Source organism: Ovis aries, chromosome 4 (assembly GCF_016772045.2).
Source record: "Ovis aries strain OAR_USU_Benz2616 breed Rambouillet chromosome 4, ARS-UI_Ramb_v3.0, whole genome shotgun sequence".
Lineage (NCBI taxonomy): Eukaryota > Metazoa > Chordata > Mammalia > Artiodactyla > Bovidae > Ovis > Ovis aries.
In genome coordinates this window covers 78,183,410-78,322,138 of record NC_056057.1, presented here as the reverse complement: position 1 = coordinate 78,322,138, position 138,729 = coordinate 78,183,410, and the positions used below count along the sequence as shown (strand labels likewise).

The 138,729-nt window shown below is 50.6% G+C and overlaps 4 protein-coding genes, 1 long non-coding RNA gene and 3 other non-coding genes across 37 annotated transcripts; 1 reads left to right on the top strand and 7 right to left on the bottom strand.

The window, feature by feature from the left end:
- Positions 1 to 19,025: 19,025 nt before the first annotated feature.
- MYO1G (myosin IG) lies at positions 19,026 to 35,151 on the bottom strand. The gene is made up of 22 exons (XM_027968703.2): positions 35,033 to 35,151; positions 33,358 to 33,566; positions 33,094 to 33,187; positions 32,131 to 32,296; positions 31,804 to 31,857; positions 31,000 to 31,095; positions 30,627 to 30,746; positions 28,989 to 29,213; positions 28,760 to 28,905; positions 27,950 to 28,064; positions 27,603 to 27,773; positions 27,324 to 27,394; positions 25,849 to 25,923; positions 25,530 to 25,662; positions 24,602 to 24,768; positions 23,971 to 24,178; positions 22,275 to 22,498; positions 21,555 to 21,699; positions 20,744 to 20,848; positions 20,426 to 20,539; positions 19,338 to 19,492; positions 19,026 to 19,256 (listed from the first exon to the last, which is right to left on the bottom strand). The coding sequence occupies exons 1-22, from the start codon at positions 35,125 to 35,127 to the stop codon at positions 19,100 to 19,102; spliced, it is 3,045 nt and encodes a 1,014-aa protein (XP_027824504.1). The 5' UTR covers positions 35,128 to 35,151; the 3' UTR covers positions 19,026 to 19,099.
- A 3,239-nt stretch (positions 35,152 to 38,390) lies between these two features.
- LOC114114532 (uncharacterized) lies at positions 38,391 to 41,425 on the bottom strand. Its single transcript, XR_003589187.2, has 5 exons — positions 41,310 to 41,425; positions 40,940 to 40,988; positions 39,366 to 39,455; positions 38,862 to 39,025; positions 38,391 to 38,579 (listed from the first exon to the last, which is right to left on the bottom strand). It is a non-coding gene; the product is annotated as an uncharacterized LOC114114532 (long non-coding RNA).
- Positions 40,375 to 40,506, bottom strand: LOC114114650 (small nucleolar RNA SNORA9). The gene has a single exon (XR_003589270.1). It is a non-coding gene; the product is annotated as a small nucleolar RNA SNORA9 (small nucleolar RNA).
- Positions 41,426 to 52,991: 11,566 nt separating the features above from the next.
- On the top strand, positions 52,992 to 105,354 carry CCM2 (CCM2 scaffold protein). Of its 23 annotated transcripts, none has more exons than XM_060415071.1 (15): positions 53,320 to 53,501; positions 53,983 to 54,075; positions 54,624 to 54,680; positions 55,916 to 55,974; positions 56,334 to 65,682; positions 69,711 to 69,866; positions 75,849 to 76,022; positions 95,516 to 95,599; positions 96,079 to 96,262; positions 100,113 to 100,249; positions 101,076 to 101,211; positions 102,508 to 102,565; positions 102,892 to 103,030; positions 103,709 to 103,847; positions 104,841 to 105,354. In XM_060415071.1, exons 6-15 carry the CDS (start codon positions 69,768 to 69,770, stop codon positions 105,119 to 105,121), a joined length of 1,431 nt encoding a protein of 476 aa, XP_060271054.1. In that variant the 5' UTR covers positions 53,320 to 53,501; positions 53,983 to 54,075; positions 54,624 to 54,680; positions 55,916 to 55,974; positions 56,334 to 65,682; positions 69,711 to 69,767; the 3' UTR covers positions 105,122 to 105,354. The 23 variants fall into 23 exon arrangements, with proteins under 23 accessions (XP_060271052.1, XP_060271057.1, XP_060271056.1 ...); XM_060415068.1 differs by having other exon boundaries at positions 55,911 to 55,974; XM_060415069.1 differs by lacking the exons at positions 53,320 to 53,501; positions 56,334 to 65,682 and adding an exon at positions 52,992 to 53,060 and having other exon boundaries at positions 55,911 to 55,974.
- A 1,444-nt stretch (positions 105,355 to 106,798) lies between these two features.
- NACAD (NAC alpha domain containing) lies at positions 106,799 to 116,857 on the bottom strand. Of its 4 annotated transcripts, none has more exons than XM_027968690.3 (8): positions 116,687 to 116,857; positions 108,367 to 114,603; positions 108,109 to 108,233; positions 107,965 to 108,039; positions 107,417 to 107,563; positions 107,190 to 107,339; positions 106,972 to 107,094; positions 106,799 to 106,881 (listed from the first exon to the last, which is right to left on the bottom strand). In XM_027968690.3, the coding sequence occupies exons 1-8, from the start codon at positions 116,751 to 116,753 to the stop codon at positions 106,867 to 106,869; spliced, it is 6,939 nt and encodes a 2,312-aa protein (XP_027824491.2). In that variant the 5' UTR covers positions 116,754 to 116,857; the 3' UTR covers positions 106,799 to 106,866. The 4 variants fall into 4 exon arrangements, with proteins under 4 accessions (XP_027824491.2, XP_027824492.2, XP_060271048.1 ...); XM_027968691.3 differs by having other exon boundaries at positions 108,121 to 108,233; XM_060415065.1 differs by having other exon boundaries at positions 106,799 to 107,094.
- Positions 116,858 to 122,299: 5,442 nt separating this feature from the next.
- Positions 122,300 to 132,690, bottom strand: TBRG4 (transforming growth factor beta regulator 4). 5 transcript variants are annotated; one of them, XM_004007974.3, is made up of 11 exons: positions 132,595 to 132,690; positions 130,606 to 131,070; positions 127,235 to 127,558; positions 126,541 to 126,712; positions 126,103 to 126,260; positions 125,389 to 125,499; positions 124,281 to 124,425; positions 123,682 to 123,927; positions 123,441 to 123,552; positions 123,214 to 123,328; positions 122,300 to 122,607 (listed from the first exon to the last, which is right to left on the bottom strand). In XM_004007974.3, the coding sequence occupies exons 2-11, from the start codon at positions 131,017 to 131,019 to the stop codon at positions 122,506 to 122,508; spliced, it is 1,899 nt and encodes a 632-aa protein (XP_004008023.1). In that variant the 5' UTR covers positions 131,020 to 131,070; positions 132,595 to 132,690; the 3' UTR covers positions 122,300 to 122,505. The 5 variants fall into 5 exon arrangements, with proteins under 5 accessions (XP_004008023.1, XP_060271050.1, XP_042104629.1 ...); XM_060415067.1 differs by having other exon boundaries at positions 132,363 to 132,688; XM_042248695.1 differs by lacking the exon at positions 123,214 to 123,328.
- Positions 126,358 to 126,492, bottom strand: LOC114114646 (small nucleolar RNA SNORA5). Its single transcript, XR_003589266.1, has one exon. It is a non-coding gene; the product is annotated as a small nucleolar RNA SNORA5 (small nucleolar RNA).
- On the bottom strand, positions 126,880 to 127,015 carry LOC114114647 (small nucleolar RNA SNORA5). The gene has a single exon (XR_003589267.1). It is a non-coding gene; the product is annotated as a small nucleolar RNA SNORA5 (small nucleolar RNA).
- Positions 132,691 to 138,729: the final 6,039 nt, after the last annotated feature.

Genomic DNA, 138,729 nt, shown 5'->3' with positions numbered 1-138,729 from the left:
TAAAACTTTCCTAAAACATTAAAGGAAGTTTAAAGTGAATAAAAATATACATAATCTTTCCTTTTCATTTTTCTGGTTCCCTTCTAGTTTCTATCAACATGCATATCTATTTTTATGTTGTAATTAGAGTGTGTAGTTATATATAGTATATTGAATATGAATAGTTTCCCCCACACACTTTACATGGCATATTTTTACTGTCGCCATATTTTTATTGTTATCTTATGTGTGGGTGTGCTCATCACTCAGTCATATCCAGCTCTTTGTGACCCCATGGACTGTGGCCCGCCAGGCTCCTCTGTCCATGGGATTTTCCAGGCAAGAATACTGAAGTGGGTTGCCATTTCTTCCTCCAGAGGATCTTCCAGACCATGGGATCGAACCCTCATCTCCTGCATTGCGGATGGATTCTTTACCCACTGAGCCATCAGGGAAGCCCATTTAATGATCACCAATTTAAATGAGCTGGTAGCATTAAGTGTCTTGCGGCTGGGAATCTGGGTTGTTTCCAGTTTTGTGTTTGTTATAAGCAATGCTCCTGTGCCCAGTTATTTTTACTTGGGAAATCTGCAGAGCTGTCCCACTGGGTCAGAGGTAGCGCTTGGACATCTGCGTTTCCACCTCTGTGGCTCACAGTGTAGATTTATTTTCTTTTGTTGTAATTTGTGGGGGTTTTGGGAGGGGGCTGTGCTCGGTCTTCACCGCTTTGCACAAGCTTTCTCTAACTGTGGCTTGCGGGCTTAGAGTGCCAGTGTTTCAGGAGTTTTGGTGCATGAACCCGGTTTCTCTGTGGCATGTGGGATCTTCGCAGACTAGGGATCGAACCCACGATCCCTGCCTGCATTGGCAGGCAGATTCTTGTTCACTGTTCCACCAGGGAAGTCCCAGTGCAGATTTCTAAGTCTGCTTCCCTACAGCCTGTTTTATCATTTTCCTCTAAATGTGACTTTAAGAGATTGGAAACTAATAACTTCATATGGTAAAACTCAAGATAAGTGCCCTGTGTCCCACATTCTGTGGCCAGGGAGCGTCCTCCACTTCCCCCAGGCTACTCCTCAATCTCCTAGATAGAACTCGAATCACCTCCTCCCTCTTGGCAGGACTACCCATGTCTGGTGGTTTAGGACCAGCCAGGACTCCCAGGAACATCAGTGCCTCTGAGCAACTGGGGTAGTGACTGGAGCTAGACACAAGTCGGAAGGCAGGGGCCACCTCCCATGGGAGTGTCAGGCAGTTTGAATGGAGGTTGGGCTGCTGAAAGTGTCTGCAGAACCCCAACCCTGGTACAAGTGGTCTGATGTAGAACCTCCCTCACAAGCTAGAAAAAGACAAAGAAGAGATTCATGCATGGATGCATGTGGGGGAAGGCAGAGCCTGCAGGGACCAGAGGGTGCCTGTGTATTGGTCAACTCTGGTCACCATAACATATACCACAGACCAGGGTAGGGAGGGGCCCGGTGGTGGGGCCTCAGAATTCTGAAGGCTGGGAGTCCAAGATCAAGGTGTCTACAGCACTGGTTTCTCCTGAGGCCTCTCATTATGGTGATGGAGGCCCTTTGTGTCCTCACAGTCATCCCTCTGTGCAAGTCTGTGTCCTCATCGCCTCTTCTGATGAAGACACTGGTCTTGTTGAATTAGGCCTCTTTTTACCTTCATCACCTCTGAAGACCCTATCTCCATATACTGTTAGGTTCTCAGGTCCTGGGGGTTAGGGCATCAACATGGGATTTGGGGTCAGAGTTCAACTTATCAGCAGTATAACTCTGGGAGCTCAGTACAGTTCTGAGTGTAGGCCCCCTGGGGTAGGGACTCCACTGGCTGCAGAACACACACAGCAGCCTCCCACTAGCCAGGAGCTTCTGCCATTGGCTTTCACGGGTGGGGTGGTGGTTAGGGGCCTCCTCTGCCTATACGTGTCCTAACTCACCTCTGCTTTGACCAGCCCCCCGACAAGCTCCCAGGCAGGATCACTGTTCCTTCCTTCACCTAGGAAGGCTCATCATGGGTGAGACTCCCCACCCAGGGTTTCGGGGATGAGGAACAAGCCTCACCAAAGACGTTTTCAACCAGGTTCCTGGGAACAGCCAGGGCAGCACCTGCAGGAGGCTTGGAGTCACTGGAGCATGACTGTGTGGGGCTCACAGAAGTGACTTCCAGGATGCTCCAGTGGGTGGAAGGTTTGGCCTTCCCCTCTGCACACAACCTCCACCTCAGCCTTGGCCATGTTGGGGAGGAATGTTGGATCAGAGATATTGGACCAGACACTCCACTTGTGTCCTGGAGTCACTCTGATTAGATTTAACCCCTATGGCCTGGCTGGCCTCTGTCCTCCAGGTACTGTTGACCTTCCAAGGCAGGGCTCTGCTCTTCTTGACAATCCTGCTCCAGAGCACAATGCTTGTCACACAGCAGCTTCTTAATAAATATTTGTTGAAGGAATGACTGAATGGGAGAAGTGGTGGTCTTGGTCAGGGGTGGCTAGTCTCTGTGAGGGTAGCTCATCTACCTTCTTGTCTCCCCAGGGTCCCCAGGAAGATAGATTCCCCATTTCTCTCTGCTGAGAAATGAGGGCATTAACTTTGAAGTTAGTTGAGATGATCATTTGAGTTGTGTGTTAAGCGCTTTGGAAATGTCAGAATAAGTGTCTTGAGTCTTGCCTTCCAGCCAGTTCTGCCCTTGTATTCAAATACTGACACTGAACTTAACATGGCAGATGTGGAAGAAAGAGTAGCCACCCGAATCTTTCATTCATCCCACTAGAGCCTTGGATGACAATCATTCATTCATCCCATTTGGCCTCCCACTGAGCATGGCCTTCTGTTCAGTCAGTTCAGCTCAGTCGCTCAGTCCTGTCTGACTCTTTGTGACCGCATGGACCGCAGCACGTCAGGCCTCCCTGTCCATCACCAGCTCCTGGAGTTTACCCAAACTCATGTCCATTCAGTCGGTAATGCCATCCCCATCTCATCCTCTGTCATCCCCTTCTCCTCCTGCCTTCAATCTTTCCGGCATCAGGGTCTCTTCAAATGAGTCAGCTCTTTGCATCAGGTGGCCAAAGTATTGAAGTTTCAGCTTCAACATCAGTCCTTCCAATGAACACTCAGGCCTTCCGTTAGATTATGAATATTTACCCACCACTTGCTGAGTGTGGCCTTCTGGAAAGGTCCTCAGCTTTTAGAAGGGGAGTGCAGAGGGCGCAGACCACCTCCAAATGTCTGGGTGTTCGTTTTGGGTGAAGATGCTACCAGGGTTTTTGCAAAAGAGCCCCCTACCAGGGACCAGAACGGATTGAGCAGAAACACGAGAAATCTGGCGGCCGCAGAGCGCCCACGCCCCCTGCTGGCCATCGACTGCTCCGCGCGCGGCGCTCCTCTTCTGGACAAGATCCCTGGCAACTTGGCCTTGTGCTGGGCTCCTTGGTCCATTCACTGGTTGGTCCTGAATGGTTTGCGGGCCTCCAGAGCTCTCCAGTTGTGTTGTGCGCTGGCAGCCACAGGGCTATGAACACTTGCAATGGGGCGAGTCCAAACTGAGATGTGCAACCAGTGGAAAACACACATTGGATGTCAAAGACAATACTTCCAAAGTTAAATGTGGTATTAAATAATTTTATATTGGTTCCAGGTTGAAATGATAATATTCTCAACAAATTGTGTTGAATAAAATATGGCTAAAATGCAGCATGGCTGCTAGATAGCTTAACATTCCATATGTGGGTTGAATCCTATTTCTTTCTGTTGGATAGCGCTGTCTCTAGACCATGGATTGCCTGGGATTTCACGGATGACCAAAAGCTCCCCAAATATGACTGCCAGTTTTCTATTTTGCTAAGTGACGATGTTTTAAAAAGCACTAACCCAGCTATTCCAGTGAGGATGGGCTTTCTGCTACCAGGGAGGCAGGATGCCAGGGTCAAGAGTAGAGAGCCCACTGAACCACTCACTCAGTGGCCCATCGATTCTTTTTCTCACTGAGCTGCGTCAGGCTCCGAATGCGGGGTGGCTCTCTAAGGGGCTTCGCTTGTCTTCTTCCTTCTCGGTGTCCACACCAGCTGCAGCCCGATATCTGCAGGTGCCCCACGAGGCTCTGGGACCCGGGAAAGCTGAGGAGGCCAGGAACCGCGTACCTTGGGTCTGTGGAAGTCACGTGGTCCTTGGAGCCATGCCTATGCTGAGAGGAGATGGAGGCAGCTGTAATTAGTTCCCAGGAGAAAGGGTAGGCTCAGTCCCTAGACCCTAGGAATCCCATCACTGTACCCTGATCCCTGCTGCCCACCCTGCTCTGCTCAGGGGTGGAGGGAAATATGCTAGGGAAGGAGAGAAATATGCTAAGGAAGGCTGCATTCCAGACTCACATCCCCAGGCTCACTGGCACAGTTCCTTGTCACGGGTGTGATCTGGGCTCAAAATATCTTTTTTTCTTACTGCCACATAAAATTTGTTCAGAGCATAAACTTCAGAGGATAGAGCTGAGTAAAAGGAAATAACGACACAATGAGGTCATACAAAAGACAGCACCTTTAGCAGTGAGATCTCTTTCCTGTCCTGCCTGTTTAAAACACAACCATATAATTCGCAAAACTGTAAGCTATAATTATTCTATACTTACTTATTTCATTTTGCGTAGGTTAACATCTTCCAATGTCATTAAATATTATTTCAACAGTCTTAATGGTAGCGTTATGTTCCTTTCTGTGCTCAACCACGGTTTATTGAACTCATTTTTGAACATTCAAAATTTTTCCAAGGTCTTAAGTTTAAATACAATATTGACTTGATATTTCTGCTGTGTCGGTTTTGAAATGAATGTTGTTTCCCCAGACTACTTTTTAAGATGCATCCCTGCTTGTCACAAGCCACGTGAAAGTGTGAAAGTTGGTGTCTCATGTTTTCATGCTCGTGTCTTATTACATTCAACATTTAATATTTTTCATGAATTTATAGACCATTTGTATTTCTTCTCTGTGCAAGTCCTATATGTGTACTTTTTTTAGTTTTCCAGAAGTCTGGCAATATTACAAGTGATTTATAAAGACAGTATCAGTTCAGTTCAGTTCAGTCGCTCAGTCGTGTCCAACTCTTTGCGACCCCATGAGTCCCAGCACGCCAGGCCTCCCTGTCCATCACCAACTCCCGGAGTTCACTCAGACTCATGTCCATCGAGTCGGTGATGCCATCCAGCCATCTCATCCTCTGTCGTCCCCTTCTCCTCCTGCCCCCTATCCCTCCCAGCATCAGGGTCTTTTCCAATGAGTCAACTCTTCGCATGAGGTGGCCAAAGTATTGGAGTTTCAGCTTCAGCATCAGTCCTTCCAAAGAACACCCAGGACTGATCTCCTTCAGAATGGACTGGTTGGATCTCCTTGCAGTCCAAGGGACTGTCGAAAGTCTTCTCCAACACCACGGTTCAAAACCATCAATTCTTTGGCACTCAGCTTTCTTTGTAGTCCAACTCTCACATCCATACATGACCACTGGAAAACACATAGCCTTGACTAGATGGACCTTTGTCCAGTCCTGTGGCCACTGCTGAGTTTTCCAAATTTGCTGGTATATTGAGTGCAGCACTTTCACAGCATCTTCTTTCAGGATTTGAAATAGCTCAACTGGAATTCCATCACCTCCACTAGCTTTGTTCGTAGTGATGCTTTCTAAGGCCCACTTCACATTCCAGGATGTCTGGCTCTAGGTGAGTGATCACACCATCGTGATTATCTTGGTTGTGAAGCTCTTTTTTGTATAGTTCTTCTGTGTATTCTTGCCCTCTCCAACAACACAAGAGAAGACTCTACACATAGACATCACCAGATGGTCAACACCGAAATCAGATTGATTATATTCTTTGCAGCCAAAGATGGAGAAGCTCTATACCGTCAGCAAAAACAAGACCGGGAGGTGACTGTGGCTCAGATCATGAACTCCTTATTGCCAAATTCAGACTTAAACTGAAGAAAGTGGGGAAAACCACTAGACCTTTCAGGTATGACCTAAATAAAATCCCTTATGATTACACAGTGGAAGTGAGAAATAGATTTAAGGGACTAGATCTGATAGACAGAGTGCCAGATGAACTATGGACAGAGGTTCGTGACATTGTACAAGAGACAGGGATCAAGAACATCCCCATGGAAAAGAAATGCAAAAAAGCAAAATGACTGTCTGAGGAGGCCTTACAAATAGCTATGAAAATTACAGTATATGTGAATATAAAAACTTTACATATATGCTATAATTTTTAAATCTCATCATTTCTCATTAATTTCCTTTGTGGGTTTTTTGAGGGATTAGAAAATTTTGCTTTTACATGCTGCTGTTGCTGCTGCTGCTGCGTCTCTTCAGTCGTGTCCAACTCTGTGCGACCCCATAGACGGCAGCCCACCAGGTTTCCCCATCCCTGGGATTCTCCAGGCAAGAGTACTGGAGTGGGCTGCCGCCTTCTCCATTGCTTTTTACATAGTTATATATACATATATACAACACATATATGTGTATATATACACACACATACATTTTGCTGTATTTTATGCCTTTGTTTTTCTTAATATTTTATGTTTTGCTCTTATGTTTAAAAAGATTTCCCAATGCCAAGATAATAAGGCTATATATTGTCACCCTGCTTATTTAACTTATATCCGGAGTACATCATGAGAAACGCTGGACTGGAACAAACACAAGCTGGAATCAAGATTGCCAGGAGAAATATCAATAACCTCAGATATGCAGATGATACCACCCTTATGGCACAAAGTGAAGAGGAACTAAAAAGCCTCTTGATGAAAGTGAAACAGGAGAGTGAAAAAGCTGGCTTAAAGCTCAACATTCAGAAAACGAAGATCATGGCATCTGGTCCCATCACTTCATGGCAAATAGATGGGAAAACAGTGGAAACAGTGTCAGACTTTCTTTTTTGGGGCTCCAAGATCACTGTAGATGGTGACTGCAGCCATGAAATTAAAAGACGCTTAGTCCTTGGAAGGAAAGTTATGACCAACCTAGATAGCATATTGAAAAGCAGAGACATTACTTTGCCAACTAAGGTCTGTCTAGTCAAGGCTATGGTTTCTCCAGTGGTCATGTATGGATGTGAGAGTTGGACTGTGAAGAAAGCTGAGCGCTGAAGAATTGATGGTTTTGAACTGTGGTGTTGGAGAAGACTCTTGAGAGTTCCTTGGACTGCAAGGAGATCCAACCAGTCCATTCTGAAGGAGATCAGCCCTGGGATTTCTTTGGAAGGAATGATGCTAAAGCTGAAGCTCCCGTACTTTGGCTACCTCATGTGAAGAGTTGACTCATTGGAAAAGACTTTGATGCTGGGAGGGATTGGGGGCAGGAGGAGAAGGGGACGACAGAGGATGAGATGGCTGAACGGCATCACTGACTCAATGGACGTGAGTCTGAGTGAACTCCGGGAGTTGGTGATGGACAGGGAGGCCTGGCGTGCTGGGACTCATGGGGTCGCAAAGAGTTGGACACGACTGAGCGACTGAACTGAACTGAACTGATATATATTATTAATGGTTTTCTTTTACATTTAAAAGTTTACTCAACCTATATTAATTTTAGAAAGAGATGATAAACCAAGACAGCATATTAAGAAGCAGAGACATCACTTTGCTGACAAAAGTCCATATAGTCAAAGCTATGTTTTTTCCAGTAGTTATAAACAGATGTGAGAGCTGAACCATAAAAAAGGCTGCGCACCGAAGAATTGATGCTTTTGAACTGTGGTGTTGGAGAAGACTCTTGAGGGTCCCTTGGACTGCAAGGAGATCCAACCAGTCAATCCTAAAGGAAATCAACCCTGAATATTCATTGGAAAGACTGATACTGAAGCTGAAGCTCCAACACTTTGGCCACCTGATTCGAAGAGCCAACTCATTGGAAAAGACTCTGGTTCCAGGAAAGATTGAAGGCAAAAGGAGAAGGAGATGGCAGAGGATGAGATGGTTTAGTATCACCAGTTCAGTGGACCTGAATTTGAGCAAACTCTGGGAGATAGTGGAGGCCAGGGGAGCCTGGTGTGCCGTAGTTCATGGGGTTGCAAAGAGTCAGACATGACTTAGCGACTGAACAACAAAAACGTGTAGTGCAATAGAAACCATTTCCCAGATAACTAGCAGTTTTATCCTCAAAACATTTATTAAGAAAGCAGCAATTCTTTGTAGCTGTACTTACCATATTTCTTATCTTTATAATAGAATTCTGCTTTTGGAATTCCTAATTCATTTCATTGGTCTGTTCTTTATATTTGTCCTGGTGTCAAGGAGCCTCAAAATTAGTACCAATATGTTAAAATTTGTAGAGTGTGTCCTCCTAATTTATCAACTGGTTATTATCATATATTCATGCCTTCCAGATGAATTTGAAATATAAAAATATAATTAATATAGTCAATATAATTCAAATAATATATGACAAGCCTCTCATAGATACAAGACAGATAGTTGAAAAAAATTCAACTGCATTGACAATTTAAAGTTACTCAGTAGTGTAAGAAATGTGTGCGTTTTATTAATAACCTCAGGTCAAAGCCAAGCCCACCATATGGGAGAGCTATGTAGGCATTCCCTTTGAATTCAAGGAGATAATGACTTTTACTGCCCACTTACTATTTAAGTTTTCTTAAATAGTAAGTGTGTGTTTTCTACCACACTTTCCATGTTTCAGTGTTTGGTGGGGCTTGTGGCTTGTGATTTCCTGGCTATTGTATCCTGGCAATTTTTCCCTATGAACTTTCATATCAACTTATCCATGTTCACAAAAGATCTTGGTGTGTTTACGGAAATTGTGTTGAATTTATAAATTAACTTAGGGAAACTGACATCATCATAATACTGATGTTCTATCTAAGAATAAGAAATAGATATCTTCCGTTTATTCACATCTAGGCTTGTGTCTTACAGGAATACCTTAATGTTTCCCTTCTACAGGTTTTATACATTCCTTTTCAAGTTTTTTCCTAAGTAGTTTATTCTCTTTCATGATATTGCATATCATTTGCTCTACCACTGTATATGAAGGCTGTGATTTGTGTATGTGAAGGCTATTATGCATTTCTCTGTGTTAATCTTATATCCTCTCACCGCAGTGAATTCTTATATTGTCTCAGTTAAGATTTATCATTGCATCTCTAAACACAGTCTTAATCCTAAACTAACCTTAATTCTAATCCAACCTTTAACACTAAAACTCAATTTAACCCTAAATCTAACCTTAATTTTTTTAAAGGTACATTTTGTTATTTTTTAAAAATTTTTTATTGATTGATTTATTTTAGCAGTGCTGGGTCTTTGCTTCTGTGCACTGGCTTTCTCTACCTGTGGCGGGCAGGGGCTACTCTTCACTGTGGTGCTCAGGGCATCTTTTGTTGCAGAGCACAAGCTCTGGGCGTGTGGCCTTCAGTAGTTTCGTCACGCGGGCTCAGCAGCTGTGGCTCAGGGGCTGTTGCTCCACGGCATATGGAATTTTCCCAGACCAGGGATCAAACCTGTGTCCCCTGCATTAGCAGGCAGGTTCTTATCCACTTGACGACCAAGGATGTCCTAACCTTAATTCTAACCCTAGCCCTAACCTGAAAGTGAAAGTGAAAGTCACTCAGTCGTGTCTGACTCTTTGCGACCCCATGCATTATACAGTCTGTGGGATTCTCTAGGCCAGAATACTGGAGTGGGTAGCCTTTCCCTTCTCCAGGGTTTCTTCTCAACCCAGGGATCGAACCCAGGCCTCCCACATTGCAGGCTGATTCTTTACCAGCTGAGCCACAAGGGAAGCAACCTTAAACTTAACCCTAGTGCTGAACCAAACTTTAACCCTAAACTTTTATCACCCTAGCACTAACACTAACTCTATACCTAATGGTAACTAGCATTAACCCAAAAGTTAAGGCTGTCATTAACTCTAAATTTCATTCCTACCCCTAATCATAAATCTAGCTATAACCCTGACCCTGATTCCAGCCTAATTTAACTCTGACCTGAACCCTAACCCTAATTCAGACTTGGAACCTACCACTCACAGTAGATGAAACATTGCCTTCCCGGGACTTCCCTCTTCAATGAGGGCACATGAGTACTATCCCTGGCCAGAACTGAGATCCCACATGCTACCAGGCCACTAAGCCTATGGGCCACAAGTAGAGAAAGCCTTCACTCTGCAACAAAGACCTAGGGCAGCCAAAGAAAGAGAAACATAATCTTCCCTCAAACCAAGTCCTAATCCTAAAGCTTTCTCTAATCCCTGGCTTTAATAGGCACTCCACCCCCAAAATTACCTTAATCCTAACAGTAGCTTCCTCGCTCTCGCGTGAATCTAACATTACCTCTAGTACTGACCACAGCCTACCCCTACCCCTAACCCTAAGCAGCCAACCATTCTAAACCCTGAGACTAACTAAGGCTGAATGTTTGTGTGTCCCCCAAACCCACGTGTAGAAGTGCCAGCTTCCGCTGTGGCTGTATTTAGAGATGCACCTTTGCAGACATAGTGAAGGTTAATAAAAGTGAAAGCGTTAGTCTTATCTGACTCTTTGCGACCCCTTGAATTGTAGCCCGCTAGGCTCCTCTGTCCATGGAATCCTCCAGTCAAGAATTCTGCAGTGAGTTGCCATGCCCTCCTCCAGGGAATCTTCCTGACCCAGGGACTGAACCCATGCCTCCTGCATTGCAGGCAGATTCTTTACCGTCTGAGCCACCAGGGAAGCCCGAGGGTTAATAATGTTATAAATAAATAAGTGTAGGCCCTGTTCCAGTACAACTACAGCTAAAACAAACTCCAACCCTAAAGTTAACTTAACCCCAAGCCCAGTGCCACCTCTAGCACTAAATTTATCCTTAAGCCTAATACTACTCCAACAAGAAACTTAACTCTTTTACTCTCAATTTTGATTTGAATAAATAATCCAATTCAAATCTCTGTCACTATGTTTATAGTCCACTATGTCATGAGATGAAAAGAACTGTGCTGATAGGCACATTTTCCCCTAACCTGCTGTAAATGTTGAAATTCTAAGTAGAAGCCACACGATGGTTTTCAGGGAGACTGGTGCCCCTTCCAGGAAGGTTCCCTGTCCGGTACTCTGATCCCATTACCAGATCCTTGTGTGATCTTTCTCTGGAACCCCTGCCAGAGTGCACACAGAGCTGGCCTGAGTTTTGGGGACTGATTCATACTAATCAAAATCTAACAGGTAAATGTATAAATCAAATTGCTGGCCTATTAATTTACTGGGTTCCATTTTTCAGTGGGGTTACCCATTTACTAGTGATTGGAATAGTCCTGGCTACGGTTCACGAGACCATTGCTAAAAACTGTCTTTGGAAGACTGCTCTATGTGGCTGCTGCCCCACTGTTTTGACTCTTGTGTTCAGATGTCCCTTGAACTTGAGGCAAGGGTCCCCACAGCTGAGGAGATGCCAATTAGCAACAGCCAATGAGAGACTGAATATACAGACAATGGCCAGGCTATTTATAAAAACAGACCTCTGACCCGCAAGCCGCAGTGGTCAGCCCAGGGAACCAACCCCTCCTCTACAGCAGCCAGCCCAGGAAGTCAGCTGCTGTTAAGTCAAACTTGAAGGAAGCCAGCCTACTGTCTAGGGACAACCCAGGAAGATAAACAATAACCCCTGTAATGATTGGCCCCAAATGGCCAGCTCTTTGTCAGTAACTGACAGCTTCCCCAATTTCTGTCCCTACTTCCAACTCAGGACCAAGCAGAAAAAGCCAAGCACCTGCCCCCTCCCCCAAACCAATCACATGAGATGCCCCCTTCCAGTGACGGTGCCTCTAGCTTCCCCAGGCTCACAGCTGCCACCAGGGCACACCTGCACCCCTTTCTCCCCCAGGAAGCTTGCCCACTCCCCTGCTAGCCCATGAGTCTCTGCCAGATTAGTGATGAGGGCTACTTCCTCAGTACAGTCAGCTCTGAGCACACACTTCTGCCCTCTTCTGGTTTCGGGTATTTGCACCCCAATCAAGGTCTTGCCATCTTCCCAGCCAACAAGAGGCTCAGGCAATGGCACAAGCCCAGTCCCTGGCCAGGGGTTCCTGGGAGAGATTTTCTCCTTGACTAAAGGCTTCAGGGTGGGCACACCCTCACTCCCTTGGGTGTAGCCCTGTGAGCTCTGAGGCTTGAGTGATGGATCCTGGGGGCTGAATCAGACACCCGTCAGACAGGCTGCCAGTACCAGATTCTTGTTGCTAAAACTCTTCCAAGACTCTGGAAAGACCATGCCTCTCCTATGAACACTTACTTATTTCCAGACAAGACCTGAATCACCCTGATGGCCTCGTGTCCCCAGGCCTCCGCTCCACTCTGGCCTCTAATTCCATCATCCTCTCTCCTGTCTCTTCAGCCTGTGTTGCCCGTCATTAGCTTCAATCCCGACACTCATGGGGTTTTCAGATCCCTGAGCTGCTCCTTGCCCTGGCCTCTCACCTCCACGTCCAGCCTGCCATTCAGACCAAGCCTCTCTCAGCTCTCTGGTCCCCTCGGTTCCACATGGGGTCGTGACAGCCAGCTGATGTGGCCCATGCTGTTTTGGGCGAGAGCAGGAGAGTGGAGAGTTTCTGTCCTGCTTCTTCTCTTGGGAAATGTATGGACTGCTTGGTGGCATGTTTTTGACCCTGGTAAACTGAGGGCAGAGTGACGGGTGGCGTGGGGAAAGTGGGTTTGGGGCCGTGACTGCACAGCGCTGTGATGGGGACCTTTGCATCATGCCCTTTCTCCACCTGTAGCATCGTTCTCCTGTTTGCTCAGCTCAGTGAAGATTTAAACAGAACAGATGGTCTGCTCGTTCAGATTTGATTTCCAGAATATTCTGTCCTTTTGCAGGCCAGAAGGGTATTTTTCCCCCAAGCAAAAGTAAAAAGCATAGTTTGCCAACTGACCTTGGGGGAGGAGAGAACGGGGCACAGCTCTGGCAAACCAGGCAGTGGGGTGGGTGGGGGGCATAGGGAGCTGCCCTCACCCCATGCTGCATCTCGTCTCTGGGCTGCCTCCATCAAGACCCCGTGCTGAAATGCTGGGCATCTGTGCAAGGCTCTCAGGGAAGGTGTCAGGGGGTTGACAACACTGGCTTCATGGTCTCGCAGCAGCCTGCCCAGTGCCCTGCCAGTCAGGCCAGCTCGGGTTGGTGATGTTTATTGTAGAAATCTGGAGAAAAATGAAAAGCGCCTGCAAAAATAGGCTAGAAATCACGTATAATCCCAACAGCCAGACACAAGCACCCTTAACATTTTGGTATCTCCTCCCATCTTTTTCTACACTGGAGACACATAGACAGCACATATTATTCTGTCATATCAAATGTGGACCCCCTGCCCCCGGCTCCAGCTCTACCCTCTCATACTGTTCCTGATCCATCTCACTGGCTCAAGGCCTTGCCTGGGCTCCTGGGAGGGAAGCTGTGGGGGGTGCCTGCTATGGCTGGAGGACTCTCAGAGATGGGATGGCAGACCTAGGAACGCCAACCATCCTACCTGGGATAAAAACAGAGCTCCTAGAAGATACTGCTGCATTCTCAAGCATGGGGGCTGAGCACACTTCCTGACGTGGGCAGAACTTCATCCCTTCTGGGGTTCAGGAGGGCTCGGTGAGATCACCCATCACCCGTGCTCACCTGCAGGACCACACATACCTACATGACCTGCTGTCTGGACAGAGCTCTGGCTTTCCATTCCACACGGCTGGCAAGGGGTCTCGGTGACTAGGGGCCAGACCCAGCTGCTCCTGGCTTGGAGGAGCACTGCGGCGACCACCAGGGAAGGGTCAATAGCCCATACATCATCTCACAGCACACACCTTTCTGAGATAAATGGTGCTCACGTGAGTCTACCTCTCCCCGCAGAACACCAGCTCACAAGCCATTAGGGAAACACTCAGGTTAGGCATTCACTTAGAATCAGGATGAGGTCTATTGAATCAGATTGGGCTGAGAAGTGGGTCTCTCCTAGTACTTCAGACACACATTTGTTGATGTGCTCCCTTCCAATAGTCAGTGTAACTCTGGTTTTAGCCTATGCACAATATAAAACAGGGGCTTCCCCAGTGGCTCAGCGGGTAAAGAATCTGCCTGCAATGTGGGAGACACAGGAGACATGGATTCGATCCTTGGGTCGGGAAGATCCCCTGGAGAAGGAAATGACAACCCACTTCAGTATTCTTGCCTGGGAAATCCCATAGACAGAGGAGCCTGGTGGGCTACAGTCCATGAAGTTGCAAAGAGTTAGACACGACTGAGCACATAAACTCATTACTCATTAATATAAAACAATGAAACCTTATAAATATTTAAAAAGTGGCAGAGGGACTTCGCTGGTGGTCCAGTGGATAAGAATCTGCCTGCCAATGCAGGGGGCATGGGTTTGACCCCTGGTCTGGGAAGATTCCACATGCCAAGGAACGACTAAGCCCATGTCCCACAACTACTGAGCCTGTGTGCTGCCACCACTGAAGTCTGTGCGCGCCAGAGCCCATGCTCTGCAACAAGAGCAGCCACCACCATGAGAAACCTGTGCACCAGAATGAACAGTAACTAGAGAGTCTGCATGCAGCAACGAGGACCAGTTAAGTAATTCCTAAAAAGTAGCAGAGTATCTTGGATATATAAAGAACTCCTACAACTCAATAATCAAAGACAAATAACTCAATTTAAAAACGGGCAAAAGGAACTTCCCTGACAGACCAGTAGTTAGCACTGCACTCTTCTACTGCAGGTGGTGCTGGTTTGACCCCTATTCGGGAAACTACAATCCTGTATGTTATGTAGTACAGCCAAAAAAAAAGGATCAAAAACTTGAACAAACATTTCTGCAAACAGAGTACATGAATGGCCACAAGCACATGTAAGCTGCCCAATATTATCAGGCATGAGGGAAATGCAAATCAAAACCTCAGTGAGACACCACTTCATACTCTTCATAATGCTGTTTGAAAAAAAAACAGAAAATGACAAATGTTGGGGTTTCTCTGGTGGTCCAGTGGTTAAGAATCTGCCTTGCGATGCAAGGGACACTGCACTGGGTTTGATCACTGGTCTGGGAAGACCCCACATGCTGTGGGGCAGCTGAGCCCATATGCCGCAACTAATGAGTCTGCACCCTGAAGCCTGTGAGCTGCAGCTTCTGAGCCCACACACCACAGCTGCTGAAGCTATGTGCCTGCAGCCTGTGCTCTACGAGAGAAGCCACAGCAATGAGAGGCCCAGGCACTGCAGCTAGAGTAGCTCTCGCTCAGCACAACTAGAGAAAACCCGTGAGCAGCAAGAACTAGACGCCCAAAATCAAATACATAAATATTCAAAAACAAAAAAAAACATTCTGGGACTTCCCTAGTGGTCCGGTGGCTAAGATTCTGAGCTCCCAATGCAGGGAACCCAGGTTTGATCACTGGTCAGGGAACTAGATCCCACATGCAGCACCAAGAACCAGAGCAGCCAAATAAATAAAGAAATGTTAAAAAAGAAAAATTCTCAAAAAAGAAAAATTCTCAAGTGTCTGAGCTACTTTGTAAAAAAGAGAAAATAACAGATGTTGGCAAGGATGAGGAGAAACTAGAACCCTTATACACATTAGTGGTGGGAATGTAAACTGGTGCAGTCACTTTGGAACCGTTAGTGATTCCTCAAGAAAGTTAAACTTAGAGTTACTGTTTGACCCAGCAATTCCACGCCTAGGTACATATGAAGAGAACTGAAAACCTATGTCCACAGAAAAACTTGTGCACAATTATTCATAATAGTCAACCAAATGTCCATCAACTGACTAACAGATGAACAAAATGTATATGCTAACAATAGAATATTATTTATCTGTAAAAGAATAAAGTACTGGAACTTCCCTGGTGGTCCAGTGACTAAGACTTTGTGCTTCCAACGTAGGGGGACTGGGTTCAATTCCTGGTCAGGGAAATAGATCCCACATGCAGCAGCTAAGACCCCATGCAGCCAAATAAATAACTATTTTTAATATTAAAAAAAAGAATGAAGTACTGACACATGATACAATGTTACGATATGGCTGAATTTTGAAGACATTATGCTGAGTGAAAGAAACCAGACAAATGAGATTCGATATTGTACAACTCCATTTATGTGAACTGTCTAGAATAAGCCAGATCTATAGACACAAAAAGTAGGTTAGTGGTTGCCAGAGGCTGGGGAGAAGGGAATGGGCGTGACTGCTAGTGGGCAGCAGCTTCTCTTTGGTGTGATGAGAAGTTCTAATATTAGATAATGGCGCTGGCTGGTTGCACAACCTTGTGAATATACTAAAACCCACTGAATTGCCCAAATCAAAATGGTGAGTTTTGTGGTGTGTGAATTATACATCAATAAAAATAAGTGGCAGAAGTGTATGCAAGGTTAATTGAAAGAATTAAGTCTAAGCATTTTTTGAGGGGAGACCAATATAACCTCAAATTTTATAAAAGAAAAGAAAAATGGCCACCATAATGGTTCTGTTTCCTCATCTGCCAAATGGAGATCACCTTTTCTGGTCCTGGGGTTGTGAAGGGACCAGACACACTGAGGGAAGCCGCCGACCGAGCCACGTACGAGATGTTCCTGTCCCTGCATCCAGATAAGGCTCACCCCTGCGTGCTGGGCATCTTTCCCACAGCCTCATGTAGTCTTCCAAACAGCCTGAGAAGGAGGTTCTAGCAGACTCACTCTGCTGAGAGGAAGACGTGAGGGGGTTCCCATGCCTGGGGTCCACAATTCTAACAGAAAGAGCCGAACTTGATGCCGCTCTGTGGGACTTTGGGGTGGATGCTCCAGACCCTCACCTCAGCGTCATCTCAGGGAATGGCCCTCAGGGGCAGTAGGTTTGTTTTGTGGGAACATGGCCCTTCTGGGCATCAAAACTCTTTTTCATGACCATGTCACATCCTCCGGGGGAAACCTCAGCAGGTCAAAACACAAAACTGCGAGAGCAGCCCCTTCTGTGGAAGACAGCCCTCCTGAGAGAGGAGGGGCTCAGGGGCTCTTGGGACCGAGCCCCCTCTTGGCAGACCCTCTCCAGACCCAAGCTCAGGTTTGTTTTCATTTTTCACTGATGGGGGCTTTCCCTGTCAGGATGCCACTCAGCAAACACCTCCGACCCTTGGTCAGGGAGTGGTCCCTGCGTGCCTCACCAGGGCCGGCCCCGCGCTGGAGCCACGGTTGCAGTGGTGAGCAGAGCAGGCCCAATCAAAGCCACCGTGACCAGGCCTGAGGCCTGACTCGAGCAAACAACAGGGAAACCCATGCGATGTTTGCAAGTGACCGGGAAGCTGCATAAGAGAGGCACTGTGTGCATGATGACAAGGTGCCCTGCAGAAGGGGGCCCAAGGGTGGGGCAGAAGGGGTTCTCAAGGAATAAAGAACATGTAGGAGAGGAACTGGGAGAAGGCGATGGCACCCCACTCCAGTACTCTTGCCTGGAAAATCCCATGGGCAGAGGAGCCTGGTGGGTTGCAGTCCACGGGGTCTTGAAGAGTCGGACACGACTTCACTTTCACTTTCACTTTTCACTTTCATGCATTGGAGAAGCAAATGGCAACCCACTCCAGTGTTCTTGCCTGGAGAATCCCGGGGACGGGGAGCCTGGTGGGCTGCTGTCTCTGGGGTCGCACAGAGTCGGACACGACTGAAGCGACTTAGCAGCAGCAGCAGGAGAGGACCTGAGGAATGAGGCTCGAGCAGGTGAAGAGAGGCAGCGGGGACACTCTTCCCAGAGGTAGACGCATGAGCAAAGGTCCCAAGGAAGGAGGGGGCTGGGGTCCTGCTGCCTGAAAGGGCTCTGAGCTTGTGGTGGGGATAATTCTGGAAGGCCTATCTGATTAGGATTTGCCATTTTCCTAAGAGCAGTGAGAAGAGGGGCGGGGGGTGCTTCAAACTAGGCAGCGCTCTCCATAGACAACTGGTAGCCACAGGGAATGAGACCACAGCAGGTTAGAATTTGAGAGAAGGTGGAAGTCCAGGGTGATAGCTGATAACTGTGCTGATCTCAATGTTACTTAAAGGTGGAGCCCGTTTGCCTTGATGGGGGCCCCAAATAATGAATGGAGGTGAAGGTAGGCTGCAGGATCATGATGTGAGCCTTGGGGCAGGCGCCTGCCCTAAGACAAGAACACTGGAAGGAAGGAGCCAGCTTAGCCATCAGCGCTGGGGAGAGACTCTGGAGTAGGCCATGTCCGGGCTTTGGGGGGCTGCCTCAAGTCTGGGTTCCGAATCAAGCTGCTCTTCCAGGTCAGGAGCAGACAGACGCAGACCTGCATGGTGGGGATGTTACCCCGCCCACCTCCAGGAGAGGAGAAGTGTGACAAGGGGAAGCATCCGTAAGTTCTGAGCCCTTCCACGACACAGCCAGAATCCACAGCAAACAGGTCAACCTCTGTCCACGCCAGCGGGTCACAATTAAGCAAGGATGCCCCCCAAATCAGAGTGCCCCAGGAAGAGGAAGGGAGCAGCTGTGAGAGCAGAGAGGCCACCTATCAAGAGAGGAGAAGGTCTGGGACTGGAGAAGGGCTGGGAGGGGAGGTGCTGGAGAGCTAGGGTGAAGGGCTGGGGGGCAGGGGGGTGGGGAGGACCCAAGGGGCTGGGGAGGGGATCTGCTGGTCAGAGTGGGTAGAGGTGTGTCTACTCTGGCCTTCCTTGGGTTGGCTTCCTGGAGAAGCCCAGGCACAGGGATGCCCTCCCAGACTCTGGAAGGTCCTGGCTCCCAGCATCCCAGATATAGGATTCTCAGGGCCTGGGATGGCCACAGTCAGCACCGACACAGACAGCAGCTGGGACAGTATGTGCCCCAGTGTGTTCTCTGCCCAAGCCCTGCCCAAAGACAGCCCTGGGACCCCCAACTTCCCCAATGGCCCACTAGGAACAATGGGCCTACAGGAGTGGGGGAGAGAGAAAGAGACCAAGGCTGTGGGGAGAGTCAGAAACCCACGAGGGGCAGCCTCAGATGTAGGGATCAGCAGAGGACACGGGTGACATTTGCCACGTTGGCGATGGCTGGAGACTGTATACCCATAGACACAAGCCATGCCCATCACAGACTCAACATCCTTTATTGCACAGCGAGAGTGCGATCTGTCACTGGTGTGGGCGCAGGTGGAGAACCTCTCAGCAGCTTGGCCACAGGAGGGTGAAGGTACCACGGCTGCAGCGGAAATCTGGCTCTGGCTGCTCTGATCTGTGCTCCACGGATACCAGGCGCCGGGCCCCGCGCTGGGTGAGGGGGATGCAATCGGACACGCGGACCTCCAGGGCCCGTCCCTCCCTGAAGGAAGGAGGGCAGGGTCAGGATGGGCCAGGCTCCTTAGATAGGCAGCCGCCGCCCTGCCCGTGCCCAGGGACTCACCCCTGGCAGTGTGCGGCCAGCACCCCCACCAGCTCCCCGATGCGGTTGTCCAGTGGCGGCTGGGAGCGGTGCAGACACACCACCAGGTCGTCATAGCCCCGCGCGTGCAGCACCACCAGCTGGTCCCGCCCGCTGGTCACGCTCAGCCCGGTCACCTGAAGGGGGCAGGGTCTCAGGGTCAGGGGTGTGGCAGGCCCTCCACCCTGACCTTGCATTCTGGAGGGCCCCAGCATCCCAGGAACACACGTTCGCCTGGGTGTCTTCCCTTCCCAGCACCCTGCCCTCTTCAGACAGCCTCTTCGAGCTCCAGTCCTCCATCCTCCCTGCAGGCTGTACAGTCCTGCCGTCCCCTCTAGGTCCCTTTCCTCCCTTTCTGGTCCTGCCCATTAAGGAGAGGGGTGGGCAAGGTGCACCACACAAGAGGACTTTTGCCGTGACGGAATATTCTAGATCTGCAAAGTCTAACATGGCACCATTGCTCACTTATAGCTTTCTAGAACCTGAATGTGCCGGTGCAACTAAGAAGCTGAACTTTCACTTTTCTTTCCTTGTCCATTGCATTTAAAATATCCACACTGGTAGTGGCCATGGTACCAGATGGTCCCTCATCCTGAGAGCTATAGGGACTCCCAGCCTCAGTTTCTGCCCTGGGTTGTCCCTTGTCCTGAGGAAGTATGAGCTGTGACTCCAGGGAGTAGTGGGCCAAAGAGCTAGGCAGAGGGGTGAAGGGAAGGGACAAGGTCCCATGGGTGGCAGCCACACACTGCAGCCAGGACCACGTGGTCCAGGTAGGGAGGACCCCCAGGCAGGCTCAGGCGCAGATGTGGGAAAGAGGGGCCATTTGGCTCTGCCCAAGAGTTCAGCAGGAGCGGGGTGAGGAGGCTGAGCATGGAGTTTGGGGCCCTATACCCATGGGCAGGCTGTTCAGTGGGGGTTGAGGGGAAGCCGCCATCCTGAGCCGATGCTGAGTTCTAGATAGCTCTGGTCATCCCAGGGAGACATGAGGGGAGGGGCCCAGCAGCAGTGCCCAGCAGGACACTGGGCCCGCTGGAGCCCGGCGAATGCCTCTGCCCTCCCACAGGGCTCACCGCGTCCAGGGGCACGGCCCGCATCACCCGGTACTGCCGGCCTGGCTCCAGCTTGTAGAGGTGCCGATCTGTGAGCAACAGTGCCCGGTCCCGGCTTTTGCTGAAGCGATTCACCTGCAGGACGGGTGGTTTCAGGGTCACTGCCTGGCCCAGGGGGCTCCCCAGGAGGTATGGCTGGAGGCCTCCCCTCTGTGAAGCCATTCTCTCACTAACTGGGTTGGAGCTGAAGTTTTCGAAGTTCAAGAGTAGTTGTGAAACCTCTTAGCTGGGCCTAAGCCAGGGCTGTCATCAGCCAGCAGCCCTGAACCCACTGCTCACCTTTCTGACGTGGCTGGAGAAGAGCACGGCCCCAAAGCCGTCTTTTTCCCGAAGCGTCTTCAGTCGCTGAGCAAACAGGCCTGAGGCTGTGGGGTTGTCTGTGGGCTGGGGACAGTTGGGGGTTGCGTGGGGTGAGGTTGTGGGACCATGCGTGATTGACCAAGACTCTTAACGAATCCGCACAGCTATCCTTGACCTCAGAAAACCTCATCATGTCATGCACGAGCCTCCCGGTGGGCCCAGCCACCACGCTGGGTTTCCTGAAGCCCACCACACAGACCCCTGCAGCCCTAAGGTTCTAGGCACATATCTGAGCCCCCCACACCCACCCACCCACCCACCCACCCAGCTCCTCAGGCCAGGCCTGGACAGACGCTGAGATGGAAGGGGCCAAGCAGGACCTGGCTCTTCCATGCTAAGCCATCCATTTGGGCCAACCTCATACCCCTGAGGCTTCTGCCCCTGCAGAACTGGGCCAGGGGGCCACTCACAGTGCCCATGTGGGCCAACGGGAGCCATGGTGTTGGGTGCCAGTCAAGGGGCTGTGCCTAACAAGGGGGTCTGTGCCTGAGAATGGGAGGTTGAGAACATAGGAAAGGGAGTGGGAGTAGGGTACTGAAGGCTCTCAGTAAAGCCTACGTCAGCTGGTTCTCAGTGAAAACCCTTAAACTGTGGAGGCAAGGGGCAAGGACACAGGGGGACAGCCCACAGGACAGCCAGGCCCAGAGACCGGACAGCTAAGGTGGACACAGGCAAGGTCTCAGCCTGGAGCCCCTCCCTGGCAGCCAGCCCCCGCAGCCCCGACACTTACGGAGGACAAGTAGTCCCGGGCCCAGGCCCGCCGGCAGCCCCAGTCCTGCCGTAGCTCCTGCAGGGCTGCCATGGCGGCCACCTTGGCCTTGATCTGAGCCATGTCCGAAGGGGGGATGTTCTTCACCAGCTGCCGGGCCCGCCACCTGGAGAGGGCCAGGTAGTCAGATGGACCGCTGTGAAGGCCTTGCCCCTCCCCACTCCTGGTTCTGTCCCCTTGCCTGAGAACACACGTTAATGACTTTTCACGTCCTTTACCCCAGTAGGAGAAGGCCAAGCCCCTCAGCCTGGCACTGGCCGCCCTCTGTGTCCCAGCCTCCCTGGTCTCAATGGAAGGTGGCCTCTCCCCCTCTGAGCACACTGGTTGCCCTTCACACCTTGTCCTAAAGAACTCCTACTCAGCCTTCAAAGCCTGGCTTAGTTGCAGTTTCCCTTACTTCTAGCTTCAACCTACCACCCACCCTGCAGGGCCCTAGGAAGGAGATAAAGGCCTGCAAGCCCTCCAGATGTCCAGAATGGTGCTGGAGACATTAGGAATCTTCTAGCGGTTGTGAGGTGTAGGCTGTCAACGGATGCGCACAGCCCTCTGTCTTCCTGTTTATCCAGTGGGACTGTGTGTCTCCTAGCTGGCTCTGTGGGGTTCAGATGACCTGGTCCAGGTGTTCAATGGGCTCTAGCTGAGTGGAAAAGACCAAGGGGGGTGGGGGCGGAGAGCAAGTACCTGGAGAAGAGGGCCTGGCAGATGTCCTGGAAAGGCTGCAGCACGGTGGGCGGTGGGGGCCAGACGAGGTCACGGCCATAGTGCGGGGGCTGCCGCGCAGCCTGGAATCGCCGCTGCAGCTCTGTCAGGTGAGCACGCACCTTGTGCCTCCGGAACCAGCGCATGATGGTGTAGATGGCCCTCAGTCGCCGGCAGCGCCTCCTGGCCAGCGTGCCCCGCCATGCCTGGGGGCCGGTAGGAGGTGGTGCTCCGTCAGGCCGTGCCAGGCCCCACCTCCCTCACATGTGCTGCTGTGCTGTGCTTAGTCTCTCAGTCGTGCCCCACTCTTTGTGACCCTATGGACCGTAGCCCTCCAAGCTCCTCTGTCCATGGGGATTCTCTAGGCAAGAATACTGGAGTAGGTTGCCATGCCCTTCTCCAGGGGGTCTTCCCAACCCAGGGATCAAACCCAGGTCTCCTGCATTGCAGGTGGATTCTTTACTCTCTGAGCCACCAGAGAAGCTCCTCCCTCATATGAGGAGATCCCAAATTGGAGGAGTACCCTGAGAATGTGACCATCAAATCCTACGAGACTGGAGACCCTACAAGACGAGCAGCCCAGTGAACTCACAGATTAAAACCTGACTTGAACAGACTGAGGACACGATTGGGGACATGTGGTTACTGACTGGACAGGACACAGGAAGTCAGAAACAACTTTCTAAATCCTATTTCTGGGATGGTGTGGTATTGTGTCATGTTCTTAAAAATAACCCCTGTGTGTTAGAGGAGATATCAGAGGTAACAACAAAACGCAGTGTGTCATCATTCATTGGATTCTTGGTTTTTAAAAGACATAATGGGTCATGGTGGGACCCTTTTGGAAATTTGAATATGGCCTACATGTTAGATAATCAGCTATGTAGGTTATATTTTATCAGTGTTAGTTTTCTTGAATGGGCTAATGTCAGTGTGGTTATAAAGAGGAATGTCCTTGTTCTCAGGATACACGTGTGATGAAGGATTTAGAGGTCATTACTTTATGTGGATAGGGAAATAATGCAAATCTATGGGTATCTGTATGTGGATGTGGAAAGAGATAAAGGCAGACAGACAGAGATGGGGCGGTGGGCGAGAACACATAATTGTAGCCATCCAGTTGAATGGTACATTGTACGAATCTTTCTAGTTTTTATAGGTTTGAAGTGTTCAAAGTAAAACATTATGAGGAGAGGTGGGAGAATCCTTATCCTTTGGAAAGGCATACTGAAATGATTATAAACGAAATGATTCGATTCAAAATAAAGCGAATGAAGGTAAGGTGCCTACACAAAACCACAGGGGTCATGAGGCAGGGAAGTCAGAGACTGGGAATTCAGTACACCATTCTGCCTGAGTTTCTCCAGGTTTGAAATATTTCAGGATAAATGGAAGAAAGGAAGGGAAAGGAAAGAAGTAAAGAAGCCAGATTCCTGATTATCTTGTTTTGAGCACCTGGGCCACACTTTTTGCTTGTCAGTTTCGATCTCCATTTGTCACCTGTGAGCAGGGGACTTCTCTAGTACTTGGAACAGTGTCTGTGGTCCCCTCAGTGCACTCACACACACCCCCTACCTCGGGTGGTGCACACCCATCTCTCTCCTACCCCCAAGTAATGCTCAGAGCGCTCTCCAGCCCCCCTCGACACCGGCCCTGGCAGGCGTCCAGCTGGCCGCACCTTCTGCAGCAGCAGCACGATGATGGGGATGAGACAGGCGCGGCTCTGCTCCAGAGTGACCAGTGTGCGGGGCGAACGGATGAAGAGCTTGCTGTGGCCAAAGGCCACGTCCCCATGCAGCCCGTGCTGCTCCAGGAGAGCGCCCACGGCCGCCTTATCCGAGCCCAGCAGGTGATTCGGCCACGTGTACTCACATGTCATCTTGTACCTGTCACGGCAGGACCCGGCTGTGGGCGCTGGGCCCTGGGAAGGGGTGTGGACCTAAGCCGCCATCCTCCTCCCCTCTCCTCCCCCCGACCCTCTCCCTCCTCCTCTCCTCCCCCTCCTCCCTCCCGCCCTTTCCCCCAAGCCACTCCCACTCCAACGCCAGCTCCCTGCCACGCCCACACCCCTGCCACGCCTACACCCCGTGCCACGCCCATACCCCTCCGTGCCATGCCCACGTCCGCCCACCCTGCCCAGCCCCACTCCTTGTGTCACGCGAGGGGCCTTCAAGACTGGCAGTGTCCCCGGGTCAGCAGCAGCCTGCAGGCTTCGGCACTGACGTCTGAAAAGCGCTCGTTGCTTTGGGCACCCCCTGCCGGCTGATGGAACTTCTCAAGGACCAGTCCCCTGGGAGAAGGGGCTGTACCTGAGCAGGAATCGAGGATAGGGCTGGCGGGAAGCGAAGCCTGCCCTGCGGACCCTCACGTTCTCCAGCAGCCCCAGATATGCGACCTGGTGGCGACAGTGACCCTCATCCAGCTTCCCGGCCACCTTGTCCTCATTGGGCTTGATGCAGCGGACGTAGAAGGGCTCCTGTGGGGACAAAGGACACTCGGAGAGGCCAGTGTCACAGCCCTGCAGTTACCGGACAGGGGCAGTGAGGAGCTCAGGCCTGTCTCTGTCCCTCCAATGCTGCCATCCATAGGGCAGAGAATCTCTCAGGGGGACAGGGAGGCCTGGGGGCCAAGGGCAGGCAAAAGGGCAAAGCCAGACAGGAAGAGAGTGAGGATGAGGGCGTGGTGGGCAGAATGGGACCTGGGAGCTCCAGTGCTGGGTGTGGGCAGGAAGCTGGCCCACATTCAGGTTCTGACAGTGCAGCAGAGCCCCTCAGCTCTTCCTCTTGCCTTCCCAGAGGCCCTACAGAGTCTCTGGACATTCTGATGTTAATCTGGCCCTGGCATCCTCCTGCTGCCCTCTCTGACTTTGGGCCCCAATCTCTGCAAGATGTGAGAGCCACTTTCTTGTCCTGGTGGCTCCAGCTTCCAGAAAGCTAATCCTGGCTCCAGGCAGGACCAGGGCTGGGCCAACTCAAGTTCTGGGTGAGGTCTTCCCCAGAAGCAATGGGGCCGGGGGAAGGCTACAAGGATCTTGTGTTTACTCAAGCCTTGGCCCAGCCCAGGGCATTGTAACCTGAGCAGTGGCAGGTCCCTTTCTGCTGGAGGAGGTATGGCTCACAGCAGACAGGAAAGGAACACCCTCTTATGATGCAAGGAGGCAGTGGAGGACCCAGCTTGACATTCAGGCACAGACAGAAGGATCTGAAAGGATCCAGACTCAAGGTGGGGGTGCTGTACCTTGGAGGCCAGGTTTTCCACCAGGGCCACCATGGAGTTCTTGAAGAGTGTGCCGGCTGTCAGGGGACGCTTGGTCACCTCCGTGATGTCCTGCTGCCCATCTGGCCACATGGCCCGCAGGGTGGGATCCGTGCTGTGGACATAGGCCGCATGCCCAGATGCCCTCCAGGAGGACAGCCCCCACCCCAGCTCAGCCCTGTGTAACCTTCATGACCTCGGGCTGTGAGGGTCAGACGGAGTGTCTGAAGGCCCTTCCAGCCGGAGTGCCTGGGCCTTCACCGTCTGGCACCCACGCACAGCCCCAGAGAGCCCCCCTCACCTGTTGTACAGCAGCCGCTTGAAGTCCTGGAAGAGGAAGTCTCTGTTCTTATCAATGAAGCCCTCCACAGAGTACCTGGGGGAGGGCAGGGGGAGGGCCAGTGAGGAGGCAAGGGGCTTCTGACCCCCTAGTGTGCCCCTCCCCCTCCTCCCACCTGGCCAGCCTCCCTTCCTGTCTCCTCACATGCTCCTCTTTCTTCCCGTCTCCTATCTGCTTTCCCTCTCATCATATAAGACCTCTTCCCTCAGAAGTTTCTCTTCTGAAAGATGAGTCAAGGGGTTATGCCCACAGAGCCAAATGTTGCATCACTGAATCCTGGCTTTAGCACATACATGCTGTGTGACTTGGAACAAGTGACTTAAACTCTCTGTGCCTCAGTAGACATCACACCCTCAGTGCCTACTGAGTTTCCATAAATAAATGTCAGCAATTGCAGTTACAACCAGGAACTCCTGAGTCATTGGTCTGTTTGGCTCCTTGGCCTGGAGAACTTCAGATTCATCATTCTAGCCTTTGCTAGAAAGCTCAGTGCCAAAATCTTGGCTTCACTTGCAGTTCCTAGAAAAGTCTCGGGGCCATGGGATCTGACTTCTGGCAGCTTCGCCTTTTTGATTTTATTTCTTCTCCTTGTGAAGGACACATGGGACATTTGTGCCTCTCTCTGTGAGTCACCTCAGATCCAATTCTGGGTGATGTGTGTGACAGGGGAATTAATAATAATCATGGCCACTTTTGGGAGACACTAGGGACTTTGGTGCTCAGTGTGTGGCCTGAGGACTGGCTATGTCCACCTGGCCTGGGAGTTCATTAAAAACACATCATCTGGCCTCTCTATTCCGCCTCGCTGACTAAAGGTGACAAGAACTGGCCCCAGGGCTTCCCTGATGGCTCAGTGGTGAAGAATCTGCCTGCCAATGCAGGGGACATGGGCTTAGTCCCTGGTCTGGGAAGATGCCACATGGCGCAGAGCAACTAAACCCGTGCTCCACAACTGTTGAGCCTGGGAGCTGCGACTACTGAAGCTTGTGAACCCTAGAGCCTGTGCTCTGCAACAAGAGAAGCCACCACAATGAGAAGCCCGTGCACTGAAACTACAGAGTATCCCCTGCTCTCTGCAACTACAGAAACGTCCACACAGCAACAAAAGTCCAGCGTGGCCAATAAATAAAGAAATACATAATTTTTAAAAAATGAAAGAACTGGTCCTGGGCTCAGAACAGAGGTCCCACCCTAGCTGCACCTCAGAATCTCCAGCCACTCTACCAGAAATTGGCTTTTTCTTTTTTAAAGCTGCCCAGAAGATTCTAGGATACAGCCAGGGCTAAGAATCACAATCTTAAAAGCCCTAATTGATATTTCTCATTTGTGAATCTGGTGAAGAGCATATTTCCAGTGTCTTAAAAAGGGGAAGGGGCGGTGAGGGGGAACCAGACGCCCAGTGGGGGGGAACCAGACGCCCAGTGGGGGGCCCTTACGTGACATCCCCTGCATAGTGCTTGATCCGGAAGTCTCGGCCAAACTCCATGGTCTTGTCTGTGGGGCAGAGCTATGGATGGGGACAGCCCAGGTCAATACCTAGAAGGTGTGAGGGGGATCTGGGAGAGAAAGGTGAGACAGCCCTGCAGAGGAGGCTGAGCCACCACCAAGACCCCCCACCCACCCCAAGACAGGCAGTGTGCACCGTGGGGCACTCGCCAGTGCTGGGAAAAGTGGGAGGGGCAGAGGGAGGGGGTACCGCAGGGGCAGAGGGGCACCTGGCGGCTGGTATAGTGTGGGTGGTGGCGGTGGTGTGTGTCCAGGGTCTGCAGGAAGATCCGGTCGGTGATGGGGCCCGCAGTGCTGCAGGCCTCATCCAGCACCGCCAGGATGCCCCGGTGGGGTCGCTCCACCAGGTCCACGATGGTGGCGTTGTTGAAGTACTCCACCTGCGGCAGGCAAGCAGGGTAGCTCCCGAGCCCTGTCCGCCAGTCTCCTGCCTGTGTTCCTGCCCAGTGTCCACATCTTGCAGCCCTCCTCCGCACACCTGCTGGCCCAGCACTGTCCCTCCCCCCATCTCCCTCCCACCCGGGACCCGCGGGTTCAGGGAGGGTCGGGCACCCACGGTCTGCCAGGCGATGCCCTCCCGCTCGTATTCCTCCTGCTCCTGCTTCAGGATGAGCTGGATGAAGAGCTGCTGCAGCTTCTCATTACAGTAATTGATGCAGAACTGCTCGAAGCTGGAGGAGGGGTGGGCAGAAGGGCCGTTCAGAGTCATGCCTCGACCACCCACACTAAGGCTTTGGCTCCGTGCAGAGTGAGTGCAACCAAGAGCAGCTGTGCTGTGCTTAGTTGCTCAGCCGTGTCCAGCTCTTTGTGACTCCATGGACTGTAGCCTGCCAGGCTCCTCTGTCCATGGAATTCTCCAGGCAAGAATATTGGAGTGGGTTGCTATGCTCTCCTCCAGGGGATCTTCCCAACCCAGGGATCAAACCCAGGTTTTCCACATTGCAGGAGGATTCTTTATCATCTGGGTCACCAGGAAAGCCCATTGAATAGCAGGGATCCCCCCAGATAGATGCCCTGAAGATCGCCTGAGGGGTCTGGAGCCAGGCACCCCAAGTGGCCTCCCTGTAGGATGCATCTCCCACTCTGGGCTGCTCTTTTACCTGGTCCCCACCCCCTAGCCCACCCAGCACACGTGCCCTGAAGTGGATTGGGGAGTCCCTGTGAGGGAAAGTAAGCCAAGATCTTGGCATTCCAGGCACCAGTGGGCAGTGGCACAGCTGAAGCAGGCTTGAAGACATGAGCCTGGGGGCCAAGGACCAACCATGGTGGACACTAGGCATCCTGTTCCTCTGCCCAGCCGAGCTCCCCAGGACTAAGAGTTGGGGGGGGGGGTCAGAGTGTGGGAAGAGGTGGCGGAGCTACCCACCTATTGACGGGGAACACCTCAAAGCCATAGATGTCCAGCACACCGATGACTGTGTCCTTGCCATCACGCCGGGGGTCCCGGTCCCGGGGTTCCATGACATGATTAATCCGGTCCACCACCCACTCAAATAGTCGCTGGTACACTGCCTGGGGAGAGGCAAAGAGCCAGCTGCTTCTGACTGCCTCTGGCCTTGTCTCCTCCGGGGTTCCCCACCCACCCCCTAGAATACCTTGGCACAGGCGTCCCGGGCATAGCTGGCCTCGGCCGCAGTGTGGCCCTTCTCAATGACCTCCCTGCCTCCGGAGGCCACAGTGCGAGCTAGTAGGCAGCGCAGCACTAGCTCCCGGGGTGTGGCCGTCAGCTCAGCCACGTGGTCCACCAGCACTTCCTCGGTCACCGCCAGGTGCCCCTGCTCCAGGTTGTTCTCCTCTAGCTCCACGAACTCAATATTTCCCTGGTGATGGTAAATCATCAAGAGTCAGGCTCTGTGTCTCAGAGGAGCCTGTACACTTATGCCCAGGGAAGGGAAGGCAGGGGCATGAGGAGCAGCTCCTGGAGCAACCAAAGCCTTCCCCAAGGCCTCCCACTGGGAATGTCATGTGAATGGGCCCACCGTGTTCTCCTGTAGCTGGTTATGTGCTGCCCACACCTCATGTTTCCTCAGAGAGAGCAGAGGCTCAGAGTCACTGAGTAACCTGCCCGAAGTCACTCAACTCTTAGGTGACAGAAGCAAGAGCCAGGTCTGCGTGTTTGTTGTCAGTTGCTAAGTTGTGTCTGACTCTGTAACGCCATGGACTGCAGCATGCCAGGCTTCCCTGTCCTTCTCCATCTCCCGGAGCTTGCTCAAACTCACGTCCATTGAGTCAGTGATGCCATCCAACCATCTCATCCTCTGTTGCCCCTTCTCCTCCTGCCCTCAGTCTTTCCCAGCATCAGGAGCTTTTCCCATGAGTTGGCTATTTGCATCAAGTGGCCAAAGTATTGGAGCTTCAGCTTCAACATCAGTGGTTCCAATGAAAATTCAGAGTTGATTTCTTTTAGTTGATTTCCTTTGATTGGTTTGATCTCCTTGCAGTCCAAGGGACTCTCAAGATCAGCAGTTCAGTTTGATAGCATCAGTTCTTTGGTGCTTAGCCTTCTTTATGGTTTAACTTTCACATCTGTACGTGACCACTGGAAAAACCATGGCTTTGACTAGACAGACCTTTGTTGGCAAAGTGATGTCTCTGCTTTTTAATATGCTGTCTAGGTTTGTCATAGCTTTTCTTTCAAGGAGCAAGCATCTTTTAATTTCATGGCTGTAGTCACCGTCTGCAGTAATTTTGGAGCTCAAGAAAATAAAATCTGCCACTGTTTCCATTTTACTGAGCCCAAACTGCCCTTACCTGCTGCTGCTACTAAGTTGCTTCAGTCGTGTCCTATTCTGTGTCACCCCACAGATGGCAGCCCGCCAGGCTCCCCCATCCCTGGGATTCTCCAGGCAAGAACACTGGAGTGGGTTGCCATTTCCTTCTCCAGTGCATGAAAGTGAAAAGTGAAGGTGAAGTCGCTCAGTAGTGTCTGACCCTCAGCGACCCCATGGACTGCAGCTTTCCAGGCTCCTCCGTCCATGGGATTTTCCAAGCAAGAGTACTGGAGTGGGGTGCTATTGCCTTCTCCGCCTTACCTGCTAAGTACAGGCTAATCTACCAGACACAGACCAGACACATTATGGGAACCCATAATCGAAACAACTTAGGTTTCAGCAGAGAGAGGAGTGGGCCAGTTACACTGCTGGGTTGTTAGAGGCCAATCGTCTCCTTCAAGGGAGGTGCCCAGCCAGAGCACCACATGGGGAAGTGGCCGCAGTGCCCACAGGCAGGCTCACCAGGTGCAGTATAGCGGCCAGGATCCGGTGCACAGAGGCCACCTCCTCAGGACTGAAGCCGATCACCCGCATGGCCTCCGTCACCGCCTGGTGGTGGCTCTTCTCATCAGTGTCCAGGACCTGGGGGGGAAAGGGCTCAGCACACCACTGCCACACTGAACCTCAATTCCTCTGCCTCAGTGCACTTGCTCACCATTGCACCCCTTCCCCACGCTAAGCCCTGATTCCTCCAACTGAAAGCCTGTAGAGTCGGGCCCCACCAGTCCCGCTGAGCCATTCACACCACCCTGGGCCCAGCTCAAGCCACTGGTCTCCAGCCCCAGGGTCCTGGGACCAGGACTGACTAGAGCCTGGGCTCCCTGCCCCCACTCACATTGAGCCCTGCCCCCTGGCGGGTGAAATTATACACTGCGGGGTTTCTCTGCAGGTGCAGTTCTTGCAGCTCCTCATCCTCACAGCCCCGCAGCACCTGGAGGACCCAAACATCCCTCTGTTAGGCCCCTGAGCTCCAAAAGACTCCCCCCGTATACACCCTACCCACAAACAGATGGCATCCTTCAACCACTGTTGACCCAATGAATGCGTGGTATGAGTCAGCATGGTGATGGTGTGGACAGTGCCTGAGCCCAGGGAGGACCCATTTCTAAGTCAGACATGGTGTAGATTCTGAACAAGTCTGATGAGAACCTACTCGATGTGGTGTAGACACCACTAGAATCCAGGGAGATCCCATTTTGCTGTCAGACACTGTGTAGAAACTGCCTGTGTCCTGGGAAGACCTACTTCAGTGATCAGACATATGTAGAGATGGCCAGTGTCCAGGCACCCACTTTGGTGAGTCAGAAAGGATGTAGATACCACCTCCAAGTCCAAGGAGATCCCACCTCAGTGGGTCAGACATGGTGTAGACACCACCTGAGTTCTCAGTGGGTCTTACCCAGTGTAGACACTATCAGTGCCCAGAAGCCACCTCAGTGTCAGACACAGTGTAGACACTGCCCTGCCCAGGTCCAGGGAGACCCCACGTCAAGGCCAGATGAGGTACACACACTTCCATGTCCAGGGAATTCCCTGCCCAGTAGGGGTGGGGGAAGACAGGGGTAGGGGAGGGGAATAGACTGTGGGTGGGGCCAAGAGGACCTCCCTTGCAGGTGCCCACCTGCCAGCTTTGGCTCACCTGATAGAAGGCGTGGAAGTTCCTTTCGCCTACGTGCTGCTTAAGGACCCGAGACTGTGGAGAAAGGAACAGCTGGGCTCGTGCCTGGGACCGGCCCCATCCCAGGGGCCTGTCCCAGAGTCCCCAGGACAGGGCAGGTAGTGGGTAGCGGTGGACCTGGCTGTGGAGAGAGCCCCGCCCTGTGAACCTGAGACATCAGAGGAGGTATATTCCTGCCTCCAGGGTGCCAGGGCCGGGAGAGTCAGCATGGTCGGTCGGCTCTGCCTGGACCCCCTGAAGGAGGCCTGTGTGCAGCCCGCCTGCCCGGGTCTTGGTAGCATGGCCCACCTTCTCCAGCAGGTAGCTGTGGATGTGTCCCCCGACGGGGTCTCCTTTGAAGTCAAAGTTGATGTCCATGTACTTGCCAAAGCGGCTAGAGTTGTGGTTGCGGTTGGTGCGGGCATTGCCGAAGGCCTCCAGCACGCATGTGGACTTGAGCAGCACGTCCTTGACCCTGCGTGGAGTGGGGAGGCAGAGAGGCCAGGACTATAACACGAAGACCTTGCACTCAGGACTGTGTCCCCATGCAGGATCGCTGCCTGAGGCTTCCCAATCACAGGAGGAGAGGAGTCTGAGGGCCCGGTCTCACCCTGCGCTGCCCCTTGCAGGCGCTTGACTCTGAGATGCTGGGAAAGGCATCTGCCAGGCACTCATGCTGGGTGACCTGTAAAGCCTTGAGCTTTGAAAGGCATTGGCCCGCCTTCTCAGACCAAAGTTGTAGCCCAATGAGGAGCTGGATCTGGACACTTGGCACTGCCAGGCATATGTGCTTGAGAATTTCCAACGCTGCTGCCACCCCAATCCTATCCCGAACCCCACCTTACCCTACCTTAACAGGAAGAGGCAGGGCTCTCACACAGGAAGCTGCCCCCACAGATCCCTGTTGGTGAGCTGCTGGCAGGTAGATGGGTCCTGGTTTCTGGGTTTCTGGCCCAGCCCTGATACTGGCCTGGCATCCAGGGCTTTTCTTACTGGCAGCCAACCTCTCTGCTTCCATTGGGTCCCTGTGAGGGCCCAGTACCTGTCTGTTGGCCCTCTTCACCTCCTCCCTTTCCCATCCCTAGAGGAAGGGCATCCCTATGCTAGGCCTCGCCTCTCCTTGGGAACAAAGGTCCTAGCTGTGGGTCACTTGGAGTCTTACTGACAGCCTCTGAACTTGGCCTGAGCTGGGCTCCATTGTGTTTCTTTCCCTCCAGCAGGCACGAGACACAGGCCAGCCCTGCACCACCACCCCCGCCCCCCTGACCTCACCTCTCCACCTCGGCCCGCTGGCTTGGGTTGGTAACGGCTGCGATGTATTGCATGATGTGCTTGCTGGCTTCTGTCTTCCCTGCCCCACTCTCGCCTGCCAACAGACGGACAGTCAGAATTTTTGGCTGCTCCCCCTTAACCAGCTCCCTGTGCCCACCTGTACTCCCAGGCACTGCAACCACCACACCATCATTGACAAATGAAAACGCTGGGACCCAGGGAGGCTGTGAGCCAGCTTCTGGGCCCTGGATGCTAGGCAGGTACCTGAAATAACAATGCAGGTGTCCCTGGACCGGCGCTTCATTGCTCTGTAGGCGGCGTTGGCCACAGCATACAGATGGGGTGGCCTCTCATAGAGCTCGCGGCCCTGGTACCTGGCGATGGCTTCCGGCCCGTACAGGGGCAGCTCCTGGTAGGGGTTTACGGACACCAGCACCTCACCGATGTATGTGTAGATGCGGCCCTTCTCGAACCTGGCACAGGCAAGGCAGGTCCTCAGTGTTCAGGGCCGAGGGGACACGTACCCAGGTCCCAGGGCATTGGGCCCAGGTGGGAAGTCTTGGGGCCCTGGCCCACCCCCAGGGTTGAGGGCAGAGAAGTGCGTGGGGGGGAAGTGGTGGGGTTGACTTGAGTCTTCCACTGCCATCTTGCTGGGAGCCTCATCCACACAAAAGGTAGTGTTGGGGTCCAAGCTGCTCTCCATGGGGTGGAGTCACAGGAATCCTGACTCTGTTTTATCAAGGGACTGACTTGCCCAAGGCCACATTGGGCCAGGCAGAACTGGCAGCTTAGGTGATGGGGTTGAGCTTAGGGAGAAGATAGGGGTGGGAGGCGGAGGGAGGGACCTCCAGTTGTTTCCGTCTCAAAACCTGGGCGGGGACCCAGAAGCAGAAGCAGTACCCGCCCAGCCCCACCCAGGCAAGCAGACTGGGAGGCACTGGGAGGGTGCCTGGGGCAGCAGTGCCGCCGGCCTCCCCTGCACTTCCTCAGACCTCTCGACTCTAGTCACCATCGAGGGTGCCTGTGTCCGTCCGTCTCCTGACCCTTCTGCCCTGGGAGGAGCCCCAGCCTGCCTGTTCCCCGCAGTGTCTGGGACCCGCCCTGTCCCTGACTGCCGGTCCCGGGTTCCCCTTCCTCCACTGCTTCAGACACGGGAGTTCTCCGGTTTGGCTCCCTGCACACCCAGGACCTGCTGAAGACAGACTCCGTCTGCAAGCTGTGTGGCCCCGGGTTCAGGGTCTCAGTGTTAATATGGTGATGGTAGTACCCATCTCAGAAGCTAGCTTGTAATCTGCTTAGTTATGTGCCTCATACAACAGAGAAGCTCATTTCCGGTCTGACTCTCCATCCCACAACCCTGGCCTTGACTCAGGACCTGTGGTGTCTGACTTCAACAATCCGGGCTCAGGGGGACCTGTCCCTAGGCTCTGCACAGTGGGTACCATCCGCTCCTCATGGCTGTCCAGGGATGCAGCCAGCTCCTGCAGCCACCCGTCGTCACCACCAGCAGCTCCTCCCTGCCCTCTGCCCTCCGGCAAATAGGGCCTCGTGTCACTTCTACCAGCCACACCCTGAAGCACCCCACATGTCCCCTTGAGAGTGGCATCTCAGTTTGTCCACCTGCACCCCAGGGAGGCACCTGACCACTTCCATTTGAGCTCCCAGAGCTCAGCACAGCCTCACTAGGAAGATGGAGCGGCCACTCCGTCCAGATGCCTGGTACCTGCCTGACCCTGCCAAGAGGAAGGCTCAGGAGACACCTGAGCTTTGTGGAAGGCACGGGCCTGGGGAGCCTGCTCTAGCACTGGCTGGCTGTCCTGGCCCTGAGGGGACAGTCCTTCCAGCCCCGACATCTCCCTGAGGTCACCCAGATGGTGGGCTGATGGAGACCAGTTGGGGATGGGGACAGGGAGAAGGGGAGCCCATGCCCTGGGTCTACCTGAGTTTCAGATTCTCCATGAAGTCTTCCATGGTCACTTGGTCCAAAAGCACAAAGTCGGGCTTGCCGCACTCAGGGCCTTCATCGTCCTCCATCCTGCCGGCGCGGGAAGCACCCAGGCCAGGTTGCCCCAACCTTCCTGTGCAGAGCGGCTGAGGGGAGGGGTGCTCTCGCACAGGCCCAGCCCTCCCTGCCCGCAGCCTCCCCGCCTGCCGCCCCAGCAGTGTGGTGAAGTAGGAAGTGGGTTCTTCTGGGCCCCGGGAAGGGGTTGCCCTCCCTGCTTGCTGTCCCCTCCCAAGGGGCTCTGACCCCTGCTTCCTGGTTCCCTCCCCTCCGGGCGTGCCTAACGGTTGAGGTCGAGGCGGTCAAGGAAACTCCGACCCTCTGTGATCTCACCCTCACCCCAAGCAGAGGAGCCTCTGCAGTCCCCGGCCCTGCTGATCACTTGTGGGACCCTGAGGAGAGATTTCTTTTTGTGGTCCTGGCTGCAAAACTCTGTCTGTCAACTCTCAGACCTCAACACTAGGTGGATTTTAGGGTAGGCACATTGTACCTTGAGAAAAAATCAAAGAATGATGATACCCAGGCCTTTGGGGCAGAAACCTAGGCAGTAATTCTTCAAAGTGTGCGGGACCACAGCAGGATAGACAAATGGCGAATGACAAAGCCAGCTTCACGGCATACCCCGCCATGACCAGGGGCTTGATGTTTTGGGTTCATCATGCTGACACTCAGTCTTCCAGGCTTCTGGATGCTTCCTGGAAGGGTCCTGTGTCCTTGAGGCCCACCTGCCTGTCCCTCTAGTAGTAAGGACAGGAACTGCTCCAGGAGCCCCCTGTCCCACCTCGGTCCTCACCGCACAGAGGTGTGGCCTCACCTTCCTCTATAGACCATGCAACACCTTTAGACGTGGCCAGACTGGCCAGCTCAGATTTTGACCACATGGCGTCCGGGATTGGGGTTGGGGAGGGGACAGTTCTCTCTTATCCCTCCCCTTACACAGGGAGGATAGTGTTTCCCAAATTTCAGTCATCTCTGTACTACCTTTGGGATTCTGTACTCAAAGAGCTAGTTTATTTTGAAATATTGTTTGATATGTGAGGGTTTTTTTCTCTTCAAATACCTTAAAATGACTCAAGAGACATAAGTTTGAGCAGACTCCAGGAGACAGTGAAGGACAGGGAAGCCTGGTGTGCTGCACTCCATGGGGTCACACAGTCAGATATGACTTAGTGACTGAATTAACAACATCAAAATTGTAAAGTGCTTATTTTCAAATGCCTGAAAAACCAAGCCTCGCATTACACACCACTGTTCTGAGGGGACCCTTCTGTTAGGATCAAGCTTTGGTTCCACCCTGTGCCAGGCCTGGAGCTTCTTTTGAGCAAACTCTAGTCGGGTTTTATCCTCCCAGTCTCTTAAAGACACCCCCTTCATCCCCTGCCTCTTGGGCTGGTGCTTTTTAAGGGTTTTCCAAACTAAAGTTCAGGAGTATCTGGGGGGTTCTCACAGAGCCTCAAGGTTTCACTTCCCCAACCTTCAGGCTTCCCCAACCGCCTGGCCTGGGGTTTACATTAAACTAACGTGCGTAAAAAATGATATGGTTGTTCCAGTGAAACTTGAGACACTGAAACCTGAACTTGGTAAAATTTTCATGTCACAGATTAGTTTTCCCACGTAAAGATGTAAGGTTGTTCTTAGGTTGGGGATTGGCCTGTGGGTGGAGCTTGCCGGATCCTACTGCTGTGACCCTGAACTGCAATCATCTCTCTCCACTCTGACAGCTTGCAAAAGGACTTCCCACTCACTACCTCGTTTATTTCACGAGGCTGATGAGAGCACACCAAAACTCCTCTCCCCTCCTGAATCTGGCTGGACCTCTGGGTCTGCTGGCCCCTGCCTCTCCTCAGGCAGGGAGAGCGGCGGCCCTGTCTGGCCCCTGCCTCTCCTCAGGCAGGGAGAGCGGCGGCCCTGTCTGGCCCCTGCCTCTCCTCAGGCAGGGAGAGCGGCGGCCCTGTCTGGCCCCTGCCTCTCCTCAGGCAGGGAGAGCGGCGGCCCTGTCTGGCCCCTGCCTCTCCTCAGGCAGGGAGAGCGGCGGCCCTGTCTGGCCCCTGCCTCTCCTCAGGCAGGGAGAGCGGCGGCCCTGTCTGGCCCCTGCCTCTCCTCAGGCAGGGAGAGCGGCGGCCCTGTCTGGCCCCTGCCTCTCCTCAGGCAGGGAGAGCGGCGGCCCTGTCTGGCCCCTGCCTCTCCTCAGGCAGGGAGAGCGGCGGCCCTGTCTGGCCCCTGCCTCTCCTCAGGCAGGGAAAGCGGCGGCCCTGTCTGCCACTCCCCCCCGCGAAGGGTGTGGTCATCTGGGGCAGTGGCTAGCTAGCAGGTGGGTGAGAAAGGACAGCTGGGAGGGGCTCCTGGGGGCTGAGGGTTAACAGTTTCACTGGTTACTTAGGTCAATTTCAGGATGCCGCCCTCTAACCAGTCCCTTCAATGACCCCCACACTGGGTCCCCTTGCTGATGCCATTGACCTGTGTAGCAGGATTCCAGTTCCTATTTCTTAGCTCTCCTACATCGTTGTACCCATTTTAGGATTTGCTTTTACTTTCACCTTGTCTCAGAGCACACTAGTTTTGAGTTAGTTGCAGGGACTAAGTCCACCGAAGGGCGCTGGAGCCACCTGCATCCGCAAAGGCCACATGACCCAGCCTGAGAGCTGCTACCTCTCACTCTGTCTGTCTACCATGGAGGCTGTCAGGAGGGTTTCCCCTGGTATGCGGTTCTGAGGTGTGAGGCTTTCTGCCTCTGCCCCTTCAGGATGTAGCTGCAGTGACTCAGGGTGAAGGAATCTTTGGGTACTTTTCCATTCATGACATCAGTAACAAACTGAATGTAAATGTGGTTTACTTAATTCTTTCTGGCCCAATCAGCCTTCGCTTAACCTGCTGACATTCCTTGAAAAGATCACCAACAACAAGCTAAATAGGCTTCAACTATAAAAGTTTACCAGATGAAAAAGATCATGAGGATAGAGCAACTCATTATCATAAAATCATATCAATATCAATCATATCACATCAATCCACTCGCTGGGGTCTCAATACTTCGGTGTATAACCAAGACTGACCCACACTGGTATAGAGGACAAGAGCCAGAGAACCCTGTCAGGCCAGTGCAACCCCCTCTGGGATCCAAGGTACAGCTCCTGATGACAGGTCCTAATTCTCTATCAACCACTCTGCAGTCTCAAAAGCAACAAGAATGCGAGACACCTCAGGGGCTCCCTCAAACTTGGCTGAAACTCCTTCAGGAAGGGCAGGGCCCTCCTCTTTGTACCTAACACACAAAAAAGAGAAACAGAGGCTGGGCTGAGTTACAAACTTTAAACTGTTTTATTAAATATCACTTTTCATGCAGATGTCAGAGGGGCCTGGGTCCCAATGTATAGTGAAGATCCTTGTTCTGGAAGCAGACAATATGGCATCCAAACCTGGGGTCAGCGAAGGTCAGTCAGATGTGCACATGTCAGCTGGGCCAAGAACCAGAAACTCCTGACTCCTGGAAGGGGAACAAGTGAGGATTTAAGCTTCTTCAGAAAACTGTGGTACAAAGGCCTAAGTTCAAACTCCGCTGCACCTTCACCAGGTGCATCAATGCGGCCAAGCCACCACCTCAGTTCCCACTTCCTCATCTGTTAAAATAAGCTGGAAACAGCATGGAGGCCTGCTGTAAAAATAAAGTGATGTAAGGATATAGCCAGGGATTATTAAGTGGATGGTTTTGAACCTCTTGGCAGGGAGACCTACAGCAAATGAACAGAAATGATCTGCTAGGACAGACCTGGCATACTCACGACTGCAGATTCCCTGAATCATCTATCATCCATGGAAGGGATCACCTCTCAACTCTCTTCTAGCTCTCGCATCCTGGGATGTCTGCTGCTGAAGCTGGAGCAGGAACACAGTGCAGAGTCCGCTGGGTTGGGGGGCGGTGCCTGTCAGGACCTGATATACCCACAACCAAAGGCAGGTGACAAAGTAGCCTGTCAGTTACATGGATGCGGGTAGGAGTTGCTCATTAACCACAGCAACATCCAGAGCCTCAGTGCTCTCCAACTGGCCCCATTTCCCACAGGTGGCACAAGGGGAGCCGGAAGGCACCCGCACGTGGGCTCTCTGAGCACAGGAAAGCCAACTTTTACATCGGACAGCCCGCACACCTGCTCTCTGCCCTAGAGGCACTATGTCAACGTCCCAAGGCTGTCTGTTGCTTTAATATCTTTGAAAATAAAGTCAAGTGGCAGCCAGCATCTGACTCCGAGGATTGCAGAAACATGAGACTCACCGAGAAGTGCCTCTGACAGCAACTTCAGGAGACAGGCGTGTTCAACGCTTGCACTGAAGAGACGGATCCAAATTTGCTAGAAGCTTTGACCTTCAGGGGAGAAGGTGCGGTGTGATCCTACTGTCCAGGAGCACAGGAGCTGTGCTGCTCCTGCTATGACCACGCTGGCCACTCTTTCCATCCTGGCATTTCTGTGCCTGGACCCAACAGCCCTCACACCAATGACATTTCCCTCCAATCCAAACTTCTTACCCAATTCTGGATTTCATTCCTCCCTCCCTGTCTGGCATTTTGGAAAAGAGCAGACTGTAGGATTGGAGAGGCCGAACTTGCCATTTTCTGGCTAGGAAATCTGGGCACACAATTCTGGCCATGACTCCTTCATCTGCATTGGACCTAAAGCTATCTTATGGTGGTGCTCAGAGATTTAAATAGGGTAACAATTAAGTTGGGCACAAAACAGAGTTCAACCAACATTTGTGCCCTCCTAACCCATGAGGTCTTCCTTTACAATAAATGCGTACTGACCTCACCCTCTGTAAGCTCCATGGGCACCCAGCACTGTTGCAGAACTTAGCCTTTGGGTCTGTCTTGTTTACCAGCTAATAGTAACACCCTGTATGTCAGTCCCTCAGGGCAGGGCCTATCCCCATTCTTTCTTTCTACTCTATATTCCCTGCTACTGGTCTAACTCCACCTTTACCACTCCCTCTGAGCTTCATTTTCTTCTGTGAGAATTTTGTTTAAAAGATATAAAGTTTTTAAAGAGCCTGGAACACAGCTAACACCTAAAGTCCAAAACAATTTCTGCAAAGATATCAATGTTCTCTAATCTGCATGGTCCAATACAGTAGTCGATTGCCTAATGTGGCTACTGAGCACCTAAAATATAGCTAGTGTGAAGGAAAAACTGAGTTTTAAATGTAACCATATGTGTCGAGTGGTCACCACATCAAACAGTACAGGTCTGTGCCCTGCCCAGAATGCCAGATAGGGGAAGGGAACAAGCAACTGTCTGAAATTTCTATAACCTTGCTCTGGATGGAGCAGGGCAAGGCCTCAAACCGTTTCAAAATTTTCTTGCAAGCACTGTAGGAATGCACAGGGTCACTGCAGACCCAAGCACGCTGGAGGCTTGCAGCCCACATTCCTTCAAGTCCCTAAAGCTCTGGGCAGACAGCAGTACTTTCACTGAGCACCAGCCTGCACCAGAACCTGGAAGAGATCATGAGGTTGAATTAGGCCTACTTGGGTTTCCATGGACACAAATAAGACAGACAGTAGGGAAGGACAGACGAGGGACAACAATCTCTTCTGGCTCAGAGAGTGAGGGAAACGGCCCTGGGGGAGGCAACCTTATCAAGAAGCTGACAGAACAGGGTTAACTTAACTTCATTTCTTACGAGATGAAATCCTCACCATCGCATCATTATACAAAATAGCTCTGTCTTCCATATTCTCCTTTTTTTTTGTTTTTTGTTTTTTTACTATTCAGAGGATACTTAGGAACTGCAGACCCAAAACGGGGACCCATTTCTGGGAGAGGGGAGCTGGGCCGGGGTAGCGTCACTTACCATTGCATCTTCCAGGAGCTCTGCTGCGGAGGAGCCGAGGATCATCCACCTGGAGGGGGCACACGGTCAGCTAGAGGCAGGTCTCGTATCGCCTCCCTAGTTCTCATCCCTTGTGAGACCATACCCAAGACCCTATTCCTCCTGGAGCCGCCCGCCAAGCCCGCACGTATACTCCTAACAAGACTCGGAGAAGATCGGTAGAGTCCCCCTGCAAACGCGGGATCGAACCGCCAGGGCCGAGCACCCGGAATGCGCACCGGACCGACGGGGCCAAGCGCGGGACAACTTGAGGATAGTGCGCCAGCTCCCACTGGGTCCAGCGCCCGGCACGTCACACCCTAGCAGGGCCTCCAGCCTGCACGATCCTCACCTGTACTCAGCAGGTCGCAGGCACCACCTGGGACTCTCGATGGCAGTGGATGGTAACGACCAGGAGCAGCCTCACCACCGTAACCACACATGCCCGCAGCCGCGCACATTCTCTTTGCGTCATCACGCCGCCCGCCGGCAGCGGTACGTGCATCACGTGACCTGCGGTCCCGTGCGGCGCCATGAGATGACGTCACTAGAGCGCCGGGGCGAGGCGGGGCACGCTTTAGCTGCTCCTTTCAGCTGTCCTGAGAAGTGGATGGGAGGCCCGCCGCGTTACTGCTATCTCGGGGCGGGGACTGAGGGAGTGGGGAAGCGGGCATAGCAAAGGAACAGGAGTACCGGAGCCGGCGGAGAGAGGGGCGCGGGCAGGATGGTGCTGGCTGAAGGCCGCGCACAACTCAAGATTATGTTTCAAAGGGCTTGGGAACCCTCTTTCTGAAATATTGTCAAGGGACTGAAACTGATCTCCTTGTGTCTTGGAAGGTTAAGAGCCCACTTGTCGCCTGACTTCAAATTGCATAACCTGCCTAGGGTAACGGGTTATGTGCTTTTAGCTATATAGAAGAGTAGGATTTCTATGTTTGCATTTTTTTTTCGTTGTGATGCGCATCACATTCTGGTTTAATGCTTATCCGATAATAAAATTGTTTTCTTCTAACTTTGTGGAGAGGTTCTCTGAGTTGAGAAGAAATTTTGTTTTTGTGTGTGTGTATTTTTTGGCTGTACTGCGCAGCTTGTGGGATCCTAGTTCCACCAGGGACTGAACCCTGGCCCACCGCAGTGAAAGCACATGAGTCCTAACCACTGGACTGCTGGAGAATTCAGCAAGTATTTCTGCCACACAGGCTGAGAAAAACACATTGGAAGTTACTGAGACTAGCAAGGTCATGGCTTGTTGGAGATACAGTAAGTATTAATGGGATTTTAAGACTACATGAGATGGATGAGAACTACATATTCAAGTCTTAAACATCAGGCTAGGAAAGCAAGAACCTGCTTCCGTAAAGAAAAGCAAGCAATACTGGAAACTCATTTTATGTATGTGTGCTTGCTAAGTAGGTTCAGTCATGTCTGGCTTTTTGCGACCCCATGGATTGCAGCCCACGAGGGTCCTCTGTCCATGGGATTCTCCAAGCAAGAGTACTGGAGTGGGTTGCCATGCCCACCTCCAGGGGATCCTCCCAATGCAGGGTTCAAACCCGTGTCTCTTACAGCTCCTGCACTGGCAGGAGGGGTTGGGGGAGTTGGGGGTGGGAGGTGTATCTTTACTGCTAAAGCCACCTGGGAAGCCCATTTTTATGTCTCAGTTCAGTTCAGTTCAGTTCAGTCGCTCAGTTGTGTCTGACTCTTTGCGACCCCATGAATCACAGCACGCCAGGCCTCCTTGTCCATCACCAACTCCCAGAGTTCACTCAGAGTCACATCCATTGAGTCCGTGATGCCATCCAGCCATCTCATCCTCTGTCGTCCTCTTCTCCTGCCCCCAATCCCTCCCAGCATCAGAGTCTTTTCCAATGAGTCAACTCTTCACATGAGGTGGCCAAAGTACTGGAGTTTCAGCTTTAGCATCATTCCTTCCAAAGAAATCCCAAGGTTGATCTCCTTCAGAATGGACTGGTTGGATCTCCTTGCAGTCCAAGGGACTCTCAAGAGTCTTCTCCAACACCACAGTTCAAAAGCATCAATTCTTCGGTGCTCAGCCTTCTTCACAGTCCAACTCTCACATCCATACATGACCACAGGAAAACCATAGCCTTGACTAGACGGACCTTAGTCGGCAAAGTAATGTCTCTGCTTTTCAATATACTATATAGGTTGGTCATAACTTTTCTTCCAAGGAGTAAGCGTCTTTTAATTTCATGGCTGCAATCACCATCTACAGTGATCTTGGAGCCCCCCAAAAATAAAGTCTAACACTGTTTCCACTGTTTCCCCATCTATTTCCCATGAAGTGATGGGACCGGATGCCATGATCTTCATTTTCTGAATGTTGAGCTTTAGGCCAACTTTTTCACTCTCCACTTTGATCAAGAGGCTTTTTAGTTCCTCTTCACTTCCTGCCATAAGGGTGGTGTGCTGGGGTCCAGCCCCGGTGGATCCAGGGTAATTTGAAGGTGGGGACGGAGTCCGCGTCCTGGAAAAAACTTATTTAATTACAGATATAGAGGGAGATTAGAAACAGATAGTGTAGTAGGAGAATTAGTGGAGAAAAGAGGCTGAATAACTGATTTACATGGAATACCAATCACCACCTACGTAGGCCACAGGCGTCTTTCCATTCTCCCAAAGGAGAGGAAGCACTGAGGCCTCCCCGGTCCGATCTCAGAAGCCCAGGCAGAATTAGCAGGCTTGGTGAGTACCCACATTTCAGATGGGAATTCAGCCAGGGAAACAGGGAGCGAGAAAGAAATGACACGGGGGAATCAGTCTTTCCAGAAACTGATCTGATTTCTTTATTTTTCAGGTTTGTTTATATTATCTTTTTGTTATACATAGGGATGAATACAGAGTCATGCAGGGGTCAGCAGACCTGACCCTTGTCACAATCAGGTGCTTCATATAAAATTATACAAAGGTCTTATGAGTTTCATCATCTTCTGGCCATGAGGTCTGCTGACATTTTATGGCCCTTTCTGATACCGGTCAGTTAACCAGAAAACTTATTTTTCCAGGGGTGATTTTTTTCTTAAATCAGGCGCCACCCTCCAAATAAAGTTGCATTCCTATAGGGTGAGGGTGTAGTGGGTTACAATCAAGAAAGGAATTTACTTAACCTAAGGTTTAACATGATTAATCTTAAAGGTTAATACTTATTTCTCCTATATGCTAGTTGTATTCATTATAAGGGCAGGAATATGGAGATTTAGCAGCAAATATTGGCTCAACAAATGTAAACCCTTCACCAATGTTTCCCTTAAGATCTATTTTGTCTTAAGATAGTGATAAAGTTACATTTTTACATAGCATAGTGATTTATAACAAAGTACAGTGATCTATAACAAAAGAGAAGATTAACTCAAAAAGTCTAGTATTGCTAACATCAAAAAACTACTGTATTTCCTTTTCTATATTCCAAATACATTGATTAATATATTCCCAGGTGCCTAAGGATATGGAGGCCTGATGGCAATCATTGACTCATCAATGAAAAAAGCCCTATGCTAATACTCCAAACTCTCTGTGCTGTTTATGGTTGAGAGGTTGTCACACAAGCTAGTCTGTCAGCAGAGAGGTTTGACCTGAGACATCCTTGTCACACCCAGGGCAGGGAATTAGCAGTAATTATTGACACGACAAATGAAAAAACCCTTCACCAATATAATTGATTCACTAAGCAACCCACTATACTATACTAATGATCTTCTAACTTCTCAAAAGAGTCTGTATTTAGAAAGTTTTAAAACATCCGATGCCTCTCACAGTTGGGAGCTGTAAACAATCACATGTGGCCGGACAAGCCTGATCAGGCAGCCAGAGAAGCTTCAGAGTTCCTAAGTTGAAACACTCTGGTCACGCCCAGGAATTTTTATTAACTTGGAGCTGCAAGTTAACTTCTCTGAGAGAAATGGTTACAGGGGAGAGCTCCCCGTAAAGTACTCTGGTTTTGGGGGTAGATGCTCGGGAACAGAGGGTTTCCTGAGGCTTGATCACGCCTTTGCGTATGCCAAGCTTCCTTGCTCATGACCTTTGTCATGGGCGGAGTTCCTCACGCTGGCCCCCAACAGTGGTGTCATCTGCCTATCTGAGGTTATTGATATTTCTCCCAGCAATCTTGATTCCAGCTTGTGTTTCTTCCAGTCCAGCGTTTCTCATGATGTACTCTGCATATAAGTTAAATAAGCAGGGTGACAATATACAGCCTTGACGTACTCCTTTTCCTATTTGGAACCAGTCTGTTCCATGTCCAGTTCTAACTGTTGCTTCCTGACCTGCATACAGATTTCTCAAGAGGCAGGTCAGGTTGTCTGGTATTCCCATTTCTTTCAAAATTTTCCACAGTTTATTGTGATCCACACAGTCAAAGGCTTTGGCATAATCAATAAAGCAGAAATAGATGTTTTTCCGGAACTCTTTTGCTTTTTCCATGATCCAGCGGATGTTGGCAGTTTGATCTCTGGTTCTTCTGCGTTTTCTAAAACCAGCTTGAACATCAGGAAGTTCATGGTTCACGTATTCCTGAAGCCTGGCTTGGAGAATCTTGACCATTACTTTACTAGCATGTGAGATGAGTGCAATTGTGTGGTAGTTTGAGCATTCTTTGGCATTGCCTGTGTTTGGAATTGGAATGAAAACTGACCTTTTCCAGTCCTGTGGCCACTGCTGAGTTTTCCAAATTTGCTGGCATACTGAGTGCAGCACTTTCACAGCATCATCTTTCAGGATTTGAAACAGCTCAACTGGAATTCCATCACCTCCACTAGCTTTGTTCGTAGCGAAGCCCACTTGACTTCACATTCCAGGATGTCTGGCTTTAGATTAGCGATCACACCATCATGATTATCTGGGGCGTGAAGATCTTTTTTTGTACAGTTCTTCTGTGTATTCTTGCCACCTCTTCTTAATATCTTCTGCTTCTGTTAGGTCCAGACCATTTCTGTCCTTTATCAAGCCCATCTTTGCATGAAATGTTCCCTTGGTATCTAATTTTCTTGAAGAGATCTCTAGTCTTTCCCATTTAGTTGTTTTCCTCTATTTCTTTGCATTGATTGCTGAAGAAGGCTTTCTTATCTCTTCTTGCTATTCTCTGGAACTCTGCATTCAGATGCTTATATCTTTCCTTTTTTCCTTTGCTTTTCGCCTCTCTTCTTTTCACAGCTATTTGTAAGGCCTCCCCAGACAGCCATTTTGCTTTTTTGCATTTCTTTTCCATGGGGATGGTCTTGATCCCTGTCTCCTATACAATGTCACGAACCTCATTCCATAGTTCATCAGGCACTCTATCTATCAGATCTGAGAACCCCATGAACAGTATGAAAAGGCAAAATGATAGGATACTGAAAGAGGAACTCCCCAGGTCAGTAGGTGCCCAATATGCTACTGGAGATCAGTGGAGAAATAACTCCAGAAAGAGTGAAAGGATGGAACTAAAGCAAAAACAATACCCAGCTGTGGATGTGACTGGTGATAGAAGCAAGATCCAATGTTGTAAAGAGCAATATTGCATAGGAACCTGGAATGTCAGGTCCATGAATCAAGGCAAGTTGGAAGTGGTCAAACAAGAGATGGCAAAGGTGAACATCGACATTCTAGGAATCAGAGAACTAAAATGTACTGGAATGGGTGAATTTAACTCAGATGACCTTTATATCTACTACTGAGGGCAGGAATCCCTCAGAAGAAATGGAGTAGCCATCATGGTCAACAAAAGAGTCTGAAATGCAGTACTTGGATGCAGTCTCAAAAACGACAGAATGATCTCTGTTCGTTTCCAAGGCAAACCACTCAATATCACAGTCATCCAAGTCTATGCCCCAACCAGTAATGCTGAAGAAGCTGAAGTTGAACGGTTTTATGAAGACCAACAAGACCTTTTAGAACTAACACACAAAAAGATGTCCTTTGCATTATAGGGGACTGGAATGCAAAAGTAGGAAGTCAAGAAACACCTGAAGTAACAGGCAAATTTGGCCTTGGAATGCAGAATGAAGCAGGCAAAGACTAATAGAGTTTTGCCAAGAAAATGCACTGGTCATAGCAAACACCCTCTTCCAATAACACAAGAGAAGACTCTACACATGGACATCACCAGATGGTCAACACCGAAATCAGATTGATTATATTCTTTGCAGCCAAAGATGGAGAAGCTGTATACAGTCAACAAAAACAAGACCAGAAGCTGACTGTGGCTCAGATCATGAACTCCTTATTACCAAATTCAGACTCAAATTGAAGAAAGTAGGGAAAACCGCTAGATCATTCAGGTATGACTTAAACTTTTATGTCTAGTTCTTAGTAAATATATTCAGTTTGACTTGGAGAATTTTGAACATTACTTTGCTAGCATGTGAGATGAGTGCAATTGTCGGGTAGTTGAGCATTCTTTGGCATTGCCTTTCTTTGGAATTGGAATGAAAACTGACCTTTTCCAGTCCTGTGGCCACTGCTGGGTTTTCCAAATTTGCTGACATATTGAGTGCAGCACTTTCACAGCATCATCTTTTAGGATTTGAAATAGCTCAATTGGAATTCCATTACCTCCACTAGCTTTGTTTATAGTGATGCTTCCTAAGGCCCACTTGACTTCACATTCCAGGATGTCTGGCTCTAAGTGAGCGATCACACCATCGTGATTATCTGGGTCATGAGATCTTTTTTGTATAGTTCTTCTGTGTATTCTTGCCACTTCTTAGTATCTTCTGCTTCTGTTAAGTCCATAACATTTCTCCTTTGTTGTTCATCCATGTTTGCATGAAATTTTACGTTGGTATCTCTAATTTTCTTGAAGAGATCTCTAGTCTTTCTTTTCCTCTATTTCTTTGCATTGGTCGCTGAGGAAGTCTTTTTTTATCTCTCCTTGCTATTCTTTGGAACTCTGCATTCAAATAGGTATATATTTCCTTTTGTCTTTTGCCTTTAGCTTCTATTCTCAGCTATTTGTAAGGCATCCTCAGACAACCATTTTGCCTTTTTGCATTACTTTTTCTTGGGGATGGTCTTGATCACTGCCTCCTGTACAATGTCACAAACCTCCGTCCATAGTTCTTCAGGCACTTTGTCTATCAGATCTAATCCTTTGAATCTATTTGTCACATCCACTGTACAATCATAAGGGATTTGATTTAGGTCATACCTGAATGGTCTAGTGGTTTTCCCCACTTTCTTCAATTTAAGTCTGGATTTGGCAATAAAGAGTTCATGATCTGAGCCACAGTCAGCTCCCAGTCTTGAGCAAATGCTCAAAACTCTCCAAGCCAGGCTTCAACAGTATGTGAACCGTGAACTTCCAGATGTTCAAGCTGGATTTAGAAAAGGTAAAGGAACCAGAGATCAAATTGCCAACATCTGTTGGATCATCAAAAAAGCAAGAGAGTTCCAGAAAGATATCTACTTCTGCTTTATTGATGACACCAAAGCCTTTGACTGTGTGGATCACAAGAAACTGGAAAATTCTTAAAGAGATGGGAATTACAGACCACCTTACCTGCCTCGTGAAAAATCTATATGCAGGTCAAGAAGCAACAGTCAGAAGTGGACATGGAAAACAGACTGGTTCCAAATAGGAAAAGGAGCACATCAAGGCTATATATTGTCACCCTGCTTATTTAACTTGTATGCAGAGTACATCATGAGAAAGGCCAGGCTGGATGAAGCACAAGCTAGAATCAAGATTGCCAGAAGGAATATCAATAACCTCAGATTCACAGATGACACCACCCTTATGGCAGAAAATGAAGAACTAAAGAGCCTCTTGATGAAAGTGAAAGAGGAGAGTGAAAAAGCTGGCTTGAAATTCAACATTCAGAAAACTAAGATCATGGCATCCGGTCCCATCACTTCATGGCAAATAAGATGGAGAAACAATGGAAACAGTGAGAGACTAATTTTTGGGGGCTGCAGAATCATTGCAGATGGTGACTGCGGCCATGAAATTTAATGATGCTTGCTACCTGGGAAAAAAGCTATGACCAACCTAGACAGCATACTAAAGAGCAGAGACATCATTTTGCCAACAAAGGTCCATCTAGTAAAAGCTATGGTTTTTCCAGTAGTCATGTATGGATGTGAGAGTTGGACTATAAAGAAAGCTGAGTGCCAAAAAGCTGGTGCTTTTGAAGTGTGGTGTTGGAGAAGACTCTTGAGAGTCCCTTGGACTGCAAGGAGATCAAACCAGTCCATCCTAAAGGAAAACAGTCCCAAATATTAATTGGAAGGACTGATGCTGAAACTGAAATGCCAATATTTTGGCCACCTGATGTGAAGAACTGACTCATTGGTAAAGACTGTGATGCTGGGAAAGACTGAAGGCAGGAGGAGAATGGGATGGCAGAGAATGAGGTGACTGGATGACCAATTGGATGGACATGAGTTTGAGTAAGCTCTGGGAGTTGGTGATGGGCAGGGAAGCCTGGCATGCTGCAGTCCGTGGGGTCATGAAGAGTCAGACACGACTAAGCAAGTAAACTGAACTGATGATGTTCAGTTTATAGTATTCAAATCTCATTATCTTGTTAAATGTCATGTGACAGAGTAGGAACAGTCTGCTAATATGGAAATAAGTGTGAAAAATGTGTAAGTGTTAGTTGCTCAGTCAGGTCTGATTCTGCGACCCCATGGACTGTAGCCTGCTTGGCTCCTCTGTCTGTGGAATCCTCTGGGCAAGAATACTGCAGTTTGTAGCCATTCCCTTCTCCAGGGGATATTCCCAACCCAGGTAAGATCCAGGTCTCCTGCACTGCAGGCAGATTCTTTACTGTCTGAGCCACCAGGGAAGCCCCAACATGGAAATTAACCTAGAGAAGTTAAATGGCTTGCTGAAGATCTCACAGAAGGTTGGGGCTTGATACAGGTTTTTTAAGCTCAGAATTTACTGCTCTCTCCATTCTGTCACTCTGCCATGAGATAATCAAAGAGAACCAGGAAAGTAAATGGTTATGAAGGGTCAGAGTATGTATGTGAGGGTGTGTGTGTGTGTGTGACCAAAAATGGTGGACTTGCCAAGGACTGAAAGAAATTTTTTTTTTCTGAAATGATAACCAACAAAAGTCACTAGAAAGGGCAAGATGCTCCAAGTAATAAAAAATGATACCAAAACATTAAAAACCACATAATCAAAGCTCAGCTGCCTTATACGAGGAGGCTGCATGAGGCTGGCACAAAGAGAGACAGACCTATCAGCAGTATCTTAACTACTTCAAATATTGAAAAGAACTTCTAAAACCACATCTCCAGACTTTCTCAATGGTCCAGTGGTTAAGAATCTGCTTGCCAATTCAGGAGACACAAGTTCGATCCCTGGTCCTGGAAGATTCCACATGCTGTGGGGCAACTAAACCTGAGCTGCACAGTTACTGAGCACACACACGAGGGCCCATGAGCCTCAACTACTGAAGTCCTTGTGTCCTAGAGCCTGTGTTCCACAACAAGAGAAGCCACCACAGTGAGCAGCCCAATTGCTGCAACTAGAGAGTAGGCCACACTCATGGCAACTAGAGAATGTTGGCACACAGCAACTAAGACCCAGCACATCCAAAAACAAATAAAACCACGTTTCCAAAGAGTAACTTCTTTATTCTTCCAAATCAATTGGGATGTATGCCTGGAAATAAAGTTAGTGATTTGGCTCTGAAAGAATATATAGAGAGTAACAACAACCTGGAAACGTCAGTGGTGGTCCACTGGTCGACTCCAAGCTTCCACTGCAGGAGGCCTGGGTTTGATCCCTGCTCAGGGAACTAAACCCCACATGCTGCAACTAAGACCTGGCACAGCCAAACTAACAACCCTGATAAACAATAAGGAATCTGTTTTCCTGAGTTTTGTGAACCATTCTAACATATTATTTGCATTCAAGGAGGGGATCCTGGGAACCTCCAATTTATAGCTGGTTGGTCAGAAGTACAAGCAACAATATGGACTTTTAATTGTCATCTGAAGTGGGATGCAGGGCAGTCTTGTGGAACTGAGCCCTTTACCAGTGAGATCCAATGGTCTCTACAGGTCGCTGTATCAGAATTGATTTAAATATAGGACAGATAGCTAGCGTCAAAAAATTGCTTGGGGTGGAAAAAAAGCCCTCACATCTGGTGTCAGAAGTGTGAGTATGGTAGTGTGAAAAAAGCAAGGGATAAATATAGGAATTGAGTGAGTTTTTCCTAACACTAGGTTAAGGGAAGTTTTAGTAGGGTTATTTACATTACAGCATGATGAGTATGCAAAGGTACATTAGTGGAAGATCTAAAATATCAGGCCTCTTTTCAGTGAATGGCGGGGAAATAACCACTGAATGCATTGCATTATTTGTGTCTGTGAATGTGGGAAGCTAAATTATTGCAGGAGGGAGATTGAAAAGTCATTTCCCACACTTCGGCTTTATGTGCCAAAGGGACTGGAATGCCTAATGCCTAATCCCTAATGCCTTCAGGGAGTACTAGAGACCACTCATTTCTTTGGTATCTTTATCAAATAGGGTTCAATCAGGAGATAGAAACAGTGTAGGAAACATTTACTATAAAGAATTATTAAGTATAACAGAAAATTAGGGTAACAAGGGAATCAGTATTAAAGATGAAGAGAACTCTGAATACAAGAATAGTAGATATAAGGAGCAACTACTGTACTGAAGGTTACTACAGGGAACACAGGATCTTCCTCCCCCTGGGGCTGAGATCCAGACTTTGTTGGAAATAGCATAACTACAGCTCACCGAATGGCAGAGAGGTACTGGCAAAGCTTGCTGAAGTCTACCCTCTACTGCAGCGACCCCTAACCTTTTGGCACAGCACCAAGGACCAGTTTCGTGGAAGGCAATTTTCCACGGGCGTGGTAGCTGGGATGGTTCCGGCGGTACTGTGAGCAATGGGGAGCCATGGGGAAGGCATATGAAGCTTGGCTTGCTGGCCCGCTGCTCACCTCCTGATGTGTGGTGGCTTTGTTGCTAATAGGCCTCCCAGAGGATTGGGGACCCCTGCTCTAGAGTGCAGGGAAAACTGCTCATGGAGGGGGTCTTGCTGACCACTCCGGATAGAAAACTTCTCAAGATGAGTGCTGGAGGAATCTGCCGGCTGCTGGGTGTTGCTGGCAGGCCCCCACTGCAGTGTCAAGCGCTTGGGAGAACCCGGAGTTGGAGAAACTACCCCTGATGTAGGAAGGTGTGTGCCTCAGAGGCTTCTTTAGGCATGTGCCTGCCAAGAAAACTCACTGAATCTAGGTAACAAAGCCCCTTCCCTCCCACACTGCCTCCAAGCAGTTTGTCCTGGCAAAGCTCCACACTGGGTTACTTGGCAAAGGACTAACGCTCAAAAGGCCCAGCTCCATCCCGCGATGGGAACTGAGAGTGAATGTGAAGCTGAGAGATAATCTACTGACCGCTGCCACAGAGGCAATACTCTTAAAAAAGATCAGTTGAGGCAAATAGCGGTTTGCTGTGGGTTTACACTCTACCTGTGCTGCAAGATTCTTACTGGCAGCCTAGTCGTGGCAAAAGAGCGGGCCTGCTGCAGCTAACTCCGATTTGCAGTGTACTTTTGGGCAAACCAATCGGTCCGGATCTCATTGTAAGATTGCTATTACTTCTAGGTGGCTGGTTAAAGTTCGAAGTTTTATTCTGTAGGGTCCGGACGTGTTCTGTTGCATTGAAACTTCCCTGACAGGTTTGTATAGGAAGTCTGTAACATAGGAAGTCTTCCCAGTGCCTGCAGGAATGGAAAGTAAGGGGAGAAAAGAAAAGGGCGTAGTCCTGCGCCCCTTCCCCAGGCTCGGCTCCACTTTGGCTTCCCGCCTTCACCTTTCCGCAAGCCCGGTCCTTCTCTCCCCTCCGGCCTCTCCCACCCGCAGCCCCGCCGCCCTCTCCGCCGGTCCTGCCCCTTTCTTCAGCTCCGCCTTCCTCTCCCACAGGCCCCCACCCAGAGCCCCACGCCCAACCTTCTTCCCGTCGTTTACCTTCCCCACAGGTCCCACCCGTCCCGCCGGCCCCGCCCCCCGTTTCCTGTCGGCCCGAGCTCCCTCTCCCTGAGCGCGAGGCAGGCTGGGAAGTTGGCTGCCGTAAAGATGGCGGCAGACTTGAAAAGCTGGAGGCGCTCCTGTAGCTCTGGTGGGCAGGAGGACGGGCTGAAGGCGGGGCAGGCGCGCTCTGGCCCTCCCTGACGGGCGTGAGGGGTGGTGCGTAGGGGCGCGACAGACGCGCTCCCGCGGTCCTGAAGGGCCGAGGAAGGCAGGCTCATTCTCGGCGGCTCTGAAGGGTTGGAGGCGGGGCGTGTGGGCCGAAGGGGCGTGCGCACACGGGGCGGGGCGTATTCGCGGGGGCGGGGCCGCGCCCTCGGCCCGGAAGTGCGGGGTGTGGGGTGCAGGGCGCGGACGGCCCCTGGCGGCCACGGGCGGAGACTGCGGCCGGGCGAGCGGCGCAGGACCGGCGGTGGCCGCGGGGCCAGGGCGAGCATGTAGCGGCAGCGGGCGGCGCGGCGCTCCCGGGACGGGCCAGGCCGCGGGGGCCGCTCGTGGAGACATGGAGGAAGAGGGCAAGAAGGGCAAGAAGGTGAGCCTGCAGAGCGCGTCCGCCCGAAGGCTGAGCCGAGGGCGTGCTGGACCCCAGACCTAGGCAGGCGGAAGGTGGAGGGGCTGGGGCTGGGCGAGGAAGGGCTCGGGGGACATGGGAGGGTCCCTCGGGACTGCCCGTCGGTCGGCCGGTACGGGGCGTGGGAAAGTCTGGCTTGGGAGGTCCGTGTAGGGGAGTTCTGATTTAGGCGGTTCGGTGTGGGGAGGTCTAGGACGGGAGTCCGGCGTGGGGAGGCCCGGCACGGGGAAGTCCGAGGTGGGAGTCCGGCGTGGGGAGGCCCCAGGTTGGAAGTCCGGCGTTGGGAGGCCGGGAGGCTCACTCTGTTGGAGGTGAGCGTGGTGGGCAGGCCGGGGCCCCCCGGTGAACGGCGCACGGTCGGGCCCGGGACAGGGTCGCGGGCGCGCGGTGGAGTAGGAGACGAGCCCCTGGACAATGGGTTTAGGTGGTCTTTTGCCTGCAGGGCGCGCGGGGGAGGAAGGAGCCACGCCTTTCCGCCCCTTCCGGTCAGTGACTCTCCCCCAAACCTAGGCTCTCCACATGGCCTTCCCGGCGGGTGAGTGACCAGGGGCTGCAGAGGAGCTGGCCCCTGTTAGGGGCCAGAAAGTTTTCTAGGGTTAGTGTCTTTGAGGAAATGGGGTGTAAGGGTAACGTAGAAACATTTTCTGCTTAGTTGACTTCATTATTGGAGTGTCAAGTAAAAACAAAAACTGCTTCATGATACAACCGGTTCACGCTTCGGCCGGCGCGGGCTGAGTTTTGCTCTACCTAGTACCAGCTGAGCGATTTCAGTGACGTTACATTTGGCAGTTGGATTTAGGACATAGTTCAAGAGGCTCCTTAGTCTGTGTACTTTTTAAACTATGTCTTTAATTACAGGCTCGGGTAATTGATAAAGAAACTCAACATTTTAAGGAGTCAAATAACCACATGGGATAAGCTATCATTGAAATGAATAGTGGATTTCAATGAAATGTATCTTTCTTAAGTACAGGCTTTATAATCCCAAGTGTCTTACTTGTTATTTTCATTTTCACGTATGTGCACTTTTATGCACAAGTTTAAAACAGTCCTGTATAAATGTTCTGATTTTCTGCTCTTCAGAGCCAGCTGTGTCCTTCAGTTGAGGATTACTCATCACAAGGGGCCCCATTTCAAAAGGTATTTCAAATGAAGTGCAGCCAGATGGTTTTCAGGAGATTGTGTACTGCTTCTCTCACTTTCTTTATTCATTGCTTTGTTATGTTCATAGTATGCCTGTCTAAATTCAAGTGCGGTGTCAGTTGCAGTTACCTGCAAAGTTGGCTTAAGTCTGGAAAACAACCCAAGAAAGTGATTCTGTAAGCATCGACCACAGAGGGATGCTGCCCACCAAAAAGGGAGAAATCTGAGTTTAATGTTTCTGCCAAAGCTGGTAGAAGGCTTCATAAGAAATACAGTCAGTTGCATCCTTCCCTGTCACAGATAGGCAGGTGGGCCAGGGCCCTATAGGAGGAGGCCTGTCACCAGCACTCTTGGCTGCCAGCATTCTCTAGATTAGCTGCCTCAGTTCTAGCAGAGGACCAATCCTAGCCACATGGTATCTTCCACAATCAGTCCAAACAGTGTCTGCTAAGGAGAATTATTCCTTTCAAATGGGTATTAGCCTGTCTGTGACAGGGAAGGATGAGAATGACTGAATTTTTTCTAGAACTTTCTACCAGCTCTAGAAGAAATATTTGAATATTCAGCATATTGAGAGAGACAGAAGTGGTAAGACATTCCTGAGCTTTAGGAATAGAAGTAAAAAAGCAGTGAAACTCAAAGAATTTTATCATGGGGGGCAATGGAAAGATTTAAGCCTAGAGAAGATTAATACATTACATTGTCTATTAAAGGAGATCGTCTGTTATTACATAGTTGCCTAAGCCAGGAGTTTTGTGTTTTCTCTGTATTTTGCCACTGCCCTAGCCCATTTTCCCACAGACAAACTAGACAGAAGGCTCTGAGGCATAGATTCCTATCCAGGCCACGACTTAGCACACTTTATCTCTTACTCTCAGCCAATTGCAAGCCAGCAGAACCTTTCTGCTCTCTCCCCCATTCAATGTGAGGTCACATACAGCTCAATCAGCTTGATGCTTAAGTTGTTCTCATTATGGTAAGTTAACCAGAGCTCTTTATTTTAAAGCTTCAACACCAGTTCAACCTAAAGCAGCAAATAAAGACTTAATAGTTTTATGAAAGTAGCATTTGGACATTTAAATTCTCTTTCCAAGTTAGCTTCCTCAAAAAGTGCAGATTTAAACCTTAAAAAATGTGCACTATAGGCTTTCCAGGTCTTCAGATGCTTGTCTCGGTGTTCTGTCGAGCAGTTATTCAGGCTTGTTCTAACGTGGCCTATTTCCTCAGGACAGGACTCATCGAGCTGCCAGAGAACCAGTAGACCAGAGTGGATTTCATATAAAGTGCGCAGGTACAGCCCTGTCCTTTCTCAGGCTACCCTGGCACATATGATGAGGGTGACTTGAGCCAGTAATGCCCAGTGGAAGGCGCTGGGTGATGGGGTGTGGGAGGAGCTGGTGGGGAGGTGGGGAGGCCTAAGGGGTAAGCATGTGGACAGAGAGGTCCACTAGCTGCCGGAGGCCTGGGACCCGGGGAGTAGGAGTGACCACAGAGGTCCCACTCCTACCTAAATGTCCCCAGAGTGACTGGTACCTTTCAGACCACAAGTCCTGCTTGAGGGTTTGGAGAATAAGGCTGCCTCCTTATAGAACAGACCCAAGATCCATGAATTTTGATACTATTCTGTCAAGATGTAATTCTTTTTTGTAGGAAATTTAGGTGTACATTTGAGTTGTATTATGTGCCTTTTAATAAAAACACTTGACTCAGATGAGGATCACAGCCCTTGGGAAGACACAGTTGGGGAAAGTCACTGTTGGCCCTCAACCATGTTCAGGTCCTGGTTTCTGCTGCTTCTGTTGCTGTTGGGTCTGAGGTCGCATGATTTCAGCCTGAATAAAGTTAAATGTTTTCCCATTTATCCATTTTATTTGTATTCTTTAAATTAAAAAAAAAATTAAAAAGTACCCTAGAAATATAGGACTTGGTGTAAATGATAATGAAGGGTTACTATTAATTTTGTTGGGTGTAATGTTTGTATTATGTTTTATCAAGTTCTACATAGACGCATACACTGAGATACTTATAGGTGAAATAAGATGACTTCTGAGGTTTGCTTTACTCAGACTAGAGAGAAAAGAGGGGAGATACCTGAGTGCTTTGGCAATGGGTATTCATTATTTGTTATTCTTCTGTGAACTTTTGAAGTTTCCATATAAGAAGTTGGGAGAAAAAATTCCTCTCAGATGTGGGTCCCTTGTTATCAGCTCATGTACCTGCCAAGTCATCCCCTAGCTATGTCTGTGAGGAACTTGGAGCTTGTGCTAGACCAGCCCTCAGGCAGCCATACATTCCCCACAGGTATGTGTGGATATGTGTATGTGTTTGTATGGCTGAAATGAAAGTTTAAAGAAACAATTCTAAATAAGCAGTGCACGCTGGCTTTTTTTTGAACTGCTGGTCATGGCCTAATAAATTGCTTTTATAACTAAATTGATTCTATAGGTGTCCCACCCATAATATGGGTTAACAGAGTGACTTTGGGCCTCTATACCTTGTTTTGTTTTCTCTCAAATAGTTGCCGCAGGGATTCTTGGGTGGCATTTTGGCGCCCTGGGCTGAGTAGGCCAGAAGACCACTGCAGGAGGTATCTGGTAGGGACCAGATGTCAGGCCATCAGTAGATGAGTCCAGAATAACTGGCAAACATGGGTTTCATTCCTTTTCCGGTTTGGATAATTACCATTTATGTAGCATCATGTATGTATTACTTTTTTGCATTAGGAGCTTAGATTCCCTGTTCTTCAGTCGGGTGGATAACCCACTGACCATGATAGTTTAGACTCAGAAAGCTCATCAGAATCTTAGTAGTACTTTTTGTTTCTGCTCTGCTCATCATTTGAGAGGAAAATAGTAAGGGAAGACATTTCTGTGACAAGTCTACAAAGGAACTGCTTTGGAATGAGAAGGGATGTCAGTATTCTGCCCTGCGTGGTCAAGGACAAGTGCCTTTTGTCCCCTGTAGGTTTGGTCACTGCAGTTACTGTGGTCTTTTATTTCTTCATTTCTGTCAGCAGTAATAACCCACCTGCCCCGTCTTCATCACCACCCTGGTGTGACTCAGTTAAGTACTATAGATTTAGCTGATCTGTGTGAAATCATCCTGTTTATATATTTGAGTGCCTGTTTCATGCTTAGTGCAGTGAGAAGGGCTGAAGACGTTGCATTTTATTTGCAGGGTAAGCTCTTTACACTATGTTAGAAAATGAGAGAGGGCCAGTGCCATTATATCAGGAGAGACGCAGGCATCCGCTGATTTCTCTGGGGGCCATGGATGTGATATGCAGAAGCAGAAGAGGTGCTGGGAGGGCTTGGGGCCCAGGGCATGGGAGAGCGGAGTTTGGTTTTGGTCCTGTGTACAGCTGAAACCATTGGTGGTTTCCATTCATTCCTTAAAGAACTGTTCATTGCCATTGACTTTGCGCTGGGTGCAGATGCTAAGGATACACATGAGCTCTGTGGCCACAGAGCTTGAGGGGAAGCTCAGTAGACAGACGAGGACGGATTTTAACGAGCGTGATTTGATAAAGAGTGAATAAGGAAACATTTTTGTTATGAAGACATCAAGTACAAGTATAGAGGAAATCTAACAAAGCCCCCATACCTTAATGTCAAGTATTGTCAGTGCATGGGCAGCTTGTTTCAGGTAAATTTTTCCCTCATCCACTCCTGCCCCCCAAGTGTTACGGGCTGAACTGTATACCACCCCCCCAATCCATGTGGTGAAGCCCTGACCCCCAATACTTCAGAATGGGTATGCATTTAGAGGAGGGCTTTCAAAGAGGTGCTTAAAGATAAATGAGGTCATTAGGATGGACCCTAATCCCATATGACTGATATCTTTGTAAGAAGCAGCAGTTTGGACAAAGAGACACCAGGGATGTGCATTCAGTAGAAAGACGACATGAGGATGAGGGAGAAGATGAGCATTTCTAAGCTGAGAAAGAGGCCGCAGGACCTTGGTTTTGGACACGCAGCCTCCAGCACTGGGAGAAATACCTGTTTTTGAAGCCACCAGGTCTGTGGTGCTTTGCTCAGGCAGACTAAGACAGTGGGCTATTTGGAAGCTGACCCTGAACATCAGGTTGATGTGCTGAGTCTGGTGTAGTCAGTCCTGTGCTAGGAAGGTTTTGGTGGGGCCCTGTCTCAGTCTAGCCCAGAGGTTCTGGGGACCTGGTCTGCACTGTCACCTTAGACATGGATGAGCTGCTTTAAGAGGTGGCATCACCTGTATGTGCCCTGGGCCACAAACTGCCCACTCTCTGTGGTCGTGTGGCCTTGGGTCTGTGGCAAGGCATGGGGCTGAGTCGTGTTGCCCAGCATCCATGCCATCATCCTGACTTGGGATTTTTGTGGGCCTTCTAACTGCTCTGTTCGCTCTTTCTTATCTCTCAGTCCAAGGCCAGTGGCTCTTCTTCAAATGTGGTGCTCAGTTTTAACAGTTATGCAGTTGAGAGGGAATTTAGATTTGGATTTGTCAATTTAGCAGGGATAAAAAGGACATATTTTCTTAGGTCTGTGCCAGTGCCAAAAATGTTACAGTTTTTCCTCCTAAGTGTGCCTGAACAGTAGCAGTTTTCTGCTGGATTGTGTTAAGAATTAGGTGATTTGATCACAGGCATTAAATGTGTACAGTGCCATGAAAATAATCCTCTTTAGTGAGTGCATTGGGAAGTTGGAGTTTGGGCTTTTGTTTGAGGCTTAGGATGGTGAACTGCAGTGCATATGTATCTTGTAACCCAGGAGGCGGAACGAATAGTTGAATTCTGAAAGTGAGAAAAATGGTCAGTCTGACCCTGTTGTGTTACTGTTCTTCAGTAAAACCTGTTGTGGGAGTCGCCCGCTCGGGCTGGGGTATGTTGTTTTACCTGTGTTGTTACCTGTGACTCTGAGAAGAAGAGGAACTTTTATTTGAATAGTTTATTCTTCATTCTGTAGTTTGAAGTTACACACACTTATTTTCCCCAGACATATAATGTGCTTCCATGTGTTGTTACAGTAACTCTGCAGTCAGGTGTGGTTTGGAATATTCCATTTTCCTTTTGCTGTTTACACGGTGGGGATACAGTTTTATTAATTAAAATGCCGTGGACAGACCTGTGTGTTAGGTAGGTTATCCTCCTTGTCACATGTCAGGAAGTGTTCTGGGACCGACTGTGTCTTAAGTATTTTATTACTGCTGGTGGACGTATCACGCTTCAGTTTTGTTCTGAGATATGCACAGTGTCTGAAGTGGACCTGCCCATGGTAATCTGATGTCAGACTTTTTCAGCTCTGTTCTAAGGCTCCTTTTCCCAAGTAATTGTGCCTCTTCAGCCCCACTTCTCAAAAGAGGAGTATGCAGCTATAGTCTGCTTCTTCCACACCCAGCCCCTCCCGAAACATTTTAAAGGGTTTAAATTTTTATTATGTATGTATTTATTTGGCTGCACTGAATCTGAAATCTTCACTATGGCATGTGAGATCTAGTTCCCTGACCAGGGATTGAACCCAGGCCCCCTGCATGGGGAGCACGGAGCCTTAGCCACAGGATCACCAGGGAAGTCCCTACCCAAGCATTTTATTTTATTTTATTTTATTTTTAAATTTTTTTTATTTTTATTTTTTTTAGTTTTTGGTTTTTTAAATTTTAAAATCTTTAATTCTTACATGCATTCCCAAACATGAACCCCCCTCCCACCTCCCTCCCCATAACATCTCTCTGGGTCATCCCCATGCACCAGCCCCAAGCATGCTGTATCCTGTGTCAGATAAGTTGCAAGAATTTTATAGCAGATACCCGTGTATACACTGCCTACATTCTGCTGTTAATTCTGCCATTCTGCTGTATTTGTTTTATCCCATATCTACCCATCTCTTCATCCTTCTACCCATCCATCAACCCATTTTGTTTTTCTGATGCATTTCAAAGTAAATTGCAGACATCAGTTCACTATGATCTAAACACTTCAGCGTACATATCGTTAGAGTTCAATATTTGTTTACAATTTTCTTTTGCTGTAGAATTTATGTATGGTGAAGTGTATGCATCTTAAATGTACGTTAGCTAGGGGCTTCCCTGGTGGTCCAATGGTTAAGAATCTGCCTTCCAGTGCATGGGATGCAGCTACTTCTGCTTCATTAACTGTGCTAAAACCTTTGACTGTGTGGATCACAACAAATTTTGGAAAATTCTTAAAGAGATGGAAGTTATAGACCACCTTACCTGCCTCCTGAGAAACCTGTGTGCAGGTCAAGAAACAACAGTTGGAACTGGACATGGAACAAAAGTCTGGTTCCAAATTGAGAAAGGAGTACGTCAAGGCTCTGTATTGTCACCCTGCTTATTTAACTTATATGCAGAGTACATCATGCGAAAAACGAGGCTGGATGAAGCACAAGCTGGAATCAAGATTGCCAGGAGAAATATCAATAACCTCAGATATGCAGATGACACCACCCTTATGGCAGAAAGTGAAGAAGAGCTAAAGAGCCTCTTGATGAAAGGAGAGTGAAAAAGCAGGCTTAAAATTCAACATTCAGAAAACTAAGATCATGGCATCTGGTCCCATCACTTCACGGCAAATGGATGGGGAAACAATGGAAACAGTGACAGACTTTATTTTCTTGGGCTCCAAAATCATTGCGGATGGTGGCTGCAGCCATGAAATTAAAAGATGCTTGCTCCTTTGAAGGAAAGCTATGACAAACCTAGACAGCATGTTAAAAACAGAGACATTATTTTGCCAACAAAGGTCCATCTAGTCAAAGCTATGGTTTTTCTAGTAGTCAGGTATAGATGTGAGAATTGGACCATAAAGAAGGCTGAGCACCGAAAATCGATTCTTTGGAACTGTGGTACTGAAGAAGACAGTTGAGGGTCCCTTGGACTGCAAGGAGATCAAACAAGTCCATCCTGAAGGAAATCAGTCCTGAATATTCATTGGAAGGACTGAAGCTGAAGCTCCAATACTGTGGCCATCTGATAAGAAAAGCTAACTCGTTGGAAAAGACACTATACTGAGAAAGACTGAAGGCAAGAGGAGAAGGGTGAGACAGAGGATAGGACGGTTGGATGGCATCACTGACTCAGTGGACATGAGTTTGAGCAAACTTCAGGAGTTAGTGGGAGAAGGCAATGGCAACCCACTCCAGTACTCTTGCCATGGACGGAGGAGCCTGGTAGGCTGCAGTCCATGGGGTCACTAAAAGTCGGACATGACTGAGTGACTTCACTTTCACTTTTCACTTTCATGCATCGGAGAAGGAAATGGCAGCCCACTCCAGCATTCTTGCTGGAGAATCCCACGGACGGGGTAGCCTGGTGGGCTGCCGTCTGTGGGGTCGCACAGAGTCGGACATGACTGAAGTGACTTAGCAACAGCAGGGGATAGTGAAGGACAGGGAAGCCTGGTGTGCTGTAGTCCATGGGGTTGCAAAGAGTCAGACACAACTTAATGACTGAACAACAACATTAGTATTCTGTTTTACATATATGCCACAATTTGTTTTCTGTCACCTTTTATTGGATATTTAGGTTCTTTTTAGTTTTGTATTATAATGAGAAGCTTCTATGAACATCTGTGGATGACTCATTGTGTGGACATATGTTGTCATTTCTCTTCCCCAGATACCTAATAATGGACTTGCCCAGTTATATGGGAACTATATGTTTAACTTTATAAAACACTGCCAAGCCATTTCCTACTGAATTTTTGTCTGCTAATTCTGTCAGTTACTGAGAGAGAGGAGGGGGGAGTGTTAAACTATCCTGTTACTGTTTCAGATTTCCTTGTTTTTCTGTTTTAGCTTTTTGTATTTTTGAAACTCTTCTTATGTATATGCATATATAGGGTTACTGTGTCTTGAAATGGTTGTTTTTTCCTTATGAAATGGCCATCTTTATTTCTGGTAGTCCTCTTTTGGAAATCTCTTTTGTCTGATATTAATATGGCCACATCAGCTGCATGTCTGCATGTTTAAACTTTTGGCTGCTCTGGGTCTTGGCAGAGTGTGGGCTTCTCTAGTTGTGGTGCACAGGCTTAGTTGCCCAATGGCATGTGGGATCTTGATTCCCCAACTAGGAATCAACCCGTGTCCCCTGCATTGCAAAGTGGATTCCTAACCACTGAACCACCAGAGAAGTCCCCCAGAGCTGTGTTTTTATCATAATTGCCAGAGGCAGAAAAACGCATTGCAGCACGTTCTGTTGGTGGTATTTTATCACCTGGAATTCTCTGGGTAGAAGACATTTCACAGCCATGAATTTCCCAGAGTACCAAATACCTGCTTGGGAAATCCTTTTTCCCAGAGACTCCCCAGCACCACATCCCTTTTGGGTTTGCCTTCTCTGTCTGCCTCATCTCATTGAACGCCCACTTCCAGCAGTGGAGTGTTGTGTTCTTGCCTCTCTGTCTTTTTTCTTCCATTTTTGGATCTCAGACACACAGGAATAAGTTATTCATACATATTATTGGTTCCTGCCAGGCCTGTCTGGTGTTTTCTGTTGGTTTTATTTCTTCACTTATTTGCTCTTTTTCTTTGAAACCCAATCCTCACTCCTCTTTCATGCCCCTCTTTTATTGACAACCATCCTTACCTATGTCACTCAGATCCTTTTGTTTGTGCGTGCCCTTGTAAAATGTGTGTTGTTTAAGAATCTTTTTATTTTGAGATGATTTCAAAATTAAGGAAAACTGCAAAACTAGCCTGTGAACCCTTACAGAATTAGTGCTGAGGTGGTGGCTGTCAGTCTGCTGTGACTCCCACAAAAATGAAGCTCTGGCGTCACTCGGCATGTGCTGGCTTTGGGTGGCTGATGGAGAGTTCAAACAATAAAGACCTACTGTTCGCTTTGCCGGGTGCAGGCAGACTGACTTTTGTTTTCTTCCCAGAGGGCACAGCTTTCTTCTGGAAGGCACTGGTGGTGCCTGAGGCGGGAGACAGGGAGCTACCTATTGTAGCAACACATTCAGGCCTGGTTACCATGCTGGGTCAAGAGAGTACAGTGACCCTGCTGTTTGAGGGCCCCATCAACCAGTGGCTTCTGTTACCCTGACTGGGTGGGACCTTGAGCCCATTCATGGGTTCAGTAGTGTGTCTTGGTCCTTTAGGGCTGCCAGCCACTCCTGCCGTGGATTTGACAGGGCTTGTCGCGAAGGGTCAGCTCCGCCAGTCTCCAGGCATTCACATCAGCTTCTCTCTGTTACATGGGTCAATGAAAACAACCAGCACAGCTCAAACGGATAAACCACAGTCAGTGTTCAGTTCAGCAACAGAGGAGTATGTAGGCCACGGGGGATCAGGCTCCTAAACCTTGTCCTCCCAACATACTTCCACCAGTAGTTCCTACATCCCAGTCTGGGCTCCTGTATCAGGAGCCACCTCCTCCCGCCCAGTGGCTCCACAGCCTCGCTAGCCAGCTTGGCTTTTCCATTTGTTCTGTTGGAATTCCAGCCTATAATATAAGATCCTGTTTACGATGACAGATACATACTTTAGGGTTAAAATGAACAGAAACATCCAGGGAATTCCCTGGTGGTCCAGTGACTAAGACTTCAGGCTTTCACTGCCAAGGGCACGGTTCAGTCCCTGGTAGGGGAACTAAGATCTCTGAGAGAAACTCCTGAAACATACAAAAGTGAAGTCGCTCAGTCGTGTCTGACTCTTTGCGACCCCGTGGACTGTCCGTGGGATTCTCCAGGCAAGAATACTGGAGTGGGTGTGGAAGACACTTTGTATTTGGATAAATAACGGCGTCATGACTGTATCAGCTTTCCTTGAGTTTATTTTTCATGTGGTCCCAATAAATAAACCTTTGGACTCTTTAATGGAGTGACATCACTTGACTTAAAGCTCATTTGTGTTATAAACAGGCAAGAACAATCTCTGAAAAAGAAGAAAAACCAGGGAACAACCCCAGATTGGGTCATGCTGTCATCCCCCTGATTAAAGCTGTGGGGTTGTCCTGGAATAAGCTTCAGGAAGTGGAGAAAATACAGAAACAGACCTCACTCCATGGGGAACCTAAGAGCACAGTAAAATGGCATTTTGAAGTGGTGGGGATATTGACTGACGGGTGGTACTAGGGTAACTGGACAGATGTATGGAAAAGGATAAACGCATATCCATCCTTCCTGTACTAGAGTGAACAAAGGTGGTTCAGAGATTTAAGTGATTAAGCCATAAAGCTTCTAGGCAAAAAGATGGGTGAATTCTTCAGTGATGTGGGCGCTGTGGAACCTTTCATTATTCAAAATTCAGAGCAGTGAGGGAAAGACTCAGAAGATCTGATAACATGAACATAAAAAAGTAAAAATGCTTCCCAGGTGACTCAGTGGTAAATAATCTGCCTGCAATGCAGGCAACCCAGGTTCCATCCCTGGGTTGGGAAGATCCCCTGGAAAAGGAAATAGCCAACTCCCTCTAGTACTCTTGCCTGGAAAATGCTATGGACAGAGGAGCTTGGGGGGCTACGGCCCATGGGGTTGCAAACAAGTCGAACGTGACTTAGCGACTAAACAACAAACAAAGTAAAAAGACAACAAATTAAGAAAAGTATTTGCAACTTACAAAACAAAAAGTAGTTACTCCCTGTGATAAGGTGCTTCTAAAAAATAGGGAAGACAAAAGCAGGACCTGATAGGAAAAAACAAATCAAGAGATGGGAAAAGACTGAAAAAGGAATGTAAATGGCTTTTAAATGTGTGAAAAAGCAACTGAGACTCTTGCATAATGAAAGGTGTGTAAATTAAGACCAAAGAAAAAAAGAGAATGAGCTACCCCTGTTCACCTTCAGGCCAGCAGAAATCCCTGCTTGATCACGCATGAGGAACTGACCAGCACGGCCCTGACAACTTGTAAGGGGCAAGGCCTGGCGGGACTAAGGTGCCCTGACTGACCCAGCATCTCACTTCCAGAAACCTCCAAGGAAACATTGGCAAAAACATGAAGCAGTTTGTGTACCAAGCTGTTCCTTTTGGCTGCTTTCCACTTCTAGGATACAGGCTCACTAAACTGCGGTACATCCTCATCAGGGTGGGAGGCAGCGTGGAGCCTTGTGCTTGGATGTGGATCTGAATGCTCTGATGCTTTTTAGATGGTTATCTAGTGGGAAGGGGTTGATATCTTAGCACGGGCCTTGTGAGTTTGAAACCATGTTATGTTTTACAGTATTACAAGTTGAATCCAAACGTTTTTCAAAAATAAAGGCACTTAAAAAAATCAAAAGCAAAGTATAAAAATGGCAAAACCAAACAAAACGGAACCCCACAGAGAGGAATTATTTTGGTTAATTAAATCATAGAAATTTGACAGCAGGCCGGTAGTGGGACATGCACTAAGGACAAGAAAAGTCACAAAGAAACTTTAAACAAATTGTTTTCAGTAATCATTTTATTAGTAATAATGGTGGTGGCGGTTTAGTCACTAAGTTGTGTCTGACTCTTGTGACCCTAGGCCCTGTAGCCTGCCAGGCTTCTCTCTCCATGGGATTTTCCAGGCAAGAATACTGGAGTGGGTTGCCGTTTCCTTTTCCAGGCAATCTTCCCAACCCAGGAATTGAACCCCAGTCTCGTGCATTGCAGGCAGATTCTTTACCCACTGAGCTATCAGGGAAATACAGTACTGGTATTGTTGTTTTGCAGCTGTTAAAATTGTTTTAGGATTTGTGGAATATAGTTACATTAGCAACATTATTCACTGGCTTTCATCCTAGGAGGATTGGGTGGGTGCAGAGAATACCAAAGAAGATAATCAATAGCCTAATAATAATCATAATCCTAAATTTGAATTCTGTAAACTCTGGAGGTTTTTCTGTTAAACGCAGAATGCTTGTTTCCTTGCTATCTCTGGCACAGAGCCCCAGGAGGCAGTAGCACCCTCGGTGAGTGGTGGTGGGCCTGAGGCAGCACTTTACTCTGGAAGCAGCAGTGCCCATCGGAATAGTGGCAGATTCCACCATGCCACTGATAGTGGCGGTAGAGGCTGCCGCTGGCCTGTGGTGTCCTGAAGCATCCATAAAAAGATGACTAAAGAAGTTGGCTTAAAACTCAACATTCAGAAAACTAAGATTGTGGCATTCAGTCCCATCACTTCATGGCAAATAGATGGGGAAACAATGGAAACAGTGACAGACTTTATTTTTGGGGGCTGCAGAAGCACTGCAGATAGTGACTGCAGCCGTAAAATTAAAAGACACTTGCTCCTTGGAAGTAAAGCTGTGACCAACCTAGACAGCCTGTTAAAAAGCAGAGATGATACTTTGCCAGCAAAGGTCCATGTAGTCAAAGCTATGGTTTTTCTAGTAGTCATGTTTGGATGTGAGAGTTGGACTATAAAGAAAGCTGAGCACCGAAGAATTGATGCTTTTGAAATGTGTTGGAGAAGACTCTTGAGAGTCCCTTGGACTGCAAGGAGATCCAACCAGTCTATCCTAAAGGAGATCAGTCCTGAATATTCATTGGAAAGACTGATGCTGAAGCTGAAACTCCAGTACTTTGGCCACCTGATATGAAGAACTGACTCATTGGAAAAGACCCTGATGCTGGGAAAGGTTAAAGGTGGGAGGAGAAGGGGATGACAGAGGATGAGACGGTTGGATGGTATCACCAACTTGATGGACGAAAGTTTGAGCAGGCTCTGGGGGTTGGTGATGGACAGGGAAGCCTGGTGTGCTGCAGTCCATGGAGTTGCAAACAGTCGGACATGACTGAGTGACTGAACTGAACTGAATGGACCATTCACCTTGGGTGGTTCCAGGGAACCAGCATTGCTGTGAAAGCTACAGCCAAAGAGAAAGGATGATGCATTTAACTTTTCTGAAAGATTGGTACCTCAGGGTGACCAAAGAGTCTAGGAGGGAAAAGGCCTCTTTATGTAAATATTTCTGCTAATAATAGAAGAAGGAATGGCGGAATTAGACTGTTGAAAAATATCACATCCAAATATGAGGCAAAGGGGCCAGTCCATAGCCATCTGAGGCAGGTCACTGCCCCATATCATGTGCCCCCTGATGGAAGTGTTCTTGCAAAAAACATCACACTTGAGTTAGATAGAGCCTCAACAGTCTGTAGGAAATGCCCCTCCCTCTCCCTCAACTGCATTTATGAATGCTGTTATCCTCGAATGCCTCTAAACCCTCTAGAATTTAAGCGCCTGTCCAGGCTCTCATTCGCCCTCTGTGCTGCCTGGCCTTTCTCTTCCGTGCCTACCCTAGTGGTGATTGCATCTGTGAGAGCAGAACAGGTAGGCTTACATGTGCAGCTGGTTGGTTTCCTTTAGTTTCCTCTGTTTCCCTGGTTGGGGCAGCTTTGGGGCCTCGGAAGGGTTGTATGTGCATGCAGGGGGACCTGTTGGGGAGCAGGGAGCGGACTCAGGCCCCACAGTCAGCCGAAATGAGGCATGGGGACCGCTCTGCATCCTGAGGTCTCTGTATCTCACTCTTGATTCCCTTCCCCTCAGGACCACCTGGTCCTGCTCTGTGGGGGCAGCTTTTAGAAAGAAGGAGAAATCGGAGCCCAGACAGTACCTACAGTGCCCTGTGTCTCTAAAGAGATAGTCCAGACAGTACCAGATGTTTGTTCAAACAAATCTAGAGCGGTACTGCTTTCCCGGTTTACTGTATTTTCTACATCTGCAGCATGTGTGGTAGTAATTAAGGCATGAAATGACTGTTCTGAACCAGTCTTTTCAGAATCTAGAAATATTAAACTTTGTTGCAGTTTAAGTTGAACCATATGAAATAGTCATTTTTTATGGGCAGAAAACCACTGAAAATTAGCACTTTAATTTGATCAAATCTAACTTGGCCACCTGATGCGAAGAACTGACTCATTTGAAAAGATTCTGATGCTGGGAAAGATTGAAGGCCAGCGAAGAAGGGGATGACAGAGGATGAGATGGTTGGATGGCATCACTGACTCAATGGACATGTGTTTGAGTAAACTGGGAGTTGTTGATGGACAGGGAGGCCTGGAGTGCTGCAGTTCATGGGGTCGCAATGAGTTGGACACAACTGAGTGACTGAACTGAACTGAATCTAATGTTAATTAATATTAGTAAAATTGTATTACATTTGTTATGTTTTGAGTTATGACTATATATGATCACTCTAATTAACCAAAACGGTTAATTAAGTAGCTTCTCTTTGCAGCCATTTTGGACTATCTAGAGAGTTTAAGAATCTTCACCATCAACAAACCCAGTTTCCCCCTTTCAGGATCAGATCTGACCCTGAAGAAGTTAAAGTGAGCTTGCTCAGGGACATACTATTTAGTTTCAAAGTTGTATTTTAAACTCAAGAGTCCTGGAAGTAGGTAGAGGCTTTTGTAGGCTGGGGGTCATGGAGGTGTGCTCTGTCCAGGCCCCCCTGACTGCTGTGTCCCAAAGCAGACGACACTTGGCCTGAAACAGGCAGGTTGGCCTCTCTCACTGCATCGGGGACACGGTGTGGTCAGGAGGGGGAGCCCCAACAGTGCTCTCAGCTTGCTTGTTCATTCTTTCTAACTTTGTAGTTTGGTTTTGCAGAATGGTTGGACTTCCAAAATAATGTCTTTCAGTTGACTATACCATATTGGCTAGAAATGTGGGGAGGCCACCCATAGGCTCTACAGGCCAGAGATAGGAGGGAAGGTGTGCTGGTTTAGAAAGAAGATGTATTGGGTTTAGTAAGAAGATATGCTGGTTTATTTAGAAGATACACTGGTTTAGCAAGAAGATTTAATGGTTTACTTGGACTGGTTTAGTAAGATGGGCTGGTTAAATTAGAAAAATCCACTGGTTTAATTAGAAGATGTTCTGGTTTAGTTAGAAGAGGTGGTGGTTCAGTAAGATGATGTGTAGGGTTAGGTAGAAGACGCACTGGTTTAGTATAAAGATGTGTGGGTTTTCTTTGCATCTTTTTGTGCACGCAGCCTGTTCGGATTTTGTCAGGAGTTTCAGGGTGTTGCCTGCCTCTTTAACTTTTTCAAAAAACTAAACAGCTTCAGTGGGGTTTGCAGAAGGAAGCTGTGGTTTATGGTCTTCCTGTTCATTCACATGTTTTTTTCAGAGGGAGGGCGAACATCTGACCATATTTTTCAACCAAATCAGAAGTGAACAGAGGAGAATGCACAGTAACTGTCGGCAGAGGGGGAGGAACCAGAATTCCTCCAGAGAAATTCCTCCTCAGACAGACTTTCCGACAGGGTATCCCATGGAGAACGAGGTAGGTGCAAACCCAGTGTGGAGAGAGCCATCTAGAATGACTGTTGGGTCCTGTGACCTTCACTTTGGGAGCATGGGGTGGTGGAGGGTTCCTGCTGGCTTCCGGGTCTGAGAACCAGTGGCTGGTGAGAGAGATGAGGAGCTTTTTGTAGGTGGTTGAGTTTGTCCATCTTCGCCTAAGAAGTGGAAGACTGGGGGTGTCAGGTCTGCTGTGGATTTATAGTCAGTTAGGGCCCAAGATCTGAGTTCGAAAATGATTTAGGGAAAAGGTCAGGAACGAGTGCAGTCCCAGTCGCGGACTCGCGCCTGAGTTTCATTTGTGACACCCAAGGGAAGATGAAGGGGCTGTGTGCCTGGCCGGAGTGGTCTTGGCCGTCCGTGGAGGGTCAGACACTGGGTGTCAGTGGAGCAAGCCACTGCAGTGGAGGGCAGGTTCACGCCCAGTCCTGAGATGGGGAACTTGAGTCTGTAAGGAGGTCCTGGGGCGCTGGCTGTGTCCTGTTCTTTATTTAGGACTCCGAGGCACCTAAGAAGGGCTCTTTTTCTGTTGGTAGGTGCTTTTTAACTTTTAAAATTTGTTGATTTGCATTACAGGGAGTGGTGGAAGGTAGTTGGAGTTAAGATAGGCAATAGTGCGATGCAGTTTAAAACAGTGGTACTTATAGGAGAGAATTTGTGAGAGTGCCTTGCGCACCTGGGCAGGTCTGAACCTGGGTGGAGTAGCCGCTGCCTTGCCCAGCTGGACAGAACTGTGGCTCTGCCCAGCCTACCCTCTGGCCTTGGTGTTTCCCCTGGCCTTGTCCTGCAGCCCTGTGCTGGAGCCAGAGCGTCACCGAGCTGCTGTCTTCTCTCTCCCTCAGCAGAAGGGGCCCTGGGGTGGGGATAAGGGTCCTTCAAGGTATAGCCCCAGTGCTGGGCACAGGCTTGATGTCCGTTAGACATTTGCTGAATGCCCAACTGAAGGACCCCAGGGCCTTGCTCTTGAAGCCTTTGTTCAGGGGCAGTTCTGTGTTATGTACTAAAGGAGTAAATAAGGCTTCCTGAGCACTGCACTGGGGCATTCGAGGTTCCCATCACGGTTTCTTTCCTTCACTGCCACACACTTTCTCCAGAATGTGCTGAGCTGCGAGTTGTGCCCGAGGAGCGAGTTGGTAGATGTTTTCACCTTATCATTCCTGTTGGTCTCCAAGTAGAGGCTGCTTTTCCAGGAGTGGTTGTGCTGCTTCCTCAGCTCATGCATTTCTTACTGTAAATTAATAAACAGATGCTCTGACAGAGAACATAGCCTCTGAGAATTTGTTTAGGAGATGCAGGTACTCAGAGCCTCGTCACCTCAACTGAGATTCTAGGCCAGGCTTTAACAATACCCAGGGCCAGCCTGACCCTGGGGCCCTCCTCTAGGAAAGTACTAAGTGGACCAGAGTCAGTTGTGTGTGTTTAACTAAAAGCTACATTTGAGATTTCCAAGTTCAAAAGTTGTTTCAAGCATAAGATGGAAAATGCTGCAAGACAAGTTTTTTAAAAAAATATCTATTTCTTTGGCTGCGCCAGATCTTCATTGCAGTATGTGGGATCTAGTTCCCTGACCAGGGATCGAACCTGGGCCCCATGCGTAGGGAGTGTGGAGTTTTAGCCACTGGAACCGCAGGGAAGTCCTTTACAAGAGTATTGTAAGGATCTAGGGATCACTGTGGAGCTAGTTCTAGAAAGCGGCGTGTGTTGCACATGCGAAGTCTGCATGAAGCCCTGTGTCCCTTCCCTGGGTCTGTGCCTTGGACCCTCACTCAGCCAGTTCCTTTCAACACTTAGGGCCCCGTTTCTTCACAAGAGACTGGGACACAGATGCACTCTGGGTGGCATCAGCACCAGGGCAACATTCACCAAGAGAAACTGCGCTTGGTGCTGGGCTCTCTCCAGGGTCTCTTTCTTCCATCTTTTGGGTCTCAGATTATAAGATTGTTTTGGTGGTGATGAACACGAGTGCTCAATAAAAATACCTGTTGAATGAAGAGTAAACAATTGCACAGGCTAAAACCATTAAAAAAAAAACTATTGATTTGGAGGCTATTCCAGTGAAAGAGTCCACAGTCATTTAATGGAGTCCTGATTCTGTGTGTCGAGAGTATTTTTAATTGTTTGTCAGTGTATTTAAGCAACTTATTGACCAGAGACGTGTTAATATGTCTTTTGTTACCTGAGTGTTATTGACCAGAGACATCTCAGCTTTCACCTATGTAACAAAATCACTGGCCACAGCTATTAGTTTCTGCAAAAATCTCATGGTCAATTACGTATTAACTGGAACTTCCTTTTACATCTCATGTTTAAAAGCACCATTAGTTCCAAAACCCTGAGGTGCCGTCTTGTTCACTGTGTTTCTGGAAAAGCTAAGGGGCCCCCACCATGCCTGCCATACCCCAACTCGCAGCTGGGTGTGCTTTCTAGCTCCTGCAGTGGGAGCTGGGTGCGCATCTCCTGTGTCACATGCCTGCTCTCTTTGGGTGGAGCAGCTGCCCGCGTTCTGCACTGAAATGGGGCGAGGCAGCAGAGGGAGGCTGCAGGTTTGCTAGGGTGTCTTTCTTTACATAATGGTTTCAGCATTCCACTTTCTAGGAAGGCTCAGCCACTGGTGAAACTTCTTTGGGACATTAAGAAAAAGCACATGGTGCCTTGTGTATGCAAGGCTAAGGACTAAGTTTGGGAAGCTGTGTCTGATTCCCAGTCAGTTAGGCCACATTCACGCTTGACCAGGTGGTCTGGTGTGCGGCCCGGGTTGCAGGGGCAGCTCCCTTTGCCTCTGCTAGCCTGTGAGCAGTGGAGGTCTGGCACCACGCTACATCACAGGGCATGCCTTGTTACCAGGGTAGCTCCTTTAAATACAGGACATTTTGGCACTGAAGCACACCTTTGAGGCACCTGACTAGCAGTTCTCATCGTGGGTTCATCTGCTGTGGGCTTGGTGGTGACCACCTTGAGGATGAGAATTCTGTCTCATGCCTCCACAGCACCTTTCTGATGACTGGCTGGCAGAGGCACCAAACCCCTTCATTAACCAGTTTTATTTCTCCTCTGTGGGGTGCTGGGTCACAAGAGGTAAAGGCAGAGGAAGGCGGAGTGGGGCTCAACATAGGGAAAGCTGATCCTCGAGCCGTAGAGGGGATCTGCAGTGGGCTGTCCTGGTTTCTTCGGCTGGCAGAGTGTCTCCTAAGGTGGGTTGTAGGTCTTGGGCTCTGGGTCCTTTCCAACACAGACTGTGACTTTATGACCCGTCCCTCATTGTTAAAACAACAGCTTGGGTTGCATGCGCTGTGTGGCCCTGGTGCTTTGGCTGACCTTGGCAAACCTCTCACCTCCAAATTGGTTTCCTGTTGCTCCCAGGTGTAGAGGAGTAGCAAGGTGGAACATCAGACAGATTGAACTGAGCTGTTTTCATGCACCGTCAGATTCAGGATCATCCACGTCTGTGCCCCGACTGGTTATGATCTGAGAGAGTGAGTTCTGTGAGGTTAAGCAGGTAGAAATGGTGTAGGGGCAGATGTTTACTCTGGCCAATTTCTGACATAGGTCATCTCTGTAACGTTGTGTTACATGCCTTGGTATTTCCATAGCCCTAGGGCAGTGCCTTGTACATTATAGGAGCTGGGAGGCTCTCAGCGCAGATACACAGTCAGGCAGAACAGGATTGAAGCGTCATCTGTGTGGGATGCCAGCCAGAGATGGAATCGCAGTTCAGTATGGCCTGGCCTGGCCTGCTGCAGTCACGCTGGTGAAACATGTTTATATTCCCAGCTTCCCTTTCAATGCAAAGTTTACTATCGGTGCTTGAGTGGGAAATTGTGGGTGACCGTTTCCCACCATTTCCCTGTGAGCCCTGCATAGCGGCAACCTGGTCCAGACCCTACCCCCTACTCCTGAATTTCACCAGAAGTGCCCCACCTTCTTCTCTCCCACTCTCCTAACTTGAGTGGGAAATTGTGGGTGACTGGTTCCCACCATTTCCATGTGAGCCCTGCATGGCAACAACCTGGTCCAAACCCCGCCCTCCACCCCCGAATTTCACCTGAAGTGCCCCACCTTCTCTCCCACTCTCCTAACTTGTGCTGGGGCTGACAGTGCCTGTGGGAGGGAGGAGAAAGAAGCCTGAGAGGATCAAGAGGGCGGTCTGTCTGAGAGCTGGGATCAGCCGTCATGGGCTTCTCCAAGGGGCACCCTCTGTCCACTCTGCAGTTCTGAGACGGTGGAGATGATGCTGTCCGTGTGATTATGATATTGATTATCTTGTCCATGGCTTAAGTGTTCAGTTCAGTTCAGTCGCTCAGTCGTGTCCAACTGTTTGCAACCCCATGAACCGCAGCATGCCAGGCCTCCCTGTCCATCACCAATTCCCGGAGTTTACCCAAACTCACGTCAGTGTAAGCAGCTGTAGATGGGAACTATATCCTTAAAATAACAGTGTTTTGAACAATTTCACATAAAACAAAAAGTAAATGCAGGCCCACATGCACGTTGTCATGATCATCACTAGCCCTGTGGGCCTCATATCAGCATTATTTTACACCCACCCCACCCCACAGCCAGTATGAAGCGCGGAGGGGCTGCAGTGGGGTGTGGAGCAGCAACCAGGCGGGTATCCAGCTCAAGGAAGGGTTACTCCAGGATTACTCCTTTGGGGGATCAGAGGAGTAAAAGGCAGATATCCAGGTGCCAAGTACTCAGGGGTAATGAGCACAGACTAAGGAGCAGAGGAGAAAAGCCAGACTCTGGCTAGAAGGAGCAGGAAGAATGCTGGGGTTCACTTTGCGGAGGGTGTCTTTTAGGTGGGGTGGCCTTTATAGCTGAGCGTCTCTGGGTCTGGGGCAGGCCCTGCAGGATCTCCCGGGAGGCCCCCAAGGCCTCACCTGCCTTAGTAGGGGAGTCACTGCCCCTCTCCACCCTCCATCTGTGAGACTGACGGGCTGACGAGGCACCTCACAAAATCATCGGCTCTGTGGCATTCTTTTGGGGGGGATATGGTGGGTGGCTGAATTTCCCATGCAGAGGAGAAACGGAAATGAGAGCTTTTAGAGCATGTTTGGTGACATGTACATTGTTTCTGTAAGGGTTGGTCAGAGGTACCCCTGCCGTGGGTCCCGCCCAGGCACGCAAGCTGCAGCATCGTAGACAGGACAACGAAAGGTGACTTTTCCCTCTGGGATGGGTCACCAGCTCTGGGTTTTGCTCCTGTGTTTAGTGACATTTCCCTGCCAAGTCTGCATGCTGGCATGTTGTCTTTGCTTTTATGTTCCGACATAAAACATAAACTGGAAGTGGTCACCTCCGAAGAGCCCTTCGGAGCTGCTGGGAGGGGTCCAGACCTTTTTCTGGGCCTGCAGGCGAGGCTGACTTCATTCTCCCTGACCTTCCTGGTTCTTGCTCTGCAGATTTACTTTGATTGCAAGATTGGCCTTCAGGCTGGTCTAGACACTGGTCTGGGGGTGAGGTTGCTCACCTAGGTGTAGGTCAGCGCCCCGAGGCCCTGGCAGAGGGAGGGGGCAGTGGAGCGCAGGCCACGCTTTCACAGGAGAGCCTAGAGGCGGCCTTGCGACTGTTGACTGCACTTTCTGTTGTTGCCACAGCCCTGGGCACACCTCCCCACCTTCTCCAAAGACTGCAGTGAAGTGACCCGGCAGAGCCGGGATGGGTGGAGCAATGCATCATTTTTGTCTTGTGGGAGAATCTCCTGTTTCTGCCCTGTTTTCGTCTCCTGAGTTTACTCGCCTTGAGTACTGTCCTTTGAATCTTCTAAGTGTCTGTGAACAGGTGAGGGACGAGTCCCTCAGTACCTGAGGCAGCCCTCGGCCTGGCCCACCCTGGCAGCAGTGGCCAGCCCTTGCCTGCACGGGGACTGTGGCAGTGGCTTGGGCCACTTCTGCTTGTTAGCCATGGGTACAACACCAAGCCTTTGTGAATAATGAACTCCAACCATTGCCGTTTCTGCCTGCAGCCTGGAATTGTGTCGCCGTTTAAACGAGTATTCCTAAAAGGTGAAAAGAGTAGAGATAAGAAAGCCCATGAGAAGGTGACAGAGAGGCGCCCTCTGCACACTGTGGTGCTGTCCCTGCCCGAGCGCGTCGAGCCCGACAGACTGCTGAGCGACTATATCGAGAAGGAGGTGAAGGTAAGTCCCCGGCCGCAGGACACACCTTGCCTGTCGCCAGCAAAGGCTCTCAGTGCACCACACGCTGCGGTCTGGGACCCGTGCCCACGTGCATCTTGGCTGACTCCCACTCGGTGGTGCCCCCATGGTGTTATGTCTGATACTCGGGCGCCCAATCCCCAGATTGCTGTTTTCTGGCCCCATTTCTGGTTTTCTCTCCGGGAGCAAGCCGCCTCCTTACTCGTAAAGGCTGGCGGTGTGTTTCAGTTCCTTGGTAAAGGCTTAGAGCTGTCCCATGTGTCATTGTTCCAGCCTAGGACACAGGCTTCTGAATTCTGTCAGAGACTCTGCCTGTTTGTGGATTAACATGATGTGCACTGCTGTATTTTTAGTGCTTCCTTGAAACACTGGAGTGAGAAGAATACAAAGGTATAAAACTGTGCGGTCAGAGAGAATGGGAAAGGGTGCAGCAGTAACGAGCGAGTCCCGTGAACTTGCAGAAGGAGCTGGTAAAGGTGGGGTCGCGAGCTCATGGAGCCCGTGGAGCTGGACCCTCGTCCCTCAGAGGATGCAGAGCCAGCCAGCTGCTCTCGGGGTTGTCTGGGGGTGTGGGGAGGCACCGTGCACACTGTGAGTGTGCGGAGGGGTCCACTCTCACTTGGCATGGTGGGAAGTGGGAGGTCTCCCTGGTGGAGATGCAGCACTAGGGGGACTTTAGACATGGGGGCACCTGGCCCAGGGGAGGGTGGGGAGAGACCCAGTGTGAAGATGAGCAGATTGAGTCAAAACCTGTCTGGAACAGTGAGAATCGCCAAGCCCGTTTCCCTCAAGCTTTCAGAAGGCCTGCAACCAGGCCTTTCCCAAGGGGGATCCTCAGAGGGGTGCTTTTATGTGGAAGCCACGCAGCCCACCAAAGTGCTTCCTCAGGTGACCCTGCTGTGACCACCCCGCCAGCCTGAAAGAAGCTGATGCTCTGCAGCTCTGCCCGTGCTCATGGCTTCTGTCATGGGCAGCCAAGGAGAAGTACACGTTTGAGGAAAACACGTAACCTGGGGACAGAGCCCAGCACAAACACAAGAAGTAAACGTGAACGCAGTGGCAACAATGCAGAAACTGGAGGAAAAATAAGAATGTGTGGTATTGTCGGAAAAATAAGAAAGACTGTTAACTGTGAGATAACAGGAAAACAGGTGGAAATAAGAGCTTTTGGAATTAAAAAGTCTTAATTATATATCATAAACAATTCTTTAGAGGGGTCAAAAGGTAAAGAAAATCATCCAGAAAGGATAACCAAAAGATAAAGTAAACAAAGATGAGAGAGAGAAAAATTATAGAATCTGTCCAGGAGGTTTAGCAGCTGACTCATGAGAAGAAGAAATGGAGGAGAGTGGGAGGAGGTTGTTAAGACAGCAAGGGCGTTCTACAGAATTCACCAACAGACATGACTCTCAGATTGAAAGGGTCCCTTTCTGGTCATAATAACCAGACAAATCAGCTCTGTGAAACATGAGCCTGCAGAGCCCATTCTGACGAGGTTCCTGGGGGATGTACTGCCTTAGTGCACAAGGATGCACCAGGAGAATGGAAAACACAGGTCCAGAACTGGAGTTTAGGCACAGGGAGGAGCAGAAGGAATTCCCAGGACAGGAATCTGGAAAACAGACCAGAGCAGCTCTGGGAGAACAGAGTGCGGATGGTTTTATATGTTGGGGTAGAGGCTGCTGATGAATTGGGAAGACAGAACGTGCATTAGAAACAAAGCAAGTGAAAGGGTAGGTGTATATTACACCATGAAAATGTAAAGTTTGGGGGACTTTCTTGGTGGTCCAGTGATTAAGAATCCGCCTGCCAGTCCAGAGGGTATGGATTTGAACCCTAGGCGGGGGGATTCCACGTGCAGTGGAGCACCTAAGCCCATGTGCTACAACTACTGAAGCCTGAACTCCAGCGCCGTGCTCGGCAACAAGAGGAACCACCACAGTGCGAAGCCCAAGCACTGCAGTGAAGAGGAGCCCCTGCTGACTGCAACTAGAGAAAGCCCCTGTGGCAACTAAGACCCTCTGCAGCCATAGATAAGCAAAATAATTTTTTGGAAAAAAAACAAAAATTTAAAGTTTGGGGACTTCTGCTTCCAGGAAGATGGAGTCAACATTTCTCCCTATTATTCCCATTAAGTACAACTGAAAATCCTGGACATTGTGTATGTAACAACTATAAGAAGACTGAAAGAGAGATGGCAGAGCAGACCTCCAGACCCAAGCTGCAACCCAGTGGTGAGTTCCCCAGTTCTGTTTTCCCTCATGTATCTTAAGCTTGGAGCTGAAGAAGCTGGCAAACAAGAAGAACCAACAAAATTCACTCCCTCTGGCTAAAAGACCAAGAAAGGGATGGCTTAGCAGGACAGAAAATGTTTAACAGTACCTGCTCAGTTCCAGCCAAAGGTGACTAAAAAAAACCTGTGGCCCCACCACTGCTTCTGCTTGCAAAGGCCAGGTGGGGACCAGAACCCACCCCAAAGGAGGCTGAGTAAGGAGCAGAGACTTTATCCCTGAAGATTGCCTAGTGGAACTGAGGTGTCAGTGGAGACATAGGGAGCCTGGAATTCTGCCCTCAGACAGCAGCAGTGATACACACCATCCCTCCTGTCAGTGGGGGCCACTTGGGGAGCTGCAAAGCCAACCATGTCCAGCAGGGAAGATGAGCCCCTCCACCCAGGTGGCAGCAGGGGCCAGTGGGGAGTCAGCCCCTCCACCTGTGCTCCCTCCCGCTGTGGAACTAGAGCAGATTTTCTGACATTTGTGTCATCAGAGTCTTGGAGGGAGAAGAGATGGCTGGCTTGGATCAGGTGGGGAGAGCTGAAAAACTGATTAAAATAGTCATGGTTGAAACTTCTCTGATTTGGTAAAGAGACAGACTTAGAGATTCAAGAAGTTGAGTGCACCACTAACAGAATAAACCCAAAGCAGCGCCCACTGAGCCATGTCATAGTGAAACTTCTGAAAGTGAAGACAAAGACAGAGTCCTGAAAGCAGCGGGAAGGAGCACTTCACCCATGGGGAGGACAGAATGACTGCAGACTTCTCGCCAGCGCCCAGAAGGAAGCGACTGCCGCCCTCCAGATGCTAGGAGACGGGCTGATGAGAGCACGCTCACCCGTAAACAGCAGCCCAGAAATGGACTGCTTCCTTGAAGGGCCCAGACTACCACAGGTCACTAGTAAATAGATCACTTGAAGAGCCCTGTAACTGTTAGAGTAGCTTAATATCTTTGAAAACACCCGTACAAAACTTCACCAGGCTCAGGTGGTTTCTGGAAAATTGTATCAAGTGCTTAAAGAGTTAACAGCCTGCACAATCTTCCAGGAAAACAAGAATGGAGGGAACACTTTTTAACTCATTTTCTAAGGTTAAATAAATTGCAGACATGAATACAGTTACTTAGGTATAAATCTAATGAAACACGTTAGAGTTCATATGCTGGAAGCTACACAACACTGATGAAAGAATCAAAGATCTGAATAAATGGAGAGAGATACCATGTTCATGGTTTCGAAGATTCAGCCTATTTAACATGTCAGTTTTTCCTGAAACTGATATATAGGTTTGATACAATTCCTATCAAAATTCCAACAAGATATTTTACAGATACGGACAAGAATATTCTAAAATTTATATGGAAAGGTTTTGAAAAAGAAAAATGAGAGCAGTCAGTTCACCTGATTTCAGGATGTACTTTAGAGCTTCAGCAATGAAGACTGTGGTAGCATCAGGGGGATCAGCACAATAATCAGTGGAATAGCATCATGAACCCAGAAACATACCCTCACACATAAACCCAACTGATTGTTAACAGAGGTGCAAAGGCAAGTCAGTGGAGGAAGGGCTGTCTTCTTAGCAAATGGTGCTGGAGCCAGTGGACCCCCATGGGCATAAAAATGAACTACACTCTAAACCTCACATCTTACACAAAAATTAACTCAAAGTGGAAAATGGAATTAAAGGTAAAATGTAAAGCTGTAACACTTTTAGGGGAAAAACATAAGAGGAAGTCTTCAGGACCCAGAGTAGGCAGAGTCCTTAGACTTGACACCAAAAAGGGAACAATTGGTAAACTGGACTTCATAAAATTTAAAAACTTGTGTTCTGCCAAAGAATCCATCAGGAGAGTGAAAAGATGAGCTAAACACTGGGAGAAGATATTTGCAAACCACCTATCTGCTAAAGGTCTTTTATCTAGAATATATAAAGAACTCTTAAAGCCTAATAATAGGAAAGCAAATAATCTGATTAGAACAAGGGCAAAAGTCATGAAGAGACGTTTCATACAAAAGAAGGTATTCAGATGGCAATAAGCACATGAAGATGTTCAGCATCACTAGCCATTAGGGAAGTGCAAATTAAAATACAGCGAGACATCATTGCATACCTACCAGAATCACTAAAGTTGAAACATTAGTGAGAATACCAAGTGCTGGTGAGGGTGGGGGGGATCACTCTTGCATGGCCAGTGGGCTTGTAAAATGGTGCAGCATACTAGAAAACAGTGGGCAGGTTCTTAAAGACTAAATCTGCAATTGCTGTGTTACCTGGCAGTTGCATTCTGAGTATTTCTCCTGGAGAAATGAAAATTTAAGTCGACACAAAAACGTGTACGTGAATATTAAAAGCCACTTTATTCATAATAGCCAGCGATTGGAAATACCCAGATGTCCTTCAGTAAGTAGATGGTTAAACAAGTGATGGACAGCCATACTGTGGAACTCTACTCAGCTGTAAAAAGGCGAGAATTACTGATTCCTTCAATAGCTTCCAGGAATCTGCAGAGAATTAAGCTCAGTGAAAAAAAAAACAATCCCCAAAGTTACATACTGTATGATTCCCTTTATAGCATTCTTGATATGACAGAGTTATTGAAATGGAGAACAGAGAGGACTTGCTAGGGCTTAAGGAGGAGACCAGGTGGGTAGGAAGTGGGTATGCCTGTAAAAGAGAAATGGGGGGACCTGGTGATGGAATGTTCTGTAAATTGACCATGTAGTCAGTATCCCGGTTGTGGTCGTGTGTGATCACAGGAGGTTTACCTTAGGGGGTGACAGGATGTGGTGTATAGTGGATCTCTTTGTATTCTTTCTTACAACTGCATGTGATTTATAATTATCTTAAAGGTTTTTTAAAAAATGAAAGGTCATGCATAAAGTTGTGATTTCAGTATGTCTTGGCACAGTCATGAAGTAGAATTATGCGTAACAGAATGATACAAGCACCAGGTAATGCTTAGGTAATAGTCTAAATTGTGAGAGGGAAGGAAGAAGTGGGAGTGGTGGTAGAAGAGAGGTGACTCTTTCTTTGCCATAAGTGGGAATCACCAGCTCCTGTCTTAAACTGATGAATCAGGCAGTAGCAACATAAAACCTTTATTTAGAAAGTTAGTCCTAGATCCAGAAGACCCAGAGTTGCTGCCCCTAGGGAGCGGTGCATAGAGTTGCCTGGACTGGGGCCAGACTGTTCTTTGTTAATAAACACTTTGGGGGACTGTGTAACCTTTCTTTAAACTTCGCACATGTGTTACTTTGATTAAGCAAAAACCGTGACAGCAGCACAGCCTGCTAGTGGTGAGGAAGCTTTTACTCCCACATACTGGAGTGTGGTTCTTTATGGAAAGTATTTTGTATTTAGAATGAACGTTACTAACATGAAAGTGAGAGGCACGTAGTAGTGTCTTTCTCTGTGTTGAATGCTTACTGTGTACAGCAACACTGTTTACCATTTTAACTCCTTTTCTCCTTGAAGCCCTACCCTGCCTTTTTAAAGCAGAAGCATCCTTCCTCTAGTTGCCATCCCAAGCTGACACTTGTCCTGGAGGAACCCAGTGCAGTGCAGGCTTGGGCCTTGTGAACTCACACTCTGGCTTTGAATTCTGGCTCCAGCAGCCGGGTACTCATGTGTGATACCAAACGCAAACCCGGTGTCTTACTTACTGTATTTTTAAAAGTTGAATATATAAGTTATGGACATGATGCAAAATTTAGATGGTGAGGAGATTGCTGGTGAAAAGAGGTTCCCTAGTTCCCACCCCCACCCCCACCCGACCAGAAGGAATTCCTGGCATCAATTTCTTGTATGCCGCTGCAAGGGGGATTTGTCTGTACACAAGATCACACTTGTGTGTGTCCCCAAATGATTACCTAGTGGGTCATTTGCACCTTGCTGTTTACAGGCAACAGTGGATCGTGACATATCTTGGAAGGTTGGGGCACATAAAGCTGCCTTGTCCATTTCGCCGGCTGTGTAGTATTCCATTATTTAGCTGAACCATATTTTTATGTAACCAGTGATCTGTTCATACATATTTGTCTCTGTTACACACATTTTGCTAACTCTCTCGGATAAATTTGAAGTAGAATTTCTGGGTGTAAAGCTTTCTTTCTATTTTGACAGACATTTCCAGGTTGCCCTTCTGTTGTCGGTCTGGGAGAATGCCTGTTATCCACACTCGAAGGAGCCACGCAGTGTACATGCAGGCCTTTTGATTTTGCTAATCTGGTGGTCCTAGTTTCATCACAGTTCATACTTAGTGAAGCTGTATATCTTTTCCCAAGTCAGATCTCATAAGTGTCTTTCTATAGCTGTTTTTCTGTTGAGTGGTTTGTGGTTTTCCCTACATCTTCCCCAGCACTCAGTGTGGTTGGTAAGTTCCCTCTTCGCCATGAAGTGAGTTGTGAGTTTTCCCTGTTGGTCGCTTGTTGTTGTTCAGAGACGTCTGGGTTCTCTAAGAAGCAGAGCCTGAAACAGAGCCTGAAATCGTGTCGGATCGCCTGGAGATCGTGTTGGATGATTCAGGCCATGTTCTCAGGAGAAGGGCAGGGAAGGAAGCAGGATGGGACAGAGGAAAAAGATACGTATCTGCCCAGTTATGGGCATGTAAGGGGCATCTGAAGGCCACACAGGCACCTTGCTGTCCCCAGTATACAGCAGCTTCCCTACCTCCTCATCATGACCCAAACCAACCCTGCAGAAGAGTGCCGCCTTCCTCTGCTTGCTTGTCTGTGGCATCAGGAGGAGATGGCAGTTTTAAGTGTAGATCCCTTTTGTTTCCCCTCACAGGAGCATTTTATCAGTAGGGCCAGGCTCTCAGAACCTACAGAGCCAAAAGTTTCAGGGCTGGGGGCACACGCTCCTCAAGTGTGTCTCTTGGATTGATGGTGACCAGGGCCACTCTTGCTGCCCTATTTTGGGCCCCAGACCCGTGCGTTCTGTCCACCAGGGACCAAGCGTGGTGCAATGACTGTGGCATCCCGATGTGCCCTGCATCTCTGAAGAGATGGCATCCTTTCAGATGTCCTCTCTGGATGTGGCCCCACCCTGAAGGGGACCTTGCTGACCACCTGGGCCTCTGAGTTTCAACAGTGTCTCAGACCCTCTCTTCCACACACCTTGAACAGATTTTCCTCAAAGTAAGCGATGGAATGGGGTGGTAGGATGGGACGTCCCTGCAGCGTCAGTGTTACCAGCTCACTCTCCGGGGGCTTGGCCTCTCCTTCAGGCACTTTCTGAGACTGGAGTCCGGCTCAGAGATTGCCACCCTGCATTGGAGCAGTGAGCTCAGTGGTGGTGTCCTTCTTTGTATACATCAGGCAGGACCTTAGTTGGCTCCCAGCAGCTCTCTCGACACTGGGAACCCCTCTCCTCTAAGTGTATCTCTGTAGGGCCTGTGTACCAGCCCCGCCCTCCCATCCCTTGCCTTGCCATGTGAGTCACTGCCCACTGCAGTGAGCACGCCTGCCTGTGCTCCTGGTGGCTAAGTGCTGCCCCCCAGCTTCTGCTTTCCCAGGGTGCTGTTGTCCCCCTCGCTCCAGGAAAAGTGAAGTGAAAGTCGTGTCTGACTCTTTCTGACCCCATGGACTCTACAGTTCATGGAATTCTCCAGCCCAGAGTACTGAAGTGGGTAGCCTTTCCCTTCTCCAGGGGATCTTCCCAACCTCGGGATCGAACCCAGGTCTCCTGCATTGCAGGTGGATTCTTTACTGTCGGAGCCACAAGGGAAGCCCAGAGCCTGGTTCTAAAGCACCTCCTCCCTTCACCTCAGAGAACAGCCACCATGGAGCTGCCTGGTGGTGCCAGCACCTCTGCCAGTGCATTTGTTCCAGCTTGTTCTTGAGAATGGGGTGTCTTCTTAGCCCTCCCAAGAAGCAGGCTTGGTCTTGGGGTTCTGTGTCTTACACGATAGATCCCGTCCAACAGGCCAACCTCTCTGCATGTTTTGAAACCTTAATGCACAGTTCTCCCATCTCCATTGGGTTCAATACAGGCTTCGAGTTTGCTGAGCTGCTAAGCTGTACTAGCAGCGAGTGAGAGCCGTATCCGGGTCCCTGACCGGGGTTAAGGTCTATGCGCAGAGCTCCATAGACAGTGCTCGTCTACATGGAGTGGTAGGGTTCCATCCCCCTCCAGCTGGTACCTGCTGCTCCATCAGTGTTCAGGCTTCTCCGTTTAGTAGGACCAGCAGGTCCCAGTCCTGCCATGCTGATATTTGACTTCAGGAACAGGTCTTTGGCTGGGAAGGGAGAGGGCAGACCCCAAGGAGAAGTGTTGTCAAGAAAGTTGCCCATCCTGGTGAGGCCTGTGTTTAGTTTGCAAGCAAGGCAGGTGTATGTGTGTGTAGGTCTCAAGTGCATCTCCCTAGGTGTCCCCCATCCAGGTCTCAGAATCCCTCCCTCCCATCAGCACCCGTGCTCTGCCACAGGAAACTTGTAGGTCAAGGCCAAAGAGATGGATGTTATAGGGAGGCTGACTTAGACTTAAGGTAAAAATGGACTTTTTTTGTATCTCATTAGCAATTATTTTGGGAAGTGCTTTCAGCTGTTTAGAGCTGAAGTGGTGAGCTCACCAGCATGCTCCTGAGTCAGCTGCAGTCTCTATAAGGGCAGCAGAGAGAGTGGTGGGGATAGCGGTGCCCAAGACAGTCCACTTTTGATACCAGGGCTGATTGAGTTGATGTGAGTGCTCGTCAGATGTTCCCTTGGTCTCTATTTATTGTCCCATCACATTCATCCCTCTGTAGCAGAGCCCTTGACATGCTAGGATGAGTTCATTGGCACAGCATCCGACACCATGTCACCTCACAGCAGGTGTGGACTGGTCCCTGGCTTTGGTGTCAGAGGCACTGAGTGTTGGTCAGCACTGGCCAGGGTACTGCCCAGGGCAGTGTCAGATCTGTCCAGAAGGCCCACACTGTCCCATCTCGAGTTCTAGCAGAGGTCAGAGCTGCTCATTTCCTTTTGGTTAACATTTGTTTTACTAATACATGTTGTACAGTGAAAAAATCTCAAATGAATGAGGCCTCACCTCTGTGAAGACAGTAGAATCCTTTTTGGTGCTTTGTGAGCCTGAGTTTGAAGCATCGTGGCACTTTGAGAAAGACGAGACAGTGGTGGTGACATCGTGTCCCCCAGGCCATGTGAAGGCAGGGGTGGCTCTTATGCAGCCCTGCAGATGCAATACCAGGGCATTTTTATATGGCTCCAACTTAGTCAGGTTTTTATTATTATTAAACCATTCTAATTTAAACAAAATTAGCAATTTTGGATGATGCAAGTCTAGAAATGGTAACTAATGTATAATATTGATTATATTTCAGAAAGCTTTTAGCAAATACAGTTATTGAGTAAAGCTATGAAAAGATGTTTTTCATTGTGGCAAAATATGTATCACATAAAATTAACCATGTTTAAGTGTATATTTCAGTGGTAGTAAGTACATTCATATAGTTGTGCAGTCGTCATCACCATCCATTTTCAGATCTTTTTAATCTTCTTAAACTGAAACCCTTCCCATTAAACAGTGACTTCCTGTTCGCTCAGCCTCTGGCCACCACCATTCTGCTTTCTGTCTCTCTAAATTTGACTCTTCTAGGGATGTCGTGTAAGTGGAATCATACAGTATTTGTCTTTTGTGATTGACTTTAATTACATTGAGTATAACGTACTCATGTTTCATCCATGTTGTAGCATGTGTCAGAATTCTTTTTTTGTTTTTCAGACTAAATACTATTGCATTGTACATATATTCTCTTCAGCCGTCAGTGGGCGTTGGTTGTTTCTACCTTTTGACTATTCTGAATTAATGCTGCTGTGAGCATGGGCATACAAATGTTTGTTCACGTCTCTGCTTTCTATTTTTTTCTTTTTCTAATTGTGTTAAAATATAGCATAAAACATGCCATCTTAAGCATTTTTAAGTGTGCAGTTCAGGGGGACTAGGCCCGTGCGCGTGGCTGTGCAGTGTCACCATAACTCTTTCATCTTGTAAATCCAAAGCTGTGCCTGGTAAATAAAGACTTTCCATTCTTTCTTCCCCGCAGCCCCTGGCAGCCATCTGTCTTTCTGTGTCTGTGAATTTGACTACTCTAGAAACCTCATATTGGTGGAATCATACGCTATTAGTCTTTCTGTGACTGACTTATTTCACTTAGCATAGTGTTCTCAATTTTTACGCGTGTTGTAATATATTACAGAATTTCCTCCCTTTATAAGGCTGAACAATATTCTAGTGTATGGATGCACCTCATTTTGCTTATCCATCATCTGTCAGTGGACACTTGGGTCGCTTCCATGTTGTAGTTATTGTGAACAATGCTGCTATGAACATGGGGATACAAAAATCTCTTTGAGACCGTGCTTTCAATTCTTCTGTGTGTGTGTGTGTGTGTGTGTGTGTGTGTGTGTGTGTGTGTGTGTGTATTCCAGGAGTGGAATTGCTGGGTCATATGGTAATTCTGTTTTATATTTCCATCAACAGCACACAGTTGTTCCAGTGTCTTTACATCCTCACTAACAACTTGTTGTGTGTGTGTTTTAATACTTATTTATTTGGTTGTGCTGGGTCTTAGTTGGGGCACATGGGATCTTTGATTTATGTTGTGGCCTGTGAACTCTTAGTTGTGGCATGCCAGACTAGTTCCCCAATCAGGGATGGAACCCGGGCCCCCTGCGTTGGGAGCGTGAAGTCTTCGCCACTGGACTACCAGGGAGGTCCTTTGTTGTTTTGTTTTTGGTTTTCACTGGCCATCCTAATGAGTGTGAGGCACTATCTCCTTGTTGCTCCGATTGTCTGCATCTAATGACCAGTGATCTTGAGCATCTCTTCATGTGCCCACTGGACATTTGAGTACCTTCTCTGTGGCTTCTCTGGTGGCTCAGGGGCAAAGACTCTGTCCACCAGTGGAGGAGACATGGGTTCAGTCCCTGGGCCAGGAAGATCCCCTGAAGTAGGAAATGACAACCCACTCCAGTATTCTTGCCTGAAAAACTCCATGGACAGAGGAGCCTGGTGGTCTACAGTCTATGAGGTCGCAGCGTCAGACACAGCTGAGTGAGTGAGCATGCCGCACACACATGTCTTTGTTGGAGAAAAGTCTGTTCAGGTCCTTTGCCCATTTGGCATCAGATGTCTTTTGTTGAGTTTTAGGAGTTCTCTTGTCAAGTAGATGATTTGCAGATGTTTTCTTCCATTCTGCTGGTTGCTGTTTTACTCTGGATAGTGTCTCTTAATGTACAAAATTTCAAGTCTTATTGAACTTCAGTTTGCCTGTTTTTCCCTTTGTTGCCTGTGCTGTTGGTGTCATAACCAAGAAGTCATTGCCAAATCCGATATCACAAAGCTTTTGCCCTGTGTTTTCTTCTAAGAGTTTAATGTCTGCCTGGAATTCTTTTACATGTATATCCAGAAGTGGACTTGTTGGATCAAAGGTTAATTCTTTGTTTTATTAAGTTATGACCATACTGTTTTCCATATCAGCTGAACCATTTTACATTCCCACCAGCAGTGTGCAAGGGTTCCAGTTTCTCCATGTCCTTAGCAACGTATTATTTTCTGTTTTGAGAGTAGCCCTTCAGATGGGTATGAAATAATATCTCATTGTGGTTTTGATTTGCATTTCCCTAATTACTAGTGATATTGAGAATCCTTTTGTGTGTTGGCCATCTGTATATCACCTTTGGAGAAATGCCTGTTTAAGTCTATTTTTAAATCAGGTTGTTAGTTTTTTATTGTGGAGTTACAGTTCTTTTATATTCTGGGTATTAACTTCTTGTCATATATCTGATTGCAGTTATTTTCTCCCATTGGGTAGATTGCCTTTGCACTCTATTGATAGTATCCTTTGATGCACAGAGTTTTAAATTTTGATGAAGTCTGGTTTATTATATTTTTTTCTTACTGCCTATGATCCCCCCCCCCATTAAAAGTTTTTCTTAAATTGTGGTAAAATGCACATAACGTAAAATTTACCATCTTAACCATTTTAAATGTACAGTTGAATGGTTTTTGTTTTTTGAATGGTTTTAACATTCACATTGCTGTGCACCCTTTACCACCATTCATGTTTGGAATTATTTTCACCTTGCCATACTCCCGTAACCCCCTTTCTCCCTCCCCACAGCGTCTGGCAACCACCGTTCTACTTTCTGTCTCTGTGAATTTGACTACTGTAGGTACCTCATATAAGTGGAATCATGTAGTGTTTGCCTTCTTGTGCCTGGGTTTATCTGCCCTGTTGGAAGGACTGATGTTGAAGCTGAAACTCCAATACTTTGTCCACCTGATGCAAAGAGCTGACTCATTTGAAAAGACCCTGATGCTGGGAAAGATTGAGGGCAGGAGGAGAAGGGGAGGACAGAGGATGAGATGGTTGGATGGCATCACCGACTCAATGGACATGAGTTTGGGTAAACTCCGGGCATTGGTGATAGACAGGAAGGCCTGGCATGCTGCGGTTCATGGGGTTGCAAAGAGTCAGGCACGACTGAGTGACTGAACTTATCCATGTTGTAGCATGTGTCAGAATTTCCTTTTTAACAATGAGTGATATCCCATTGTTTATAACACATTTGGTTTATCCATTCTTCTGTCAAGAATTGAGGTGTTTCCACGTTTTGTTACTGCCTGTGCTTTTGGTATCATAGCCAATAAATCATTGACACATCCGATGCCGTGAAGCTGTGCTTTTCTTTATGTTTTCTTCTAAGAGTCTTAGAGTTTCAGGTCTTAAATTCAGGTGTCTGATCCATTTGAGTTAATTTTTGTATATGGTGTTAGTTGAGGGCCCAACTTTATTCTTCGTGTGTGGAATGTTGTTTCCTCAGTACCATTTGTTGAAAAGATTGTCCTTTTCCTACTGAATGGTCTTGGTACCTGTGTCAGAGATCAACTGATACTGTGTGTGAAGGTTTATTTCTGACTCTCTGTTCTATTTCATTGCTCTGTATGTCTGTCTGTATGCCAGTTCCACACTACTGGTTATTGTGGCTTTGTAGTAAGACTTGAAATCAGGAAATGTGAGGATAGATATGCAAGGGTCTGCATGTGGTTTACATGAGCACGTAAGAAGAGGATGGAAAGACCTCTGCTAACTGTACATCTGTAGAAACGTTCTGGAATGTTCATCTGTGACAGCTAAGTATGAGCCAGTAATTAGATGTGCTGCTTATTTATTTCTGAACTGCTCTGTCAGAGGAGTGGATTCTCAGCCCTGTAGAGTGTGGAAATAAATACACAGTTTGAAATGAAGTGAGGTGAAGGTCGCTCAGTCGTGTCTGACTCTTTGTGACTCCATGGACTGTATAGTCCGTGGAATTCTCCAGGTCAGAATACTGGAGTGGGTAGCCTTTCCCTTCTCCAAGGGATCTTCCCAACCCAGGGATCAAACCCAGGTCTCCCGCATTGCAGGTGGATTCTTTACCAACTGAGCCACAAGGGAATCCCAAGAATACTGGAGTGGGTAGCCTATCGCTTCTCCAGCGGATTGTCCCGACCCAGGAATCGAACCGAGGTCTCTGGCACTGCAGGCAGATTCTTTACCAACTGAACTACCAGGGAAGCCCCAATACACAGTTTAGTTTTATTTTCTGTCCCTCACCCCCACCTTAGAAAGGATAAACTCTAAAACTTTTCAGAATAAGTATTCATTTCCTTATGGAGTTCCCCAGAACTCACTGAACAGCTTTTGGAAGCAGCTTTTCTGAAGTTTAGTGGAACTGACTGTGCTTAGATGCAGCCTATATCTGCCCCTGTGCCCTGTGTGAGCTTCTGCTAGTTCCTCTCCTCTCTGTGCCAGTTTTCGTCTTTGCGTGGGCAGGTGGTTGCCAGGCACAGCAGTTGGTGAACTGACTCAAGCTTCTGTGTTTACCTTCCTTGGATTTGATAATCCCCAGAGTGACCTGCCTGCTTGGTTCCCCGTTAGAGAGGCATCTGCAAGCAAAGTTTGATTTCTTTCCTCCCAATCTATACCTTTTATTTCCTTCTCTTGTCCTATTCCATTAGCTATGACTTCCAGTATTGGAAAGCAGTGGTGAAAGGGGACATTGTTTGCTTGTTCTGATCGTAAGCCATCTTAGAACTGCTTATCATTAAGCATTGATATTAGCTGTGGGGATTTTGTACATGCTCTTTATCAGGTTGAGGAAATTCCCCTCTGTTTCTAGTTTGCTGAGTTTTTGTTATGAATGAATATTAGATGTCATCAGATGCTTTTTCTGCATTTATTTGATATTATGATTTTTCTTCTTCAGCCTGTTAATGTGATCACATTAAATGATTTTGAATGTAGAGTCAACTTTGCATACCTGGGATAAATACCACTTGCTTTTGGTGTATAACTCTTTTTAAACATTGGATTGGATTTGCCAATATTTTATTGAGGATTTTTTTAATCTCTTTATGAGAAATATTTATCTTTCCTTTCTTACAGTATCTTTGGTTTTGGTACTAAGGTAATGCTGCCTCATAGAATGGGCTAGGGAGTATTTTCTCTGTTTTCATTTTCTGGAAGAGTATAGAGACTTGGTATAATTTCTTCCTTAAATATTAAGTTGACTTCACCAGGGAACCTGTCTGGGCCTGATATTTTCTGTTTTAGAAGTTATTATTGATTCAGTTTCTTTAATAACTCATACCTATTCACATTATCCATTTCTTCTTGTGTGAGTTTTGGTAGATTGTGTCTTTCGAGGAATTCCACTGGGATCTGAGAACATACTTTATATGGTTTCTATTCTCTTAAATTTATTTAGGTGTGTTTTATGGCCCAGAATGTGTTCCATCTTGGTGAAAGTTCATGTAAACTGGAAATGAATGTGTATTCTTTTGAATGATGTTGTTGGATGAAGTAGACTGTTGATGTTAGTTATATCCAGTTGATTGAGAAGGTTGAGTTCACCTTCATCCTTAATCATTTTCTGCCTGCTGGATCTGTCCATTTGTGAGAGGAGGTGGATGTTGAAGTCTTTGATTGTATTAGTTGATTCATCTGTTTCTCCCCATAGTTCTCAGTTTTCGCCTCATGTGAATTTTAAGCTCTGTTATTAGGTGCATATACATTAAGGATTGTTATGTCTTAGTGAAATGACTTCATTTTTATTTTATGTATTTATTTAACACCTGTCTTTAAAGTGGGTTTCTTATAGACAAAAGATAGTTGTGTTTTGAATTTTTTTCCAATCTGACAGTTTTTGTTTTTTAATTGGTATATTCAGACAGTTCACACTTAAAGTGATTGTTGATATCAGTGGATTAATATTTACCATATTTGTAATTGTTTCCTGTTTGTTGTTCTTGCTTTTTATTTGATCTTCCACCTTTTTTTTTTTTTCCCCTGGTTGCACTAGGTCTTTGTTGCTTTGTGCAGGCTTTCTCTGCTTCATTGCTTTGTGGAGGGATTCCCTGGTAACTCAGATGGTAAAGCATCTGCCTGCAATGCAGGAGACACAGGTTTGATCCCTAGGTTGGGAAGATCCCCTGGAGAAGGAAATGGCAACCCACTCCAGTACTCTTGCCTAGAAAATTCCGTGGATGGAGGAGCCCGGTGGGCCACAGTCCATGCGGTCGCAAAGAGTCAGACACGCCTGAGCAAGTGCACTCCACTTTTCTCTAGTTGCAGTGAGCAGGGCTGCTCTTCATGGCAGGGCTCTGCTTTGCACTGCAGTGGCCTCTCTTGCTGTGCAGCACAGGCTCTGTCTAGGGCATGCAGGCGTCAGTAGCTGCAGTGCACAGGCTTTAGTAGTTGCAGCTCCTGGGCCTTAGAGTGCAGGCTCAGCAGTTGTGGCACATGGGCTTAGTTGCTTTGCGGCATGTGGAATCTTCCCAGACCAGGGATTGAACCCATGTCCCCTGCATTGGCAGGCAAATTTCTGTCCACTGCACAACCAGGGAAGTCCCCTTTATATGGTTTTATTTGAGCATTTTGTATGATTCTATAGTTTCTCCTATCTTAACATATCAGTTTTACTTCTTTATGAATACTTTTAGTGGTTGCCCAGGGGTTTGCAGAATACATTTATATCTAATTTAAATCCAGTTACAAATAACATTACCGTGCTTCACAGGTGGTGCAGATACCTCAAAACCAAATATTCCCAGTTCCTCCCTCTGTCCCATATAATGTGCTGCCATTCATTTCACTTTTCCCTAAGCTATAATTATTGAATACATCTTATGATCTTTGTTTTGAACAAACTGTTATTTCTTAGGTCAATACAATACAATAAGAAAAGTAGAAGGTATTATTTTACCTTTGTGTATTTCTTCTCTTACGTTTTTTTCCTTGAAATAGATCAGTTGCTGACCAAATAATTTCCCTTTTCTCCAAATAAGTTCTCATTTCCTGCCAAGTAATCATGAAATCCCCCAATTTTTGTTTGTCTGAGAAAAATCTTGATTCCTCCTTTGCTTTTGAAGTTTCACCAGATACAGAAGTGTAGGTTGGTGGGTTTTTCTTTCAGTGCTTTAGTATCTCACTCTTCCCTTGCTTGCATGGTTTCTGAGCACAAGTTTGATACAGTTGTTGCTATATTATTATTCTTGCTTCTTTGTAGGTAAGGTGCTATTTGCTATTTTCCTGTGGCTTCAGGGTTTTCTCTTTGATTTTTTTTTTTTTTTTCAGTTTGAATATGATATGCCTAGGTGCAGTTTTTTGGTTTTGTTTTTCATTTTGCTATTTATCCTGCTTGATGTCCTCTGAGCTTACTGGGTCTGTGGTTTTGGTGTTGAGGAAATTCTCAACCATTATTACTTCAGGTATTTCTTGTGTTTCTTTCTTTTTTAGCCGTGCCATGCAACTTGTGGGATCTTAGGTCCTCAATCAGGGATCAAACCTGGGCCCTCCAACAGTAGAAGTGCAGAGTCCTAACCACTGGACCACCAGGGAAGTCCCTTCCTGTGTTGTTTTCCTCTCCTATTTCTGGAAGTCCCATTGCACACTTATTATACCTTTTGTAGTTTTCTATTTTTGAATACTCTGTTCCTTTTTTGTTTGTTTCCCCTCCCCCCCATTTCCTTTTCAGTTTTGAGAGTTTTTACTGACATATCTCTGAGCTCATTGATTTTTCTCTTGTCTGTGTCCATCTGCTGATAAACCCATCAAAAGCATTTTTCATTTCTGTTGTAATGTTTTTGGTTTTTAACATTTCCCCTCGATTTTTTTAGAATTTCCATCTCTTTGCTTACATTGCCCATCAGCTCTTGGATGATGTTCACTTAATTATAGCCCTTAGCATATTAATTGTGAAAGTATTAGTTGCTCGGTTGTGTCTGACTCTTTGCAACCTCATGGTCTGTAGCCTGCCAAGCTCCTCTGTCCATGAAATTCTCCAGGAAAGAATATTGGAGTGGGTTGCCATTCTCTTCTCCAGGGAATCTTCCCGATCCAGGGAAGTCTTCCGCATTGCAGGCAGATTTGTTACCATCTGAGCCACCAGGCTAAGTAATTAAGTATTAGTCACTCAGTTGTGTCCGACTCTTTGCGACCCCATGGACTGTAACCCACCACGCTTCTCTGTCCATAGAATTCTCCAGGCAAGAACACTGGAATTGTTAATCATAGATATTTTAAATTCTTGGTCTGATCAGTCCAAAACCTCTGCTGTGTCTGAGTCTGACTCTGATGCTTGCCCTGTCTGTTCAGTGTTTTTTTGCCTTAGCATGCCTTGTAATTTTTTGTTGAAAGCTGGGTGTGGTGATTCAGATGAGAGGAGCTGAGGTAAAGAGGTGAGGCTGTGTGTTTATGCGGCCAGGAATCAGGCTGTGTTTACTGTTGGCTGCAGCTGTGTGCTGTTAAAAGGGTCCGATGCATGTCATCTCCCATTGTGCAGGCGCCCGTGGATGCAGTGGGGCTGCTGGGGAGGGGAGTCCACTAGCCCTCTGATGAGTTGGTCTCTGTTGTCCAGTGAGCGTGTGCCCCTGGGCTGTGGCTGTCACACGCACGTCTTATTTAGGGACAGAACTGCTGGGGGGCTGGAGTTAGTGTTTACCTTTCCCCAGGTGGCTCGGGCCCTGATCAAATAATTTTCCTTGAAAAAAGGCCCTTGTTGAAGAGAGCAAAGTACCGGTCATAGTTGGAAGTGGTTTCTTCCCCCCGCCCCACCAGAAGCTGAAGACAACTTCTGAGAATCCTGGCTAGGGGGGCCTCCTGGAGGTAGAGCTCAAGTAAGCCTGGGACCCTGTATGACTGGCCCCAGAGTTTTGTCTTAAGCTCGTCCATGCCCACGTCCAGCCCTTGATCAGCCCCCTTCCAATGCACCTGCCCACCTGGCTCCTGCAGCTTCTCCCTGGGGGCTGTGATTCTCTGTCCCCTGTTGCTCTCTCCAGTTTTGGGGGAAGCAATTTGTGACCTCATTCTTTGATGGATCTGAGAAGACATGTTCATTTGTTAGCTCTTTTCTTGTGAGAACAGTAGTGACGACTTTACCTGTGGAACCAGATACACAAAGCCCATTGTCATCCTGTTAACAGCAACCTTAAAAATTAGAGTTAGAGGATCAGAAATGTTGAGTGTAAGAGATTTATTCTTGGAAAGGAATCCGTATAACCCATTAAAGCACATTTAACACCTGTGGTAATTGGTGGTGATGTGAACACAGCTCGCACTGTGTCCGTGCCACACTCAAGACCCTTGTCATTGAGGTTTGTTAGCCAAGTGCTTCATGGCTTCCTGTCACTTCTTTCTCTGTGCTCATCGCTCAGCTGCCTGGCCCTTTATGATTTAGTATGTTTCCTTTTTAGCAGATTGTTCAGAGCTATTGTTTTCAATTTCCAACGGTGATCCGGAAACACAAGCCATCCTTGTCTTATCCTTTTATTTTTTTATCTTTTGGCTGCACCATGTGGCTTGTAGGATTGAACCAGGGCCCGTGCAGTGGAAGCCCATAGTCCTAACCACTGGATTGCCAGGGAATTCTCTTACCTGCCTTTTTATAATACAAATTCCACCAGACTAGTTTTGCGGTGTCCTTTGCAGGACGTTGATGCTGTGTAGTGGGAAGTGTGGGAGTGTCCTCCTCAGCCAGTAGAGTTTACTAAAAATTTGGAGCATGCTGCCTAGAGGAGACCACCACTGTGAGCTGGGACGGCGGCCAACCAGCCTGTGGTGGGAATATACAAGGCTTTCGCGATGTGTTATGGCCCTTGATGGTGTTGGCTCATCTTCCCTTACTCATGGCACTTCCTCTCTCCACTTTCTTTCAGTATTTAGGTCAGTTAACGTCCATACCAGGATACCTGAATCCTTCCAGTAGGACCGAAATCCTGCATTTCATAGACAATGCAAAGGTAACCCCATCTGCCTGTTAGCCTGCTCTACCCCAATCCCTGACCTCTGACCCTCAGCCTGCTCCATCTCCTAACCCTGACTTCTGACCCTTGTTTTCTGACACCAACTCTTGGCCCTCTGACCCTGGGCCTTTATGGCCATGAGGGGTGACCCAGTCCTATGACATTAAGGGTGCACTTGGCCCCTGGCCTTATTTTTCCTCAGTCTGCACATTAACTTTTATTCTCCAGGCTTGATCTTCATGGTTTTGGACTGTTTTCAAAATTCATGTTTTTAAGATATCCAAACCACACCCCATAGGTCTGAATCTAAGAAGAAGTCTCCATGTGGTTTGAACACAGCAGTGTTGCGGGAGCAAGCATGGGAGTGGCACCTTGCTTGTCAGCGCTGGCTGTGTGGGTTGCGTGTGCCACGCATGGTGCAGGGTCCCGGGGGAGCCCGTGGCCCTGTGTTTCTGATGCAGTGTGGTTCCTTCCAGAGAGCCCACCAGCTCCCCGGACACCTGACCCAGGAGCATGACGCTGTGATCAGTCTGTCTGCCTACAACGTCAAGCTGGCCTGGAGGGACGGGGAGGACACCATCCTCAGGGTCCCCATCCATGACATTGCCGCCGTGTCCTACGTGCGAGATGACGCCTCACACCTGGTGGTCCTGAAGACAGGTATGACCGGGATGGGGTCAGGAGGGTCCTTGCCAGAAGCAGCCGCCGCCTCTGTCCTGAGGCGTGCTTTGTAGATTTCATGGCATTCTGGAGACAAGTTTCTACAGTGTTGGGTCAGCCAACTGCTGCTTGCTGTGCCTGGGAACTAGCTCTCTCTCCAGAGAAGGGCAGTGACCCAGGAGCCTGTGGTCTCTGGGCCCTGAGCTCAGCCACTGTCACTCAGTGCAGCCCCCTTTGGGGATGCTGGAGTGGCCTCTGGCACCCAGGCCTGGTAGACATCGTGGGCGCAGGTGGCTCCAGAGGCTGAGAGTGGGGCCTTAGCTCAGCCTAATCAACCTTCAGGCCCTGCTTTGGCCACACAGCCTTCCCAGTGCTGGCGGTGCAGGGAGGAGACCAGACCAGCCAGGAGCTCTTGGTCTGTGAGACTCTCTGAGCTTGTCCTTGTAGGAGAACCTGAGAGCCCTCAGTCCCCGTCACCCAGGCCACTCCCCTCGCCTGATGAGGATACAGTACCGCCTTACTTGGCACTTCCCGACAAGCTTTCTGTCAGGGTCTAGAACCTCTGCCCTGGCATAAGTCCTTGAGAAGTGAGGAGAGAAGTCACAGTTCACTCATGCCATTCCCTTCCCGGGTGGGTTCTCAGGTTGTTCCTGTAGCATGGACGCCATCCCTGGGCTCCTTTAGGCACTGGCAGTGGCTGGGTTGCACCCTGGAGTCGTGCATTTCCAGGGGGCTGGTGGTGGTGTGTGAGGGTGGCCAGCTGGATCGGCCTGGGCCACACACTGCTTTGGCCAGTGCAAAAGGAAAGTTGTATTTCTGCTTGAGGTTGGTAGTCCACAGGGATCTGAGGGCTTGGAAGAGCCTGGGCCTCAAGGAGGTTTTTCATTACTGACCCCTTGAGCATCAAGGAAGTTCATATTAAAGGGCCCGTGAATCTGGTGGGGATGCAGCAGGCCCCCTGCACAGGTAATGGGAAGAGTTTGGAGTTTGAAGATCTGGAGTGCGTCAGAGCCCCTTGACTTTGTATGGCTGTGGCTTAGTGTCCCCCACAGTCACACACACACCACACATACTCACTGCACATACTTGTCGCCCCCTTCCACACACACTCATTCACATGCACTCACGCGCTCGGGCCCCACACACACTCACAAATGCTCACTTGTTCACACACGCACACATGCACGTACACACTCCTGTAATACTGCACTTGAGTGCGGTCCCCTCTGTGCTCTGCTTATTCTTCATTCCCCTTCGTTGTGTTCAGTAGTGTTGTTGTTGCTCAGTCGCTAAGTCGTGTCTGACTCTGCAGCCACATGAACTGCAGCATGCCAGGCCTCTCTGTCCATCACTATCTCCCTGAGTTTCCTCAAACTCAAGTCCATTGACTCAGTGATGCCATTCAATCATCTCATCCTCGGTCGCTCCTTCTCCTCTTGCCTTCCATTTTTCCCACCATCACTGTCTTTTCCAATGAGTCAGCACTTCACATCAGGTGACTAAAGTATCGGAGCTTCACCTTCAGCACCAGTCCTTCCAATGAATATTCAGGACTGATTTCCTTTAGGATTGAGTTGTTTGATCTCCTTGCAGTCCAAGGGACTCTCAAGAGTCTCCTCCAACACTACAGTTCAAAAGTGTCAATTCTTCGGCATTCAGCCTTCTTTATGGTCCAACTCTCACATCCATACATGACTACTGGAGAAACCATAGTTTTGACTATACAGGCCTTTGTCGTCAAAGTGGTGTCTCTACTTTTTAAAACACTGTCTGGGTTTGACATAGCTATTCTTCCAAGAAGCAAGTGTCTGTTAATGACAGGCATTATTTTGAATAACACAAAGCTGCCAACTTTTAACCATTTTAATCTAAAAAAAAAAATGCAATTTAATGTGGCTCAAACTAGTAGGAAGCATGTGGCATGAATGATCTTGTTTAGTCTCCACAAGAAGCCTGTAAGGAGGATCCTGTTTCCTTCCACCTTTGCCGGCAGGTGGGTTGGGTGACTTGGCAGGGCCCCCGGTTGTTAGGTGGTGGCTGGTTGGTCGAGGTACTGTGTAATTGCTTTCACCAGTGCTGCCCAGCGCCGTGGTGACTGCTCTTCCCTGCATGGAGACTGTCCCTGCAGGTGGCCCGTGGTATGGGGCCTCCCTGGGGACCAAGCAGTGAGGCGAGTGCTTCTGGCTGGGGGCCGCAGGCCTTAGGGCTGGTGGGAGGCGAGCTAACCCCTGGGTTTTTTGTGTCCAGAACATTTCTCAGTGTTAATTGTAGAACACATTTTCTGGAAAATGAGTAACTGATTTTCTAAGAGACAGAATGAGCACCACAGGAGAAGCTTTCCAAAAAGAGATGAAAACCAGGACCCCCCCAGGGCTTTGAGAGCTTTCCAGTTGAAAGGAGAGTGAATTCCATTCTGTGTTCTGGAGGGCTGCCTCGTTCTAGCGGCTCTTCCTGAGGGAAGTCACGAGCCCCGGGGGCCTCCCGGTCTCTCAGAGGCACCTGTCACAGCGAGTGGCTATGTGTGAGGTGATGCACATGGCTGTCCTCAGCACTGGCACTGGCAGCAGTAGCTAACACTAAGTGCCTCCTACATAGGGGCCTGTCTTTTATGCCTCCCCTGGCCTGGGCTGTGCTGGCACTGGGGACAATGTGGTATCGGGGGTCAGGGTCAGGTCTGGCTGCAGGAGGCTCTGTGTGGCAAGCGTGGCTTGTGGAGATGTCTCATTAAGGGATGTTTCTGTGGACATAGGAAAGTGGGCAGTGGATCTGAACCGGGGCCTGTGGGGACAGCCTGTGGGGCTGGGGATGGATGCTGCTGGGCGATTGGAAGCAGGCTCGCTGTGCGTGGCTTTAGAGCCTCACACCTGCTTCCTTGGGAGCAGCCACGGCTGTGAGCCATCGAGCTGTTTAAAATGTCCTCGAGCGCCTTGCCAGCCTGGCCAGTGTAGCAGCCACTAGTGAGCAGTCTCACCGTACTCTTTGTCTTGATTCTCAGACCCTCTGGGTGCTTTTCGTTTGGGGCGCAGCTCAGCGCCTGTGGCCCATGGCTGTGGGATGGTACAGTCAGGTTCTAACAGTGAGATTCTTGGGGCTCAGCCTCCACATGGGGTGCCACCAGCCTTGCCCTGCAGAGCCCTGGTCTTTGCCAGCCCATACACTCAGAGTCTGGCTATTCCTAGCTGTGGTCCTGTCTCTCAGCACTGTCTGAGCTATGGGTGGTCTTCCTGCTGGGCTGGGTTTGCCCTGAGATATCCCAGCATCAGGGGAGCTCCAGCCTTCCCTGGCACTGCCTGCTCCCGGGTGTGTCTCAGTGGATGTGCCTGGATCACTGTTCCTGCAGAAGCTTCCCTGGGCCACAGCCCCCACTTCCTGCCTCAGGAATCTCCCTCACATCCTACGAGACCTTGTGTGTGAGGAGGCAGCGTGTAGTGCTAACGAACAGGCGGGTGCTCTCGTGGCTAGATCCCCACCTGGGCTGTGCCCCTCATGCACCCTCGGACCCAGCCCTCTGCCCCCTCTGCCTCAGTTTCCTCATCTCCTGTCAGTATTGTGTCTTAAGCCTGTCACTAGAACTCTGTGAATACCTTCTTTTGTGTACATCAGAAGCAGCTAAATGTTCGCAGTTTTCGTCTGAGGTATTCACTCTGTCTTTGGCAGAGAAGCTGGAAGGTCATGTTAAGGTGGTGGTTTTGAGTGGGCAGTGGCAGGGAAGGGTGCTCTTGTGAAGGGAAGATGAGGGCGAGGGCTTGCCTGGCTCGGTCTGTCCCCACCTGAGTCAGGTAGGGGCTGCCCAGAGCCTGCCATTGAGCTCCCACATGGGCCCTAACCTGTCATGGTGTTGACTTCCCAGCCCAGGACCCCGGCATCTCCCCCAGCCAGAGTTTGTGTGCAGAAAGTTCCCGAGGCCTTACCACAGGCTCCCTGTCGGAGAGTGGAGTGGGGCCTGTGGAGGCATGCTGCCTGGTGATCCTGGCCGCGGAGAGCAAGGTGAGCAGGGTTGGCACCTGGGACCCAGGCTCTGCCCATCCCCACCCATATCCTGACTCAGCCCCATCAATAGCTTGACCAGGCTCCACCCATTGCAGCCTTAGGCCTGCCCAGGTCCCACTGAGTCCCAGTCTGATTATCTCCATGCTTTTTCCTTCTTCTCTTGGTTGGCACCCCTTTCCCTCCCCCGTGTGGGGGCTGTTGTTTTCACACCAAGCTGTGCCATTGGGGAAGACTCTGGGGGTGTGGCTTGAGGCCCACCACAGTGCTGCCAGCCTCAGGGAGCTCCTTGATACCCTTCTGTTTAATTTTGACGCCTTTAGTAAGACCAAAACCCGGATGGTGGTCTTGGCAGCCGCTGATCAGTATCCCTCCTCCTCATCTTTGCCCGCCTTCCACCTGAGTAGTTCTTCCTTCTGGGGCCGCCTCCTTGGCTTGTCCCCACTGGGAGCTCCGCCAGATATTGCCCCGTCTCGGGGGAAGAGCCTCCCCAGATGGGACCCGCGTTGACAGCACACGTGTGAAGGGGTGTGCAGTGTTGGGAATGCTGTCCATGTGAGCTGGCTCAGGTGCTGTCCGCTCTCTGCCCTTTTCCTGAGGCTGGCACGGGTGCTGAGATGGCTGTGGGTGGAAGAGCAGTGGAGCAGGAGGGCCAGAGGTGACATTTCTGCGGGTCCAGAGAGCCTCCTGGGTGTGGGCTGGCATCCTTGTGGCCCTAGGGGGCAGTGGGAGACAGTGGGCCCTGATTCTAGGTGTGTGTTCTGCATCTGAGTGTCGGATGCCCAGGAAGCTGCCTGGAAGGCTCAGCCTTGTCCTCAATTGGCAGGTCGCCGCGGAAGAGCTGTGCTCCCTGCTTGGCCAGGTCTTCCAGATCGTGTACACAGAGTCCACCATTGACTTCCTGGACAGAGCCATATTTGATGGGGCCTCGACACCCACCCACCACCTGTCCCTTCACAGTGGTACGTGAGCAGCTGAGCTCCCTCTCCCCTTCCCACCAGGGCTCTGCTGCGAGCTCCTGCCAGAATAGCACCTAGGTGGCCACTGTCCAGGGCGGAGTTTGAGTCAATACCCTTCGTTCCCAGACGTCACTGTTCACGTGTTCTCCCCACTCCCTCCTTTAGGCCCCCTGGTGGCTTCCTGCATAACTCTGGGGGCCAAGAACACTTACTCTGGAACCACTGGTGGCTAAAGTCACTGTACCAAACCTACAAGTGAGGGCTGGGAGGGGCTCCCTGCACCGTGGGTGTGGGGCCCTTTCCCAGGCGCAGGCTGCCCAGGGCAGGGTGGGGCTGGCAGCAGGGAGAGCACAGAGCCCAAAGGCAGTGCAGGGGGCCTGGCAGAGTCCGAGCAGGGTTTCTGGGAATTGTAAGCTCACAGCACGCTTCGTTTACACATAGCCCACAGAAGCTCAGTCTTCTAAACACTAGGAGCATCTACTTTTCAAAGAAATAGTTTATTGAGGATCTGTGGCTTCTGTCAGTCAGGGGAACAGGAAAAAAGATATTGGAGACAGCTCAGCGGTGGCCTCCAGGGTTGGAGGCCGCTGGTCTCTCTATGGAGAGGAGTCTAGCCCCACTCCCTTCACTGCGACTCACACATCCCTGTGAACAGCGCAAAACCCTCTGCATGTAAACGCAAAGCTGCAGGGGCTCTTTGAGCAAGGGCTGGTTCCCTGGCTGTGTTCTCTTTTCGCTGTTTATGCTGGAGCTGCTTGCAGCCCCACAGAGGTAGCCTGGTGAGGCTGGCAGTCTGTCCTATGGGCAGGTGGGAAGGTTGAGGCCCCAGTGGGCAGCAGGTGGTTTATTGAGCTATATTTAAACATTCAGCTTTGGTGTGATTGCTTTGGCCCTTGTGTGTGTGTGTGTTTGCTTGTTTTTTTAATAAACTGTTTTACTACAAGATATACACAAATCGAAAGTGTACAGCTTAATGAGTTTTCATGAAGTGGACACAGGGATGTTCACTGTCTACTGATGAAGCTTCTCTTGTTCTGGCCACTGGGGAGCCTGTTCCAGCCCCACCACTTGGCAGATCTTCTGGGGACCAGAGCATTGTCCTGGCTCCTGTCCCGACCCATGGCAGGTGGTGCATCTCAGGAGAAGCAGGTGTGGGTGCAGCCCAAAGGGTGCACCCCAGGGGCCTGGACGGCTCCCCACCGCCAGGGCTTTGCCTCTTCTGCTTAGCACGTGAATAGTGGGCTCAGGGCCCCCTCCCTCAGATAACCGGAAGCTTCTGTGTTCTACCTTTCCACACAGATGACTCTTCCACAAAGGTGGACATGAAGGAGCCATATGAGACGGAAGCCAGCACTTTGTGAGTACCCCCGCCTGGGTCTCAGCACTGCCCACGCAGCTGCCTGGCCCCACCTTCCTTCCCCAGTATCAGGAGTCTTCCAGTGAATGGGCGCCTCCGGGTCACACTAGTGATGTCATCGCTCCACTGAGACCCTGCTAGGCTGCTGGCCCCTTCTGGGTCCTTCCCTGCACATGTCCTTCTCTGTCTTTCCCTGAACACCTCCTCCATGACAGGCCTCCTCTTTGTCTCAGCCCCTGATTCTCACTGAATCCCTGGGGGTGAAGGTGAGGCCTCAGGGCAGGGCTAGGGGGCTGCCTACCCACATCTTGGCTTGTGCCTTGCAGCTCCTTCCCCGAGTGTGCACATGCAGGCGGCGTCTCGCCCTTGTCCTTCTGCATGCAGACGGCACCCCACGCCAAGACGGTCAGCGAGAGTGAGCTGAGCGCCACAGCTGCGGAGCTGCTGCAGGACTACATGCTCACGGTACGCCGCCTGCCACTCGCCCACCAAGGTCAGAAGATGCTGGCCCCGCCAGCAGGCCTGTGTGCGTCGCCTTCAGGCTAGGAGCTCCCTGGAGGAGATGGGAGGAAGGTTTGCTTCCCCATGGGTGGAGCTGGGGGTAGCATGGATGCCTTGCTTACAACTGGGCCTTGAAGTCTTTCCTACCAGGTCAGTTTTTGGAAAGAGCGCGAGGTGGCCAAGGCCTGAGCGTGGGGCTGCTCTAGCCTCTGGGGCTGAACGACAGACCTGTCTCTGGGTCTCTGGTGGTGAATGGTAGCATGGGGTGCTACCATGGAAGGGCCAGATGGGCCTTGTTATCAAGCTCAGCAGACTTTTCCCCTGTCCCTCGACTTCATGTCATTAAAAACTTGGTCAATACACTGAATATCACTCTGGGCTCTGTGTGCAATTCAGTGGCTCCTGGCAGTGGTGTCAGACATGCAGCCTCCACCCATTGGTGGTCAGCCAGGCCAGCCAGGTGGCAGGTTAAAACAGATGGTGTGGGCTCGTCTCCGAGGCACTCTATGCTGGTGTGGGGACCTCGGGGCTGGTGTGGGGTTCCCCTCCCTCCTGCTGGCCCTCCAGCAGGGGTCAAGCTGGGTGTGGGCAGGGTGGAGGCAACGCCAGTCACCTCCCCGCGCGGGCCCACTCTCTCGGCAGCTGCGCACCAAGCTGTCATCGCAGGAGATCCAGCAGTTTGCAGCACTGCTGCACGAGTACCGTGACGGCGCCTCGGTGCACGAGTTCTGCATCAACCTGCGGCAGCTCTATGGGGACAGCCGCAAGTTCCTGCTGCTCGGTGAGCGCGGGGTGGGTACGGCTCCCTTAGGGGTGGGGGCCAGCCAGCCAGCAAGCCGAGTGGTTCTTCTGATGGTGCTTCCCAGTGACTCTGGGGACCCTGTCCCCAGGGAAGCAGGAGGGGCTCCTTGGGAGCCAGACTTGGGGTGAGGTGGCCACTGTACTGCCTGGTAAGGGCTGAGGGAGGCTCTTCAGAGGAAGTTGGTGCAGGGACAGGTTTGGGGGAGTAGGCAGGAACTTGCTGGGCGGAGGAGTGATGACACCATTCCCAGTGAAAAGCAGCCTTAGCTGAGGCCCCGAGAAAAGAGCCTGCAGAGTCAGCAGGGCGGGCGGGTATTCAGGGCCTGCCACAGCCAAATGCAGCCTTGGATGTGTGTTCACACGCACAAGCACAGTGGAGCGACTGTGCTTTCCCTATGCTGATCGTAGAGAACATGGCTGGTGGAGGCTCCCAGGTCCTGGGCTTTGCCCCCGACAGTCCAAGGAGGGTGCTATGGCTGATGGGGTGGGGGTAGAGATGAAGGGCTGAGTGCAGACATGCATCCAGTCTGATCTCTTGCTGACCCCACAGGCCCCTTGGAGTCAGCCAACAGCTAAGCCTGGGGTCCAAGGTCTGTTTCATATTGTTCTCACATCGGAGTAGGTGTTCTCACACCTACTTTCCAGGAAGTAGGTGGTCACTGGGAGCTGGGCAGTGGGGCCTGGTGCTTGGAACCCTGTGCCAGCCTCCCCTGCACCCTCTCGTCTCCTGTGTTTGGAAGCCTGTGAAGTGGGGCTTTCATAAGGACCGAGGGGAGTGATGTAAGAATGTGGCTTCTGGCCTGCACCAGCCCTGTTGCCAAGGCAGGGCCAGTCCGCAGCACCTGCCAGGATTGGGGCAGACACATGGGGTGGGTGGGGTGGGTGTATCCAGGCCATGGGCCCCCTGGGACAGACACATGCGTGCTTTCAGCAAGAGGCTTGGCTTAGGATCATGTGGGCCGTGTGTCTGCAGGTCTGCGGCCCTTCATCCCTGAGAAAGACAGCCAGCACTTCGAGAACTTCTTGGAGACCATTGGGGTGAAGGATGGCCGTGGGATCATCACGGACAGCTTCGGCAGGTACCGCCGGGCCACGAGCTCCACCTCCACCTCCACCTCCAACGGGAACAGGGCCGCGGGCAGCTCTGACGACCAGTCCGCGCCCTCGGAGGGGGACGAGTGGGACCGCATGATCTCGGACATCAGCAATGACATCGAGGCGCTGGGCTGCAGCATGGATCAGGACTCGGCCTGATGGCGCCGGGGCCCCTGCCAGTCGCCCTCCTGGGCCCTGGACATAGGTGGCTCTACTGTGAAGGAGGCACCCCCGTGCCGGGGCAGAAGTCAAGCTGCACCCACCTGCATGCCACCCTGCCTCGGGAGGGGGTCCTGTCAGCCAGACCCTGGACAGCTGTCATTTTGCACATGACGTTTCTATTGAAACTCTCAGAGACCTTAAAAGGAGTTTACTGCAATGTGAATAATTTATCTCTGGTTGCCATTGTGTTTCTGCTCCAGGGGGATAAGAGCTGGGGCCTCCACCCTGGCCTCTGTCTCAGACCCACATGCCCTGGCTGGGCACCGTGGACTGAGCACTTGTGCCCGATGCCTGCAGGGAGGGCCTGATGTGGGTTTGTGGGCACAGGGCAGGGAGCAGGTGTCCTGAGCACAAGTGGACGCAAGCACTGGGCTCTCGAAGGGGCTCGCTGTCCTCTAGCCCTTCACCCGAGCCCATGAACCCAGGCCACATTCACCGTCATGGTGGTTCACAGCAAACCTGCACACCACGTCTTCACCAGAAGTGCCATCCCCACCCTGAGAGCATGGCATCTTGGAGCCCAGGGTCCCTGGTCATCAGGGAGGCCAGTGGGGGCCGGTCAAGCCTCTTGGCCTTGGTTCCCCCTGGGTGGGGCCCCTCCTGTGCCCTTGGGACATGGGGAGGCCATGGGGGTGGACCTCAGGGCCATCAGACTGGAGGCTGGGGCCTGGGCACTGCAGTGCAGGCGCGGGGAGGCCCAGCTCTGGGACTCCCTCCTCACCCCCAAGATAGTGCACCTCGAGGCTCCTGACTGCATATGCAAGAAGCCCCAGGCTCAGTGGGGTGGGTACTTGAGCCCCCGAGAGGGAGGGCAGGCATGTGGGCTCGATGTCCAGCTCTGTGGGAAACAGGCCGGGGTCTGCAGTCTCCTAGGCTCCCTCCCCACTGACAAGGGGCAGGACTGGAGGAGGGATCTCAGACTTCATTCTGGCCCTGGCAGGCCAGGTGCTGGTTGTGGGCCTGGGCTGGGCAGAGCTAAGGGAGACAGTTGGTAGATGCCGTCTCTAGGTGTGTGTGTGTAAATCGACCTGCCCTGAAAGCGTGTGGAACAGCTAAAGATAGCCATGTGGGCCAGGGGCCATCCCTTCCACAGCCCACCCTGTGCTTGTGAACAGTGGGGACCTTGTGTCCCATGAGCCTTCTGTGATGGTCAGGAACTGCTCCTCTTCTCCGGGGGCTCCACCCACACGTGGTCCTGCACTCAGTGGTCTCCCTCTTTTGTCCTGGGACGTCACCCCCACCCTGTGGCTCCCTGGACTTTGTAGAAGAGAGAGGACAGGGAGAGGGTGGTGACTCCTAGAGCTGGGCCACAGCGAGGGGCCAGGAACTTCAGGAGATAAAGTGCTGCTCGCCTTAGCAGACACTACTTCCAGCAGCTCCTCCAGCTCAGGGGCCCCTGCATCTGGGGAGTTTCTTCAGAAACTGTTATTCCCAGGCCCATGACTTGGGCCACAGCCAGGTGACTGGACTGTCCACAATCCCTGGGCAAGGTGGATTCCCTGGGACGTGGGGGAGGGACTACCACCCTCCTCTGGACCTCTGTGGCTTCAGGAAGTGTCTGCACACCTCCTGCAGTCCGTTTAGCCAGAGCCTGCGCTGGAGGAGCAGAGGCGATGAAGGGACACCACTTTATTGAGCAGCAGAGCTAGGGGCAGGGGTGGAGCCGGGCCTCTGGTCAGCAACTACATGGTCAGCTCCTGTGAGAATTGCAGAAGGAGAGGGTCATGCGGGGGCCAGGCCCCGGCGGAGACAGCAGCAGGGCGTTTGCGAAGGGGCCAGCCACTCACCATGATGGCGTTGACGATGTCACTCTGGTTGTCCCTCAGGGCCCGCACGGCCTTGGCCCTTGACACGTTGGCCTGCGCCATCACCAGCTCGATGTCCCGCAGCTCCAGTCCTGCCTCGTCCACCTGGAGTGGGATATGCAGGGAGGTGCTGGAGCGGCCCCCTCCCCCAGTGAGAGGCCCCCCTCCACAAGACTGAGCCGTGGGCCCCTTGGCCTCACCTCCTCCTCCTCTTCCTCCTCCTCCTCCTCCTCGCACTCGGGTCTCACCCTCGGCCCAGGTGCTGACTCAGGCACCAGGGCGGAGGGCTCCGAGGGCACTTTGAACTTCTCAGCCGCAGCTCTGTGCACCTGCTGCGACAGGTCCTCGATCTGCAGCACAGAAGTCAGCTGTCAGCTGAGCCTGCGCCCCAGACTCCCTCCCCACGCCCATGGCCAGCCGCTCAGACCTTGGCCTCGCCGAAGACCACGTAGGTGTCTGAGGCTGGGCTCTTAAAGACATCGGGCTTGGCAATGACAAAGAGGATGTTCTTGGACTTCTGGATGGTGATCCTGGTGACCCCCTGGATCTGTCGTAAGCCCAGCTTGGACATCGCCTGGAAGCACAATGGTCTCAGACCTGGGCATGGGCCCCAAAGTTCCCAGTTGGGGGTTGGGGGAGAGGAGCAAGTCCGGGGGAAACGGCCCACTGCCAGGGGGCACAAGGGTTCCACCACCCACCCTCTGTGGAGCCTCCCAGGTGGCTCCCCAAGTGAGCAAATAGGACGTCAGACTCAGGCTGTGAGTCTGTTTCAACTGACAGCCCAGCCCCAGTTACTTCACACAAAGCATCCAGTTACTCCCTTTATCCCAGGGCCCCCATCGATGGGATTCATCAGCTATGGGGTGGGAAAGGGTCCCTTTAGGCTGCCAGCCCCACTCTTGGGGTGGCTGGGGTTGTCTGGCCAGCCTGGCCCCTCCTAGAGGGAGCAGAGTCCCAGCTGGGTGCCCAGCCCACCTTTCGGGCCTTCTTCTCACTGCGACTCTGCTTGGCTTTGGCGACTGTCTCCTCGCTCCCACTGCCAGCTGGGGCCTGGAGAAGAAAGGGGGTCTGAGCACCCGAGGGCAGGGCACGGAGCCCTCCCCTGGGTGCACAACCTGCCTTTTCGGGCACCTGGGCTGGGCACTGTGCGGTCTGTGGTCCTGGGAGGTCCTGCTCCTCCAGCTCGGCTGACGACTCCCCGTGGCTGTCCGAGTGCTGGCCAGAGCCCAGAGCGCGGGGCGAGTCTGAGGAAGGGGAGTGTGAGGATGGCCTGCCCTTCTGGACAAGCACGGGGCGAGCAGCTCTGGCATCCCTGCCCAGCCCTCTGCCCCCTGGGTCCCTGGCTCAGGACAGAGCTGCCGCCTGCATCCCACTCACCTTCCTCCAAACTGTCGCCGTCATCCTGCTGCTCGGTGGCTGGGAGCCCTCGAGGGCCGGCTGGGCTCCGGGGTCCAGAGCCAGGAGGCACTTGGCGAGGGGGTGAGAGCCTCGAGGCTGGGTCTTTGGCATGGGTACCCCTCTTGGGGGCTGCCTTGGGGCTGAGGAGGGTGGGGTGGGGTGGGAGGCTGACCTGCCCAGCCCCAGGGGGGTTTGTGATCCCTGAGGAGGCAGCCACCGCCCGCTGGGTTCTTGGCCGAGGTGGTGGGTGGCTCGGAGAGCCCAGGGGCTCCGCGCCCTCCACCAAGTCTTCCCGGGGTCCCCGGCAAGGGCAGGGAGCAGGGGATGCCAGGGGGCTTGGAACTGCCTCCATGAGGACACCAGGAGCAGGGGGCTCAGGGCCCTGGATCCTGTCTTGGGGTGCACTGGGAAGACCCCCTATGGGGCTTTCTGGAGGCTGCAGCGGGGTGGGGCCAAGGGCTCCAAGTGCTGCCTGGGCCTGCTCTCCCCTGCCTGGGCCCAGCACAGGCTTTGGCTGCCTCAAGGGCAGTGGAGATGTTGGGGCAGGATCTTTGGCACAGTGCCCTCCCAGCCTGGGCACAGCTCTTGAAGGAGACTCTGAGCAGGAGCTCAGCCCAACCTCTGAGCCCACAGCCATGGGAAGCCTGTGCCCAAGAGTAGCCCTTCCTTCCTCCACTGGGCTTGGGGGCCCCAACTGGCCAACCTCCAGGCTGGCAGTAGGACACACCCCTGGGCCATGAACCACTGGCTTTAGGGCCTCATAGCCCTGGTGCTCAGCCCCCAGGGCCTCCTTTGGGGGTGAGCTGGACTCAGCTCCATCATCCCCATGTGCACAAACATCATGACAGGCTTCCTGCTCAGGTGCCAAAATGCCCTTGGCTACTTCCTCCCCACTGGAGTCAGGCTTTGGGGGACCTTGGGTGGCTGTGAAAGGCTCAGGTGTGTCTGGGACCTCTGTGGCAGGCTTGGAGGGGCCTGCATCTCCCTCCAAGGGTGTCCGAGCATCTGCAGGTAGGTCTGGGCCACCCAGATGTATCTGATCCAAGGCCAGAGAGTCTGATCCTCGAGTGTGGTCTGGGTCTCTTTCCTCAGGTGCTGGCCTCAGTCCCAGGGTCTTTCTTCCTTTCCTATGGGCTGCAGTGGCTGTGGGCTCTGTCTCTTGGATACAGCCTGTGTCAGTCATCGGGGCCTGAGGGCTGGCACTGGTGGCAGATACTTGACTGGAGGGGAGACCTGCTTCCTGCAGGGGCGGGAAGGCTGTGAGATCTTCTTCTGACTGGGGCTCCGGGCTGGCCTTGGAGGCTGATCCCTGGACCAAGGGGAGACCTGCATCCTGCAGGGTTGGGGAGGCTGTGAGATCTGACTGGGGCTCCGGGCTGACCTTGGAGGCTGATCCCTGGACCAAAGGGAGACCTGTGTCCTGCAGAGTTGGGCAGGCTGTGAGATCTTCTTCGGACTGGGGCTCTGAGCTGGCATCGGAGGCAGATCCCTGGACCAAGGGGAGACCTGCGTCCTGCAGGGGCGGGGAGGCTGTCAGCTCCTCTTCTGAGTGGGGCTCTGAGCTGGCCTCAGAAACAGATCCCTGGACCAAGGGAAGACCTGCGTCCTGCAGGGGCGGGGAGGCTGTCAGCTCCTCTTCTTCAGACTGGGGCTCTGAGCTGGCATCAGAGGCAGATCCCTGGACCAAGGGAAGACCTGCGTCCTGCAGGGGCGGGGAGGCTGTCAGCTCCTCTTCTTCTGAGTGGGGCTCTGAACTGGCATCGGAGGCAGATCCCTGGACCAAGGGGAGACCTGCATCCTGCAGAGTTGGGGAGGCTGTAAGCTCCTCTTCTTCGGACTGGGGCTCTGAGCTGGCATCAGAGGCAGATCCCTGGACCAAGGGAAGACCTGCGTCCTGCAGGGGCGGGGAGGCTGTCGGCTCCTCTTCTGAGTGGGGCTCCAGGCTGGCCTCAGAAACAGATCCCTGGACCAAGGGGAGACCTGCATCCTGCAGGGGTGGGGAGGCTGTAAGCTCTTCTTCTGAGTGGGGCTCTGGGCTGGCCTCAGAAACAGATCCCTGGACCAAGGGGAGACCTGCGTCCTGCAGCGGGGGGGAGGCTGTCAGCTCCTCTTCTTCTGAGTGGGGCTCTGGGCTGGCCTCAGAAACAGATCCCTGGACCAAGGGGAGACCTGCATCCTGCAGCGGGGGGGAGGCTGTCAGCTCCTCTTCTTCTGAGTGGGGCTCTGGGCTGGCCTCAGAAACAGATCCCTGGACCAAGGGGAGACCTGCGTCCTGCAGAGTTGGGGAGGCTGTGAGATCTTCTTCTTCTGACTGAGGCTCTGAGCTGGCATCGGAGGCAGATCCCTGGACCGAGGGGAGACTTGTGTCCTGCAGGGGCAGGGAGGCTGTCAGCTCCTCTTCTGAGTGGGGCTCTGAGCTGGCCTCAGAAACAGATCCCAGGACCAAGGGGAGACCTGCATCCTGCAGGGATGGGGAGGCCGTCAGCTCCTCTTCTGACTGGGGCTCTGAGCTGGCATCGGAGGCAGATCCCTGGACCAAGGGGAGACCTGCATCCTGCAGGGGTGGGGAGGCTGTCAGGTCCTCTTCTTCTGACTGGGGCTCAGGGCTGACCTCAGATGCAGATCCCTGGACCAAGGGGAGTCCTGCATCCTGCAGGGGTGGGGAGGCTGTCAGGTCCTCTTCTGACTGGAGCTCAGGGCTGACCTCAGATGCAGATCCCTGGACCAAGGGGAGTCCTGCGTCCTGCAGGGATGGGGAGGCCGTCAGCTCCTCTTCTTCTGACTGGGGCTCAGGGCTGGCCTCGGAAACAGATCCCTGGACCGAGGGGAGACCTGCGTCCTGCAGGTGTGAGGATGCTGTCAGCTCCTCTTCTTCTGACTGGGGCTCAGGGCTGGCCTCGGAAACAGATCCCTGGATCAAGGGGAGACCTGCGTCCTGCAGGTGCGAGGATGCTGTCAGCTCTTCTGACTGGGGCTCTGAAGTAGCATCGGAGGCAGATCCCTGGACCAAGGGGAGACCTGCAACCTGCAGGGGTGGGGATACTGTCACTTCTTCTTCTGACTGGAGCTCAGGGCTGGCCTTGGAGGCAGATCCCTCGACCAAGGGGAGACATTCATCCTGCAGGGGTGAGGATGCTGTTAGATCTTCTTCTGACTGGGGCTCAGGGCTGGCCTCAGAGGCAGATCCCTGGACCAAGGGAAGTCCTGCATCCTGCAGGGGCAAGGATGCTTTCAGATCGGACTGGTGGTCAGGGCTGGCCTCAGAAGCAGATCCTTGGACCCAGGGGAGACCTGCATCCTGCAGGGGTGGGGATGCTGTCACTTCTGACTGGAGCTCAGGGCTGGCCTCGGAGGCAGATCCATGGACCAAGGGGAGACCTGCATCCTGCAGGGGTGGGGAGGCTGTCAGGTCCTCTTCTTCTGACTGGGGCTCAGGGCTGGCCTCAGAAGCAGATCCCTGGACCAAGGGGAGACCTGTGTCCTGCAGGGGTGGAGAAGCTGTCAGGTCCTCTTCTGAGTGGGGCTCAGGGCTGGCCTCGAAGACAGATCCCTGGACCAAACGGAGAGCTGCATCCTGCAGAGGTGAGGATGCTGTTAGATCTTCTGACTGGGGCTCAGGGCTGGCCTCAGAGGCAGATCCCTGGACCAAGGGGAGACATTCATCCTTCAGGGGTGAGGATGCTGCTAGATCTTTTTCTTCTGACTGGGGCTCAGGGCTGGCCTTGGAGGCAGATCCCTGGACCAAGGGGAGACATTCATCCTGCAGGGGTGAGGATGCTGTTAGATCTTCTTCTGACTGGGGCTCAGGGCTGGCCTCGGAGGCAGATCCCTGGACTAAGGGGAGACCTTCATTCTTCAGGGATAAGGATGCTGTCAGATCTTCTTCTGACTGGGGCTCAGAGCTGGCCTTGGAGGCAGATCCCTGGACCAAAGGGAGACCTTCATCCTTCAGGGGTAAGGATGCTGTCAGATCTTCCTCTGACTGGGGCTCCAGGCTGGCCTCAGAGGCAGATCTCTGGACCAAGGGGAGACCTGCATCCTTCAGGGATAAGGATGCTGTCAGATCTTCTTCTTCTGACTGGGGCTCCAGGCTGGCCTCAGAGGCAGATCCCTGGACCAAGGGGAGACCTTCATCCTTCAGGGGTAAGGATGCTGTCAGATCTTCTTCTGACTGGGGCTCAGGGCTGACCTCAGATACAGATCCCTGGACCAAAGGGAGACCTGCATCCTGTGAGGTTGAGGATGCTGTCAGATCTTCTTCTGATTGGGGCTCCGGGCTAGCTTCAGAGGAAGATCCCTGGACCAAGTGGGGACCTGCATCCTGCAGAGGTGAGGATGCTGTTAGATCTTCTTCTTCTGATTGGGGCTCAGGGCAGGCCTCAGAGGCAGATCCCTGGACCAAGGGGAGACCTGCATCCTGTGAGGTTGAAGATGCTGTCAGATCTTCTTCTTCTGACTGGGGCTCCGGGCTAGCTTCAGAGGCAGATTCCTGGACCAAGGGGAGACCTGCATCCTGCAGGGGTGAGGATGCTGTCAGGCCTTCTTCTTCCAACTGGGGCTCAAGGCTGGTCTCAGAGGCAGATTCCTGGACCCAGGGGATACCTGCATCCTGCAGGGGTGGCAATGCTGCTGGATCCACTTCTGGCTGGGGTTCAGGGCTGGTTGCAGTGGCAAACCCCTGGCCTGTGTCTTCCTTCAGGGTTTGTAGACAGTTGAGGTCTGCTTCTCCCTTCGAAATCCAGGGCTCTGGGCCTAAAGTAGCAATATCTCCCTCCTGCAGGGGCTGAGACGTGACTGGGGCAACAGGTACTGGTCCCATGGTGGAGCCTGGCTCTTCTCTCTGGGCCTGAGGGCTCATCCCAGTGTGGTCCAGAGATTCCTGTGGGATGTGAAGGGCCATAGCAGAAGACACCTGGGCTGCAGCGGGACCCACCCTCGTTATCTCGGAGATGGGTTCCTGACTCTTGGCAGCCTGGCCAGCCTCTCCCTTGGACACCCCAAGAGTGAGCTCTGGGCCCCAGGAGGCAGCCTCCCCAGGGCTGTCCTGGAGCAGTGTGGTGGGCTGTGCGTGGGGCTCTCCGCTGTACAGCCTCTCATCATCAGCCCCCGTGTAGGAGGCCGAGTCGGGGTCAGAGGAGGCAGCTGAAGTGTCATCCCGGAAGGCGAAGGCCTCATCCACGCCCTCGGTGATGGACAGGTCGGACAGCGACTGCAGGGAGGATGCGAATGTGCTATCATCCTCGCCCTCCCCGGCTAGATCCCCTCTGGGGAGGGGGACCTCCTGCTCCTCTTCTTGCTCCTCCTCCTCCACTTCCTCCTCCTCGTGGGGCAGGGGTGTCACCTCCACCGCCTCCACCTGGAAAATCAGGCTGCCCTGGAAGGGCAGGAGGTAAGCAGGGATCATTGGGTCATTGGCCAAGAAGTCCAGCTCGAAGAAGTGGCCCTCCTGGCCCCAGGAAGAGCTGCTGTCTGCTGAGAGGCTGGACTCTGGGGACGAGCTGTCCGGGGTCCCTGCAGGGGGCAGCTCCCTCTCATCGACCACAGAGCCGGGTGGAGAGAAGCCCCAGCCCGAGGGCACATCCAGCCCTTCGGCCAGGGCCTGAAGGCTCAGGGAGCAGGATGGGGATGAGGCCCAGCTGTCCCCATCTGCCGTGATGTACGAGCCAGTGGGCGAGGCTGGCGGCGAGTCCCCCAGCTCAGCCTGGGCATCCTGGGTGTCCCTGTGGGGCCCGGGGCCAGGGAGCAGGGTGGAGGCTGTCTTGGTGGGGGTGGAGGGAGGCGTGAAGTAGGAATCGGAGTCTGGGGCAGGGAAAGGCACAGGAGGGTCACCCTGAGAACACAACTCTGGGGGTGGGTTCAGATTAGCATGCCCACCCTCCCAGTCCCTGAGCTCCGGCATGGTTGCCCTGGGCAGCGGGGCTGCCTGGCACGTCTCCTCGCCCATGACAATCCGGGGCTCCAGGGAGGCTGGGAGAGGACCTTCAGCAGGCCGAACCTCAGCGGGCCCTGGACTGGGGCCGCCCTCTGCCTGGACTGCCCAGGCTGAGGGGGCGCGGCCCGGCCCTGCATCCCAGCTGGCTCCCTCAGGCGGGGGCCGGGCACCAGGCTTGCCGTGCAGGAACGTGAGAGCCAGGGCGCTGGGCCCAGATGTCAGGGCACAGTGCTCCAGCCGGTCCCCCTTTGGGGTGGTAGCCTCAGCCGCATCACAGGACAGATCTGTGGAGACAGAAGGGCGTGAGAAGGGCAGGCATCTTCCCTGAGAGGCAGCTCCCTGGCTGCAGCCTCCCCTCTCTCAGACAAGAGTTGAGCACAGGACTGGGGGCCCACGAGGGTGGGTGTCTGCTGAAAAGAGAGGTGAGGAGAAGGAAAGGGTATTGCTGTGCCCAAGGGATGATTTCCAAGAGTTCTTCCATGGCAAGCAGCCTGGGGTCTGGCTTTTCTCCAAGATGCTCGTTAAAGATGAGACCAGCTCCTGTCTCTTAGGACACTAACTTGCTGACTCCATGCACGTAATCTGTGCCACCTCAGCTGGGCTTGCCAGGAAAGGTCTGCTCATGACCTCCTAGGTCAGTGGGCCCCCAGGGAGCAGGAAGCCTGCTCTCCACTCAGCTCTGGAACATTCCAGGTCTCACACTGGCTGTGAAGTGGGAGTCTTGCTTCTCTGCCTCATCTCTCTCCTTTCCTTGCTGCCTATACCTGAGGACAACCTGTCAGGGTCTCACTGGGCTCCGCTGCCCCACCCGTTTCCAGAGTCGGCACACGTGAGAGGGAAAGCAGGGGCCACCGTGTGCTGTCCTCAGGCAGGACATCCCAGCTCACTGCTGGCTCGGTGATGGCCAATGGTGGCGCACACAGGGGCCCCGCCCTGCCCCATAAGCAGCTCTGAGGGGCTGTGGGCTCTTGGGGCTCTGAGTGCATCTGACTGAGTTGCCAGCAGCAGCCACCCGCACAGAGCTGAGGCTCATTTGTGTGGGTTCCATGGCAGTGGATAGGGGCTGCCCAGCTCTGGCCATTTTCTCTGGAGGCTTCCACGTTCACCCATGACCACCCACAAGTACATCTCCTGTGCTTCAGCGTTCTGTCTGCAAAGTGGAGGTGAAGCTTAGGGCAGCCCCCTCCCCAGGCTTGGCCCATCTGCTGCAGCAGTGGCAGAACCCTGGGCCACACTGCTGGGGTGCTGGCGTGGCCAGAGGGTCCTGAGAAGGGGGTCCTTTGGGTCCACGGGAGTGTGATGAACACCTAAACCCTGGAGGTGGGTGTGGCTGGCGGGGCTGGGTGCTGGAGACCAGGCTCTTGGCACTGGCCTGGTAGGGTACCCCTGTGCACCCTCACTGGACTCCAGGACCCTGAGCAGGCTGAGGGTGGGGTTGGGTGCCAAGAGGACAGAGAAAGAGAAGCCAAAGGTCAAAGATTTTTGTGCCTCATTCAAGGTTGTTAAACAGTCCAAGCAGAGACAGTCCCGACCCACTTTACAGGACCCAGAGGGGAGGCCAGGCCCCTGGGCCCAGTATAGGTTTAATCGCCAGGGGACTTCTCACCCACAGCAAGGTGCCCTTGGCCCTCCCGGAGCCACACATGGCTGACCTCATGCCCAGTGGCCATCCTGGCTGGTTTTCCTGGGCCTAAGGCAGATCCCCTCCAAAGCTTGCTCCCTAAGTCTCTCCAAGGATTTGGGCTTGCACTCCAGGGCTGATGCTCTGCAGCCCTTGCTCCCCCAGGGCCTCCCACCTTCCAGCCCTCGGGCTTCCCCAGGCTTCAGCTCCAGCCCTGTTCTCCCTGGAGCCAGAACCAGCCACCGCCGCCAGCCCGGAGACAGCTCTCAAGCATAGGGGGGGTGAGGGGGGTGGGGAGTGGGGAGGGCCGGCGCCCCGCGAATCTGCAATCCAAGTGGCTGGGGTGCAGATGACAACCCACGCTGCAGGGGCCGTGAGGCCCATTGCCCCCCCTCAGACAATGGGGCGCGGCGGGGGACGCCCATGGGAGCCGGGAAGCTCACGCCTTCAAGTCGCTTTTGGCACCTGGAGGACATCTAATCCACCCCGCCCTTCCCTGAGGTCCTGAGTAGGAGCCAGGGTTGGGCTACATTGGGCTAGGACTGGGGACCAAGGAAGGGGACAGGGCGGGGATGGACAAGGGACGGGAACAGAGAGAGGGCAGGGAGGGGGTCGCGAAGAGAAAATGGGACGGAGCTGGTAGAGGGACAGTGTCGGAGAGGGAGAGGGGTAGAGACGGGAGGGGACGAAGAGAGGGGTTGGCGGAGACACACGCAAGCGGGAGGGAGAGGGCGCCGCAGCCTCACCTGTGCGGGGTCCCGGCCCGCCCGCCTCCGGCAGCAGCAGCTCGGCGCGGGCAGCCTCCCCGGGCATGGCCTGGCCGTACGCCCGTCCTTCCGTCCCCTGTCTGTCGGTGAGTCCGTCCCGCGGAGCCTGCGCGGCCACCGCCCCTCGGCCGGGGGGTGAAAGGGGTCAGTGGATGACGTCAGCGCCGCCCCGCCCGCCCAGCGCCCCGAGTGAGCGAGTGAGCTTGCGCGGGCGCGCCAGGCACTGCGGTGTGCCGGGAGCGCAGGGGGTGGGACAGCCTCCGTCCCTCCCTCCCCATACCCCACCCCGACTGCACTGTTCTCCCGCGGTCCGCGGCCCCGCCTTTCCCGCAGCATCCCAGCCCTTGGCCCCCCTCCTCCCCTTCACTAACGGGAGAGGGGTTCAGGGCCAGTCGGAGGTATCACCCCTTAGTCGGGCCGGGAAGAGGCAGAAGGTCGTCAGAATTCGGGGTGCAGGGCAGGGGAGGGTGTTGGGGATTCTGGGGGACCGGCGCTTTGGGGGTGGCGGCGTCATAAGCCCCCTGCTCGAACACCCGGCTCCCAGCTGCCTGGGCAGGGGTCCTCATCCTAGCCCGGTGCCTCCATCCAAGAGGTGAGCTGGCGCCGCAGCTCTTCACTGATTGGTCGGTCCTCGCACGTCGGTCTCCGTGGCAACCGCCTCCTGGCTCTATGGCAACCAGAGCCGGCAGGCAGGAGCGCATCAGGGAAAGCAGCCCCAGCGGAGCCTCAGGTTGACTGGTCCCCGGGGTTCCCCGCAGCTCAGTGCTGTCCCATCCTTCAGCTCTTGGGCAATGGAAGGAAGATGGAGAAGCTTGCTTTCCTCCATTCTCAGCAGAAGTCCCTGCCACACCTCCCAAGGTTGCAAACCCTCCCTGAGCTTTCCAGAGATGCGCCCTTGCTTCCACACAGGCCCTCCTGCACTCAGATTCACCGAGCATCCGCCCCGTGCCAGGCTCTGGGAGACAGTTGAACATTGTCACCATCCCAGAGCTAGACGGGGGCGGGGGTAGGCAATCAGAACGGCCATTGTTGTGGGGGAGGCTCCTCATCTTCAATCTTCTGTTGGCTCTACCCCGGAGCCCATGGAGCCAGGGGCTGCCTGCTGGGCATCTCCCCAACACACCAGGCACCAGACCCATCATGTCCGTCCCAATCTAAGCCCTGCATCTTGCATCCCTCTCAGTCGCTGGAAATCTGTCCATCTATCCGCTAATGGGGAGCTCCTCTTCTTTGTCCCTTTTCTCCACACCCATCTTCATCCTCACCTCCTGAGTTTCTAAGTTGCCTCCTCCAGGGAATTCCCTAGTGGCCCAGTCACTAGGACTCAGTGCTTTCACTGCTGGGGCCTGGGTTCAATCCCTTGTGGGGGAACTAAGATCTCACAAGCTGTGTCATGGCCAACAACAACAACAAAAAAACTTGCTTCTTCCTATGGCCTCTTTCTCATCGCCTTAGCTGAGTCCTTCATAAATCTTCACCGTTCTGCTAACCTATACCACTTGGCCAACAGCACTGACATTCGAGAAAACAGAAGGCTTTCATCAGTGCCTGAGTAGCTTCCTGTTTGGACAGGATGACACAAGTTTGTCTCTCTGCTCCTCCTAACCAATAAAAATGTGGGAAATTAGAGACCACTAGAACTGAACTAAGACAAAAAGAGAAAGGTGAGCTGGGGAGAGACCCCAGGATTGGAGGAACAGCAGAGCAGCCTACTCAACAGAAGGGGACCCAAGCCTGGCATTTCCTGTCACCACCAGCTACTACGTACTGGGAGGACCAGGCATTCATCCTCATATGAACTGGAGCTTGTGAAAACTCTAGGGAGTGTGGCAGAACTGATACTGAAAATCAAGGGGAAGCCTCCTGATAAGGGGCCAAGGGATGCCATTCCTCCCCACCTCATGCATCCCCTCTCTGGCTCTTGCCCCCCACCCGAGTCTCTGGAGGGTGGGGGCCACTGGCAAAGGAAATTGCACCACAGCAGGTGTTCAGCCCAGCAAGCTGGGTTCCCCCCTGACCCCCCCTCAAAGGCACAGGATGGTCCAGCACAGGAAGTGCCTCATATCCATTCAAGAGCACCAGCAGAGCCCAGTGGCAGACCAACAGTGCTGTGAGGCATGAGAACCACAGGCCATGTAGCCCAGGACTGCAGCCTGACCCAAACAGGCTGACTGCTTGCTAAAATTTCAACATGATAGCCTATCTGGGGTACGTTTTTTTAAAAAAAACACCCATCAAACCAGGAAAATCACGGACGAACCCAACAGTAAGGAAAATTACAATGAGAATAAGAAAAATGTTAAGAAACACAGAACTGAAGTGAATGAAAATAAAAATATTAAATTATGTGGTCTGCAGGTAGAAATGCTGAGAGGGATATTTATAGCACGTTGGAAGAGAGGAAAGGACTCAAATCAATCATCAAAGTTCCTACCTCAGGAAACTAGGGAAAGGACAAAATCAACTATACTCAGCAATAAAAAGGAAATAGAGCCAAGAGCAGAAATCAATGAAACGGAAAACAGGAAAACAGTGGAAGAAATCAATGAAACAAACAAATAGTTCTTTGAGAAATCAGTAAAATTGCAAAATGGACAAAAACAGAGACAACACAAATGACCAGTATGCCATGGGGGCTATGATGGTTAATTTTGTGTCAACTTGACTGGGCTTAGCAATGCCCAGATAGTGGATTAAATGCTGTTTCTGGGTGTGTGTGCAAGGGCATCTCTGGAGATGAGCATGACTCAGTAGACTGACTGAAGAGATTTGGTCTCACCAGTGCGGGGTGGATATCAACCAATCTGTTGGTGGGGGGAGGGTGGGTAGGGGCAGAGAAAAACGAAAAGGCAAAGTGTGAATTCACTCTCTTGAGCTGGGGTGTCCACCTCTGACCCTGGAACATTGGAACTCCTGGTTCTCGTCTTTGGCCTCCAGGGCTGACACCAGTGGTGCCACAGCCCCGCCTGCCACCCCTCCCCATCCTCGGGTCTTTGCACTTGAACTGAATTTATACCAGTGGCTATGGCTTTCCTGGTTCTCCACCTTGAGAACAGCAAATTGTGGAACTCCTTGGTCTCTGTAACTGCAGAGCCAATTCCTATAATAAATCTCTCATGTTTCTCTCTCATATATTCTGTTGGTTCTTTCTCTGGAGAATGCTGACTAATAACAGGGCTAACACTCTGGAGCCTGAAGACATTACAAGGATACTAAGGGAATGCTACAAATTTAATGCTCATAAATTCAAAAACTTTGAAGAAATGGACAATTACTTGAAAATTAAAATCTACCAAAAATTCAAACAAGATGAAATAGGTAACACGAATAATCCTAAAACCATGAAAGAAACTGAATCTGTAACTTAAAAAAGCTTCCCCCAAGAAGTCTTCAGGCCCAGATAGTTTTATTTGAGTTCTATGAAGTATTTAAAGTAGTTCAGTTCAGTCAGTCATGTCTGACTTTTTGCAACCCCACGGACTGTAGCACACCAGACTTCCCTGTCCATCACCAACTCCTGAAGCTTGCTTAAACTCATGTTTAAATGAGTAGTTAATTCTCATTTAAAGTAGAATTAACATCAATTTTGGACAATCTCTTTCACCCAAATTTGGAACTTTTTGTTTCAAAGGACACCATCAAGAAAGTGGAAATACAGTCCACAAAACGGGAGAAAGCATTTGCAAGTCCTCTATCTGATAAGAGACTTGTTTCTTGTTTGTTTCTAAATATATAAAGAACTCTTACAACTCAGTAAGACAGACTAGTTAAAAACTGGACAAAGGGTCTGAACAGGTATGTCTCCAAAAATTACATGTAAATAGGCCATAAGCATGTGAAGACACCATTAGTCATCATGGAAAAGTTGAAATCAAAGGCATGGTGAGATACCACCTCACACCCACCAAGATGACTAGAAGTCAGGTTAAGTGTTTCACATCCCTAGCCTTTAGGCAAATGCAAGTGAAAAGATGACTCCACACCCATCCAAACTGCTCTGGCAATCCTTGAGAACACCATAGGCTGGCAGGGATGTGAACTTCACTGCTTCCCACTGCTGGTGGGAATGTTAACACGGCACAGCACCTTTGGAAAACGCGGTGGCAGTTTCTTAAACAGCATATAAATCCCGTATGACCCAGCAGCTGTACTCAGGCACTTATCCCAGAGAAATGAAAACCTGGGTTTACACAAACACCCACACATGGGACTGAACCACAGTCTAACAGCAATAACAAGGACCTACTGGGTTAAACTACAGAGAACTGTGCCTGTGAAAAAACCCAATTTCCAAACTTCATAGACTGCATCATTCCTGTATGGAACATTCTCCAAGTAACAGAATAAAAATGGAGGACGTGTTGGTGGCTGCCAGTTGGCTCAAAGCCAAGGGGGTAGGCATGAACATAAAGCGCAACATGACGGGTCCTGGTGGTGATCCAAGCGTCCTGCTCATGGACTCTTGTTCTTGGCAGTCAGTATCCTGGTGAGACATGTGCCCGTCACCTTTGAGCAAACCAACAGAGGGCACAGGGGACACTGTAGCTTCTTTCAGACGCAGGGAATCTGTCAAAGTATCTCAACTACAAGCCACAGATCCTGAATGGTGAACACGAGCTTTGTGGGTGCCCCCAAACCTGGCTTGGCACCCCTGATGCTTGTCCATGCTGGCCCTTCACTTTGGTACACTCTTCCCCACTCCCTCACCTTGTCTGGGCTCTGAGTCACTGGCTTCAAAAAGCCATCTCGGCTGTTCTGTTCTCTGGGCCAAGAACCTCAGCCAGCCTGTGCCGAGTGCCAAGCACCCACATCCTGTGAGCTGTTCTACGGCTCCTCCTCTAACCCGAAGCTTGTGTGATTCACTTTCTGAGGGACCACTCTGGAGGGAGTGGGCATCAGTTGAGAGGGGGGTCCAGAGAAGCCAGGTGGCCCTTCTCTGCTCAGCTCCACAGCAACGTCTCTTGTGATGGACTAGAAGCTAGAAAGCTTTTTTTTGGCCTTGGTACTTGGCTTGTGGGATCCTAGTTCCCCAACCAGGGATTGAACCTGGGTCCCCAGCAGTGGAAGCAAGGAGTCCTAACCCTTAAACTGCCAGGGAAATCTGCTGGTGCTGCTGCTGATGTGAAGGGGGCTCTGGGCTCCGGGGAAGCCTTGGTGGCGCTGCTGCTGATGTGGTGAAGGGGGCTCCGGGCTCCTTAGGCGGATGGCTGCCACAGCGGCGGCACACCATGGCATTCCGGCCCAGATGAGAGGACAGTAAGGGGTCCCTCTGGCCCTGCAGTGTCAGTCAAGTACATGCATCTCTTCTCAGAGCCAGCGCCTCCTGAGGGGCTGCACTTATACCACCTGGCAGCACAGGCCGTCAGGGTGCCCCTCTCACCTAAGACCACTGGATGGGAGGGGACCTCCCAGGATGCCACGCACTGAAAACCCAACTGGCCTCCCCTGGGAAGGTCCTCACTTGCTGATGTTCAGAACTCCAGGACTCAGCCCGTACGGGGGCTGACTGTGGGCTTCTGAGCAACAGGTCAGCTGTGCACGAATGTCTATGAGAGGGATCCTCTGTGGGTGGCAGAGAAGCCAGGATAGTCAGGCAGTTGATGAAGAATTTATTACTCATGAGAGAATGACCTGCTACTCAGAGATGCTGGCCACCGGCCCACTTCCCCACTTCCAAGGCCAATGTCCTGCACTGAGGTCTGTCCTGGAGCGTGCCACCTCTTGCCCACCCAGTGCCCATGGCTAGGCCTCTGGAGAAGTCCGGGCCCCTGGGCACACAGTCCTTGCTATGGGACAGGTCATTTAGCCAGCTCCTCTGCCACTGCTTTGCGCATCTTGTCCTTGAGATAGGCGCTCTTCTGCCATTCAGACTTGAGTTCCATCCACTCATAGTATGGGACCTGGGAAAGGCAGTGGAAATGAGTCAGGGCAGGTGCAGAGCCCCGTCATGCCCCCGCCCTGCACATCACACCCCTAGCCCCCAAATCCTGAAGGAAGATGCCTATAGAGCTAGAGCAGAATGGGTGGGAAAGAGACCCCCATTTGGTTAGTGCTCAGAGCTGCAAAGGCCCATGAATAAACGGGACCAAGGGTGGCTTCAAGATTTTAAAAGCTGTATCAAAAGCAAAATAAAACACTCAAAAATGAGTCACTTGTGTATTTTCTGGCCCCATACAAGACAGCCTGCTCTCCGGTGCAGATGTCTCCACAGTGAGAACCTGGGACCAGGCCCGGGGCCGGCCCTCAGCACAGAGCCCCACGTGAGGCACCGGCCAGCACAAGGCCCTGGGCACTGGGTTTGTCTTACCTCTTCCTCTCAGAAACCCTGGCTGTGGAGATGCGAACAGCATCAGATACTTAAAAGCTGTGTGACGCTGGGAGAAACCTAACACCCTTCTAAGTTCCTAATTTCTCATGTGTGAAGGGGGAACCCCAACACGGGCGACCTCAAGAGCTGGGGTCTGACACTTGCTACCATCAGCCAGCTGGGACTAGCAGATACTCACGTCGACCAGCAGGAAGCCAGCGGCCAGCAGGTGGCGCCGGGCCAGCACGAAGCGCCCCAGCAAGTCTTTGCTTCGGCTGTTGAAGTTGGGGAACTCCCAGCGAAGGAAGGCTAGCCTGGAGGGCCAGACAGTGTGGTGTGAATTCTGACAGCTCCCTCAGGCCCTCAGGGAAGGGGGAATTTCAGAACCAAATGCACACGGCCCCCAAGGGTGGTATGGCCACCTACCTCTTGGCCCCAGGGGGGAGTGGCTGGCTGCCAGACGGGGGTGCGAGATGGGGCGCCACAAAGTCCCTCAGGGGCAGAAGCTGGCTCTCGGTGTCGAGCAGTACCTCAGCATCTGAGGAGGACAAAGAATGAAAATGTGGTGGGGGCTATCCCTCAGAGATCAACGGGGCTCATAGCCCCTGCCCTTACGATGGATGAACAGACGGGATTGCGGGGAGGGAAGGGGATGATGGGTCCTCACCCAGAACCCAGCCATACTGCGTGGCCACCATGAAGCTGCCCTTGTCGGCACTCCCCAGCAGCCCCTTCAACGTCTCCTGCAGCTCCTTCTGCAACGGGGTCATCTTCTGTTCAAGGGCCGAGGGGCTGGGGACCAAGGCTGAGGTAGGCAGAAGCGGTCCCGTGTACTCGGGGTGCTCCAGCTGGGCAGTGGCATTGATATGCAACAGCTTCTGGAAGGTGCTTTGATCCTTTGGGGACTTGCCAGCTAAGGGGAGATGATGGAGTGAGAAAAGAGGCTCAGGAGGACCAGGATGGAGGGACACAGAGGCCAGGTGGGAGAGTCGGCGGCCCCCTCCCCAACACCCAAGTCTCACCCTGGACTCTGGGTCAGGAGCAGCAGAAAGAGGGTCTGCCGGTCACCCACTAGGAGTGGACAGAGAAGGAGCAGATGCTGGGTGCGCCCTGGCCTGCCCCATCTCCCCAGTGCTGAGTGGAGCCCAGGGCTGACAAACAGGCAGCCTTCCCAGCTGCAGTGGTCCCTGGGTGAGGTGGGTGAGGGGGCACGCGCAATGGGCTTGCCATCACTCAGGACAGGGAGGGATGCCCCCCGCCGCTCACCTAGAAACTGGGTGTGAAATTCAGGGCGGAGCACAGCCTGCAGCTCGGCCTCCCGCACCTGCTGCAGCACACACAGGGCCCACACCACGTCCACCTGCAGGGCTGGCTCCAGGCCCACCAGCTTTGACCCCAGCTTCTCATGCACCTGGGCGAGGACAGTGCAGGGTGGGGAAAGCAGGTTCTGCTTAGTGGCTACAGGCATCCCTGGGTGGGCAGCAACTGGAGCTGCCCTATGACCTGGACGTGCTGAGGCCCAAGGGGTGAGGAGAGTAACCTTGGCCGAGGCACCCTTGGTCAGGTTTGGGGGACCTTTGGTGGCAGGTACCAGAAACCCTCCTCATCCCTTGGGCCCAATCTGGACAGCAGCTGGACTACCCCTACTGCCTCCTCCTCCCACCCACTAGCAAGAACCTATGCACAAAACCACGCCACCAGCACAGGGGAGGCGTTTCTGGACCCAAGAGCTAGAGATTATGAAAGAGGAAGCAGCTGGCCGGCTGGGGGAACACCCACTGTGGGGGCCCGGGGTCATACCCAGTTCACTCATAGGATGCTCTCAACCCGGCAACTGCATTGAGTCTCTGAGCCCCAAAAGGGCATTAAGGGAACACCAGGAAGTAAGATAGCTCGAAGTTTCCCTGGTGGCTCAAAGAGTAAAGAATCTGATCGCAATGTGGGAGATCCAGGTTTGATCCCTGGGTCGGGAAGATTCCCTAGAGAAGGGCATGGCAACCCATTCTAGTATTCTTGCCTGGAGAATTTCATGGACAGAGGAGCCTTGTGGGCTACAGTCTATGGGGTCACAAAGAGCTGGACATGACTGAGAGCCTAACACACACATAGGAAGTAAGAACAGGGGTCCCCCAGCCCCACTGCCAGTGAGCCACTGGATGCCTTTCTGGTCCTTGGCTGCCATGCTGGCTCTCGCCTGTCCCCAGACAACCCCTGGGATGTATGGCTCCAGCTGGCTCCTTTCACACTCCCACCAGGCTTTCTTCATTTCTGCCTCCCCACCTAGGTCTCCTCAGTACAAATCCGGTCTCTTCCCTCCCTCCTGCTCAGTCCCAAGCTGCTCCAAGCATAGCAGTAGAGGGTGTGAAGACTGTACCAGGCTGAAGAATGGATCCTCCCGTTCTGGGCGGAAGTTCACACGGGCGAAAGCCAGGAGCATGTTGCACAAGTGTGGCAGAGTGATGCTCTGGGCTCTGTCCAGGACGTGCTGGGCCGATCAGGGAGGACAGAAAGGCAGGATGAGAGGGGCCTGGCAGAACGCAGACCTAGCCCTCCCCCAGAACCCATGAGCTCCCAGCCCAAAGGGGTAATTTACACAGGGCAATGGGCAGAGGGCTAGCCCCTGTCCCCTCCCAAGGCAACATACACACATAAAAGGCCCCTGACAACAGCTTCAGAGACACTCTTCAGCCTACAGACACGGCTTCAACCTGCTGCACCTAGACCTCAAAGCAAACATCCTCTTTCTTCACAACTCCATTTTGCAGCTCTTGGAAGTTTACGGAGAGTTTTGAGTGGATTCTAGGCCTTGCTCCCTGTACTGCTCCCTGCAGTCACCCAAAGACACATACAGTCTGTCACCCACAAAGTTTGGTGAAAGAATGAAAGGGTTTCAACTACGCTTTCTTTCACAACTGAGTCATATTGCTTCTCTCCAAAGAAAGTGGAGTAAGGACTCCGTATCTGCCACTAGAAAGTGTTCTAGACTGGCTGGGCCTCCCTGATGAAATGCCCAGGGAGCATGCCTAAGCAGGGGGTCAGGCAAGGAGGGCCCTCAGAACCCAGGCCTCACGCCTGCACCCCAGCTCACCTGGACGAAGGCCTCAAACAGGGGCAGGTTGAGCCACTTAAGGAAGGCGAAGGACTTGGTGCAGCGGGCTACCTCGCTGGACGTCATGCTTGGCGTGTGGGGCAGCAGATCAGCTGCCAGGCGCTGGAACACCTGGGTCTGGTGGAAGCCGAGTTTGCCTTGGGGACAGAGCCTGAGATTTAACTGGTGAGAAGTGGCAGGCTGCGCCCTCACGTGCACCCCACCACCCATCCTGGTCTTAAGGAGTTAAGAGCTTGGTGTCTGTAACCAAATTTATCCCTGAGGCCTAGCACAGAGGATCAGGGCCCATGAGTCACAGTGTTTCTGTAGCAGCCTTTTGGGCCAGTGCCTGCCATGGTTGAGGTAGGCACTGAATTTGACACAGCTGCAGCCAGAACCCTCCCCCTCCCAGCCTCACTCCCCGTGCACAGGGCTCACCATAGGCATAGGCCAGGTCCAGGAGGATGCTTTTAGTCAGGGGGAAGGGCTTCTGGACCAGGTGGTAAGAGATGGCCCGCAGCAAGGGTACCGATCTCCGGTTCTGAGCTGCCAACGTCACCAGCACCTTCCGCAGCTCCTCAGGGCCAAACTGCTCCACCAGCTCCAGGCACTGTCAACCACAGCCGGCAGGGGTCAGCTTGATGGCCCGAGGGCCAGGGGTCCCATGCAGTGCAGGCCCTGCGAGACAGCAACTAGGCCTGAGCTTACTAAACATAGGTCCCATCTGTGCAGGGCCTGCCTCTGCTCCTACCCCAGGGAGTCCCCAGACCGGGTATACTGTGTCCGTAGCCAAACTTATCCCCAGGTCCCAGAGCAGGGGACCCAGGGCCCATGAGCTGCGGAGTTTGCTGTGGCAGTCATCCGGGCCAGCCCCTGCTACCACGGGAACAGGGCTGAATTTGACTAGACTGCGGGGCTGAGGCTGCGGTAGAGCAGGGGGCAGCAGGCATGATGTCTCTAGGAAGCACTAACCAAAGCTGAACTAAAATTTTGTTCAGGCTCTGCAACCCCCTGGATCCTTGAAGGAACCACTGGGCACAAAGTGCTGCCTGCAGCTACCTAAAATGCCAGTCCTGCCAGTGCCATGCCCCAGACTATGGTCAGAAGCCACAAGGCTCTTGTCCCTTAGTACCTTGTCCTCCAGGCGGTTCATCAGAGACTCCGAGAGATGCCCAGTTTTCATCATCATGGCCACCACCGTGCGTCCGTCTTCAATTTCTGCCCAGCGCCGCTCGAGGTGCACAAGCAGCTCAGCCAGCAGCTCCCGGGAGCCCTGCTCCTGCATGTAGGTGGCGCTGGACTCGGCCAGGAAGGCCAGATGCTTGTACTTGAGCCTGCGCATGCGCCAGCGGACCTCCTGCTCCACTGACCGCAGGTCCTTGGAGGTGGCGGGGAGCCCCAGCGTGTAGAGGCTCCGGAGCAGCTTCACGAGGGTCCCATGCCAGACTACAGTTATCTAGGTGGGGAGTGGGGTGGGGCAGGAGAGACACACAGGCAAAGTCACACCTGGGACCTTATTGATCCTGTCATAGAGCAGGCCAAGGCTCTGAGCTGGAGCCTGCCTCCCGAGAACTGGTTATTTTAATGTAGGCATATCTACTGGGCACACCAGGAGGCTCCTTAATAGCCTATCTGGGACTGTTTTCTGCCCACAGCGCTCACCCCGCCTCCAGCTTCATTTCTGAACAAGGGTGACTGCCGGGAGCCAGCGTGAGGAATTCCACCTGTGACAAGGTCATGCGGCAGAGCTCTGATGGCAAGGCTAATCAGACCTCAGGTTTTCCCCCTGGAATTTCCTGAGCACCCACCCCCCCGCCCCCCAAAAATAAGAATCTGCCTGCTTTTTGACTCTTCTAATATTCTCTGGAAAAAGTCAAATCAGGGCGTTAGCCTTCTGTGTTTGAAAGGGATGTTTCAGTTAAACCCCTCTGACAGCTCTCTAGCTTGCCTAACAGGTTCCCCCGGACCTCTTACAGCTTATGAACTGCTTACAGCCCCCCAACCGCAAGAGGCACAGAGCTTAAAGCATCTTAAGATACAGAGCCTTGTCTAAGAGCTAAAAATCATATCGGTGACGGGTTTTCACTGTTGACTCAATGACTGCCACCAGGCCTCCATATTCTTTATCTTTTAGGCACCTGGGAGGATGTTAATCAATGTAAACGGGATATGGAAAAAGATATATAGTAGTTTTGATGTTAGCAACACTAGACTTTTGAGTTAATTACTTCTTTTTTTATATATCACTGCACTCCTCTTGTGTCCTTGCTATGTAAGAATATAACTTTTTTTAGTGCTTTCAGAGAGTGGCACCAGACTTTGGGAAGATCAACGCAAATAAGTCTTCTAGTTAACAAACCCTTATCAGAAAAAAGGCTGTAAAATGTTAATTGGCCCCTTTTTGGCCAGAAGATGATGTAAATCACCTAAGACTTGTGTATACAATTAGGTATGCAGAGAGAAAAGCTTGGTTTTGATGAGTCTGGACTGCTAATGCTGCATTACTTTGTGTTATCCATTGATCTCCATGTTTTATCAAAAGTATAAAAGGCCTTCTGAACAACAGAGGACGGGGCCAGTCGCTGGACTGGTTTTCCCCGTGTCTCCTCTTTACTCTAATTTCAGGCTGAATTCCCATCTGGAGTGGGGCGGCTCACCATGTCTACTTACTTGTCCCGGCTTTTAAGATCCACGCGAAGGGGAGCCCAAGGCGGGGCACCCCCTGATATTCAAGTGGGCACCTGTGGCCCAATGTAGATGGTGCAAGCTCCTTGTCTGGAACTTTATTGGCCTTCCCCATAAGCCAAGTTATTCAGCCTTCTTTCTCCACTTAATTTTCCTACTACACTATTTCTTCCTAATCTAATCTTATATTAATAAATAAATAAGTTCCTTCCTCGCTGACGCCGTCCCCGCTTCGAATTCCCTGGATCCACCGGGGCTGGACCCCGGCAGGTGACCCAGCCATTCCCTGCAGGGTGTGCTTCCAGACCTCAGAGAAACACGAGGAGCCCTCTGGCCCAGACCCCAGCCTCAGGGAAGGCAGCATGTGGTAAATGAGAATGGCTCTGTTGTCTGCTATGCTAAGGCTGTTAACTCTGCCACTCTTCAAGTCTCCAGACTCTTCTGTGAAATGAGGCTGCACTGCCAAGAGAAGGAACTGAAATCATACACACGAGGTGAGGGGCAAACAGAAAAGCAGTTGTGTGAAGGGCTGGGCAGAAGGAGAAAAGTATGGGGATTCCCTGGCAGGGCAGTGGTTAGGACTCCAGCCTTTTACTGCCAGGGTCCTGGGTTCAATCCCTGGTGGGGGATCAACAACCCCACAAGCCAAGGTATGGAGGAAAAAAGAAAAGTAGGCATTTGATCTCAGCATCACATGAGCCTTCAGTGACTTCTGCTGTTTCTGTAGAATTCCCAGACAGTAGGATTCTTTAAAAGAAAGCATGATCAGTTTATATTTCTAAATCCTGGTTCATTATTGGCTTGTAATTTTGCTACAATGTTTAGTCTGTCTCTAAAGCTTTTGCGTAAAAGGTTTAATAAATAACGACTAGAATGACAATCTCAGAACAAGAAGGGATCTAATTAAGATAATTTATATGAGCTATATTCTCAGCAAGAAAAAAATCTGTACCGTGACCCCAACATACGGGCTCACAGTACAGATCTGTTTCTTAACTGAAGACAAAAACTTCCATGAAACAATACTTCTCTTACTATCTGTGAACTGTTTCCAATATTACTCTATTTCCACATCTACTATACTCTCATAACCTGCAGCTGAAAAAACTCATTTAACTCGACCCCTCCCTTGAGCTGTGAGTCTCCTTGTCATCCCTGACAAGCGGTCATGGCCTTGCCTTTCCAGAGCAGCCAGAGTGAGAGTCTGTACCTCTTTTCTGTGTCACAGGCCCTTCGGTTCCAGCAGACCCCAGGGTGCCTGAAGTCTGCATGGAGTCCTTCTTCACACTGAATAGGAACTGGGTTGAGTTCTTCCTACACCCACCCCTGCCACAGACAAGTCCCTTCTCTTCATGTTCCTCCTCTAAGGATCTGACTGGCTGGGATAACACCCACAGTCAGTTCAAGTTTCTGAGATCCTCTCCTAGTCACCCTTCATCTCTTCCAGTTTCAAGAGTGTGTCCCATCAGCCAGACACAGAGGAGGGGCCATATCAGTCAAGACTGCACGGTGAGGGGGAGGCCCCCGATGCACTGAGAAAAACCAGGCTCAGTCCTTTGGTTTGTATTTCCTGTCTGGGCTGCCTGTAAGATAAGGACAGCAATATTCACTTAACAGAGCTGTCATGAGTATTAACAGAAGTGAAAGCACATGAAAGTATTCTGGAATCTATAAAATGAAAAAACACCACAGGATGTGGATGGACTAAGCACACAGCAGAGTTTCTGTCTACACTTGGAAAGTGACTAGATGCTTTGGACTCTGTGGCCTCTGCTATATTCTGCTTGCTGAACCTGCAGAAAAGGCTCCAGAACCCACCTGGCTGTTGACAAGATGGAGAAGTTGCCAGAAGCGAGCATCCTGTATGAGCGTGGCTTTGTCTTTTGGCTTCTCAGAGAGCAGGCGAGAGAGCTGGATAAGCGCGAGGGCGGCATGGTTCTGCTGCAGACAGTGACCACTGCCCAGGAGCTCCAGGAGCTCCTCAGGCTGGGTGGCTTTCTCGATGAGCTGCTCCACCTCCTGGTGCCCAGGATAGGGAGTAAACACCCGTTCCTTCTCCACAAGCTCTGACAAGGGACCTGGGAGGCGGGAGCTGGGCGAGGTAGCTGAGGAAGTCAGAGGCTTCTGGGTTTCCTGGGGGAGTCTCAGTTGGCTGACGGGGGACACAGCAGGGGCCAGGCGGGTGGCCTCCCGTAGGAGGCACGTGCATCGCCTCACCAGCCGAGTGGCCATGGTGGCCTGGGCGGCAGGGAGGGGAGCCTCCTAGCAGGTGACTCCAAAGCCCTGAAGAGAAAAAGGAGAGAGAAAGGGGTGGTGAAGGGGCAGTTCCCAGTTCACAAACATAACAGAAGAACCCGACAAACGCAAAGGAGCCACAGCCACATTCTCCATAGAATAGGAGGCCAGCCCAAACTCCCCATGTTCTGAAGCAAAAATCTCAGAGGACTTTTGTTTCAGTACAGAATGTAACCCAGTACTGAAACTCAGGAGCATTACCGTCTGGACTGGAGGGCTTCTAGTCCTGGTTGTGGAATTACCTAGGGATGGTTCAACACTTCAGAACCCCAGGCCTGGTCCAAGACCTCCTGAGTAGGAGTTTCTGCAAGCAGGGTTTGAATAGCATTCCACCCACTCCCCTGCTCCCTTTTAAGTTTTAAAAGTACCCAGGATTAAAAAATTATTGGCTTACAGAGAAAATGAGACAGAATATTTTAAATTAGACTACTCCTAGAAAACCCTGGATATATAATCCATATATACATCCCACAGCTTCTGTGGATGTATTTTTAATAACTTTATAGATAGGTGAGTGAACCTTCCCAAACCAACTTGCACTATTACATCACTAACCTACTAAACACACATACACCCCTTCTGAGAGCAAAATCCCTGAACCAATCATAAAAAGCAGTTCACAACATGGCACAGAATTATTTCCCCAGTTTTACCTTTTCTTCCTCCCTGGAGCACACTCCCTCATTCTCAACAGGCCTTGCACTTTCATTACACCTGGGCAGGGCAGGGCAGGGCAGGGCAGGGGAAGGCTTGCTGCCTCATTTTTTTTTTTTACCCGCCATCACAGGGCTCAGGAAATCACCCTCTATCTTTCCTCACTCAAATAAAACGTTACCTCCTCCCAAAATGTTACATACCCGATACTACTGCTTTTTAACAACTCTGCCTCGCGCACTAGCGTGATTAAACGACCTACATAAGGCAGACCACCGGCACACGATAAAAAGTTAACCCGGGCTCCCTTCTGCCAAAGCAGAGAGCGTGTTTGACCTTAGATTTCCCAGAACTTGGTCCAGAACATTTTAACATGAGCTGATTGTTGCAGCTGTAAAATGTTTAGACTCACTGTACACAAAACAAGAGGCTCAGGGAGGAGAAATATTGGCCCAAGGGCAACATCCACATACATCCAAAGCCCCAGCGGCAGGGAAGCACTGGAAACGATCCCTACTAAAGACAGTCCTACGAGCTAGTGAGGAAACGAGTTCAACTCAAATGGGCTTAAGGATTCTTAACACCAACCCGGAAGTTCGGCCCTCAGACGCAGAAAAGAGAATCACCTTTACAAAGAGCACGCAGCGACCGCGCCGAGGGTCAGTGCGGGGATCGTAGGCCGTCACGCGGGACCTCAGAAAAGGGGCGCGTGCGCACGAGCGGGCACAGCTTTAAACCGGCCCCGGCCCCTGCCACCCACCCCGATCCACTGCGTCCCAGTGCGCCCTCCAGGTCTCCTCTCCCAGCCATGACCCCAAGTCTTCAGGACCCCCTTTCTCCCCCGGTCCCGATACGTACGGCGCCACCGCCGCCGCCGCTACCGCGAGTTCCGCCGCTGACCTCCATGCGCCCCAGTACTGCCCTCGGTCCACGCTGCGCGGCGCGCTCGTTTACGTCACTCGGAGCGCCGCAGGAAGCGAGGCTCGCCGCCTGCCGCACGGCCGGAAGTCATTTCCGGTTCCTTTTTCCGGCCGGGTGCCATCTTTGCTGAGATCGGGAACTAGGTGGTGGGAAGTGAATTGAGATGTGTTGAGCGATTTAGGAAAAAAATGGAAGGGAGAAAAAACAGAAGTGTCCAGAAACGGAGGCTGGGGGGCTTGAGCGCCAGCCTTTGGTTAGTACCTAGCTTTCATAAAGCGTATTGAAGGCGACCCTTTGTCGTCTGTCGGCTCCCGCGGCCTATCGCCGCGCCTTCCCCGCCGGCCTCTATGTCTCTATAAAGAAGCCCCGGCTTGTAGACTGTCCAGGAGTGGGCTGGGCTGTGACTCGCTGGGGAGGCCTCTCAGCCTGGGTCTGCGGAAATGTAGGGCACCATTTGCCGAGATCTTGCAGTTTTTCCAAAAAAATGTAGGATTATGGAATTGTATGTGCAGTCTCTTGGTTTTTAAGTGTTTACCTTTAATTACAAAAGTAACTGCGGGGTAAGCCAAGCAAGATATATTTGAGGTCTGTATGTGGACTTGCTTTTTTTTTTCTTGGACAAATTTCTATTTCCATGGAATTAACTGCTTTTTGGGGGGTTGATTAAGATTCCATGTATTTATCACAAATTCTCCAAATCCTTCACAGCATCAGAGTCGAAATCTCTCAAGTTCTGACACTTAAGATAGGTCACCACGTTAATCTTACCGAAGGAGTCTCTTTTTTGAGGCTTATGACCTCCAGTGTGGATTATCACCACTATGCTCTCAGCGCGGGTGTCGTCCTGGGATCTATCTCCCTTTACCATGTGCTTGGTTCCTTTTGCTTCCCATGATGCTTGCTCTCTTATTTCCTGTTCTTTACCTTATTTCTTGGTTTATGCCCTTGTTTGGGTGGAGCACATCCTCCAGTACATCTACGAGAAATGATTCCAAGGAGATTACGTTTCTAAAGGACTTGCAGGTCTAAAATGTATTTTTTGTATCCTGCCTGATTGGTAGTTCAACTGGGTACTGTATTTTAGAAATCATTTTCTGATTTTGTGGGCTTAGGCCGTGAGCCTCTAGAAGCTTTCATGCTTCTGGTGTTTGTGAGAAGTCTAGAAATTGTATGTGAGATGTTTTGTTCACCTGCCCTCCTTTCCTTCTTCCTTCTTGTCCTTTCCTTCCATCCGTTTTTTTTTTTTTTCTTCCAAATTTCTAAAAGTTTGTATCTTCTCACTATGCCTAGGGTTCTGATATTTCACAGTGATGTTACTTGGTGTGAGTCTATGTCTTACTGACTGAGCACAAGAAGAGCCTTCACTCTAAAAACTCATTTTCTCAGTAGTGAAACTTGTTATATATTTTGTTGAATATTTCCTTTCCTCTGCTTTCTCTCTTTGAAACACCTGGATTTGAATATTGGCTTTTCTGGGCTGATACTTGGTTTTCTCTAGCTTTCTTGTTTTACCTCTTCTACTCTTTATCTGTTTATGTGTTTATGCGCTACATTCTTGGAGATTTCCTCAACTTTGGCTTCCAGCTCTTCTGAAAATTTGATTTCTGCTGTCATACTTTTACTTTCCAAAAGCTCCTTTTTGGCTGTTGAATGTTCCTTTTTTATGGTATGTATCTTTTTTTGTTCTTTCATGATTATAATATTTTATCTTAGGATTTTTGTGATAAGGATTTTTTCCTCTAAGCTTTTCTTCTCTCTGTAGTTGCTGTTCTTTTTTCCTTTTGTTGGTATTCATATTTGGTTTTTATCCTCAGTTATCTACTTATATTTAAATACGGTAAGAAGGAACTGTCATCCTTTGCTGGTGGGAGTGCAGAAAAGTACAGCTACTTTCAAAGACAGTGTAGTAGTTTCTTTAAAAACAAAACATAATCTTACCCTGTTCTGTGAACTGAGTGTTTATGCCCCGCCCCCCCCATGTGTTGAAACCTGTTGCCCATGGTGATGGTATTAGGAGGTTGGGCCTTTGGGAGGTGATTAGGTAATGAGAGTGGTGGCTTTGTTTTGGGATTGAGTTCTCTTACGAAAGAGACCTCAGAGAGCTCCCTTGCTCCTTCCACCGTGGAGAACAGTGTGTGTGTGTGTGTGTGTGTGTGTGTGCGCGTGTGCGTGTGCGTGCGTGCGTGCGTGCGTGCACAGGTGCTCAGCTATGTCTGTGTGTGTGTGTGCGTGCGCGTGCGTGCGTGCACAGGTGCTCAGCTATGTCTATTTGCAACCCTATGGACTATGTGTGTGTGTATGTATGTATATGTATGTGCACAGGTACTCAGTTATGTCTGACTCTTTGCAACCATATGGACTGTAGCCCTCCAAGCTCCTCTGTCCTTGAGATTTTCCAGGCAAGAATATTGGAGTGGGTTGTCATTTCCTCCTGAGGGGATCTTCCTGGCCTAGGGACTAAACCCACTTCTACCACATTGCCAGTGGATTCTTTACTGCTGGGCCACTGGGGAAGCCCAGGAGAATCACAGTAAGTCTACAATACAGATGAGAGCACTCACCCAACTGTGCTGATGCCTAATCTTGAACCTACAGCCTCCAGAACTATGATAAATAAATTATTGTTTGGGGGCCACAAAATGTATGATATTTTTGTTACAGTGGCCCTAATGGACTAATACAATACAGCAACTGTGCTCCTTTTCGTTTATGCAAAGGAGTTGAATACTTATATCCACACAGAAACCTGCACCTAGAAGCTTGCTAGATGTTTATAGCAAATTTATTCATAATTGTCCAACCTTGGAAGCAATCAAGATGTCCTTCAAGGACCTCTTTGGTGGTCCTGTGGCTAAGATTTTGCCCTCCCAATGCGGGGGCCCCAGTTTGATCCCTGATCAGGGAACTATATCGCACATGCTGCAACCAGGACCTGGTGCAAATAACTTTTTTTAAAGTGCAGTGAAGTTGCTCAGTCGTGTCCGACTCTTTGTGACCCCGTGGACTGTAGCCTATCAGGCTCCTCCATCCATGGAATTTTCCAGGCAAGAGTATGGAGTGGGCTGCCATTTCCTTCTCCAGAGGATCTTCCCAACCCAAGGATTGAACCCGGGTCTCCCGCATTGCAGGCAGATGCTTTACTGTCTGAACCACCAAAGAGATATCCTAAATAAACTGTGATAAATTCACACAGTGGAATATTTTTCAGTGTTAAAAAGAAATGAACTATTAAACCATGAAAAAAAAATGGAGGAAACTTAACATTCAAGTTACTAAGTGAGAGAAGCCAATCTGAAAAGGCTGTGTGCTGTATGATCCCAACTATAAGACATTCTGGGAAAGGCAGAATTATGGAGACAGTAAAAAGGCCAGCAGTTGAGGGGAAGGAGGGATAAATAGGTGGAGCACAGATTTTTAGGGCCCTCCAAATTGTCTGGTGGATACATGTTACATATTTGCCTAACCCATAGAGTTCGACAATAAAAGTGACCCCTAATGTAAACTGTGGTTTGAATGATAATAATGTGTCGATGTAGATTCATTGATAATAATACGTGTATCACTCAAGAGGGTATGTGTGTGTATGTGTTTGAGGGCTATATGGGAACTCCTGTACTTTTCACTCAACAAACAATACTAATTAGAAAAAAGGAATGAAAATCTGATTCACATAAGGATATACATGAATCTCAAATATGTCGAGTCAAAAAACTCAATAAAACGCAATAACCCGGTTTAAATATGGCCCAAACTTTTGAATTGACATTTCTCCAAAGAAAATACATGAATATCCATAAACAAATGAAAAGATTAGGAAATGCAAATGAAAATCACAACCACTTCATATCCATGTAGGATGGCTGAAGTGAAAAGCCCAGAAAATAAGTTCTGGTGAAGGTATGGAGAAATTGGAATATGCATACATTGTTGGTGGGTGTATAAGTGGTACAGCTTTGGAAAACAGTTTGGCATTTTCTCAAAACAGAATTACTGTGTGACTCCTTAGTATGTAGGAAATGGAAAATGTCAACACCAAAACTTGTATGCAAATGTTCATACAAGTATTACTCATAAAGCCCAAAAAGTATAAACAGCTCATATGATAACCGATGGATGAGTGAACGAACTATGGTATATTCATAAAATGGAATATTAGCCAAAATTAATATAGATGAAACTTTAAAGCATTATGTTATGTGAAAGAAGTGTGAATGCTGTATCAGTGAACAAAGGATTTTGCAGCCATCAAGGCACTACAGCTGTGTGCCTCCCACCCCACCACCATCCTCAAGGAACTCAAGTTGGAGACAAATGAGCTGTCCTGGGCTGCCGGGCCCTCAGCTGCTAACAGCCACCCCTCAATGATGCACCCTAAGGGTACTCAGAATGGGAAAGACCGGGATACTGGCCCTAGATAACTAAGGTGCATATCAAAGGAGTGAGTTCAATGAGCCCAGACTCTTGCATCTTCCCATACATAGAATCTATCACTAAACTAATTAACTTGAGATGCCAGGTTTTCTTTAATTAACAGTAACCTTTTGATGGTCTGACTACATAGTTTTTGTTACAAAACTCCTACATATCCTGACTCCTCTTTTACCTCTTCAGAGTCATCCTCAGAGCAATCTAAGAGTCTGCTCCCCTAGTCTAGAAGTCCTCAGAAAGTCCACCATATAAAACAATTCTCATCTTTTAGGCTGTGCATTTTTTTTTTTCTTTCAGTCAACAGAAGCCAGTCAGGTGAGACTATATATTATGTCCTCATTTATATGTAATGTCTGAAGAGGCAAGTCCATAGACTCAAAAGTAGATGAATGATTTCCAGGGGCTGGGGAGATGGTGGAAGTGGTGATCTGGGTGGTGGTTGGGGAGTGGTGGTGATGTGAAAAGGGGAGTGATGGGTATGGGATTTCTTTCTGGGGTGGTGAAAATGATCTGGAGTTGAATTAACTGAATATATAACAAGTCACTGAGTTCACATTAAAGAATGAATTTTATGTTAGGTGAATTATACCTCAATAAAGCTGTTATATTAAGAAAGAACAGTGGGCTAAAAGGAAGGAACTCTAGCACATGAGTAGAACAGATTGGAAGAATAGTAGAATAAGCTTGCCATCAGGCCATTTTGTTGGGTCATCTGCTGTCATCTTTTTAGGTCTTCTGTCTTGGGCTGGTGAGATTTTGCAGAGGCGTTTCCAGAGTTGCCAACATTTTAGGAGCCTGGTTGAGGAGGACAGTAGGCTGGTGAGCCTTCTGCCCTCGTGAATCCTGAACACTGCCAGCTGCTATGGCCCCACACCCCATGGAATGACTTATCTAACCTTCCCTTTTGCCCTTCTTTCCACCATGCTCATTCTAGCTTTCCACCCCATCCCCCAGCCCTTGCCCATTCCCCCACCTCCCGCAGCCTTCCCGTCTTGTCCACCAGCAAGTCCTGCAGAGCCCTCCTGGTGCGGGGTGGAGAGGTGCGCGGTACAGTATGCAGCATGGGGCCTGGGGGTGGCAGCCCGTGGCCTGGGTGCTGAGCTGCACTAATGGGGCCCTTCTTACACTCTCTCCTCGCTTCCAGCTGGGCTCCTGCTCTGGGGGCTGTTGGCACTGAGGACCTGTGTAGCAGGGGACAGCCTCTCCAGGCAATGTAGGGGTGGTGAAACTGTGGGAGGGCCAGGGGGTCAGCCGAGTAGGGAGCTCTGGGATGGGCTGCTGTGAGCAAACCTTGAGAGGTGGTAGATGGGGAGAGAATCCTCTCACAGCCTCTGGTTCTCTCTGGGAAGGATGTCTAGCTCCCAAAGTGACTGTATTAAAATATAGTATGTTAATAGAAAATCTGAGATGACTCCCAGTGAAGACAGTTTATTACAGTTCCCAAGAGAAGGAAGACACATCATTCCATGAAGGACCACAGGGGGAAGTGAGGGTCTGCCAGGAGATGGGGGGTAGAGTCCAGGAGAGGAGAGAAACTGGCAGGAGCCTTTACTGTGGTTTCCTTGGGAGGAACGGGAGAGTTAGGATGAGCAGCCTTAGGACTGGTTTGTGTGAATAATGTCAGTGTGCTCTGCGGTGTGGGGG

What these genes read in the sequence shown, in the direction of transcription:
- MYO1G (XM_027968703.2), bottom strand. Translation starts at nt 35,127, where the DNA reads ATGGAGGACGATGAAGGCCCTGAGTGCGGCAAGCCCGACTTTGTGCTT. An exon ending in ATGGAGAATCTGAAACTCAG is followed by an intron (nt 33,567 to 35,032) that starts GTAGACCCAGGG and finishes TGCCTGTGCCAG; the next exon opens with GTTCGAGAAGGGCCGCATCT. An exon ending in TGCCAGGCCCTCTTCTCCAG is followed by an intron (nt 21,700 to 22,274) that starts GTACTTGCTCTC and finishes GGCCCTCTCCAG; the next exon opens with GTGGCGGGCCCGGCAGCTGG.
- NACAD (XM_060415065.1), bottom strand. Translation starts at nt 116,753, where the DNA reads ATGCCCGGGGAGGCTGCCCGCGCCGAGCTGCTGCTGCCGGAGGCGGGC. An exon ending in GTGAGAAGAAGGCCCGAAAG is followed by an intron (nt 107,564 to 107,964) that starts GTGGGCTGGGCA and finishes TTGTGCTTCCAG; the next exon opens with GCGATGTCCAAGCTGGGCTT. An exon ending in TGGTCTTCGGCGAGGCCAAG is followed by an intron (nt 107,340 to 107,416) that starts GTCTGAGCGGCT and finishes TCTGTGCTGCAG; the next exon opens with ATCGAGGACCTGTCGCAGCA.
- CCM2 (XM_027968694.3), top strand. Translation starts at nt 53,472, where the DNA reads ATGGAGGAAGAGGGCAAGAAGGGCAAGAAG. An exon ending in GGTATCCCATGGAGAACGAG is followed by an intron (nt 69,867 to 75,848) that starts GTAGGTGCAAAC and finishes TTCTGCCTGCAG; the next exon opens with CCTGGAATTGTGTCGCCGTT. An exon ending in ATTTCATAGACAATGCAAAG is followed by an intron (nt 95,600 to 96,078) that starts GTAACCCCATCT and finishes GGTTCCTTCCAG; the next exon opens with AGAGCCCACCAGCTCCCCGG.
- TBRG4 (XM_042248695.1), bottom strand. Translation starts at nt 131,019, where the DNA reads ATGGCCACTCGGCTGGTGAGGCGATGCACGTGCCTCCTACGGGAGGCC. An exon ending in TGAACCGCCTGGAGGACAAG is followed by an intron (nt 126,713 to 127,234) that starts GTACTAAGGGAC and finishes TGTGGTTGACAG; the next exon opens with TGCCTGGAGCTGGTGGAGCA. An exon ending in GGACCTGGCCTATGCCTATG is followed by an intron (nt 126,261 to 126,540) that starts GTGAGCCCTGTG and finishes TCTGTCCCCAAG; the next exon opens with GCAAACTCGGCTTCCACCAG.